Source organism: Culex quinquefasciatus, chromosome 2, assembly GCF_015732765.1.
Source record: "Culex quinquefasciatus strain JHB chromosome 2, VPISU_Cqui_1.0_pri_paternal, whole genome shotgun sequence".
Lineage (NCBI taxonomy): Eukaryota > Metazoa > Arthropoda > Insecta > Diptera > Culicidae > Culex > Culex quinquefasciatus.
This window is the reverse complement of record NC_051862.1, coordinates 125,699,303-125,840,811: the sequence shown is the minus strand read 5'-3', so window position 1 is coordinate 125,840,811 and position 141,509 is coordinate 125,699,303. Positions and strand designations below refer to the sequence as shown.

The window sequence follows — 141,509 nt, the reverse complement described above, 5'->3', positions numbered from 1 at the left end:
TAGATAGAATTTGTGTCCAAACCCATCATATCACCAAATGTTAAGAAAAAGTGAGGAAGGCAACAACCACATAGGTGGATTAAGTTAGTTTTTTACATAAAACATATATCCAGGTATTTAATTGCAATCGTAAAAAAAAAGTATTAAATTTTAAACAAACAAAACTGAAAATAAATCGAGATATATGAATCTTATTTACAACACTATTTATTTTATTTATGCTTTAAAAGAACCCAATCATAAAAAATGTGTTTACTTCTTCAACGTTTATTAAATATGAGTTCCGGCCCGCCACCGTTTCAGCAAAATCAGATCTGGCCCGCAGGGCAGGCATGCCAGATTTTGCAGATTTTCGGGCACATCACAAAAACGCAAATGAGTTTAACTTGATGGCAAAATAATATATTTAAAATCTTTTTTTGGCAAAAGAAGCAAAACATTCTTATCTTTTTCGTGAGTAATTAATTTAATTGAAAATTACCGAATAGCATGGCAAAACAATATGTTTGAGCACTGAGCCTGTGCTCGAAAATCTTCAAATGTGGCATCCCTGCCGCAGGGCCAAAAGGTTGGGCACCCCTGATATACATAATATCTAGCAAAACATTGTAAAAGAGCCGAAGTCGAAGTGTAAACAAAGAGTCTATCCTGCTCGTTCCTAAGGTAAATATCAACTGACGTGAGCAGGATGGACTCTTTGTTTACACTTGGGCATCGGCCCTTTTACATTGTTTTGCTTGATATTTTCCTTTGCATTGGATTGTCCAGCAAGTTTTTTTCACACACGCGACTGGTCTGCGTTTCCGGTTCTCCACTTGCGGCTTGTGGGACAGATTGGCTGCTTTTCCTTCTTCCGTTCGCGGCCAGCGCCTTCTTCGCAGCCTGTTTTGCTCCTTTGACCTTGCGCACCTCTGGCATCATGTGATTGCCCTGAAATTTCTGGTTCCATAACCTAGACAATAAGAACATAATAAATTAACTCAAAAATTGGCTAAAATGATGAGAAAAATACTTACAGTTGCTCGCATAAATCTAACTCCACAAATAGAGAAAGAATGCAGATTTTTCCGCAGTCGATAATCCACCGAGACAGACGAAAAACTGAAACCATGTTCAGCTGTTGAGAATCACCAGCAGACTGATTGTCCTCAGACTTGCAGGCTGGCTCAAAATTTTCAGACAGGAAAATCATGCAGCCTTCCATCTCTGGTCGTCGTCGTCACTTTTCACCACAATGTTGCATGAAATGGTAAGTGGATATTTTCCATCCCATTTTGCTTGCGAATGTGGCATGAATTTCATGCAAACCAAAATCAGCTGACATGCAAGCCACGCCTCCAATTTTTCAGGCAAGAATTTCACGTAAAATTTAGTTGTGTCAGTGTAGGCTGCGTAGGAAGCAAGTAGGATTGACGTGAATGCATTGTGATAGTTGCATGACTCAGGTGAAATGATTTTTGGGACCAAAAATTGGCTGCTACCGGAAATTTCATGCAACTACCTATGTGGTGAAAGGTTTTTTGAATGGCAGGACTCAAACTGACGATTCGATCGCAGTACACATTGTCGTTTGGATAACTCATTGAACTGTCATTGACGGATTTGAAAAACGCTCTCTCTCTCGTTTTTTTCCCTTAAATACAAAGTGTTAGTATTTTTTTATAAATATTTATTACATATTTTAATTAAAAATATACAATTCTATCTCTTTAATTGCTAGAATAATGCCTGGACTTCCTAGGTCGGATCTTCAAGCCATGGCCGGCGAAAACGCCCAGATTCTGAGGCAGCTGGAGGAAGATGTTGTGCAGATCCAACGTCTTGCCCTCGCAATGGCCACACGGATTAAGCAACTTGCGGAAAAGCAGCAGGAGTTAGAAGCATCGCTAGCCTCGATTAACGACTCAATCTCGGCGCTGGAGTATTGTCGTGCTTTTGAGCGGGCAAAAGCCCAAGCCCAAGCCGAAATGGACGCCGATTGTGATGATAGGTAGTTTATGGGCACAATTTAGTTGCTTCAAATAAAGATTATTTAAAATATTCTGATATTTTTTTATTTCTTGGTAATGTCTAGACAATATCTACATTAATTATAACAAATCAAACTATTGCCAATTTTCGTAAAAAACAGAAACATAATTATTTTTTGTTCAGTTGGTCAAAAATGATTTGACAAAGTTCCGCTTTTAAGGCTAGTATGCAGATCGGAAGGAAAGGTCAAGGAACAGCTTTACGAACACTAGAACAAAGGAGAGAGAGAGCGATTTCTTGGGGCTTTTCTTCACCCTCTCTGACTTGCTTGCGCTGCCACTGCTGCCCATTTGATTTTTTTCTTGACCGGTTCCTTCCGAAGTGCGTATACCGCTTTAATTTGGTAAATTTTTATATTGGATTTTTTATCAATGCTGATTTCAATAGTTGTCAGTATTAAACTGTTTTTTTTTTTGTAAGGTTCTATGTTTCTATGTTGAATAAAAATTACTTAAATATTTTTTCCGATTTCAATATTTTTTTCATGTTTTCAAAACGCAAATAACATTTTTTCATTTTTTTTTTTCTTTCAGAACGAACAACGATTCGATTTCATTCGATATTTAATTTTTCCGATAGCTAAAATCAAGCTACAGTCGACTCTCTGGTTGTCAATATCCAAGGGACCGTCGAGGAAGAGAATCATCAGTTTACAGAACGATGCAAAATGAAAACTCGATTGAAAATATGTTTTTCTTGGTACTCAGCTATGGAAGAGAATCATCACGCAGAAAAATCCGATTGTAAACCTAGCAAAATGTTGGGTGTACACCACAAAAATGATAGTCATCTCAGGGCCTGCAAACATGTTTGTCCAAATCAAACCAACATTTTTTGTCGATCCAACAAACATGTTTGTTATGGCCTAAAATGACATTTTCAATCTATCAACTATCATGAGGGATGGTTCAACAAACATGTTTATCGAATGAATAAACTATTTTATGAAACTGATAATCTGGTTTAACATGTTTTTCTTCTTCTTGTCTTATTATTCTTTATTTTAAAAACAGTGTTGTTTGTTTATGTTCAATTTATTTATTTCGCACAGTAAGCATTTTACGTTAAAATTTAACTAAAATAATCACTCAATATTCCACTAATAACACTGTTGTCCAGCAACTGCAGCCAAAAAAATCCTCCACTGACGTCATGGTGTCACGTCATCTAATGTGGGAAAAATAATGAAAAAATATGCAAATATTTTAGAATAAACATCTTTGAGCATAGTTCAATGTGGCATTATTTGATCAAAGTAGCATTTTGTTAAAATAAAAAAAAGACCTCTAACAGCAGGAAACCAGGAACCTTCGCCGGAACTGGACCAGTAATCCTATATTTGATTCGCGACAATCACAAATTGGTAAAAGAAGAAAAACACATTAATTATCAATATTCAATGCTGAAGATAATAAATACTTACGACCTTGCCTCATTCTTCACCATTATTTTTTTTAAAAGCCGTACAAAGAAAACATTTCGTGTCCTTTTCACTTCGGCCATCTTATAATTCAGTGAGGGTGAAAAATATACACTCAAAATTTTGAGTACACGGTGAGAAAAATCAAATCAAAGGCAACAAACATGTTTGCCAAACTGACAAAATGTTTGTGGAATGAATAATATGCGATTGTTAATTTTATTAAATTGGTTTGTTGTTTTCATAAACCAAGATATGTATTTCTAACAAACAGGTTTGTTGATTCAAAATAACATAATTTCCGTGCGTGATGGCAACGTCCAGCAAACAAAAACAAACTAATGTCAAACACCCTTCAAAGCTTCGTTTCGCAAAGAAAAATGTCTATGCAAGCCATGAGATAGTGACAATATTGACAACCAGAAGAGATTTTTAAAGCAAACAGAATCCAAGGGACCGTCGAGGAAGAGATCCTTCAAGCAAGAGAAAATATCGAGGAATAAAGCCAATCGAAGTATGCAGTTTGAAGGGACTGAAGAATTCATCGATAGATGGAGCAATATTGATATCGAGAAGATCGACAGCCAGAGAGTCGACTGTATATCTATTAGAGTGTAACAAAAATGACTTTTTGGCGGGCATTCAAGGGTTTGTTCCGGTGGGCATACAAATCTCAAATCCAAAATATGAGCTTGATTGGACGTAACAGGAGCTGGCGCTCCGCCCTTCAATTTTAAATGGGATTTAACCCGTAAAACAGATTTTTTTCAAAAATGTCACTTTAATGTCAAAACATCACTGGCGTGTAGGCCAGATCCTTGCGCATCTTTTGGTATATATAACATTGACATTTGGAGCACCCTGGAGCTCGGTACAGGCCTTCAAAGTTTGGCATTTTTTCGAAAAATCGTCCCGGCTAAAAAGATATGCGTCGCGCCTCGCGACCCCCTTAGACGCCATTTGATTTTACCGGGGCCGATTTTTCGAAAAAATGCCAAACTTTGAAGGCTTTGTAGGCCAGATCCTTGACACGCCAGTGATGTTTTTGGTAAACGCATTGGTGGCCAAAATGCCTCAAAAAGCAGAGTTCGGAAAACCACTCACACTCACAAATTGAGTAGGCTTCCTCACAGTAAACACTCTCGATACTCACCGTGAGTGTAAGGGCTGAGTAAATTTACTCATATTTGAGTAAAATGAGGGTGTGAGTAGGCAGTTTCCAACAATTTGTTATTTTCAAAATCAATGACCACATCAATCCAAAATCAAGAGACTCTATCAATCGGTTGTACATTCGGGGTAGCGTCAATGTCTTCTAATTGATAGCACTGCGCCTTTACCAACAGGACTACTTTTTCGCTGTTGAATGAACAAGGAAATTATCGATGTAGAGTTTGACATCTCGAAATTTGTTTTCTAAAATAGCCCTCATGAGCGCTCAAAGCCCTCTTTGTGAGTAAATGAGGAAGGCCCACACACTCACCGAGAGTGATGAGTAATTTACTCACAGGTAACTTAGTTTTTCCTCATGGTTGAGTAACTTGTGAGTGAGTTTCCGAACTCTGTCAAAAAGTGACATTTTTGAAAAAATCTTTTTTTACCGGTTAAATCCCATTTAAAATTGAAGGGCGGAGCGCCAGCTCCTGTTACGTCCAATCAAGCTCATATTTTGGATTTGGGCTTAGTATGCCCACCGGAACAAACCCTTGAATGCCCGCCAAAAAGTCATTTTTGTTACACTCTAATATCTATAGTAATTTACCCATACTCACAGAAAGTTCAAGGGAAACATTCCGAGATCATAACTTGACGCTCATAACCTCGCTCATAACCGATAAAATTAGGCTCTATTTTTATTTATTTGATAAATCTTTCGTTTCATGAAATAACATGAACATCTGTGTCAAGTGCATCCAATATTTATTAGGTATTTTAATGTCTTAAATAACCGCTTCATTCTCAAATAGATTAAAAAAGTGAAAGGAACCTTAAATTTAATGTAAGTTCTTAAGAAAGAATTGAGTGAATTTAAATTGAAAATTGTATAAAATATTAAACCTAATTGACATGAACTTTGAAAAATATTTTCAACGGCCTAAAAAAAAGTGATCAGAAATGGTTTTTAAGCGTGTTTTTAATCGTTGTACATAAAAATTTACATAGGGCTTTAGGACCCTATTCACGACATTTTACCTATTTTGTCGAATTTCCGACTTTCCGACTTGAGTGGCCACCCTGGACATTTATGCAACCCACGCTGGATCAAGCGCTGAATACTAAACACAATTCTCAAGAGTCAGGAAGGATGTGCCGTATCATGTTTTACATTCACGTCTTACATCCATTACAGTTTCCAAACCACTACTCAGGATATCCATCACAAAACTTTGTCTTGGGCAAACTATCGATACAATAATGCTATGGTCCTGATGCACCCTGGCCACACAACCCAACTAACCTACTGAAACACATTAGACTCCCTCCCCTTCCTTCTAATCGTAAATTCATTTCCCTCGATATGTCGCAAAATGGCCAAGCTTCGACAAACCATCCATCAATAATAGACAAACCGGGCGTATTCATTTTGAATCCAGAACAAACAAAAAACATGGTCGCCCTCATAAGTCTTTTATGGCGATGGCACTATATAAAAGCCGTTAAAGTTCCAGTAGGAGACACTGCTGTAGGGCAATTTGACCGCTCCCTTTGCCAATCTAATTGCACAGAGTAGCCAAGTCAACGCCGAGTAGCGAAAGAAACATATACAAATTCTGGAAGCTGCTAATTGGCACACCACTGGTGGTGGACTATAAAAATAAGCAACTAAAAAGCTAAACACTAAGCCGCCGCCGGTTCTAGTTCTGCGTGCTTGGCGCAAAAAGCAAATAAAAATCATAAAGATCTTGGGGCAGTGCTGCAATCGATAAATAAATTCTGTGTGCGTTTTGTGGAAATAAAAAGTGAAGAAGTGTGGGAAACGAGGGTCGTTAAATTTAATCACTGCCCAACTAGCTTAAAAGTGGGCAAAAAATGATTCACAGTCAGATGGAGGACGCGGGCTACCAAATTCGGCAGCAGGTTCTCAACCCGAACCAGCGCCAACAGCTGGAGGATAACCGCCGCATCAAAGAGCAGATGGAGCAGTTGCAGAAAGGTAGTGACATAAATCTCAATCAGCGTGGCTAATAACACTATACACTAATGATAAGCTTGATTGGTTTGAATGGAACTAACGCTTCTAACTCTCGCCCCGCATGACCCAGAAAACGCCTCCCCGACCCGCCTCTACCTGCGCAAGATGAAGGTCCAGGCGGATGTGAACCTGCTCGACCATCACGACTCCTTCTACCACACCACCAAGAGTCTGCTGGTGCTGTTCCAGATCATGGGCGTCATGCCGATCGTGCGCAGCCCCCCGGGTGTCAACATGCCCCGGACGACCTTCAACTGGGGCTCGCGGGCCTTCATCTGGGCGTACCTGATCTACGCCATCGAAACCGTCTACGTGGTGCTGGTGGCCAAGGAGCGCATCAACAAGTTCATCTCGAACAGCGACAAACGATTTGACGAGGTTATTTACAACGTCATCTTTTTTTCTATCATGGTGCCGCATTTTCTCCTTCCAACGGCCTCCTGGCGGAACGGAGCTGAGGTGGCCAAGTTTAAGAACATGTGGACCGACTACCAGTACAAGTACCTGGTGGTTACGGGGAAGCCGATCGTGTTTCCCAAGCTGTACCCGATTACGTGGGCGCTTTGCGTCGTTTCCTGGGGGGTCAGCTTTGCGGTTATAATGTCCCAGTATTATCTGCAACCGGACTTTCAACTGTGGCACACGTTCGCCTATTATCACATTATAGCGATGCTCAACGGATTCTGCAGCCTTTGGTAAGTTATGGGGGCTTAGGGTCTTTGGGAAACAGATTTGGACAGTTCTAAAATGGACGTAGCAGTCAAGTACTTTGATAGGGAGTCAGATGAGATCGGGTTGCGATGTTCACTCGCAGTCAATCTCGCCATTTCATGGCCACCGCGGCTGTCGATCTTCATGCCGTGTCCGGTTGGTGTCGCGGGAGTCTACCCCCAACGTAACCTTACTTTCCTCTGGGGCGTCCTTCAGTGCCCGTCTCCTCTGCATCGGTCTGGGCTGTACAGAAAGGCCCTCGTCAGCTACAGCTGAACACGTATCAATCACTCACCTTTGCTTCTTCTCGCTACTCTGATAAGTATCTGTCGAATTGTTAGATCTTTCAGCAGAATTCACCAAATTACACAAGCCGTGAGCATCCCGTCGGATTAGGTAGTGCTGGATCATTTATTGGTGAGACGAGTCTGAATAATTTGGACAAACAAACCATACTGGTTATCATAGTTAGGTCGTGCATTCTCAGGATCGGGTTCATTTCGGAAGGTATCTAAATCATTTTCATTTTCAATGACCGTCGTTATTAGTAAACAAATTACATTTACAAATCGTTTTATCAGTTTTACGAGATACTTCTGACAACTTCTATAGGTTAACTTGACAAATTTCACAACGTAGTTGTTTAAACCAGGGTGGCCACTAGATTTCGATTTTCAATTTCCCGTTTTTTTCCCGGTTTTCTACCGATACCAAAAGAAATTTTCCGGAATGTTTTTAAACCAAATTTCAATGTTTTTCAGGCTAACGTTAGTATCAACATACTTTTTTAACGCATAAATTTGTTTCAAAGTTTGAATTTCTAAAGAATTCCTTTCAAATATCTTGAGAACAAAGTAAGTTAGTTGTAAACGAAGCCGTTTTTATCTGTTTCCAATCCAAACCTATAATTTCCTTAATGATTGGGATTTTCATCACCATGCTCTACAGATTTCACAAACTCAAAATAAAAAAAGTTTTTATTTTTTAGAATAACATGCATTATTATTAGAAAGCAGAAAATGGAATTTACAAGAAAAGATTTGCAAAAATACATTGATATCAACATTTATATAAATGCTCGTAAATTTTCTTTGAAAAAAGGTTTTGTGAATTCAAGAAGGAAGATTCCTCCTAGAATTATCAATTCCTGTTAATTAATTATTATTTTTTGGCTTATATTATGAGAGTACTTTTTTTTTTAGTCTTTTCGCTTCATTAGTCCAAACAAAAATGTATGCACTTTAGCAGCAGTGCAGGAAAAATTCCATACAAATGTAAAAAAAATCAGTCCCTTGAGACTTTTTTTATCGATTTATTATCTTTGGTAACAAGCTAAGGAAATGCTCGTGATAACCCATTAAAAAGTTAAAAAACCTGTCGGATTTATCATAATCATCTTATTCTAGGTCTTGACTAAGACTTTGTCAAAGCAAGTTTTTAAAAAAATCCTGTTTTTTAATGTAAAAAAAAATGATTTTCCGTACGTTCTACTCAACTAGTGGGGCAAGACGAAAAACCCGTTGGGGCAAGAGGAACAATGCATGAAAAAACATGTTAATTTGCTAATAATTGAACTGTTATCCCTCAGATACATCAGATTAGAATGTATTTGAAAGGTTTCTTCCATTTTTAGATTAAATAATAATGTTTTACTAAAATTTTTATCGTTTTTATGAAAAAAAAATATTACTTAGATGATAAATAGTAAATTTTCATAATATCTCTATTTTTTGTATGGACATTTTTTTAACGATTGTTAATCAGTTTGTAAGTACTTTCATGTATTTATTTCCCAATAAAATATGTTGTTGCAGCAATCCGTATTTTTTTCGATACTAAAAATCCATATGGTACACTTGCCCCACCTGAACAAGATTTTTTGAAAGCTCAAAACAAAAATAACCAAAAGTTAAATCATACTTTGTAATAGGTGCATGGCATTGGTAGGGACACTACTGATCTAGGAAAAATAGCACATTGATAAAATGAGCCTTAAAACTAGCCCTAAGCCCTGTACTTTTCCAATATTATAAGAAAGCAAAGGTTTTGAAAAAAAAACTTCATTAAATCTTGTGCCCCGTGGCGTTTACGTCGTTTTGGCGGTTATGTGGTAGAAGAATCAGCTAATTGCATTGCTAGCAACAATTCCTCATACTGGAAATAACCAAAATTGTAAAAATTACGGCCGTACGAGCGATTGTCCCTCTTTCCCCATATGGTCGTCTTGCCCCACCTTCCCCTACATTGAAGGGAAATTTTTTTTTGGAATTTCTCGAAAATAACTTTTACTGAAAAAAAGTTCTATAAAACCTAAAACACAAAATGGTAAAAATCGTAAAAAATGACCTTTCTGCGATTTTTTCAGCAACACATAAGGCTGATACAAATTTTATTTAAAGTTTTTGTCGCCCCCCTTGAAAGTTGACCCGAAAAATCAGGGGGCAAAAAAATATTTTTTTCAAAAAACATCAAAATGGAAATTTGAGTGCATTCAGCTGAAATCAGTTTAAAGTGCATTCCCTTGCGTTTAGAATCATTTTTAAGCATGTTTGGGTTGATTTAATAGTCTCTTGAATTTTTGAAAATGGTCGATCTTTAGTATCGTAAAAAGTTTTTTTTTGTTGACATTTTTGTTTTCGTCAAATCTTACAGTTTTTGAAGACTAATGATTGCAAAATAACTGAACTAGTGTAAAATGCATTTTAAAAACTTTTTGCATTCAAATGTTGAGACTATGGCTTTTTTATACTTTTTATTAATTTTTTTTTGCACGGATGTGAACATTTTTAATTGATGCTTGATTAAGACCTGAATTTTAAAGCATTAAAAATGTGTTTTAATGCTAAATTAGATATTGCTGAATTTTTTTTTACCAAACAACGTCGTTTCTTTAAATCAGTTTTCTTAGTAAAGCTTCAAAATAAAATGTATTTCTTTTAAACTATCTACCTAAAATGTCAATAAATTTAGAGATATTCCTTTTGTAAACCAAATTTTCATTGACTTTTTCATTTCTACATACACATCCCATATTATTTTTTTTATGTAAATTTCTGATGACGGACGAATTGTTTTTGAAACAGAGATTTTTTAAACTGCTCAAAATATACATTCAAAAGATTTTCAAGAACTGTTTTGTTTTTAGATTTAAACATTCTATTTAATAGTACTTTTCAGAAGTTGTAGCTGTTTTAAGTAAAGAATAATTCTATTTTATCTCTAAAAAAAGAATGGTTGAGAAAATTCTTAACTGCTTTAATTTTTGAACATTTTTGATCCATGCTTTTGTTGCTGAGATGCAGGCCACGAAAAATATTTTAAAGAATATTTGAAAGAAAAATCTTGATTTTTAAATTTTCAAAAAATCCTGATTTGAATTTCATGCAAAACTAATATTTTAGCAAAGAAAGGTCGAATTGACAATATCCAAATTATAAGATCCTTGTAGATAAAAGGAAAACACTAGTGGTTGGTACTAGCAATGGTTGCCGACAGCTATAAAATCAACTTCGTTCAAACATAAGATATTTTTACTAACATTTCGAATGTTTTGAATACCTATATGGTAGGGGAAATTCTCGTATGTTTGGCAGGTTAAGCACTCGCTCCTAACTCCGTCCAATTTGCTGATTTTCACTATTTAAACAACTTATTTTGCAAAACTTTTGATAGAAACTTGCTTGCTCACTTCTTATTGAGCTATTTATCACTCGATTTCAGTCGATAATGCTTTTAATTAGCTTTATTTGAATGTCAAAGTTCTGACCTGCCAACATTAGAGGCACGCTGGAATTAGATGCTGTTCCCATAGTTGGCACAAATAGAAAAAAAAAACAACAAACTCAAAAACGGAGCACTTCACTTCAAATTCTTAAAATTGCTTAACGAATGCAAATTATAGGTTCATCATTTAAATATTTTTTAATTCACCCGTAACTCACTGCACCCTAAATATGGTTGTTAGTTTGTTGCTTCAAATCAATTTGATATTTTTTGTCTCTTAAATATTTAGTTTGGGACATATGTTCGCCATTACGGGGTTTGTCTTCCGGACCACCTGACACCGCTCGTGGTACTCCCAGGGGTACATGTACATGTAAAAATATCGTAGGATACAAAAGAAAAATCATATACATATTGAGTACATTAAAGAGGCTTTTGTCAATTTTTATATAAACTAAAAATATTTTCCCGGTTTCTCAGTCGAATTCCCGAGTTTTTCCCGGTTTTCTCCCGGTTGATAAAAATCCCGGTTTTTTCCCGGTTTTCCCGGGTTTTTTCCCGAGGTGGCCACCCTGGTTTAAACACAGTGCCTACTTGATCGCTTCAGTCTTCACTTGGACAATTTCGTTCGTTCGTTCCAGGTTCGTCAACTGCACGGCGTTCGGCGAGGCGTCCAAGGCCTTCGCCGCGGAGCTGTCCAACATTTTCGCCACCGACCGTCCGGCGGACAAGCTCACCGAGTACCGGCACCTTTGGGTCGATTTGAGCCACATGATGCAACAGCTAGGTAATAAAAATGGGCAAACCCTTTCGGGATATTCGTAGTTAGAGACGTTTCAGTCAATGAGTTAATTTTGCGCGCGCGCGCAATGTTTGAGCAATAAGCTGCAGCATTGTTCTTCTTTATCGGCCGTCGCTTGATCGAAATCGGAAGAGTCGTAAAAGATTTTACGTTCGTCCGCCAAAAGGGCCTCCGTCTGCTTTTGATAGTAATCTTGTTTTGTTTTTTTTTTCTGCCACCACGGCTGGAAAAGGAAAAGCGTACTCCAACATGTACGGCATCTATTGTTTGGTGATTTTCTTCACCACAATTATCGCCACGTACGGGGCGCTCAGCGAAATCATCGAGCACGGCGCGACCTATAAGGAGGTCGGATTATTCGTCATTGTTTTCTACTGCATGAGTCTGCTGTTTATCATTTGCAACGAGGCCCATCACGCGTCCAAACGGGTAACCTTTTTGGTCGGAATGTGTTACAATAACTTAATTAAGGGTTTCCGCCGCTTCTCCACTTCAAGGTGGGTCTCAACTTTCAAGAACGTCTGCTGAACGTAAACCTGACGGCGGTGGACAAAGCGACCCAGAAGGAGGTGGAAATGTTCCTGGTGGCCATCGACAAGAACCCGCCGACGATGAATCTGGACGGCTACGCCAACATCAACCGAGGGCTAATCACATCTGTGCGTTGCGCAATCACTGTAAATCACTCAATTAATCTGATTTCTCTTCCCATTTGCAGAACGTCTCCTTCATGGCAACATATCTGGTCGTGCTGATGCAGTTCAAGCTGACCCTGCTGAGACAGAGCGCCAAAAAGGCACTGATTGCATCGCTGACGACCAATTTGACCAACATTGCGGCGCCCAAAACGAACCCACAATAGACAGAGACACAACCCTGCTGGACTTTCTTTCCCAAATCAGCAAAAAAAAAGCAAATATTTCCCGATTAGTGGTTACTTCTTTTTTTTTCATCAAACAATCTGGAATTTTATTGTTTTCGCTTTTCTCCCCTTACACACCCCGATGTTATACACTTATAGTTCATAATGCGCGCGCGTGCTTTAGAACTTGGTAAACTTCTTCTTGGCACCGGCCAGCTTGCTCACCTTGAGCACGTTGAAGCGCACCGTCTTGGACAGGGGCCGGCACTCGCCGACGGTCACGATGTCTCCGACTTCGACGTCCCTGTGGGCAAAATAGAGGAGAAACTGGAGATGTTAGAGAATTGCTTTCGTAACTTTCGATAAATTCAGTTATTAAGATTACTTCTAAAGAGTCGAAAGATAATGCATCAAATCAATCTTTACACTGTTGAATAGGAGAAATAAACTTGTTTTTTTTAGTTAATATATCTAGGAAGTATGTTTTCAAACGATGACAAATGACAGATTAAAATCTAAACGCGATTCGATCATAACATTTGAAAAATTTGAGCTTAACGGTGCTCATCAACTAGAGATTGAAGCACACAGATATATGTTACACACATTTAGATATTTTTGAAATCACGGGAACAATCGATTGAATTTTTCATTCATCCCCTGCCAATTATTTCAATCCAATTATTACAGGATTTGGTCCGTAAGTTAAACAATATCTAAATAAGAAGACAACATCTTCCCTGGTTGCAGTGCAGTGTACCCTTAATTCGCGCAACCTGAAAAAATTGTACAATATCTTTGTTTTTTTTTTGTGTTTGGTCCAGTCTAGTACTAAGTGGCCGGCAGCGAAATTATGGGAAAGTATTGTTATGGGTACTTTTTTTGAATGGCCATAGAATATGGTGTTGAAATTGGAATCCACAAAAAAGAATCTGTTCTTCTAAAATTTAAAATGTAAGTAAATTACTAATTTGATGTAATATTGGGAAAATTCCAAAATCCTAGGGGAAATGCATGTATTTTTGGCAGATTTGTCGGGGATCAACCCTATTTGATAACAAAAAGAGCATAATTCTACGATTTTGCCGAAAACGAACAGTATCGGTGTAAAGAGCAACTCTATTAGAATTAGTCTGCATTTTCATTTTTATAATAAAGTAGTGTTTAAGTTGTTTAAAAAGCACTTCAAAATATTTTATTTTGCCTCTAATTCCGTGCCATCAGTTCTCTCTTTCGCCACCAGTTGGTCCTAATTTTGGCAGGTCGCAAATATCTTCATGCAAAATGTACGCATTTCACCTAGCCCGCTCTCTCACTCTCCAACATTCTTTTGTTTGGCGGCATCTATTTTTGGCATGCTGCGATTACGTTTGAAGTGTCAACCCCATTTTTTAAGTTTAAATGCTGCCCTTGCTAAACAGACTTAAATTTAGTGGTTAAGAGCGAGTTTTTCACCAATGTGTAACAGGTCGTATCGAGGTGCTCCGATTTGGATGAAACTTTCAGCGTTTGTTTGTCTATACATGAGATGAACTCGTGCCAAATATGAGCCCTCTACGATAAAGGGAAGTGGGGTAAAACGGGCCTCGAAGTTTGAGGTCCAAAAAACCTCAAAAATCTTAAAAATGCTCGCATTTCCGTAAAACTTCATCAATTCCAACTCTCGTAGATGCAGTTGAAAGGTCTTTTGAAGCACTTCAAAATGGGCCATAGACATCCAGGATCGGCTTGAATTTTTCTCATAGCTTTTGCAAATTACTGTTAAAAATTGATTTTTTTTTAAACCTCAATATCTTTTTGCAACAGCCTCAAACACCCATACTCCCATAGGTCAAAAGATAGGTATTAACTTTTTGGCCAATCGTAGTTTTTCTCATAATTTTTCGATTTTTCTAAAACAAACTTTTTATAACGTTAGTTTTTGCCCTGTACTGCCCATAATTGAAAATTCGGCTATTATGCCAAATCAAGTATTCCGAGAAAAACGCGTTTTAGTGTTTGACACAAAATCTCCGTCAAGGTAATTTCCCATAAGAGTGGCATATTAGCCGTTTGGTTTTTCGCATCGGCAGCCAAGTCTAGACACTATTTCAGTAAAATTCAGGTTCCAGAAGATGTGTTGGAACGTCCTCTACCACCTGGTGCTAATATCTCGTTTTTGCCAAAAGTGGATATTAGCCGTTTTTTCAATGGTGGGCAGTGTAGGCCTCCATAGCGGCACTTTTTGGTCTCAATTTTGTCATATTTGGAATCCTCGGAAAATTTCACGTTAGTTAGAAGTATTGGAGTGGTACGACCTCTAGAACAAACCGAGCAGAATTTACAAATACTGCCTCTTAATTGAGCACAGGGGACCGAGGCAAAACAGGTAAATTGACGTTCTGGTTAGTGCAACTGAGCGTCGTTAAAATTCAATTATGGTGAACAAAAATCTTCGTGGTTTTGCCTTCCTCACCCCACTGAGGCAAGGCTATAAAATCACTCGAAAAATGAACTTCTTAAATACACCTCCTAGATATACCTTCACGTATACTTATCGACTCAGGATCAAATTCTGAACAAATGTCTGTGGGGATGTGTGTAGACATGATTTTTTTTCCACACGATTATCTCAGAACTGGTTGCACCGATTTTGGCCGGATCCGCCTTATTCTGTTCGTTTTGGGGTCCCCTAAGACCCTATTAAATTTTATTCTGTTTAGTAAAGTATTTAAAAAGTTATGCCAAGAAAAACATTTTTGTAGATACAAAAAAGGGTGATTTTTTGCATAACCTCAAAAGGCCGTGTCTTTTTGTTTACGTGCGAGAGTCGCGCCAGATGCGAAACGCCCGGTTGCCAGATTGCTTCAAATAAGAGTTTGCATGTTTTCTGGAAAAGTCTGTATAAGGTATATATTTTTTCTAAAACTTATTTTCATTATTACTTTGTAAATGTGAGGAAGGCACCACCCACCTAATGGTGGATTAAGAAACGTTTTTATTTTGTTTTTGCAGAGTACTGCTTTAATTTACTCGAATTTGCTCAGGAAGTGTCTTAAATCAGTGTGCTTACTGAAGATGTTACATTTGATGATAAGTTCGTTGACGGAAAATCTTTTTTGGAGCTGTAATCGAACGTCAAAGTTCTGATTTGGCAACATTAGAGGCACGATGGAAACAGATGCTGTTCCCCTAAGCTGACGTTTCTATCGAGCTGTCAAATCTGCAACATGGAGTTAAACTCTCTGTGAAGCTGCTGTGAAGTTTTCCATGGCACTTCGAAAAGTTTAACTCCGTGTTGCACGCACACACTCATTTACTATCACTTAACATAAAATAGTTAAGTTGCATTTTATATGTAATATGTAAACTTGCAAGCAAAATGTGCGCTTCCCTAACACTGATGTGAACTTTATTATATTTTTCACTGATACTGCACTTCTCAAACACATCATTATTCAATTTCAAGTACAGTACTGCCGTTCTACGCATAATTGTCCCATGTCATTTTTAGACGATTTTGACTTTTTGACATTTTTTAGTTTAGTTTGTCGTATACTTTTAGAAAAAAAAACACATAAAATCTGGTACTTTGTTCGGAAACTCATCAAAAACAACACCAAGTCTGTTTGTCCCATCGTTACACTTCTACGCATAATGGTCCCACCAAGTATTTTCTCTCATAGAATCATTAGTTTAACGAAGCATTATGCCTTGTTTACCTATTGTATAGCAAGAGGAGAATCTATGACATTTCCCCGAAACCCATATTACCGAAGGGACATTTCCCCGAATGCCACTTCCCCGAAAAGACACTTCCCCTAATAGTCATTTCCCCGAATTCCATTTACCCGAATTTCCCATTTCCCCTAATCGTCCACATTCCCGAATGCCATTTTCCCGAATGGGCCACAATCCCGAATGCCATTTACCCGATTAGTCATATCCCTGAATAGTCATTTCCTGAACGCCATTTCCCCGAACGCGGTCAAGCCGAAATGCCCGGTGCCCGAGCGCGCGCGCTCCTGGGCACCGGGCATTTCGGCTTGACCGCGTTCGGGGAAATAGCATTTTACAGTCGACTCTCTGCTTGTCAATATCCAAGGGACCGTCGAGGAAGAGAATCATCAGATTACAGAACGATGCAAAATGAAGACTCGATTGAAAATATTTTTTTCTTGATACCCAGCTATGGGAGAGAATCATGGCAACGTCCATCAAACAAAAACAAACTAATGTCAAACACCCTTTAAAGCTTCGTTTCGCCAAGAAAAATGTCTATGCAAGCCATGAAAACTGAAATTATTGACAACCGGAAGAGATTTTTAAAGCAAACAGGGACTGAAGAATTCATCGATAGACCAGAGAGTCGACTGTGTAAGAAAAAAATGATGGCAATTTTTATCACATCAAACTACATATAATATTTCTTGAAAGGTTCGTATTGGCCTTGAATGATCAACTTTCTTTTTGGCTTCACTCAGAACAGACGTAGCATTTTAGGGGGGAAGGGGTGTTGTAAGGTTTGGTACTATTCATTCAAATACAATGAATATTGTTAATATTGTTGTTGTCTCAAAACAAATACCTTTTCTTATAGACATGATAATAATAATGCAATAGAAATTTTGTTATTTTTTATGATTCAGAAAACAAACCGTGCGATTTTCGTAGTACAGAACCCCGTTCACACTGACCATTTTATTCGCATTGCTGGTTTGGGATTTGGCGAAAAGTATAATCAACAAAAATTTATATCAGCCTTATGTACCTATTTGTTCGGTTTTTGCGTTCTTGAACAAAATTCGAAAAAAAAATTCCTTGCAAATTTCTCAAAAACAACATTTAATCATGCGGTTGAATACAAATGTTAATTGAACAACAAAAAATCTAGTAATTGGGTCCTAAAATTAAGCTTAAATTTGTGATATTATTGTTCACAAGAAAAATAAGCTTTACTAAGTACAATGACCCTTTGTACGACCGCAAAGGATTTAAAAGGGATTTTTAATTCAATTTCTAAAATTCACTTCACGGCCCTTCTTGGCAGAAAAGCTCCTACTTGACAGCTCGATCCAGGGGGCATAGTTGATCCATCGGAAAAATTTTGTCTTGTCAAAAACTTTTTTTGCATAAAAATGAATAAAAAAAAAGTTATCAGAAATGGTTTTCAATCGTGTTTTTTACCGTTGTTCATAAAAATTTACAAAGGGCTTTACTACCCAATTTACAACATTTAATCAACAGCGAGATCATCAGCATACCCGAAAAAGCTGTTTGTTCGGTAAAATTGAGAAAGAAAATAACTGTTAGTCATGGAAAAGGCTTTAGCGAAAATGATGATTAGGGGATATGCAAATTCGAGTAATTTTAAATTTAAATAAACGGCAATTGGCGTAAGTGTCATTTCGGGAAACGGCATTCGGGGAAATGGCCGATTAGGGAAATGGCATTCGGGGATATAGCCGATTAGGGGAAATGATATTCGGGGAAATGGCATTCGGGGATGTGGCTGATTAGGGGAAGTGGTATTCGGGGATGTGGCCAATTAGGGGAAATGATTTTCGGGGAAATGGCATTCGGGGAAATGTCATTCGGGGAAATGAGCTAGACCCCAAGAGGATCATAAATAGGAGTGATAAACTACTAACTGGTGCGATTAGGGACACATTGGATGGATAGGAACCCACGGGACAATTATGCGTAGAAACACAGAGATCGGTCGAAAAATTTCAATAGCGTTTTTCTCAGTTGCACTTTTTTGAACATGGGACAATTATGCGTAATGCGACATTGTTATTTGGTGAAAATCGGCCCTGTTTTGACTATTTACGATGTATGTAGCATGTGTACATGTTAAATGGGATCCAAACAAACGAATAATGCATTGAAAATCTTTTGTTTAGCTTTAAAAAATGTCACAACACATTTAATCTTAAAATTCTCCAATTTGCTCCCAGCACAGGCCATATAAAGGAAAAATGACTTTTCTATGTTGGTCGTTCTGAAGAGCCACCTCTCAATTTTTGTATGGATTACAAAGTAAACAGCCGCCAAGGTTACTGTTTTTGAGACGTGTCACAATTAGTTTCATCGAATTTTACACACTCTATTTACCAGTTATACTAAAACAGAGATCTTTTCCAAAAAAAATCCCGATTCTGAAAATGCTTCAATTTTTTGAGGAGTTTTTGGAGCCTGCAATGATTCAAGGGGAAAAAATAATTCAACAAATGATAGTAATTGACTCTAACAGATACCCTAATATGACTTTTAACAGTATAGAGCCGTTGGGCACTCTTTAAAGCCAATCGTCATAGGTTTTAAGTTATTAATTTATTTAGACCGAATCACTCAAGATGATAACCCATGACCTTCCACGCGATGGCGGAGCGCCAGACCGGAATGAAGCTGAAGACGCTGCGCACCGACAATGGTAAGGAATACATCAACAAGGGCATTCAAGGCTACCTGCGGACCGCAGGGATCCGGCACGAGACGACGAACGATTACACCCTCGAGCAGAATGGGATGGCGGAACGAGCCAACCGGACCATCGTGGAGAAGTCTCGGTGTCTACTGTTCGAGGCGAAGCTGCCGAAAGGCTTCTGGGCTGAAGCTGTGTCGACCGCAGTGTACCTGATCAACCGATCGCCAACCCGTGGTCAAGAGATGACCCCCGAGGAAGCCTGGACTGGTAAGAAACCGAACCTTTCGCATCTCCGTGTCTTTGGCACAAAAGCCATGGTCCAGATTCCGAAGCAAAAACGTCGCAAGTGGGACGCCAAATCCCACGAATGCATCCTTACCGGTTTTGACGAAGAAACCAAGGGATACCGGTTGTACGACCCGAAGCAGAAGAAGACGCTGATAAGTCGCGAGGTGATTTTCCTGGACGAAGGAGTCGGTAGCAGCGCAGCAGGTCAAGCCGATCCCGGTGGTAACACTGGACGTTTTGGACTTCGGAGAGACGAGGTTGCAGCCGACCTCGGCGGAGCCTGTTCCGGTCGAAGCTGTACCGGACGCCCCGATCGACCCCCGATCGGACGATGAAGACGAGGAGGAGCAGTCTGAAGCTGACTCGAGCGGTGAGAGCGATTCATCCACGGGAACGTTGACCGACCTTGTGCTCCCTACGCAACAATCTTCACAACCAGCTCGGTCACAGCTGTTGAGGCGCAGCGGACGGGAGCACGTGTTACCAGGCAAGTACAAAGATTTCTCTGTCAAGTGCCCTGGTCTCCCCGGTTTCAACCCTCCACAGGCAGCTGCATCTGAGGACGAGTTCCCTGGTTCCTCAGACGACGACTACGAATCGGCCGACGAAAACGGCTTTGCGGCGATGGCAGCCGGGTCTGGTGTCGACGACCCTGTTACGTTCCAAGAGGCGCTGAAACGAGACGACCGTGATTGCTGGAAACGGGCCATGCAGGAGGAGTTCCAGGCCCTGGTCGACAACAACACGTGGACGCTCGCTGAGCTGCCGAGAGGACGGAAGGCCATCAAGTGCAAGTGGGTTTTCAAAACCAAGCACGATGCCGAAGGACGAGTGCAGCGGCACAAGGCGCGGCTGGTCATAAAGGGCTACTCGCAGCGAAAGGGGGTAGACTTCGACGAAACTTACGCCCCGGTCGTTCGATACAGTTCACTGCGGTACCTGTTCGCCCTGGCCGCGAAGCACGACCTGGCTGTGGATCAAATGGACGCCGTGACTGCCTTCCTCCAAGGAGACCTCGACGAGGAGATCTACATGGAGCAGCCACCATGTTTCACCGACGTCGAACAAAAGTCGCTGGTCTGCAAGCTGAACAAGGCGCTGTACGGGCTCAAGCAGTCGAGTAGAGTCTGGAATCAGAAGCTGGACGCAGCTCTGAAGAAGTTCGGACTGGCCCCGACAAAGTACGATCCGTGCGTCTACCTCAGCAAGAGCGATGGCAACATCCTGATCGTGGCCATCTACGTCGACGACCTGATGATCTTCAGCAACAACAGCACGCGGACGAACAAGCTGAAGAAGCAGCTCAGCAGCCATTTCCGCATGAAGGACTTGGGAGCCGCGAAGCACTGCCTCGGAATCCGCATCGAGAGGACGGCAGATGGAATCGCCCTGGACCAGGAAGCGTACATTGAATCCGTTCTGAAGCGGTTCAACATGAACGAGAGCAAGCCGGTCAGCATCCCGATGAACGCGAGCGAGAAGCTGTCGAACGAGATGAGCCCGAAGACCGAGGCCGAGACCGCGCTGATGAAGGACGTCCCCTATCAAGAAGCGGTCGGCTGCCTCATGTATCTGGCCCAGAGCACGCGGCCGGATATCCTGTTCGCGGTCAACACCTTGAGCCGATTCAACCGGAACCCGGGACCGAAGCACTGGAATGCGGTGAAGCACCTGCTGCGATACCTTCGCGGCACAGCTACGCGCAGGCTGGAGTACAAGCGGGACGCTGAGTCGGAGATTGTCGGCTACTGCGATGCTGACTGGGGATCGGACCCGGACGAGCGCAAATCCACAAGCGGATATATTTTCCTGGCGCAAGGAGGAGCGATTTCGTGGTCCTGCAAAAAACAGCCCACGGTGGCGCTCTCGACGTGCGAAGCCGAGTACATGGCGGTGTCTGCGGCTGTCCAGGAAGCGTCGTGATGGCGCGGGATCTCAACGCTGTTTGGATCCAACCAACCGATCGAAATTCGGTGTGACAACCAAAGTTGTATCGCCATCGCCAAGAACGGTGGCTACAACCCCCGCACGAAGCACATCGACATCCGGCATCACTACATCCGGGATTCTCTGGAGCAAGGTGTGGTGAAGTTGGAGTACGTGAGCACGGACAACCAGATTGCCGATGGACTCACGAAGCCGTTGCAAAGGACGAAGCTGGAGGAGAACAGGAGTTCTATGGGCATCACTTCTACTTCAGGAGGAGTGTTGAATTGGAAGTAACGAAGCATGCCATGAAGAAGAACCCTCGTTCAGATTCATTACTATTCTAACTATCGTAAAATAAACACACTACTATAGCGTACTCTCGATAAAAAGTTTTTTTGTATGGACAATTGTCCACGAGGGAGGGGGTTCGAAATTACCAAAAAAGTGTCCACGTGGTTTATGGATGGTCCCTATGTTTTAGGGGATAAAAATCCGCAACTTTTGAGCCATAGAGAAACATGGTCAAAAAATCTGCCGCCGAGTTATGATTTAAAAAAAAAACAGTGATTTTTGGAAAAATTCGAAGTTTCATGCAAAAATAAGTTTGACATTATTTTTTAATGCAAAATTGGATTTGCAATCGAAAAGTACTTTACAGATTTTTTGATAAAGGGCTCCGTTTTCAGAAATAGCCACCGAAAGTTTGATTCTAGCGAAATATTTGCAGTTTTTCAATTTTTAAAAATAGTGACCATGAGTGACCGTTTCTAAAAATATTTTTTTTTTTGAAAAGTTCAGAAAATTTGCTATAAAATTGTCTAAAAGACATAGAAGATTGGACCTCGGGTTGCTGAGATAGAGCCGCTTTAAGAAAAAGAAACACAAAAATTGAAGTTTTCTTAATCTCACCAAAATAACCCACCATTTTCTAATGACGATATCTCAGCAACTAATGGTCCGATTATCAATGTTAATACATGAAACATTCGTGAAATTTCCGATCTTTTCGAAAAAAATATTTTGAATATTTTTGAATCAAGACTTACATTTTAAAAGGGCCAAACATTGAATATTACGCATATTTAAAATGCAAAAAATTTAATTGAACTGGTATTTGCACAAAAAAAAATGTTATCACTCAGACCATGGATAAAACATCACTTAGCTTGATTTTCATTTTATTGATTTCAAGTTTTTCTTCAAAAACTTAAAATTTGTTAAAATTTGCAGTCGTTCGATACATCATTCGAAAGATGGCAAGAAAAGCTTCCAAATGAACGTAAACGCGAATCATCAATTATCGATTTGCTATGATTTTTTGAGCATTGGCCGATCTGTAAACCGTTCCGCATATGTGGGATGAGGACGTGCAGATGAATAATCTACAGCATTTTTGAAGTTGATCATTCGTAAATGGAACGATAATTGATCGAAAAGGTGCTCAGTTTACCAATGGCGCTTAGAACCTTTTGAAAACTAACCCAAGAATTGTAGTTTTTGCAATTTCGTTGAAAAATTACTAGCTTTTCCTGTCATTGACTACTTTAGAAAATAATTTTGTGCCAACTACTTGCATCGAAACGCCCATGACGGAGAGAACACCGCTGCGGGAACCGCTCCGTGAATAGTTATGCTGGCTATTTTACTGTTGCAAGATTAAATAGCTTCGTTCTATAAGGTAATTCCGAACGACGCAGAGTGTACACTTGCATTTCCTCCTACCAACTACTAATTCCCAAAATTGAACTCACCGGAAGCAGGGCGACAGATGCACGCTGATGTTTCGGTGACGCTTCTCGAACCGGTCGTACTTCCGGATAAAGTGCAGATAATCACGCCGGATCACGATCGTGCGCTGCATCTTCATCTTGCGCACCACGCCGTTCAGGATACGTCCACGGATCGAGATGTGGCCGGTGAAGGGGCATTTCTTGTCGATGTAGGTTCCGGCGATGGCCTAAAATGGAAGAGGGAAGCCCTTAATTAGTGTCGGTTCCGGTGGATTTGAGGGATGATTTTTCGCACTGATTTCGTTCAAGTCAGACAAAGTATTGGGTTAAGAAGGGGGTATCCTCATGTGCTAGTCGGAAGACCATCGTGAGAGGGTATCATCATTCGAGAGCAGTCCGTAACTCGTTCCGGAACATCCGAAATCGTTAACCTACCTCCTTCGGGGTCTTGAATCCGAGTCCGATGCTGCGGTGCAGACGGAAACCCTTCTTCTTGTTGACCTGTTTGCGGTTCAGGTTCACACCGATTTGCTTCTGGAACGCACGCTCGTTCTATTTGGCCGGAACGTCCGCGGGAACCACAAAACCAGAAAAAAAAGAAAAGTTGAGGTTAGAGTTGAAGGTTGTAAACAAACCAGGTTCGAAACTTGTCGTCGCCTGACCGCCACCGGGGAAGCAAAAACCTTTTTCAGAAATGATTGTAAATTGGGTTAAAATCTGACAATCTTCACGTTTGGATCAGCAGACCGTCATGATGCTTTCATCATACAGATTCGCTTCCCCGGCGGACGGCCACACTAGCAAGGACGGCGAATTCCGTTCCGACACAATTAATTTTGTTTTGTATACACGTGCGGAAATCTTCACTTTTGCCGATTGAATTATCACTTTGGCGAGAATCTTTCTCCACAGCACGGAAGCACTGCAGCCCGGCCACAATTTCCACCAGCAAAAGTAGAAAATTCACCACAAATTAACAGAAAATTTAACGAATTTCAGGAACAGCAGCGCCGAAGCAGTACCTGATCAGCCATCTTGACGTTGGGAAAGAAAGAAAGAAAGAGACGGAAAGAAAAGAAAGAGAAAAAAAACGGAAATGGCAAAACGCAAACTTTTTTTCGAATTTCGAAAATTTTCGAATTTCGAAAATTTTCGAAATAGGCCCAAATTCGAAATAGGCCCAAAATATAGGCCCAAATTCGAAAATCGAAATTTTTTTTTTTGGTTCGTGTCTCGGCTAATTTCACCTTTTCCCCTTTTTTGCCATATAACCAATTCTTTTTTCACATAACCAATTTAACTTTTTTGAGTTTTTCTTAATTTCTACCGTTTTTTATGAGAATAAATATTATAATTCAATTTCTCAGAATATTGTCTTATAACTTATTTTTCAATTCATTCGTTTCGTTTATCTTAATTAAACAAATTTCGATCATTTAATTCAATTCTCCTTTTTTCCACATAACCAATTTAACTTTTTATTGATTTCTCCGATCAAATATTATTTTCTTACTAAAACTCAAACAAACATTATTCTTATTTAAATTTTATAATTTATTTTACAGTTCATCGTTTTTTTTTATGTTTTATTTACCACAAATTTTGATCATTAGATTCAACTCTCCTTTTTCACATAACCAATTTAACTTATAATTAATTTCTCAGAATAATTATTATTATCTTATTTGAATAATTTCTCACTAAAACTCAACTCAAACAATTAATTTTGGTTTATCAAAACATTATTATTATTGGAATTTTATAACTTATTTTTGAATTCCTCTTTTATCTTACTTGTCTCGGCTAATCTCATTTCCCCCCTTTTTTGCACATAACAAATTATCTTTGGAATTTCATTCGTTTCGTTTAACCAAATTACTATCAGTTTTTTAAGTTTTAGTTTTTGTTCACATATTTCCTACAAATTTTGATCAATAAATTCAACTCTCCTTTTTGCACATAACCAATTAATTATTATAATTTTTGGAATTTTAAAAATTTCCTACATATTTCCTTTTTCACATATTTCCTACAAATTTTGATCGTAAAATTTAACTCTCCTTTTTTCAGATATCCAAATCAACTCTTTATTAATTTCGCAGATTAAATATTGTTATCTATCTACAACTCAAACAATTAATTTTCATTCATTGCTCTTATTGGAATTTCATAACTTACTTTTTGCAATTCCGTCGTGAAACTACTTACTTTTCCTGTCATTCTTGAACGACGAAATAGCCTACTTTTCTGTACCAAAAATAACAGAATCGAATAGCAACACTTTTCAAAATAAATGCTGAAAAGTTCTACTTTTCAGCACTGAAATGAGTTGTTTGGAAAAGTAACACTTTTCAACATTTTTTTGATTTAAACGATTTATTGACAAAATACATAAAAATTCGACCTCAAATTTCACTCAATGGGTGTTTTTCGAAATTGCAAAAAATGTTGTATGGAACTCGTTGCAAAACTTGTTTTTTTCAGCACTCGTCGTATTTATCCAACTCGGTGAACCTCGTTGGATGAATGTACGACTCGTACTGAAAAAATCCTCTTTTTGCAACTTGTTGCATAAACTACTATTTTAATTCATTCGTTTTGTTTACTTCATTTTTTTAAATTTTAGTTTTTGTTCACATATTTCATACCAAATTTGATCATAAAAAATTGGCCGTTTTTCATGATGTGAAGTTTACCATGACAGCTGCAAAAGTTTTTCTCTTTTTAATTTCTCGATTAAAATAATTTCTTATTTTTCAATTCATTCGTTTCGTTTAACTCAATTAATTGCAAACGGAACAAATGTCCTCTTTTTCACAAAACCAATTAATCATTTTATTAATTATTTTTCAGATTTCTTTAAAAGCCATTACATGCCTCTCAAAATATTATTATCTTACTGATTTATCAAAACCTGTCTTTGAAAATTAATTTTGGAATCATTCGTTTCGTTTAACTTAATTAGTTTTTGTATGGCTATTCCATCTGAACTACAAAAATGTGTTTAACATATTACCTAAAAATTTTGATCAATAAATTCAACTATCGAGAAATTAAAAGTACAACATGGAGTTAAACTTTCTGTCAAGCTGCTGTGAAGTATTCCATTACAGCTGGGAAAGTTTCACTCCATGTTACCGGCTCACATCTCTCTTTTTAATTTCTCGATAAACAAAACTCAAAAATAAATCAACAATCAAGAAATTAAAAAGAGAGATGTGAGCCGGTAACATGGAGTTAAACTATCGCAAATGTCATGGTAAACTTCACAGCAACTGCACAGAAAGTTTAACTCCATGTTGCACTTTTAATTTCTCGATATTTTTGCACAAAGAGGATATTTGAATGTTTCCAATGGCATTAAAAAAAATAATTTGGGACATAAAAAGTTTAAACTTAGTGGTGAAAGTGGATATTTTAATTTGAAGCTTATGACTTGATTGTTAAGCGTTTCAAAGTTCACGAATTGGCAAATTATGTTAGGTTTGATTATTATTATCTTACGAATACTCAAAACATGAACATGATGTGCATTGATTCTAATTGGAATTATTGTTGGAGCAAATTGAAACTTATTTTACAAATCATTCGTTTCGTTTTACTTTTAAGTACTATCGTTTTTTTTTTTAGTTTGAGTCCATCTGAAGTAGAAAAATTTGTTTCACATATTTCCTACAAATTCTGATCATTAAATTCAACTCTTTTTTTTCACATAACCAATTTAATTTTTTATTAATTTCTCAAACACTTTATGTTAGTTTATCAAAACATTATTCTTATTAGAATTTTATAACTTCCTTTTCAATTCATTCTTTTCGTTTAACTTAATTACTATCGTCTATGTTTAATTTCCTTCAAAATTTGATCATAAAAACACAAGTTCCGTAATCTGGGGTGAATCGGGACTACAGTCTGAATAGGGACAACAGTTTTTAGAGCACTTAAAGCTTTTTAATTTGGAAATGGATGTACACCTTTTGTTGGCCTGAGTCTGCTCTAACCGAAACCAACCAGAAAAATCAAAATATTGTGCTCCAACATGGTTAAAACTGCTGTCCCAATTCGCCCCATGTGTCCCGATTGACCCCAGTTTACGGTGTTCTTTTTTCACAAAACCAATGAAACATTTTATTGATTATTTTTTCAGATTTATTTATAAGCCATTACATGCATCTCAAAATATTATTATCTTACTGATTTATCAAAATATTATTCTAATTGGATTTTTATAATTGTCTTCTGTCTTTGAGAAAAACCATTGTTCAAATGTTTTTGTCCGTTAAAGCAAACTGAAACTTACTTAATTACTGAACTTAACTTAATAACTTTTCAATTCAGAATCATTAAACTTATCTGTACTTTGATTTTTTGAAACCAAACACAAAAATAAATCAACAATATTTTTGCACAAAGAGGATAACCATACAAGATTTGAATGTTTCCAATGGCATAACAAGCTATTAAAAAATATTTAGAAAAAAATTATAATTTGGGACATAAAAAGTTTAAACTTAGTGGTGAAAGTGGATATTTTAATTTGAAGCTTATGCCTTGCACATTTCAAAAAAAATTGTTCAAATAAACCGTAACTTGTAGCACTAAATCTTTGTTTTTTTTTTTTCAATTGGGGTAGAGGACCCAGAAATCGCCCACTTTATAGTGGCAATCTAGGAAATTTGATGAGAATCTGATGACAATTTATGGTTTTTGGTTCTATTTGTTGTAGAACGTTGATAAACTATTTGATTTTAAGTTTCCACAAGGTTTTTATCATTTACGTGTTCATTTTTTATAAAGCTTTGCGTTTTAATAAAGTGCTCTGAAGAGCCTATTTTCGCCCCCCTAAATCCAATTTTCGCCCACCCTTGGAACCAGTTTTCGCCCACGACAAAAATAAAAAATCAAATGAAATTATGACTCAAAGCTAAGCAAATGTGGTCTCCCATTGATACACAACATATTCCCGGAGCTAAATTTGATTGATGTGCACATATTTTGTCGTGCATATTATAAATTGAGGTTCAAAAAATCCTAGGAGATTTTTTTTTCAGATATCCTGCTTATTTTGAGATTCTCTGTCTATTATAACTAAAACCAAAACATGTTCTCACTCTCTCTAAAAAATATGACTGAATCAAAATTTGTGATAGAACTCATGTGTCCCTGTTCACCCAAGATATGGGCACACAGTTACAATTAGCTCCATGTTGTTGTTGATTTTGTTAGGGGAGCTTAACCCTATGGGTCATTTGCTCCCGAATTGACTCAATATAAAACATCGAGTACTTCTTAATAAAAATATTAAAGCACATGTGTAACTACTTCTCCATCCTCTGCTTAATTTGTTCTCCCATGTACCAGTAAACTTTTACAACATTTGAACCAAAACCCCTTATGAATGAAAGTAATTAAAATGATTATTTAACCTTTAAAAATAATCTAGAATGTTCCAAATATATTTTCAAGCACATTTCGCTGCGATTTGATTCGTTTTAATGGTAAACGAAAACTGGTTCTAGATAAAATCTGAAAACATAATACTAGATTTCGCCTTGGGCAAAAATTGGGTCTCATGTTTTTTCATGTCTGGGGGTCGCCCACTTTATTTTATTGAAATAACCTTTGGTAAACGTTTAAAACAGGTAAATCACTAGATTTTCATGAAATTCAGACATACAGTGAACTAATGAATTATTCATTTACATTATTTTCGGACAAAATGAGTTGTTTTCCCTCATTAACATTATTACCCGCTGTAGTCTAAATTGACAAAAATATGGCGGCTGCAGTAAGGCTTTTTTTGAAAAGCTTATAAAAACTTAATAAACAATAGAAATTCATAAGGAAAGTTTCAATTGGTACTAGAAATGAATGAATATGTAAACCTGCATAATAAATTCAATCAAAAAACGGTATGAGTTTGCTAAATACAGATTATATTCAGTAGGTGGGCGAAAACTGGAGCAGGGCGAAAACTGGGAATTGTTGCAAGCTTGCACTTGTAATTCCTCGATAGCTTGTAGTCATATTTATAAAAAAAAAACACCTTTAAATCATTCCGAAACCATTTATTTGAGCAACTTTTGTTGAACGTAAAACTTTAATTCTATTAGTTTACTTTTATCATGTTTAGTTTAGTTCTCTCTTTTTAATTTCTTGATTTTTTCATGTTGTTACACAGTCACTTTTTCATTTAGAATGGCAACATTATCATCTAAAATGTAAAAAAAAAAATGCTTGAGGCATAATCTGGGACACTACAAAAGCTACTGCAAACTTATTTTACAAATCACTCCTCCAACCTTATTATTTTCTAAAATTTTAAGAGTGCTTCTTTCCAATGCTTCTTTAGTTGAGGAGATGCTGTGGAGAGTTTTTTTTAAGGCTCTTAAATAAGTTTTCTGAAAAGTTAGATAGTTTGAAAAAGTTTGTTCAATGCTATTAACTACGGGAACTATTATCAAAGTAGAATACAACAACAAGCTTGTACCTTTTAAAACATCCAAATTCAATGATATTAAGATTAATTAACTCCTAGCAACTTTACAAAACACGTTCAATGGAACATTACTCCATTTGTCTGTTGTGTTGATGCATATTCACAAAAATTGATGTCTTATTTCACAAATTTACAGTATTTTCAAAAAAGTTTGTTTTGTTAAATGACTATTTTTATAAAAGTGAACAAACTTCGTGGAAACTATGTTTGACGAAATAGCTTATTTTCTAAGGTGGCCCTGGAAAGGAAATTGAAAAGACACATTTCTTAAAAGTACACGAGACGGAACATTTGAGCGTTTGAAACAGAATTCGAATACGACTCAAATGAAATTCCGTTTTAGACTTCGGATAGAGTTCTGTCGATAGAAATCAGGCTAATGTGTGCTTATAATTTGATTATTCTGGTATTATCGTTATCAAATATATAATAAAAACGTGATTTTTTCCGCGATCGTAAAATAAACTCGCTATCCACTCTTGTTGTAATTCAACTGCCGTGGCACGGTGGAGTGGTGACCTACGAGGTGCTCGAAAAATGCTTCGCGGCTGCTATGAACGCACTCACAGCACGGACACTTGATCGGTGGCTCTGCCCTGGCCACGTGGCAAGAATGGATGTGCGTCTTCAGCGAACTTCTTTGCGTGAATGATCGCTTGCACAGGATACACGTACTCCGCTTTTCACCACTGTGGACTACCGCGTGCCGTTTGAGGGCACCTGTTGAGTAGAATTCCTTGCTGCAGTCCTTGCACTGGAACGGCTTCTCCTTGTTGTGCCACAGAATATGCATTTTCAGATCCGCCCGTCGTAGAAAGAACTTGTCCTCGCTACACAGCTCGCACCGCAGCAGGGCAGGACGCTGAGACTCCGGCGACCGGGCCGGTGTTGCCGGTTCCGCTGGACCGTCAATCGGTGTTGCCGGTTCCGCTGGACCGTCAATCGGTGTTGCCGGTTCCACTGGGCCATCGACCGGTGTTGCCGGTTCCGCTGGAACGTCAATCGATGTTGCCGGTTCTGCTGGACCGTCGGTCGGTGTTGCCGGTTCTGCTGGACCGTCGGTCGGTGTTGCCGGTTGAGCTGGACCGTCGGTCGGTGCTGCCGGTTCCGCTGGAACGTCAATCGGTGTTGCCGGTTCCGCTGGAACTCGCAACATGGGTTCGATCGGGGATCTCGAACAAGATCTGATGTTGTTCCACTCCTGTTGTAAGATGGATAGCAAAAAATATTTAAGGAACAAGCGGAATCGTTGGACATCAGTTTGCCTGCCTTACCAAAGGTTCTGTTTGAGTGCTGGTACAGGTTATGTTCTTCAGCCGTTTGACAATCTGTTGTTCCTCTTCTTTTTCTCGCATACCGTAACCGGATTGAAATCCTTGAAAAAATGAGTCCAAGTTGACGTCCGGTGGCAAGTTTGAGGGCAGCAAGGTTGCCGGATGCGGCTTGTGCTGAGGTGCCAGACCCGGAGACGGCATCCCACCAACCTCAACCTCCCTGATCTGGTGATCATTCTCGAGGTGATGTTTGAGCTCGATCTCTTTTTTTTAATAAAAAAAAATATTAAAAAACTTTGAGCGTTAGAATAAAAATCACAAAAATTAATTTAAAAAAAACCTTTTTTTCTACGACGAATGTCTTTCCGCGGATAGGCCAGGCTCGGATGCGGCATGTGCTGAGGTCCCAAACCCGGAGACGGCATCCGACCAACCTCAACCTCCATGATCTGGTGATCATTCCTGAGGTGATTTTTGAGCTCGATCTCGTGCGATACTTGGATGTGACATACGCCACATTCCAAATAACCTGTTATTATAGAAAAAAATAAGTTTTTCGTTTAAAGTTCAGCAACATAATTTTCTCTTTAAAAAACAAAAAAACGTTGAAAAACTTTGAGCGTTAGAAAAAAATCACAAAAATAATGAAAAAAAAAAACCTTTTTTCCTACGACGAATGTCATTCCGCGGATAGGCCAGGCTCGGATGCGGCATTTGCAGAGGTGGTGCCAGGCCCGGAGACGGCATCCCATCAACCTCAACCTCCATGATCTGGTGATCATTCTCGAGGTGATTTTTGAGCTCGATCTCCAGCGATACTTGGATGTGACACAGGTCACATTCCAAATAACCTGTAATTAAAGAGAGAAAAAAAAACGTTACGTTGGTGTCAACGATGGGTGGCATTAACATCAAAATATCTGAGATTCGGTCTCAAAAAGTGTATAAATAACACTTAAGTGCTTATTAATTTTGATAGCCTTTTCAAATCTTCAATTTTTTGGGCTCAATCTCAATCGCCCGGACTTTAGTCGGAATCGTTTTTTTCGCATAACTTTTGCAATACTTTACGGATGGTGACGGCCCAGCCCGTGACGAGATAATCGAAAAAATAATTTAAAAAAAACCTTTTTTCCTGCGCCGAATTTGATTCCGCGGATTGGCCATCGTGAAAAGTCCCGTATCGATCTGCCGATTTTTACAACATAATCACCACTCGATTTCCCGCGCAAAATGTTCACCTCCCCCTTCCCCACCCACAGCTCGCCCACCACCCACCAGCATAAAAACTGACCACAATGACGTCATCGCCTTCCCCCACTCCGCGGGAGGCTGGCTGACCAGTGGCCCACCTCCTCACACTCACCTCAATCCACCTTCGGACGCCGAACGGACAACATTTCCCTCCAAATTCCGCGAACAACCACGTGAAAAATCTAATCTCCAGAGCTCCATCCGAAAATCCGACACGATGCACCGATTCTTTCCGATTCCGATTCCGCCCAACCAGGCCGGTGAGTTTTTGACGCAGAGTTCATGTTTGTCCCGATGGTCTCCTTTTTCTCCGGGGGGTTGAATTCCTTTTTAAATGCTTCGGCCGGTAATCTTCGAAGGTGTATTTATGTGCGTGAGTCTCGACTGGCTCAGTCCGGATGGTGCCCGGGTCTGCCTCCAGTAGAACGTCCGTCGCTGCGGGGCCGGACCATGCCCGGCCGCCCGAAAATCCGACACAATGCACCGATTCTTTCCGATTCCGCCCAACTAAGGCCGATGAGTTTTTGACACAGAGTAGTTTCGACTGGCTTAGTCCGGATGATGCCCGGGTCTGCCTCCAGTAGAACGTCCGTCGCTGCGTGGCCGGACCGTGGTCGGCCGGCCGCTCGGAGATTGTTCCGGGCAGTTACACGTTGAAAATAAACAAGATTTTTTTTTTTACTTTTGGATCCGTAGAAAAATACACGCACATTTCAAATAACTCAAATTCAGCCAAACCCGAACCTACACAAGAATGAGTAAACGATCATAACTCATTTTTGAGTTAAAGTGGTTTTTAATGATTTTCACTCAGATTCTCAAAATTTTCCTGTTCCAATGGAAACATTAGAAAGAGAAATGTGGCCTCTGTACTACTTATTCTAACTGGATAGGAATCCCAGCAAACATAAAGTTTGCTTAAACGTTACCATGGTAATTTTCAGAACATTTGCTAAAAATGCTGCACTGCTGCTTTTTGGTGAAAGTAAACGCCAATATGTTAAAATGTACCATACTTCCACAAAATTGCAGGGTTAAATTACCATGCCCAATCCAAGCCATCCAAGCACGGAATGTTTTCAGCAAAAATACATCGGTACGTGTTCTCAGTTTAACCCTGTTCTTGATCTGGCTCAAGATCGAGCCTGAATCGAGTCGAGGTAATTTTTTTGAAGTTTTAAAATTTGTATTTTATTTAATATTTTGAAAAAAATAGATTTGCAAAAAAATGAGATTTATTTAATTTGTAGAATTTTAAGAATCTTATTTATTCTTAAAATGCGTACAATGTAATAAAAATAGAATTTTCGATTTTTTTATTTAAAATTATAAATTATTGGAATTTTAGCCAAAATTCTCAGTGCGTAATGATCTCAACTTTAGTGAAGTCCCACGCTCGATCTTATGTATGCAGAAATCTTGGCAGGTGTTGATTAAAATTAATAAAAAATAAATTTTCGTGGATTTCCAACGTGCTTTTAAAAAAATGTGTTGATTTAAAAAAAAAAGCTAGAAATCTATATTCCATATTCAGGAGCATGACGGAACTAACAAGCCGAACAAATTAATGAGATAAAGCACTTTCAAATTATGGTGTGTTCAGAATTTTTTGAATATATGTCTAACTTTATCTTTAGATGTTTGAAAATTGCTGGTTTTGCCCCTTGAGATCACCAAGAATGAAGCAAAAACGAATCAACGCTAAACGACTCGACGCTAAACGTCAAAGCAACTACACGCAGAAAAAAGTTTTGTAGAATCAGCCTGTACCAAGGGGCTGGAAACTCTAATATTACTTAGGAATACTGAGTATACTAATGATATTCCAGTATACTTGTTAGTATACTAACCGAAAAGCAATAAACTGTTAGTATATTAAGATACTCTCAGTATATTGGTAAGTATACTGGCGGTATGTAAAGGAAATAATTAGTATCGAGAAATTAAAAATGCAACATGGAGTTAAACTTTCTGTCAAGCTGCTGTGAAGTTTTCCATGACAGCTGCGAAAATTTCACTCCATGTTACCGGCTCACATCTCTCTTTTTAATTTCTCGATACTAACATATATGTTGATATACTGGTTAACATAATAAGTATAGCTCTAAGAGTTTCCAACCCCTTGGCCTGTACGAGGTTTGAATCAACAAAATTTTTGTTGAATATAATCAACGCCGATTTTGCGTTGAAACAAACCTTGATTTTTTCGATTCAACAAAAGTCTTTTGTTGTTTTGAAAAAGCTGCTTTGACGTTTAGCGTTGATTCAACAAAAAAAAAAAATGATTTTCAAATCAACAAAACGTTTTGTTGATTCAAATATGCTTTATTTTTCTGCGTGTACAAAAGATTTTTGTGGAATCCCTGACTGAAAAGTCCGTCGGACGTCCGTCGTTTGTCGTCCGTGCAACCGTACGACGTCGCACGACAATGTCGTGCGACTTTCGCACGAATGTCAGACGTTTTTGCACCAAAATGTAGTATTTGTCGTACGATCGATAATCGAAATTGTTCGACATTGTCGTACGACATTCGACCGACGTCGCATGGTTTTGTTATTTAGGATGTCGTGCCTTTGTCGTGTGATGTCATTTCGGGTTTTTAGGTTATGTTGCAGTAAAAAATATATATTTTTTTTATTTTTTTTTATTTTTAGATGTATTTTTATTGTAAATTTCACTTTTTCACTCGATTTAAAATACATTCATTAATTTTACTTGTGTGTCGCGATCTCCACGTAGTTTTTGGCGTTGTCTTCCAGTTGGTCTTTCAGCTCATCGCTCGGCATCTTGGCCGGAAGTTTTGGCGTTGTCTTCCGTGTCCGGAATTTGCCAGCCATCATTTCGAGCCGACCGCCACCGTTTATGTCCCATGGATTGATGGCCACCGGAGTACGGGACAACGTCGGTTTACGTACTTCCGGAGCAGATGTTTATGCGGTCGTTACAGCTTCCGTTCAACAAACTGCGTGGGACAACACAAAGACGCTGGTTTGTTAGCAGGATCAGATTGGAAAATTTTTGGTTACCTGAAAAAAGATAACGTCATTCGGCTGAATCATCATATCCAAATCATACCTAGAGTTTTGTAGTTGAAACAAAGGGAATCTCATGACAGATATTATACTCAAAAAATCTGTGAAAATTCATAAAATAATTGATTGTGGAATATTCAAAAATTTAACTTTCAATGTAAAATTTTGAAAAAAAAATTAAAAAAGCAGTTAATTAAAACTTATAATTTTTTTAGAAAATAAAGATAAAAGAAAGTTTAAGACAACAAAAAATTCTAACATTTTAAATTTAAAATTAAAAATCAACATCAACGCATGGGTTTTCTCCAAAGTTTTATGGAGAAAACCCATCTGGACCTGTTTAAATATTTTTGATTTTTTTAAATTTAAAGTGCATGTTTGTTTGTTTGTTTTGTTTATTTCTGTGGTAGCGTAAGGTTTGCACCTTTTAAATTGCTACTTCCGATTTTGATCGACGTGCATACACAAATTTTATAACCTAAATTGTATACTAATAATTGAAAGCACTAAAATTTGAAAAAAAAAAAACTAGTGTCACTTAAGTCTGAATTCGCTGGTTCAAATCGTCCTTTTCGTTGTTGTCTCGTGTTGCTGGTAGTGTAGCGTTGTCGTGAGGTAATGTCCAAGGTTCATCCGAGGGGATGGGGGTTTGCCCCTTGTGCGACCTCTTCCTGGAGGCCACAGGAGCCCGGGGGGTTGTCCCTATTCCACTCTTCCTTTGACTTGTGGTTAGGGGGGCCCCGGGTCTCCTGAGCCTCAGTGGATTCTCCGGTTGGCGTTTCGTCGGTTCGCGTTTCGTCGGTTGGCGTTTTGTTAGTTGGCTTTGCGTGGGTTGGCATCTCGTCGGCTTGCGTGTCGTGTTTACCAGGCGCCCCGGAGGAGCCGGAGGGTTGTCCCTATTCCACTCTTCCTTTGACTTGTGGTTAGGGGGGCCCCGGGACCTCCGGGCGCGACAGTGGTTACACTTCATTCCAGTGTTCTTTGCAGTCTCTCTTGAAGGTTGCCTCAGATAAGCTGTTCTTGACTGCGGGAGGGAGTGAGTTCCAGTACACAACCCCTCTGACGAACATAGTGCAGGCATATCCAGCTGTACGGTTCGCTGGGACGACCAAGTTGCGTAGACGTCGGCTTCTTGCATGGATGAGTTTCTGGTAGAGCGCTGGTGGTGTTTGGGTCGACATCAGGTTTCTCAAGAACAGACCAGATCGGTACGCGAATAGGTTTTGCATCGGACATCCAACGAGGTTCTTTTGTAGGTGGCTCACGTGGTCACGCCTCCGCAATCCGTAAACGTAACGTACGCAGCAGTTAAGGGCCACACGTAGTCGATTGAACAGACTCGATGAAAGACGGACAAAGAAAACGTCGGCGAATAGAAAGTGAGGCAGGACAAGGGCTTTGAACAGCTTCAGTTTTGTAGCCACGGGTGCAGTCGGTATGCAGCTGTAGAGTGTGCGAAGGCTGGCGTAGATTTTGCCACATTGCTGTGACACAAGACCGTCCCACTGCAGGTCGCTCTGGAAGATGAATCCAAGGTTGCTTGCACGTTCTGTCCACTGAATTTGCTCACCATTCATTTCGATGCGCAGGTCGGGAACAGAGTCACCTCTGCGGTTCGCACTTTGAATAAAGAGGGCCTTGCTTTTAGCGGGATTCACGAGCAAACGATTTCGGGTCGACCACTCGGCAACATTCTGGAGGTCCTGATTAGCCATTCTGATCAAATCACGCGCGCATGGACCAACACCACGGATGTAGAGCTGGACATCATCTGCGTACAATTGGATGGAGCAGTGTTTGAGAACGTTCGGTAGATCGTTGATGTGGCAACAGAACAATCTAGGACCGATTATTGATCCTTGCGGGACGCCCGATGTTGGCTCAGCACAAACTGAGCAGCGATCATCACAGAACACTGTCTGCTTCCGTCCTCGTAGGTAGGAGTTCATCAAGTTCAAGGCAGTCGAAGAAAAGTTGAATTGGGTTTCCAGCTTGTCCAGCAGTTTGTTGTGGGGGATAGTATCGAAAGCTTTTGAGAAGTCCAACAGGATTAGTACCCCAACACCACGCCTGTCGATTGTGGACGCCAAATCGTCGTGGACGCGAAGCGCTGCAGTTTTGACGCTTTGACCCTTCCGGAAACCTGCTTGATATTCTGTTAGAAGATGGTTGTGGTCGATGTAGTTCGCCATTTGCTGATCGAGAAGCTTCTCAAAAGCTTTGGACAACGAGCATAGGATGCTGATCGGTCGCAAGTTCGTCACGTCGTTTGAGTTCGTTTTTTTCTTTAGGGGCAGAACTTTAGCATGTTTCCAATGGTTGGGAAAGGTAGATGTATTGATGAACAGGTTAAACATGTGGGTTATTTGTTGGATTACAAGTGGCAGCACGATTTTCAGAAACCTGATTGGCAAACCGTCCATCCCTACAGCGTTCGACTTTACTTCACAGATGGCGTTGACGACCTCCCAGTATTGAACGTTGCGGAACGCGAAATTGTACTGAGATGGCAGTGTTCTTGCGTGTTGAGCGTTCCTAGTTTCAGCTTGTGTGAAGCTCGAGAGAAACATATGGTTGACTTCATCGGGATCGTGGTCACATGGTTGAGATGATTTGTCTTTTCCAACTCCAAGATTCTTCACGCGGGTCCAGAGCAGCTTTGATGGGATGTTTGCGTCCAGGTGACCACCGAGAAACGTCTTTTTCGCCCGTTCGATGACAGAGTTCGCACGATTTCGCAGCGTTTTGTACGTATGTCGCTTGAGGTCCTTTACGTCCGGAGCAGCAGTTCGCCAATCCTTGTACGCCAGGTCTCGTTCTAGAATTGCTCGTTGAACATCACCTGTAAACCATCTGTTCGATGCATTGCGACGAGAGCTCGTCCGAAGCGGGAAACAGGTGTCGTGCACAATTTTGAGTTGTTCCGTGAAGAACTCCAAGGAGTGATTGGGGTCCGAGATTGCGTAGAAGTTTCTCCATGGAATACTGATTGTGGCGGTCTTCAGGGCATCAGCATCAAAATGCACGTAGTCACGATAGTTGTTCACTGTGGGCGTTTGCGTAGCGTCAAAGTCCAAAGATGCGTAAATCAGGTCATGCTGCGACAATCCCGGAAAATCGACTTGCCCGAAACGTAGGATTTTGTCCCTGTCGTTGGTCACTAACAAATCCAGTTGAGAGCATCCAGTATCGTGGTAATGGGTCGGTTCGCAGCCGTAAGGAACGAGTGAAAAACTTTCGAATGCTGAGAGGAGCAGCGTACGCTTATTGCTCGCTTGAAGCAAATCAGTGTTGAAATCGCCAACCAGAAAGACCGACTCGTAGTGCAAAGTGAGACTAGTCAGCTTTTCCTCGAGGAAAGATGCACAGTTGTTGTCAGGAGGGTTGTAGACGACTAACAGCAGAACTTTGAATCCGTTTAGACGAAATTCCAAGGCTAGACACTCGGTTTTATCGGCGGACTCGGTGGTTAGTTCGGTGTTGAAGATCTTAGTGCACGACATAGTATCCCTGTAGTAAACAGCGATACCACCGCCTCGCTTGTACACCCTATCGTTACGTACGACAGAGTATCCTTGGACGCCGATGCTGCGGTTATTCCTTGAGGCAGTCAACCAAGACTCAGTAAAGCACGCGATGTCAACTATGTGGCTCGACAGGACAGCTCGAACTTCTTCCAACTTCGAGTTTTTCCTCGCACACAGACTTTGGGAATTCCCGTGGCAGATGTTGAGCTTACCAGGGAGAAGTGCAGCATTTAGCACGGCTCCCGGGATGTTCGTGAAAGTGTGGTTGTGTGGGACAGGCATTATGTGTGTGTTTGTGTAAGGGGGAGGGGGGTAAGGGGTGTTTTTAGAGAAGCAGTTTCAACGGGCTTCTTAAAGTCAAATTTCAAAAAGACAATCTTAAAAGTTTCACAATAAAACATAAACATAACTTCAAAAGTGACGCTTTGACTACGCATGTGTTTCTGAAGACCCCAAAGTCTATGCTTTGAGGATGCTAAGAACTTAAAAGACTTAAATTTTAAAATGTTCGAATGTTTAAATTAATCGTAAAAATTTAAAATATCTGATTAATTTAAAAAAGAAAATTAATCTTTGACATTTTTGAAATTTGCAAATATCAAGAATTATAAGAATACACTCAAAAACCCGATGGTTTGACACCAACTGTTGTCAAACGAAAGGGGTCACTTTTTAGTTTGACACCCATTTTACAAACGAAAAAGTGACCAACCACCGGGGGCTGAGTGTAATACAATATAAAAATTTAAGAGATTAAAAATTGTGGAACCTAAGTATTTCAAAATTATAAAATTTTTAGAATTTAGAGTTTTAGAACTTAAAAATTATGAAAAACTAAAATTCTTAAATTCTATAAATCTTTAAGTCTAAAATTTAAAAATCCTAAAATTCTAAAATTCAAAAAAAATATTTTTAAATCCTAAAATTATAAAAAATGCTAAAATTGAAAATTTGATAATTTTAGAATTTTAGAATTTTAGAATTTTAGAATTTTAGAATTTTAGAATTTTAGAATTTTAGAAATTTAGAAATTTAGAATTTTAGAATTTTAGAATTTTAGAATTTTAGAATTTTAGAATTTTAGAATTTTAGAATTTTAGAATTTTAAATTTTAGAATTTTAGAATTTTAGAATTTTAGAATTTTAAATTTTAGAATTTTAGAATTTTAGAATTTTAGAATTTTAGAATTTTAGAATTTTAGAATTTTAGAATTTTAGAATTTTAGAATTTTAGAATTTTAGAATTTTAGAATTTTAGAATTTTAGAATTTTAGAATTTTAGAATTTTAGAATTTTATAATTTTATAATTTTATAATTTTATAATTTTATAATTTTATAATTTTATAATTTTATAATTTTATAATTTTATAATTTTATAATTTTAAAATTTTAGAATTTTAGAATTTTAGAATTTTAGAATTTTAGAATTGTAGAATTTTAGAATTTTAGAATTTTTGAATTTTTGAATTTTTGAATTTTTTTATAATTTTAATATAAATATTTTTTTACTTAAAATACTTCAAAATTTCAATAAAAACAAAAGTTAAATCAACTGAAAACAATCTAAAATGCATTTTTCTGCATTGATAATCATATTTAGCATGTTTGGGCTAGAATTACAATATTTTGAATTTTTATGGAGTTCCAATGCACAGAGCCACAAAAACTTTTTTTTTTCGCGAAAAATAAAATTTTCATCAATACTTAGATATTTTGAAAACTGATGATTGCAAAACAACTGGATAGGTGTATAATGCATTTTAAAACATTTTTTTCATTGAAATGTTGAAACCATGGCTCGTTAATTCAATTTTTAAACTTTTTTATTTTTTTGCCCTCCCCCCCCCCCTCGACTTTGGTCAGTGGCGAGGGACATAAACTTCAAAAAATATTTGCAACGGCCTAAAAAATATATAAAAAATATAAAAAAAAATCTGTAAAATATTATTCAGGATGTTGGTAGTTTTTAAATTTTGAAACTCATCATCGAGATAATCCTGGCGGCGCACTTATGTTAGAGTTTTTTTTATTGTACAATTCTGAAGTCCACTAATCATAACACCCAATATTAGCCCTCATACTTTCCGTCTTCCAAGCTCACTCCCGATACTTTGAAATGCGTCTCTTCCATCATTTCAATGACTTAAAGCAACAGTTCTATTGATTAAAACTTCCGGTGGATCAGAAACACCGCCACGAGATGATTATTCTGTACCTCTTTTTCTCTTACCTTGGGTAGAACTTTTGACACTCGGTGTTTCATCCTCCTCCTCCTTTGGAATGAACCATATCCTCCATAAGCTCGGTTCCTTCCGGTCCCGTCTTCCGCCACGAAGACCTGGCCCGCCGGATTCATGCGTCTCGTTCTCCTCCCCCACCGCCACGAAGACCGAATTCTGAATATCTGAAACATAAGAAACTATAATTTGGCCACTTGCCCACTCCGGCCGGAACTTTTCGACAGAAAAAGAAGCACAACTTACCTATCAACCGGTCAAAATCCTTCCGAAGCCCATCATCAACAATAACGGGTTCGATTCGGTTGCAATCAAGTCCAAACAAGACCAGCTGAAGAGAACTGTCAAACTGTTTGCGTCGACGAAAATCGTGACGTCGAATTGAAGGAAAATCGATGGAAAAAAAACAATGTCGGGCATGTCGAGTGTTTGTCGTACGTTTGTCGTCCTTTCGACCAATCGATATCGAAACGGTAAAATCAAAACCGCGCGACAGCTTGTACGACGTGCGACATTTTTCAAACAGGGATTGAAAAAATCAAGTACAACAAAAATTTGGTTGAATCAAACCTCGCACAGGCTGACTCTGACTGACGGACGGGGCCGACAACGGCCCGAAAACCGCCCGACGGCTCGACAAAACGGCCCGAATTCCGACGGTTTGTCCGACGGAATTCGGCCCCTTTTCGTGCGTATATGCAACACTTTGTCCGACGATCGACGAAATGGGCATTCAAGAAAATCGACGTTGACGGGCCGTTGTCGGGCCATTTTCGGGCGCCTTTGTTATTCAGATTGTCCTGCCTTTGTCGTACGTTCTCGTTTCGGATTTTCTGGGTTAATTTGATGAAAAAAAAAATAATTTTCATTTGCAAACAATCCTTTATTATTGTGGTCAAATAAAGTTAATTGTAATTTGTCACAAGCTCGGAACTCGACTTTGGTTCATACTTGGTGGCCGCAGCATTTTTCAACCCATCTAAAATAAATTGATTTAACAAAAAGTGTGATGCCTGCCAAGATTTTTACATGCACTAGATGTCGCCTTTTTGACATTTGATCAAAACGCACGACAAACGCACGACCGCGGGACTGCAGTCTATTAGGGGATTCTACAAAATATTTTTCTGCGTGTCCCTGTCCGTCTGTCAGGGTTATTTTGCACAAATATAGAGAAAAAAAAAATCAAAAAATATGTTTTTTTTTTGTGTAGACGAAGGCCGATCGGGCATAAGGCTTTCTAGTCAGAAATTTACCAACACATTCAAAGTATGTTTACATGACAGCTGGACGTTTGTTTGCATCAGGTTTCCTATCTCTTTCCAGCAAATTTTTTTTTGTCAAGCGACTTCTAGCTGGTTTATTTGACTGACTTCCCGATATGTCAGCCAACATACTTCGCAGGGCTGTGACAGCTACAGCTCGATCATTGTTTGCATCAGGACACTGTGACGAAGAGTTCGTCATTTTTGAGTTAAATTATATTTTTTTCACTGGGCCTAGAAAGCCTTATACCCAAAAAGAAATTATCGTCCCGATCGGCCTTACATCAGCCTTATTAATTTTATCCAGATTTTTAGGCGAAGATGCATAAAATAATGCAATATTTATTTTACACTCAGGCCTTTTACACGCAGCTGGATTACTACTCCTATAGCTGTGATGGCGTTACGAACGGTGCACGCCCGAAATGACGAAACCATTCAAAAAAAAAAAAAAAAAAAACTGAAAGAACTTTACTAATGGCAATACCGTGCAATATAAACTTTCTTTTAAATAGAGACACCACCTCGTGCCGACGCCGCCGAATCGCCTACGCCGTACGCTATAGCGCAGGATGCGTACCTTGCCGCGCACAAGACGCCGTCCCAGCTGGACCGTTATTTAACGCCGGAAATTCGAGCGCGATTCCGCATAGCACCACCGACGCCAACCAAGAAGACCGTGCAGCCGCAGCCAGACGCTGACGCCGACGCTGACTATGTCCATTCAGCTACATTTAAAGTTGGGTACCTTGCCGCGCACAAGACGCCGTCCCAGCTGGACCGTTATTTAACGCCGGAAATTCGTGCGCGATATCATATACCACCACCACCACAGCCAACCAACAAGACCCTGCAGCCATCGCCGGACGCTACAGAGCCGAAGGGCCGAGCGCGATTCCGGATCCTGTATCCGACGACGCCCGGGTTCCAGAAGCGGCCGACCCCGTACACTTCATCGGTAATGGCGACGTTCCAGGATCGTGTCGTTGGCGTGATGCAGCAGCCCGCCGTCAGCAGTCTTGCACCCACCAGCACCAGCTCAGCCCAGCGTGTGGCGCTCGCGCTGGCCGACAAACCGGCGGCGTTTGGCAAACGGTTGCCGCAAACGCTGGCGTCGGGGCTGGCGAACGCACCAGTGTTTGTGGTTGCGTTTGCAAACTCGCCGTACGATACCGCCCCCACCCGAAGCCCGTCTATATGCCGCGCACATTCCGATCACCGGTCCAGATGGTGTGGCAGGAGGGCTACTGGGTAGCGATGGACCTCGCGCGAAAGGTAAAATCTTCATCTGCCCATGTTGATGTCCAATAAAATGGCAACGCTTTATTCTACTCCGTAGGTGCCAAGCGTGGTTTGCGAGGAACTGACGCCGGCCAGTTTGATTGTCGGCGACGGGGTCAAGCGCTCCGCAACGGCATATGCCGAACCGGAGGTGCCAGCACTGTTCCGGGCTTACCGGAAGTGCATCGTGGAATCGCCCGAGCACAAGCTGTTGTTCCACCTCGGCCACATGGCACAATCGGCGAACCACCGCCAGTCCGCGATCCTGAACCGCACCACGTTCTCGATGGTGAACCTGGCACCCATGGAGGGGGTTACCCTAAACATGGGTCGTTGGGCTCGCCTCGAGAAGCACGTGCGGAGGCTGCTAAAGCGAGGATGCTGCATAACCTGCTACACCGGCACGCTATTCTGCCCAATGCCTGGCGAGACGGAGGTGCGATACACCAGGCTGCCGGGTGGAGTATGCGTGCCGAATGCGTTTTTCAAAGCTCTCGAGGTACGGTATCCGGAGGGAAAGGTGGAGCGGCAGTTTTTCACAATGTACAACAGGCCGCAAATTAACGAAGGCGGCCTGGACTCCTACCGGATACCACCTCGGGAGCTTTACGAGCAGTGCGGTATGCAGTTCTTCTCGCTTTAGCAGCCAGGCACTCTCGCTTTCTGACACTACGCTTCGCAAACTCATCAACACGTCACTGAAAAAATATTTTGTCGCTCTGGCACCACGATTTCCACTCTCGCCGCACTTTTTCTCTCCGACTATGTAAAAAAATGAATGAAAAAAAAAAATCCCTCCGTTCTCTCCGAACTGGCTGAATGGTTTTTGTCCGGATCGGTGCTTACGATCCGTCTGTTTTATCCGAAACTACAGTCGACTCTCTGACCGTCGATCCTTTCGATATCAATATTATCTTCAAGAACCCACTAGAAGGAATTGAGCAGAAAAATTAGCATAGCATAGCATAGCATTGGTGTCTACCCGTAGCTGCTACTTCGTTATTGACCAGGACCCCCAAACATTGCTCCGTGGACCACAGATGAAAAGTAGGAACCAATCATCCCCCCTTCGCAATTTTCAAAGGTCCCTATCGTGCTGATCAATACCGACGCCGGCCACGACCAGTGGTAAGACACGGGGAAGTGGATGGGAATGTTAGCCGATACTTGAGTGATGGGACCGCCAAATCGACTGCGTCTCCGACAAAGTATCACATGAGTTTTGAGGGGTTAGTAAGATGGGTATGAGGTCAGGATTCACTGTGGTAGGTGATGCGACCATGAGCAATTTGTTTATCGGTTGAAATTTTAAAAATCTTAGGCAGCCGGCTGCGGAAAGATACCTATCTAGGGATTTAAATATAGTATTAATTCGACCGCGATTCTCCAGAAATTCTCCGTCGGCGTGCCTTCCGATCAACGATGATGTAGGAAGGGCTTCATTCATTAAAATTATTTTATATCATAAGCCTTAAAACATATCCGTCAACGTGCCTTCCGATCCTCGATGATATGGAAAGGACTTAATCCAGCAATACGACTTGCTTGTCTCAAATATCGGATCAAAAATCGGATCGTTTCTATCGAAAACTAAAATAAAATTCAAGAAGGAATTGAGCAGAAAAATTAAAGAGAAACATTTAATCAATATCAATTAAACACAAAACCATTGAACTAAATTAGGCTTTCATCCTATGGAAAAGAGCATATCCAATATGAACAACTATTAAACTCAATTTAAGGTAGTAGATATAAGTAGTCAAAACTTGAGTAGTACCTGGGTTATCTGTTTTGAGCGTGTATACTGTGTCCTGATTTCGAGTTCTTTAGTTGTTTTACTTTTTAACACTCACAGTATAGTACAAAATCAGATAAGAAATTAACAGAAAATGACCACTTTTTTGTATACAAATGTTATGCGTAGAAAACATTTATAATGATCCGGCAATATTGGAAAACCAAACAATACAATGAGATCAGTTCCCATAGAGTTATCTACGTGCGCATGTATTGCGTGTACGTACACGAAAAAGATTAAGGTTAAATTTTGTACCCGCCAGCAAAACAAATGGGGTGCTAGTGTGCGTGAGCTCGGGCATAGATAACTGAGAACAAACGAAATACCAGAGGGTGAACACATATTTTCCGCGCACCACCAAACCGAAGTGCGCTTCTCTTCTGTTGCGCCGTACAAAAACTGAGTGGTTTGTCGCAAGCGTGTACATCGTCAACCTTCCGTATGTTTTGCGTGTACGCACACGAAAATAAAGTGAGGTTAAATTTTGTCAGGCAGCAAAATCAAAGTTTTGAATTGGGTACTAAAGCCCTATGACAATTTTTATGTACAATGGTATTGCTTATTGCGAGATAAAATCCCATTTCTCCTCCGCTAAGACTGACAGGAGGTTACAGCCGCCGAACTACCGCGGTGCAAAAATCAGCGAGTTGAACTGAAATTCAGCAATGATTTAGCTGTCAACTTGATTTGTTTTGAATATTTTCCAAAAAGTCAGCAGAAAACTCAAGGCAACCTTTGACAACAACCAAAAATTTGTTCTGCGACTGTCATGCGACCATTCTTCTGCGGCCGTATCAACGCGCGTGAACTCTAATGGAATACCCGATTCGACTGGTAGTTTGACAGTTCGCTCCATAAGAAATACATTGCTTACTACCAATCGCGTCGGGTACTCCATTATCGACGCCCGCGATAATAAATTAGAGACCCTAGATAGGGAGACTGGTCTAAGCTTGCTAAATCGATCTGGCAACGTATGTTTTGAGCTTGGCAACACTGATAAGTTTTGCTGGGCATAAAGGCAAATGCTCGTTTGGGTACGTCAAACTCGCGTCTGTTTGGGGACGTCAAATTCACTTCGTCCAGTCTCCCTATTTAGGATCTCTACGGTAAATAACACGATTAAAAACAATTTCTGATCACTTTTTTTCATTTTAATGCAAAAAATTTGTTTGACTGGACAACATTTTTTCGATGGATCAACTATGGTCCCCTTGGAACGAGCTGTCAAGTAGGAACTTTTCTGTCAAGAAGGACCGCGAGGTTAATTTTTCAAAATTGATTTAAAATCCATTTTAAACTCTTTGTGGTCGTCCAAAGGGTCATTGCACTCAGAAAAATAAGCTTTATCGCTTTAAACAAAAATATCAGCAATCTAAACTTCATTTTAGGACCCAATTAGGTACAGTGTTTAAAGTAATTTTAACGTTTGATGTTTAGTTTGTCTTATTCAGTTTATTTTATACGTGTATCGAGAAATTAAAGAGAGATGATAGCCGAGATGTTAGAAGTGCGTTACCGTCTCACATCTCTCTTTATATTTTCTCGATACACGCTAAAATGAACTGAATAAAAAAACATTACAGGATGAGAAAAAACTTCGTTTCAGAACAAGGGGCAGGAAACTCCAAGTATAATTAGTCAATTTAAGTATACTTACGTTATTTTAATATACTTGTTAATATACTAACGAAATTCGAATCACGAGACCACCTTAACTATACGCTTCTTGGCTTTGACAGTTCGATTCGTTCGTTTGCTTGCCTGTGTTTATGCTGAGCATTAAAATTTTCAAGATGTGGCAGTTTTTAGTTTAATCATAGATTTAAAGCTGAAAACTGATTGAAAACGACATGATTCACATGATAGAACCACCATTCGATCACCCAGCTGTAGCCAGACAGCATATCCCCTTTTTTTAAATACCGAAAAGGGCAATTCCTCGGTCTGTGACTATTTATATAATATTGCCGCGGGTTCCGGGTCAAGAGCCCAGTTAATCAAGAATTTTTTCATCTTTTTTACAAATACTTTGTCCCAAAAGTAAGGTCCCCCACTTCAGTAACCCACGACGGATTCCTCCTTATATTGTGAAAGCAGACAAAAATCGAAACACGAGCGCAACCTGTCAAAGCCTGTTGCGCCACAGACTGATGTACACGCTTACGATAAACCGCTCCATTTTTGTATGGCGCAACAGATTGTTTTGCGCAACAGAAGAGATGCGCACTTCGGTTTGGTGGAAGCTGCATAATAATGTACTATAAGCTCTCCTCTCGGCAGTACCGAACTGGCCTGCCGGTCCATTGAGTGATCAATCGCTTCATGCATAATTCCGTGCAACTGGCGCAATCTTCTCCACCAAAATCATTCCCGCAACGGGTTCGCACAGTCCCCGTATCCGCGCTTAATCTGCGATAATATCATTGAAAAAAATCAAAATGTAATCGCCGGAAGCCCCCTCCAAACCAACAAAGTCACCACTCCGGGAGAGCTTTGAAACCGGATGTAAGTTTGGCGCTGCCCTGAAGAATAAGAGGGGATTTTTGATTAATTTATTCCAGAACGATTCTCAAGCCCTGGAGGAACTATTTCTCAACTTGCCGGTTCCGTCGATTTGTTGGTTAGGTTTGGCGGGTTTGGCAAAAACCAAAATAAACATAAAAAAGTTGTGACATTTCTAGACGTCACACCGACGTTTTTTCAAGATGATTCATGTTAGCATAGAATAGAGATAGGTAGAATTGCCACTTGCCGATTCCCCCTTGTAAACGTCAAGCGACTCTGCCGACAGCGCCACCACTGCTCGAAACGGGGAACTTCAACTTTGATGGAACTGCCCTGTGCATTCTGGAGGGTGCGTTTTGTTTGACAGTGACAGATGGAAAAAGGCTTGTTGACGTTCAGTTGGCAATCAAAAATGTGAAATGGTGCTTGGAAGCCGGATGAAAAGACGAGACTAGTGAAGGCGGTAGAACGTTAGGATTAGGCGCAAATTGCGCTTTAAGTTGGAGTGCGGAGTCTTTGCTGGAACACCACGACCACTTTTCTTCACTCCGAACGGCAAAATAGTCATTTCCTCTTCCGATTCTTCACTTGGTTTGACAGCGACAGCGAAATGTCAACATGACAAAACAGATGTCTTGGAGAAGTGAAAACGGGTGTCAACTTATTTGGCATAATCTTGAAATTGGGTCCTAAAATGAAGCATAGATTGCTGATATTATTGTTTACAGCGATAAAGCTTATTTTTATGAGTACAATGACCCTTTGTACGACCACAAAGAGTTTAAAATGGATTTTTAAATGAATTTTGAAAAATTAACCTCGCGGTCCTTCTTGACAGAAAAGCTCCTACTTGACAGCTCGTTCCAAGGGGACCATAGTTGATCCATCGAAAAAATGTTGTATTGTCAAAAAAAAATTTTGCATTAAAATGAAAAAAAGTGATCAGAAATGGTTTTTAATCGTGTTTTTTACCGTTGTACATAAAAATTGACATAGGGCTTTAGTACCCAATTTAGAAAAAAAAGATGCTGATGCGAAATAAAAATCATTTAATCTTATTTAAAACTAAATATCCTAGTTAAGGGATGCACTTATCTTGAATTTTCATAATTGTTTTGATTTGTTTTCCATGTTGTTTAAAATCATTTTACATTTTTAATAAATAATATATATGTGCCAACCAGTTCTCCACATTCTTGACAGTATTATGCGCAGGGTGTTGTAGTTCCCCGTTTCGCCGCTGGCATCAGTTAGGCAGCACAGTTTTGTCCCCCGTTCGGTAAATGAGTGGCAATTCTATCTTTCTCCGGTTAGGGTGGAAGAGCGTAAGTATACTAACATTATTTAATTATACTTATTAATATACTTAGGTAAAGTTCTAAGAGTTTCCAGCCCCTTGTTTCAGAATCATTTTTCGACCCAGATTAACGTGCTCAACAACCTTACCCTACAGAAGAAAATAAAAACAAACGAAATTTGCAGGAAAATCAAATAAAATCCACTTTTCTGAAAAACTTTTATTATAACTAAAATCCGGTTTTCGTGCACATGCTTTTATTTGACAGCTCGAAATTCCTTCCCCGTAAACAAAAATCCGACGATACGCTCAACTTAGTCGGGTGGTTTCGGCCGACATTGACCAACCAGGCAATCGTTGTCAAAACCGGCCGACGAAATAAATCGATTTTTATCCATTTTAGTCTGCAAAAAAAAGAAAAGAAAATGTGCCTAAAAATCACACTCCCAAACTAAACTAAATCGGTTGGTAAGTTTTGACCACACCAAATTTCGTTTAGTGTGTCGTCAGATGGTCAAATTTTCTACGGGGTTGAAACCATTTGACAGCAACAGGCTCAATGCGATCAAAACAAAGGAGAAAAAAGTGGGTGAGAAAAGCAATTTGTCACTGAATGGCAAAAAGTTTCAGCTTCGATCGATAAGGGAAGGTGAGTTTGGTTTTCTCGGGTGAACACGAAAAAAAAAAGAGTTAATTTTATCGCGTCGAGTTTGCAGCACCGAGTCTCACCACTGCTGGTCGTCGTGGTGGGCACATTGTTGGCCATTCGTCGTTGCTGTTGCCGTTCGCCTCCTTCACCTTCGCCTTCGACGGCCTCCGGATCCGGGATGGCGTCGTCGTCGTCGGCGGTGGCGGCCGGGGGCGGTGCTCCGTCGACGGGTGGTGGCGGCGGTGGTCGATTCTTTGCGAACCCCTTTCCGGATTACGGGGGTGGGCCGGTGGTGAAGAACGATGACCACATCCGGAGTTTGGTGCAGTCGTACGTGAATCTGGTGGTGGACAACACCCGGGACGATCGGAACACGGACCACCGCGGGGATTTGTACGTGGGCGATGCTGGGATCGCGTACATGTTCCTGCGGTTGCACGAGTGTGGCCTGTTTGGGCCGGACGCGCTCCAGTATGCCAAACAGTACGCGGTCAGTGCCAAAGCGAAAGCGGTCCGGTACGCGATCAAACCGGAGGAACGGTGCTCGTTTCTGTGCGGGAATGCCGGGATCTTTGCCGTGTCGGCGGCCATTTGCCACCGGATGGGCCAGCGGCAGGAAATGGACGAAGATCTGCGGAACTTTGCGTCCGGAATAACCGTTTGCAAGCGGATCGACTTTAATAAGAACGGCAGCGACGAGTTGTTGTTTGGCCGGGCCGGCTACCTTGCCGGAATCTACTGGCTGCACCAGAACATCGACAAGCGACTGTTTGCGCACGAAACGCTGACCGTCATCGCGGGCGTAATGATCGAAAGTGGCAAGCGCTACTCGGCGGCCCACCGGAGTCCGGTTCCGCTGATGTACCACTGCTGGGGCGACGAGTACCTTGGGGCGGCCCACGGCATATCGGCCATCATGCACATGCTGCTGGAGTCACCGTTTCAGGTGAGGACCTTTACTTTCTCAACTCGATTTGCAAAAAATGGCATTTTGGGCGCCCAAATCGTCAACTTGGCAAATTTGCAAAATGCAAAGTTTCTCCTAATTGTTTAAGGAGGAGGGCGACATTTTTTGTAAAGAACTTGTTAGTCGACGACAATCTTACAGCTCAGCCCTGCTAATGTCCCTGCTACCTTTTTCAGGCCAACCCCAACGGGAACGAGATGGCCGCCGTCCGGGCCACCGTCAACTCGCTGCTCTCGCTGCAGGACGCCGACGGGAACTTCCCCGTCACGCTGCAGGACTATCTACAACGAAGCCGGGACGAGCTGCTGGTTCACTGGTGCCATGGCGCCCCCGGCATCGTCTACCTGATGGCCAAAGCTTACCTCCTCTTCAAAGACCCCAAATACCTGCAGTCGTGCGTGCGCTCGTGCGACCTCGTCTGGCGGAAGGGCCTACTGCGCAAGGGGCCCGGAATCTGCCACGGCGTCGCCGGCAGCGGCTATGTCTTCCTTCTGCTCTACAGACTGACATCGAACCCAAAGTACCTCTACCGGGCGCTCAAGTTTATGGAGTTTCTCACCCACGAGGAGTTCATCCGGTACGCGCGCAACCCGGACCGGCCCTTCAGTCTGTACGAGGGGTACGCCGGCACCGTGTGCTTCCTGCTCGATCTGCTCCGGCCGGAACAGGCCGCCTTCCCGTTCATGGATGTGTTCGATACCAAGTGTTAGAGATGACGACGACGAAACAGTTGATAATTATAATGATAATGATGATGGTAAAGATGATGATGATGATGTTCTTGTGTACTGTGTACCACTCAACAGAAACGATAATAATAATATTATGATACAAAACATTATTAAAACACACAGCAGTAGCAGTGCAGTAACAGGCTCGAAATTCGAAGTTTAGATGTGTCTCACGTGAATAAAAATTAATTTAACGATTCCTTTTCACAACTATGCACCGTACTAACGTGTGGAAATTAATTGTTCAGGACTGGTTAGGATATCACACGAATCCATGTGATTTATGATAAGTTTTAAATCTTATTTGCTGTAGAATATTTATTTTTGTTAAGTTATTAAAGTTATATACTTTTGCTAATAAACATTTTTGTTCAAACATACCAATATGTTTTATTTTTATTTCTCTGTTTTTCATCTTTGTTACTTTTCGTTTTATTATTAGCTGACCGCGATTATCTTATTTACTTCAAATTGTTTTACATTTTTGCACATTTTGTTAACACATTTTTGTATGTACCCATCTTTTTTACGATGAATCCTCCAAGAGCACCTTTTCCCGTGAGTTTTGCAATCACGATGAAAATGTTCAGAAATTCAACTTTTTGCCGCTGATTCAACGGCCATGGCTGCAGATTTGGAAACACACTCGTGCAATTCCCACGCCTCGTGACGCCGAAGCGGGAAAATCCACGTTCGTAAACTTTACCAAACTCAGCTCGTTTTGGGCAGCTTCGAATCTTCGTCGATTGGTCGCCACCACAGTTGAAGCATTTCGCTTCGATATTGTCGTTGATTGTGTTGCAAGCTTGAGTGTTGTGCTCACCTGCACAGGTTGCTCTATCGAGAAATTAAAAGTGCAACATGGAGTTAAACTTTCTATCAAGCTGCTGTGAAGTTTTCCATGACAGATGCGAAAGTTTCACTCCATGTTACCGGCTCACATCTCTCTTTTTAATTTCTCGATACGACTCTTCATGAAACAGTTCCTTCCACGTTGATGAAACACGTTGAAATGTAACGCTCCTATCTGTCTGATGCCCACTCAGCGCGTTCCGTTTGAATTCCGTTTAGAATTCCGCTTGAGCGAAAAAAGTTCGATTCGATTCGATTCGATGGTATACCATGGACTAGGGGGTGGACATATAGGTTAATAGATCATTAACACATTAACATAGATAGTTAAAGTATTGATATTTCGTTAATTTATTGACGCAAACCCACTTTTTCATTTTCACCGTTTTGACAAACCTTGGTTTCCCACCCTAATTCTTTGAGCGTGTGATGCGTGTGGGACGCCATTTTTTTCATTGCTGTTGTTGCGCTCAGGCGGTAAGGAAGTGTTGTAAAAGTGTTCGGTGCTTTTTTTTCTTAAAAAGTTTAGTTTGATGAATCCCCTGAAATGGTAAGTTAATTTGTGTGCCAGCAAGGAAAACAAAAATATTCACAGCAGTAGGCGTCGGAAACGGCATATCCGGAAGAAAATGCAGTCAAAACACTGGGATTCGCTGCCATTCTCATAACAGAACCAACCGCAATCCAATTTTTATTTCGTGCAAAATGCTGCGATAAAAAGTAGGGCAATTGCTCAATTTTTTCTAGTTTGATACCAAAATATCGTCTTCTAAGATCTGGTGGAATTGTATTTGATGTATTTCTTTCATTTTCAGGTTATGTTACGCTCGGTGTTCTGGGCGAAGATGCGCCCCGAAGTAGGAATGGTTAAGGGACAGCAGCTACAAACAACAGGTGCGAGTTGATGGTTGGGCCGGTGATGCGTCGTATCTCGATGGGGTTGATATGAGATGAGTACATCACGGGCATTACGCGTCGCGCTAACAATTGTTAAACATTTCAGGCCGACTTCAGCAGTGGGCTGCTGTGGGCGCCGATCGTCGACTCGCTGTACAGGTCGCGCTTTAGCTGGCGCAGTACCTGATCGGGTTGTTTATGATGATCGTCAGCCTGCACGTGAATCGCTGGCTGGGAAACTCCGAGGGAGATGAAGTGGTGTCCTACATCGCGCCCAACATTCCCATCCTGACGGGGATCTTTTTCGCGCTGAACTTCCTCGCCGCCACGCAGGACATTGCCGTCGACGAGTGGGCGCTGACGATGCTGAAGCGTTGCAATTTAGGTCAAAGTCATCCCCTACCAAATCGCCCTGACGCTGCTCGCCGCGGCCGTCGTCTGGTTCACCCGGCCATGATCTACGACCACCACGTTCCGTACTACTTCTATCCGATCCGATGCTGTGCTGGCGTTCTTTGCGCGAATTAGCGACCCGGCCGTCGACGGAACGTACATGGCACTGCTCAACACTCAAGCAATCTGGGCGGAAACGGGCCAATCACCGTGGTGCTGTGGAATGTCGACGTGCTGACGTAGCCGCTACTGCTGGTGAGGAGGGGAAGAAGGAGGAACCGCCTACGGCCGGCAACCAGTGGCGACAGGGCAATGGCCGGAGCCGGAGTACGTATGCGACTCGGTTTGGACAGCTGCTGCAGTCCAGTCGGTTGTGTTTCATGAAAAGCAGGAGCAGGTGGCGTCGGAAGACGCAGAATACGAGCAAGTTTCTGAGCTTGACGGATCGAACCGGGCTGACGATGGGTTGGACCGAGCATATTAAGGCTACGCCGTCGCTGATCAACCGATCCATCGTGAGTGAAGCCGTTGATGAACTTCCGGAGGATTTGCTAACGAAGCCGATTCAGCAGAAAAACATTACGACTCGGCAGCAGAGGCTGGCTCAACCGGCTAAGCAACCATTCACGTTCGTAAATAAAGAATTGTATTCGCTTTTGATTAATGAGCTAATAAAAAAGGGGTGAGGAGGGGTATGTTTTCATGTGCATCCTGTAACAGGCCTTGTACACCTTGGCAAGAACGCTAGCGATGATGGGACATTTTGAGAAAAATAAACTGCAACTTTCATAATGATAGCCTCGATTTCATTAGCCAAAGCTACACCGGAAGTCGTGATGAAGGAACTTCCCATGTCTGCCTGTACGGCCTGTTCTCATGCGTTCTTCCTGGTAGTATTCTTCAGATTCTGAGCCATATTGATGTGTAGTTCTGAGCGCCCGGGGTTCTGAAGACAGTTCCTCAGAAGCCACAGCAAAAGTCCAGCCGGGGATGCTGGAAAAGGGGAAGAAATTGTGGGGGAATGAAATAAAATACGAAATAAATACAAGCTTTCCTGGTTCCGTCCTCGTTTTTTGATAGAAAAATCTTCTCCTTCAGACGGCCACGTCCACGCACACAGATTCCGTTGATTCCGGATAAGATCCGTTTTTAACTTTATTTTCCGCTACAGTATTTAAACCTAAATAATCGCGGGTCAGGCAAGCACATGTTTTTGTTTATCAGCTGTCAAATTGAACCGAGATTTATAATACACGGTGGGAACGCCAGCTCAACTATTTGTCAGTCTATTGATAAAATATCAAAACCCTCGTCAATAGATTAACGAATAATAAAAACATTAATCCTGTCCAACCCCTAGACCATGGATGAATCGAGAAATTAAAAAGAGAGATGTGAGCCGGTAACATGAAGTTAAACTTTCGCAACTGTCATGGTAAACTTCACAGAAGCTTGACAGAAAGTTTAATTCTATGTTACACTTTAAATTTCTCGATACAATCGGCTGTCAAAAGCGATTTTTTGAGTTCTGATACTACAACCAGTATTACAACCACACAAACATGTTTGAACTGAAAATTTCGTATAAGAAAAGTGGGATATTGAACTCAGAAAATCATTATTTTTTGTTAAAATTCTAAAATTCTAAAATTTTAAAATTCTTAAATTCTTAAATTCTTAAATTCTTAAATTCTTAAATTCTTCAATTCTTCAATTCTTAAATTCTTAAATTCTTAAATTCTTAAATTCTTAAATTCTTAAATTCTTAAATTCTTAAATTCTTAAATTCTTAAATTCTTAAATTCTTAAATTCTTAAATTCTTAAATTCTTAAATTCTTAAATTCTTAAATTCTTAAATTCTTAAATTCTTAAATTCTTAAATTCTTAAATTCTTAAATTCTTAAATTCTTAAATTCTTTAATTCTTAAATTCCTAAATTCCTAAATTCTTAAATTCTAAAATTCGTAAATAAATGTTTTTATTTTTAAATTCTTAGTTCTTAAATTCTTGAATTCCACAATTTTTGAAGTCCTATTTTATGAAAGAGATTTTGAAATTATGAGAAGACATTATTTCAAATATCAGAAATTAAATTTCTTTCGAAGTGAAATTTTAGCGAGGATTTCAAACTGCATAAAAAATCTTAGATTTTGTATATTTAGACTTTCGAAATTTAAAATTTTATCATATTATAATTTTAGATTTTGATTCAATTTTGAGGTTATATTTTTGAAGTTAAATTTTTAGGTTTTTAAATATTGTTTTTTTTTTCTATTTTGAAGATTTTTTTTCATGACCCTTGCCTTGACCGTCTCTTCAGGATTTTCTTTTTAAATGGATTTATTGCTTTCATTCTTTTGGAGCCTTTAACCATAAAACGAGTTTTTTTTATCAAATACTTTCTGAATTAGTTTTTCTTCATTAAAAAATAAAATTTCTTAAATGTTGGTCGCGATACTTTTTTATATGGCGTGGATTTTGCGCGGTTTCGGAATTTAGGTCGGCGCGGATTTTTTTTCGACTCTCACGTAACAACCCTGAACATGGGAACTCTGGACACCATCAAATCTTTTGGATCGGAATATTCGAGCCGGTTGGTCAAACAAACAAACAGAATAGATTTTCACTAAACCGGTAGGTTTTCAAACGGAATCAAACAATTAAGACAGCTTCTGGGTAGATACAACTAGAGATCCTTAATAGGGAGACTGGCCGAAGTGAATTTGACGTACCCAAACAGACACGAGTTTGACGTATCCAAACGAGCATTTGCCTTTACGCACAGCAAAACTTATCAGTGTTGCCAAGCTCAAAACATACGTTGCCAGATCGATTTAGCTAGCTTAGACCAGTCTCCCTATTTAGGGTCTCTAATCCAAACGAGCATTTGCCTTTACGCCCAGCAAAACTTATCAGTGTTGCCAAGCTCAAAACATACGTTGCCAGATCGATTTAGCTAGCTTAGACCAGTCTCCCTATTTAGGGTCTCTAGATACAACCGCATCGACTCCATAAACAACTTTCATTTATAATAATATAAAAAATGACAATCTCGCCTTCAACTTACTTCAGACTTCTTGACTTTAACTCCAATTTTTAATGATCGTTAACAATACTCTCTACTTTTGGGGAACAGCAAATTGGTTCCACTTTGACAGTTCAAAATTGAAGCCGTTTTGCGAACCACTATTCAGCACCCAGATAATAACGTTTATCGAGAAATTAAAAGTGCAACATGGAGTTGAACTTTCTGTCAAGCTTCTGTGAAGTTTACCATGACAGTTGTGAATCTTTTACTCCATGTTACCGGCTCACATCTCTCTTTTTAATTTCTAGATAGTTTCAATAAAATAGTTTATCAAAACGATCAATATTTTTATCGATTTGATAAATTATGCTTTTGGCGTTTCTTCAGTGACGTTTATCAATTCGATAATTTATTTTGTGAAATTGATAAATGATTGTCATCAAATCGATAAATAAAATTATTAAATTTGATAAAATTAATAATCGAGAAATTAAAAAGAGAGATGTGAGCCGGTAACATGGAGTTAAACTTTCGCAGCTTTCATGGAAACCTTCACAACAGCTTGACAGAAAGTTTAACTCCATGTTGCACTTTTAATTTCTCGATTGGTTGCCAACCGATAATTTTATTTATCGAATTTATGGCAGAAATTTATCGAATTGGGTCCTAGAATGAAGCTTAGATTGCTGATATTATCGAGAAATTAAAAAGAGAGATGTGAGCCGGTAACATGGAGTTAAACATTCACAACTGTCATGGTAAACTTCACAGAAGCTTGACAGAAAGTTTAACTCCATGTTGCACTTTTAATTTCTCGATTGTTTACAGCGATAAAGCTTATTTTTCTGAGCACAATGACCCTTTGTACGACCACAAAGAGTTTAAAATGGATTTTTAAATCAATTTTGAAAAATTAACCTCGCGGTCCTTCTTGACAGAAAAGCTCCTACTTGACAGCTCGTTCCAAGGGGACCATAGTTAATCCATCGAAAAAATGTTGTCTTGTCAAAAAAAAATTTTGCATTAAAATGAAAAAAGTGATCAGAAATGGTTTTTAATCGTGTTTTTTACCGTTGTACATTAAAATTGACATAGGGCTTTAGTACCCAATTGATAAATCTTTTTTTCTGCGTGTTAAAATGAGTGTGTCAGAAACAATCATGGGTTATTTCATAAGTTATTAACACCTTCTAGCGAGTATGTACTTTCAACTTCTGCTATCGTCTAGCATCTCTAATTGATTTGACAAACTTGTGAAAAAGTCAGATTTTAAAAAGTTGCGGCCGCAGACAATCCAACAACCGGACATATTTAGATATTTATTTTGTTGGCAGAAAGGTAAAATTCCGGTTCTTCGAACATTGTATCAACCTACTCCAAAATCCCAGTTTTGTTCTCAATTTCAGTTTGCCCGACAAAACCCGCCGCTGCCACCATGAACGACTACGGCCTTCCGGAAAACGCGCTCGGAACCATGCTGACCAAGCTGGTCGACTTGCTGGGCCAGGACATCCGGCTCCGGCCCGTAATGACGGCGTACCGCGACTTTGTGCTGGAGCACGAACACCTGCTGGAGAACGTGGTGGAACCGGTCAAGAGCAACGCCAAAGCGGACCAGCTCCGTCAGGAGGGGAGCCGTCTTTATCTGGCCAAACGGTACGAGCAGGCGCTGGAGAAGTACAACGAAAGCATTTGCTACGCGGAGGCAGGTTCCGAACAGTTGGCCATTGGATATGCGAATCGGTAAGTGTGTGTGCGTCCCGGTAGAAAATGTTGCGAATTGATCGACTGAGTCTTTGTCGACAAACATTTCAGGTCGGCGATCTATTTCGAGCAGGGGGAGTACGAGTTTGCGCTGCTCAACATCCGGCTTGCCCGGAATCACAGCTATCCGGAGAAGCTGATGGGGAAACTGGACACAAGGGAGAAGAACTGCCGAAAGAAAATTGACGAGGGTCTCGCGAAGGACAACGTGCCCTGTCCACGGATGAGAATCAATGTCGAGGTCAATCCGAAAATTCCCTTCCTGGCCAAGGGAGTCGGCATGAAGCAGTATCCGGGAAGTGGTCGTGGGTTGGTTGCGGAGAGGAACTTCAAGACGGGCGACGTCATTCTGGACGAAAAGACCGTCATCAGTGTGGTGGGCTCTCCGTTTAAATTTCTGTATTGCAGCCACTGTGGCATCTCGAACCAGCACAGTTTGATTCCGTGTCCGGACTGTGTCATGTACATGTACTGCAGCGAGGAATGTCTCGCCGAGGACAAACGATTGACTCATCGATTCGAGTGTGGGTTTGGTGCCCAATCAGAGAACATTACGTTCAACGGATCGAACATTGCACCGAAATTGTTCCTGTACGGGTTGACCCTGTTCAACGACGATATGGAACAGACGATGAAGTACTGCGAGAAGTTCGCAAACACCGGAGCCAATCCTCTTACGTTGGACTACACAAAGTACGATCCGCTGGAGGAGTTCAAAATGCTGCACAAAGCCAAACTTCCTTGCTCGCCGTTGGTCGAGTACACGTTCAAGCTGTGCGCCGCCGTCAACTACGTCGTTCTGATGAAGCAACCCGCCGTTCAATCGCTGGTGACCTCCGAAGCGCAGAAACGGTTCTTCATGAACAGCCTCTACCACTACCAGCGCGTATCGAGCTACTTTTCGTGGGAGTGCAACTCTCCAACGCATTCCACTCCCACCGTGTCCGGCTTGATGACCATCGGAAGTCTGATCAACCACTCGTGCGACCCGAACGCACTGGTCAACTACGAGTCCGGTCGGTTCAAGTGCGTCTTTCTTCGGCCCGTCCGCAAAGGCGAACAGATCACGACTTCCCTCGGACCGGCCTGGTTCCTATTCGAGGGCCAGCCAGCGTCCGAGCTGAGCTTCGAGTGCCGCTGTCAGGTTTGTCGCAACGGAAGCATCATCGACTGGTTGAAAACGGCCAAACCGCTTCCGACCAGTGCCCAGGCCGACCTCGGGCTATGTCTGGAGGTGATGGGCAACGATAGTGCCAACGACGCGGCCAAACTGAACGCGTTCCAGCAGTTCTTCCAGCGGTACGCGCAGTATTTGCCCTGCCTGGAAATGGCCTTCCACGTGCGTTCCTATCTGGGACTTCTGATGGATGCCTTCAGGAAGGAGAACGTGAAGCTGAACCGGGCGAAGATTGCGGCTGCGGTGGTTTGAGTTGACTTTATCCATGAACTGACTCTGAATTTACATGATTCATAAGATGTTTTTTGCTTTTTCGCGACTCGCGAATAAAACCCTTCGTACACTTAAAGATAACATTAGTTCTAAAAATATGATTGTTTTTGAGAAATTCCAAGAATTTGTTAAACTGTAGACTAGACTGAAGACTCTGAAGGAACCAAATAAAATTTGCGTCCAATGTATTGAAGAGTTTGTTGACAAGGGCTTTCCATAACAAACATCAGCACTCTGTATTGTTGACCTTTTATTGACTCAATTTCAGTTAGAGTAGAAGCGATGGTCGAAACTTCTAGGACACCGACCGGACCACTACCTGATGGAGGTTAAACTGCGCCAACGCCTGTCTGAGGTCAACAAGATCCGTTACCGTCGCCCGAAGCGGTATAACAGAGAGAAGGGAAAACATTCTCTTTGGTATAACCTGTAGCGTCTCAAGAACCGTGAGGTCGCTACCGAGAAGAAAGCAGCGCGGGACAAGTGGCTGCTGCATGACTCCCGTGGGAACAAGGAGTCGTACAAACAGTTGCGAAAACAGCAAACCCATCTCTTCCGGGATAAAAGGCGCCGCCTGGAAGAGTTGGAGTGCCTGGACATGGAACAGCTGTATCGCTCCAACGAAACGCGCAAGTTCTACAAAAAGTAAAAAGTAAATCTTTCCGTATTTACAAAGCGGATTCAGTGGCAGTTTTTAACTCAACTAATGTTAACATCTGAAGGTTAATGTTAACATTCCATAGGTCGCCTTTCTAAGGTGTCGAAGATAAGGTCCAGCTTGTGACGATGCACTACCTTCCCTTTACTAAGCAATCGAATCCAGAAGAGAAACGATCGCCATTTGTGTTGTTCCGAGCTGAAATTTGAACTATGTACCGCTTACAAGGCGGAAGCGGCACCATTAGGCTACGTGACTCGGTCAAGTTCTACAAGGCACTCAGTTAATAATTATTCCGGAAAGGCTTCATGTCGCTAGCCAAAATGTGGTGGGATAGTGACGGCGGAATCTTGACGGACGAGCGTGAGGTGATCGAAAGGAGGGAGCAACATTTTGACGAGGACCTGAACGGCCCAGAGGTGGAGTACCAATGCGACGGGGGGAAATGTCGTCAGCAGTGTGGTGGACGGCGGAGACGAGGCAGTACCCACGAAAAACTGAAGAACGGTGCGGAAGTTCATCAAGTTGGGCCCGGACAAGCTGACGACTTGTCTGCACCAGCTGATTGTCAATACACTCAAACCCCGATGGTTTGACACCAACTGTTGTCAAACGAACGGGGTCACTTTTTAGTTTGACACCCCTTTTACACGGAGTTCACACACACTACCAAACGTTTGTTTTGATAGTGTTCGTGAGCGCCGTGTAAAAAGTGACAGTTCGTCACTTTTTAGTTTGACTTTGACCAACCAACGGGGTAGAAACTAAAAAAGTGTCAAACGAAAAAGTGACCAACCACCGGGGGTTGAGTGTATTTTTAGACAATAGAGGAGAAAAGCAACTCGCGACAAAATTTTGAGGCTAGGAATGGATTACCGGACGGGCCAAAATTTCTCATAGATGGCGCTGTTCGTTTGGTAGTAAGAAATTCAAATTTGTTCTGAGAAAATTACTTTTTCATTAATATCTCAAAAACTACGCAATGTAGCCTCACAAAATTTGACCTACTGATTGAAAAAAAAATTACCTTTACCAGGTCAAATTTAAAGCATAAGCGATGCTTAACTTGGGAAATATTGAATTTAAACTGATTTTCCCCATACATTTTTTAAATCGATTACTACCAGCGTGACAGCTGCCGCCATCATCGTTTTTCTCTTTCTCGCCTCGCTTTTGACAGCGAGATCAGTCAAAACGAGATGTCAAACCAGAAATATTTTGTTTTGTTTGTTGTGGTCCGCGATTTAAATCTCCGTCGGAACGGACACCACAAGCCATTCCGTCGCCTTTGTCCTTGCCCTCCGGGGTTGCACTCCCTAACGGAACACTTGCCGCTGCTGCTTTCCCAGATGGAAAAAGGCGCGCGTGGAATTTTCTGCGCGAAATGTACAGGTAAGGTTGGTTCACAGTTTAAAGGATGAACGGATTTCTAATGATATGTTTCCAAAGGTTGATGGACGCGGCCAACCAGGCCGCGTACGTAGCTGGATGACCATTCGGGGGACGCAGAAGATAAGGATGTCCTGTCCGGTCTCAATGAGGTCCAGCGTTTAAAAGCGACTTTGGTTGGATGGCCATCCGTGGGCTGAGAAGGGCGGCAGGGATCAGGAGAACGACGTGTCCAGCACGTCTGGATCTTGAGTGATTTCGAAGGTTTCGCTTTTGAGTGGGGATTTTGCCTTTTTAGCGAGCCTCGACTAGTGAAGTGGCAGCAATCCAGGACAATTTGCCGTTGGCCTTAATTTCAAACGCAGGAATCTGGTGACCCCACCAGAGTTGACCAGAAATGCACCAATCTTGGCAGTTTTCCAGCCAGCGAAACAATTACCTCTCCAAGTGGTCAGGAATGATCTCCAACTGACTTCACCGCTTCAACCGCTCTTTTGGCCATCGCTTGGCACCGAACGAGTACATCCTTTGACCACGAACAAACCGGAAGTACCATCGAGTGAGGTTTAACTCCTCTCAGTCAAATAGTCCATCATCTTGATGCGAGCTTTGCACCGTGGCAGATCCGTAAAGTGACCAAACCCATCCAGAATCCTCCTCTTGCAGTCAATCCACTCAACCAGTGGCAGCCGATGCCTCTTCGCAAGCTCAAAATCGTACCGATCGTGTGCCGGTGTTATTTTGACCGCCCTCGTGCCAAACACCGCGTCAACCGACTCGTCAAAAAACCAGCGGAATTTCCTCCTTCCGTATCGGGTGCTACAGCATGGACGTAATCCCGCGCAAGCGCGCGTACCACCCGTCGTCGGATTCACCGCCACCGCCACATCCCCGAGTAGCGTTTCCGGCCGGGTCGTCGAGATGACGATCCTTGAACTTTATAAGCCACGTCGACCGAAGGTGATTTTGCTCTTATAACCCGGAACCTCAACCAGGGTAGGACCGTTGATTTCCACGTTGTCGACCTCAATGTCCGAGATGGCCGACTCGAGAGAGCAACTCCAACTAGCGATTTATCTGCTGTACCAGATGGAAAAAGGCGCCCGTGGAATTTTCTACGTAATCTGTACAGGTAAGGTCTGGTTCACGGTTTAATGTTGAACGGATTTATAATGATATGATTCCAAAGGTAAGCTGAGAAGCGTCCGGCTGCTACTGATTCGAAGGCCGCTAAGGGAGGCAAGAGGCAAGCTCCGACGTTGACTGCTGTTTCCACCGCCTATACCAAGGAGACTGCGGCCGCCGCCATGAAGCCAACCCCGGTGCCACTAGAGCGGCTGCTGCCAAGAAGCTTCCGGAGCGAAGAAGGCTGCCACGAAGAAGCCCACCACCAAGAAGGTCACAGCCACCTACGGCATCGAAGCCAGGATGCTGCTATGGCTCGTGCCGCCGGTTTGCTGAAAGCTAAACGTACCAAGATCAGGACCGTTTGAAACTCCGTTGGCCGCGTACTATGCGTCTGTACCGCAACCGCATACGACATCATCAACTGTCCGCTGACGACGGAAGCCGTGATGGAGAAGGTCGAGGACAGCAACATGCTGGTGTTCCTGACCCTTCTGCGCGCCAACAAGAACCACGGAAAGAAGTACTCAGTCAAATTGTCACTAGGGTTGTGACCGGATGGCGTACGTGCGGCTGGCGCGTGACTGCGACGCCCTGGACATAGCAAACTAGATCGGAATCATCTAGGCAGTGTGCCGCGTCTTTAGTTCTACTAAGGATCTCTTTTTCTCTAAAAAAAATGTGTGATTTACCTGCCTGATTGTGGGAAACACTCGTTTCGGTCGCCAACAGATAAGTGGGAGAGAGAGTGAAAGCGATAGAAGAACCGATCATGCAAACGTGGACCAACGCTTTTTCGAAGTCTTGTACTAATAAAATTTCACGTGGGCCGGCAACGATTGCGACATCGGCCGTATGATGACGGGCTCTTGGGACAAGTAGGGTGAGAACGTTAACCAAGATGATCTAATGCGACTTGATTCACACTTAAAGGGTTCGCCGTGAACATATTTTGGGTTAGGGTTCGTTTTGTTCATCCCACTCGTGAAGACTGAACCAGACGCAGCTCTGTTCGCACTTGCGTGTTGGTCGCAGGTCGGCTATTCTGATCTAACCAGAGTCGTAGTTCACGGCGTGTTTCTCCTTACGGATGCACCAACGGTCTTTTTGGTTACCCACTAACCCAACACCGGAAACCCCAAAAATAAACTTTTATTATACATGAATTTTACAAGCTAAACTAGTACAGTCCAGACTGGACTATCCGAAGGCCTTGAAGGCGCCATATTTTGCAAATTTCAAGTCTACCGATAACTAGATAGAAAGGCAAACTATTCAAGTGTTGTGGGAAAATTACAAGTTGGATCAAAATTTGCAAAATAGGGCGCTTCAGATAATCGAGTCTGTACTGTTAGTACATCGTACAAAAACGCACTTAAAATCTAAACTCTACTGCAGAATCGCGATCATTCCATGTCTGCAGGCAGTCCTCCGAAGCGGTTACCGAACGACTTTTTCTGGAAACAACCTACTCACGGTCCAACGAATCCTTCATGGTCCACCCGAGGTCAACGCACCACGTACGTTGTACCGGCTTCATTCTCCCGTTCTTCCGGGCATCGACTTGGCCATACAGCTCGAGCGTAGGCTGCTGAACGGCCTCCTGCGCCTGACGACCGTTTCCGAACGACGAGTAACATACCGTGGTGCTCTCCGATTGCGACTTGTCACCGTGAATCGAGGGCGATCCGTACCCATGCCGAACGATGTTCTTCAGCAGATCCTCAACCTTGATTTTCTTCTCAACAAAATATCGATCTCCTTTTCGTTCTTCGCACAAATTTCCACGATCTGGTAGAAGTTGCGGTCCTCCACCGGCGAACCCCTTCGGCCACGTCGCAGTCCAATCTGAGGCTCGAAGCCCATTTCCAGCATCCGATCCGCGTCGTCGAGCCTGGTGTGCTATCTAAAAAACAAAACCTTAACTTAGGCAATCCGAGTCTATCTGGCGCAACTCACCTGTTGTTCCTCCAGCGCACCATAAAAATGCACGTGTAGCGGATGTTCGGCGTTCTGAAGTGACGAATCGGGTTGGTGCAAGCACCAGCACGATCGCCTCTCTGGAGTGGTTATTGGTGCGCAAGTTCACGATCGATGGGAGCAAGTAACCAGCGGCGACGTTGGTTTGGAACGGTTTGACGCACGTGTGGTCACACTTGCGGCTACACACCAGTGGTATGGCGCACGCGAGTCCACGATCGAAGGAACTTTGGTTGCAGGGGATTGTTTTGCGGCGTTCGTGTTTGCCGTATCCGTGCTGGGTGGTGAGGGTGACACAGTGCAGGAACAATATTTGTTGTTGCAGGGAGGTTTGCTCGTTCCGCAAGGCACCAGCGAGAAGATTCCCTTCGTCGAAGGGAACCCAATGGAATGTGCTGCAAGATCCCTTGGTGGCCGTCGAAATTCTTGAAACTTCCTTCTCCACTGACTAAAACTTCGCTTAGTCGAAAATCGGCAGCACCTTCACAACGCGAAACCGATCATACATGTTCCGCTCCTCATCCGGCCACAGTCCACAAACACTATGCAATAAGGTTAGCCCGTCGAGCTGGCCAAACTTGCGACCCAGCAGCAAGCGCAGCGCCTTTTCTCAAACATCCTCAACGCTACGCAGCGCGAGCTCTTTCAGCTGGGCCGGGCACATTCCGAGTAGCGCCGGTTCACCAAGCTTAACGCGGTCGACCTCCAGGCGGCAACGCTGTGCTGAGTTAGAGGTGTGGCCGGCCAGGTGGACTCATCCAACTTGGGAGCTCGGACGTGGGTTAGCAGGAGTTGCTGGTGTTTCTGCAACTCGGCGAGGAATAGAATGAGGGCACGCCTACGTAGAGGTCACTCGGACGGCGCCACTGTCTGTGTCTCCGGTGCTCAGCACCGTCCACGAAGGTTAAAATGAAGAACGCGTCGACCTGCAATGAAAGGATTTGGTGAGGCTCTTTAAGTTTAGTAAACGTGAGGACTAGGCGATTGTCGTTAGTCAGCTCCGGAAGGTGGGATGGCAGTGCGTGAGAAACTTACCGTCCGCGCGTTTCTCGACGGCCCAGACGACGTTTTCATTATCCGGTAGCTTCAAGACGGCCATTTCGAAAACATCTAGGCCGTAACAACAGACTCAAATCGAGGAGCGTGTACTGGGACGCATGCCTGATACAGTTGGGGTGAGTCCTCGTTGGCGATGCGAGATCGGCAGCCCTGGGTCGAAGCGAGGAGTTAATTTCGTCGTCCTGACCAGGTTCTTAACTGGTCACCCTCTTCCAGTGGCAAGGCTAGCTGAACTCAGGCCAACGGATGATCGCCTGGGCGTGGCCCCAGTCACGAGGTTGCCCAGCTCTAGGCAGATCAGCTGACCGAGAAAGAAGTTTTCCCCGCGCCACAGCGATTCGTGGTTGAACGGAGTTTTTTTTTCGCTCTGCGGCATTTCGAGGACCTTCCCGTACTCCAACCCGCACGTCCGGATGACATCCAGCAGCCGGAGCGTCCCCGCGGCGTCCGCTTCGGCCATGTATTCGCTCAAGTCGAACGAAACCATGACGTGACTTTGCTCGGCCAAGTTGTAGATCTTCGTCGGGCGGACGGCCGAAATGCACCAGGTAACTGCTGTCGGTCATGTCGCCGTAGTGCAGAATCATCCGGTCATGCTTGTCCTGGATAGATTCTGTTCGCTGCGGCCACTTGAAACAAGTAACTCCTGACGATTCGGCAAAATTACCGCGAAAAGGAACGACAAAAATCGAGAATAAAAACAACAACAACAGCAGTAAACATAAACAAATCCTACCGTACAGTACCACCATACGGTATTGAAAGAAAAATTTATTTTTTTCTGATTTTGGGCAAATATCACGATAATACGATAAGAAAAAAATATTGCACTGCAGATATGTAAGTTCCGCTAACTTTTACATAGTTTATTTTGAAAACGGCGTGAAAACTTATTATTTCATTAAAATTATTTTGAACCAGTGTTACTATCCTGTACGGTAACTGTTTACTTTACAGTGGTGCTATCTATTGGTTAAAATTTAGTTCATTGAATCTACCAAAAGAGGGATACAGCGTACAACAAAAGCGAACCTGGCGGCAATTTGGAGAAACACCCCGTCGGGTGTTCCATTTTGACAGGTATGATTTTCATAAAGTCAGAGTCTCGGCCCGAAACTTCAAACACGAACAAAAGCAGCGAACCGAAGATTGGCAATGACGTTTTGGAATTTTGACAGTTTGGAACACATGAATTACCCCATTATCGGTTTCCCGCACGGGTGATGTGGAAATTGTTGCACATGGCTGAAGTTGGGAATATTGCAACTTATTTTAATTTATGTCAAATTTCTAATTTAATCTAATCTAATCTAATCAGACCCTAGCGCAGCCAATCTTTCGAAGGGATCCTGGAGAGTGCCTTAGGTTAGATGACGCCTAGCACTCTTCTTGTCATTTTTTAACATTTGCAGTGCGCCATTGCATTGAAATGCATTGAGACATCACAAGCGTTAAATCGGCCAGGCCTACTGCGTAAAGCCGTATCGCAGAGATGACTCGTAATTGGGTTGAGTTTGAGCACTGAGTGTTCGAACAACAACACAATTCTGAATCGACAGGGGAGGAAGAAGCGTGGGGACACACCACCATACGCTCCGTGATTTGTTTGTATTCGTTGGGAGCACCATGCTAAGAAGTTTTGGTACTCCGGGACCCTCTGGGATGGGACATTGTATTTCCACGAATGCCCTGGACACTATTTGCCGTGGTTATAGCGCCACAACTCGCTCTCTGTAACAGTATTCCTAATTCCAATCCACGCTCACCAAGTCGTCATGGCATAGCGGTTAGCAATTTTGCTTACCAATCCAAAGGACGGAGGATCGAATCCCGCCTCGAGCGTCTTTGATTTTTCGTTCAATTTCAAATTTTATGTGTTCTTAACTTTCTCGTTGGGAGCAGATGGGCACCGAACCCAGATCCATTCGCTTACAAAGCGAACACCGTAACCAGTCAGCCACAGCCGCTCCCGTTATTTTAATTTATGTCAAATTTCAAAATTTAAACACGAATCTACAGCGAATCGATGTGGAAACTAAAGATACACTATAGGCACGATGATTTGCTGTGCAATTTTGATCAGAATCGCGATAAAAGAGGTTAAAATTGAAAAATAATAATAAAGCAAATTCTGGTCTAGAATTTAACACACAATCACCCGGTCGGAAATGGCGGACGCATTTCTGGCGTTCGTCTGGGGTCTTGCGCCAGCCATCTGACAGAATTTCCCCCAGATTTCTGCCATGATTTCTGGCGAATATGACACAAACCGGTCGTGCACGGTTCAACCGATTGAACCGGTTGATTTTGTTGCCAGACAGCTGGCAGAACTTTCGCCCGATGTTCGCCAGATTCGTCTGGCGTTACGCAAAACATGGCTAGAATAAGTGTGCCAAGTGTGTCTAAACTGCACGACAAACGTCCGCCTGCGCCAGACACTCAAATTTACCAGATTATTTTCCGAGTGGGCAATCTTATGTTTGTAAACAAACGACGCCATATTGCCAATGTTGTTCGGTAGCTCATATCAGGCCATCGCCATGAACTTTGAGTGATTTGAGTTGATTCCTGACGGCACGGTTTTCTCCTCTATTGAATGGTTCTAGACTGTGCAAAACACTTAAAACAACCATAACTTATATTCAAAATTATATTTCCACTCATAAATACCAACTTTTTGTGTAAAAACTTGTTTCTTTATGTGTGTGCGTGCAACGTCGAATGAGCGTTGGTCGACTACTGGCTCGCATAACAGCTGCTCAGTGAACTAGGGCACTCACGACTGAGTCGGGTTTGTTTATGTCACGGTTTGGCGGTTCAGTGAATGGATCTGAAAAAATCTTGTATGCGTCGCCGATTTTCGCGTCAGGACCCCTGACATTTCCCAGACGGAAAAGGGGGGCGCCTGGCGGGCGTTTTGTCTTGGGCGCTGCACTTAGCTGCGCAAGACGTCTGGCAGATTTTCCCCCCGACTGGCCCAAGAATGTTGCCAGAATTCTGGCGAATATGCAACAAACCGGTCGTGCACGGTTCAACCGATTGAACCGATTGGTTTTTGTGCCAGACAGCTGTGAGTTATCTCGCCAGATTTTCGCCAGATTCGTCGGGCGTCACGCAAAACCTGGCTAAAAGAAATGTGCCAAGTGTGTCTGAACTGCACGACAAACGTCCGCCTGCGCCAGACATTCAAATTTACCAGATTTTTTTCCGACCGGGTTTCAGCTCTGGTGCCAGGGCCGTAATTGACAGCTCCCTTTTGTTCCGGTGCCAAAGTTGACAGCTTGTGTTGGCTGCGGGCGAGCTTACTGTAATGAGATATAGGTGTCGCCTACAGATTGTCGAGGGAGACAGATTGGCCGATGCAAAATAAATCGGCACTGGCAACGTATGTTTTGCGCTTGCAACACTGCCAGTTTTGCTGGGCGTAAAGGGCGGTTGGTGTCCAGCACGTTTGGTGTCCAGAAACATTGGCCAATCTGTTTGCCTTGACAATCTGTAGTGTCGCCCCCTGGTTTTGACAGCTAGAACATGTTCAACAATCTGTGTAAATTTTTTACACAGATCTTTGTTATCTGATTTGATTATTTTGCACCGCGTTAAAATTGTCTGTTCTTGTTATTTGGCTCGATTAACTACGGCGGAACATCATGAGTAACGAATTGCCGGAAAACGCGATGGGGACCATGCTGGACTGTGCGATCAATTTGCTCGCCCATGGCGTTCAGATTCCGGACTCGATGACGGCGTACCGCGACTTGGTCCTGGAGCATCAACAGCTGCTGGAGAACGTGGTGGAACCGGTCAAGTGTGACGCCAAGGCGGCCGATCTCCGTCAGCAGGGGAACCGGCTCTACCAATCCAAACGGTACGAGAAGGCGCTGAAGAAGTACAATGAAAGTATCTGCTACGCGGAGGCCGGTTCCGATCAGTTGGCCATGGGATATGCAAATCGGTAAGTGTGTGTGCGTCCCGGTGGAAAATGTTACGCTTTGATCGACTGATTGCTAAGTCGACAAACATTTCAGGTCGGCGATTTACTTCGAGCAGGGGGAGTTCGAGTTTGCCCTGCTCAACATCCGGCTTGCCCGGAACCACAACTATCCGGAGAAGTTGATGGAGAAACTGGACACAAGAGAGAAGAACTGCCGAAAGAAAATTGACGAAGGTCTTGCGAAGAACAACGTGCCCTGTCCACGGATGGGAATCAATGTCGAGGTCAATCCGAAAATTCCTTTTCTGGCGAAAGGCGTCGGCATGAAGCAGTATCCGGCAAGTGGTCGTGGGTTGGTCGCGGAGAGAAACTTCAAAGCGGGTGACGTGATCCTCGATGAAAAGCCCGTCGTCGGTGTGGTGGCTTGGCCTTACAAATACCTGAACTGCAGCCACTGTGGCATTTCGAACCAGCACAGCTTGATTCCGTGTCCGAACTGTGTCATGTACATGTACTGCAGCGAGGAATGTCTCGCCGAGGACCAGCGATTGACCCATCGATTCGAGTGCGGCTTCGGTGCCCAAGCCGAGAACACTACCTTCAACAGCTCGAACAATGCACTGAAACTGTTCTTCTACGGATTGACTCTGTTCAACGACGATATGGAACAGATGATGAAGTACTGCGAAAAGAACGCCGAAATCGGAGCGGATCCTTTCACGCTGGACTACACAAAGTACGATCCGCTGGAGGAGTTCAAAATGCTGCACAAAGCCAAGCTTCCTCGCACCCCGTTGGTCGAGTTCTCTTACAAGCTGTGCGCCGCCGTCAACTACATCGTTCTGATGAAGCAACCCGCCGTCCAATCGCTGGTGACCTCCGAAGCGCAGAAACGATTCTTCCTGAACTGCCTCAACCACTACCAGCGCTTATCAAGCTACCTTTCGTGGGAATGGAACACCGGGCCGGTCGCCATCGCCGTCGGGTTGACGACCATCGGAAGCTTGTTCAACCACTCGTGCGATCCGAACGCCACGGTCATGTACAGCCATGGTCGGCTCAAGTGCGTCCTCATCCGACCCGTCCGCAAGGGCGAGCAAATCACGTACAGTCTCGGCCCGGCCTGGTTCAACCCGGAAGGTAAGCCAGTGTCCGAGCTGAGCTTCAAGTGCCGCTGTCCGGTTTGTCGATGCGGGGCCGTCCGCGAGTGGTTGAAAACGGGCAAACCACTTCCGACGTGCGCCCGCAACGACTTGGAATTGTGCACGGCGGTGGTGATGAGTGAAATGGCCAACGATGCGGCCAAGCTGAACGCCTGCCAGCAGATCATCCAGCGGTACGATCACTTCCAGCCGAACATGGATTTGAGCTCCCTTTTGATGATCTATATCGACAGTTTGGAGGAAGCCATCCTGAAGGAGAACGTCCAGCTTAATCGAGCCAAGATTGCTGCCACTGTGGTTTAATTTTGTTTATATTCTTTGCAATTTGTTGACGACATTCAAATTTCAACGTCCATTAAATGTTTTTAGTTTAAACGCTGAAAAATAAGAAAAAATATAATAAATCTACTGGAAATAAACAAAAACCTGGATTAAATACGTTACAATTATTTGTAGCAATCGATTCAATTTGCTCGAAAAGAAAACAAGGTTTAATTCGATCATAGGCCAGAATAGAGCTGATTGGATTACATTTCCTCTGATTGATTCAGCGAATGTTTGTTGAGAATGTTGAGAAAAAGAAACCCTAAAAATCAAAAATCTCAAAAAATTACAAAAATTTTAAAAATTTCAAGCATATTGAAAATTATAACAATTATTTTTTTTTAATTTGAAAAATATCAAAAAAACTTAAAAAAATTAAAAATTTCAAAACTTTCAAAAAATTTAAAAATTTCAAAACTTTCAAAAAATTTAAAAATTTCAAAAATTTTGAAAATTGCAAAAAACATTCAAAATTTTTAAAATAAAACTTAAAACAATTATTTTTTTTTTAATTTCAAAAACCTCAGAAAATTCAAAATTTTCATAAAATTTCAAGAATTTTGGATTTTCAAAAATATTAAAAATTTAAAAAATGAAAAAAAATTAATTACAAAAAAATATTTTTTTTTAAATTATCAAAAATTTCAACAATCTTAAAAAAATCAAACATTTCAAAACTTTTAAAAGTTTATTTTTTTTTAAATTTCGACAATTTTAGAAGATTAAAAATTTTAAAATATTCAGAAAATCCAAAATTTTTAAAAAATGTAAAATTTCAAAAATAAAAAAAAAATGGTTTTTAATTATTGATTTTTTTTAAACTTTAATTTTTTTAAATTTCTATTTTTTTATTTCGGAATTAAAAAAAATAAAATTTGTAAAAGTTTATTTTTAAAGTGTTAGCAATTTTTAAAATTTTTGAAATTTAAATTCTGTTGAAATAAAAAATATTCAAAAAAAGATATTACAAATTATGATCGTAATATCTCGATCCACGATCGAGATTTGTCAACAGTAAAATTAGGATCGTAGGGGAACAGCATCTAATTCCAGCGTGCCTTTAATGTTGCCATATCAGCACTTCTGGAGTTTTTTTTTGAAAAGGTCCAATAAACCAAATTTCCAGCTTTTGCTTTTTGGGTGTTTTTGAAACTGCCTTGAGTCAGGGGTTTTAAAAAGCACCCAAAAAGCAAAAACTGAAATTTTGGTTTATTGGACCATTTCAAAAAAAAAAAACTCCAGACTTTGACTTTCAATTACAGCTCATTTAAAGCTTTTGACTGAGCCACGTAGCCCAGTGGTAACGCTTCCGCCTCGTAAGCGGTAGATCGGGGTTCAAATCCCGGCTCGGACCAACACAACTGGTGATCTTTTCCCTTCTGAAATCGATTGCTTAGTAAAGGGAAGGTAGTGTATCGTCACAAACTGGACCTTATCACGACACCTTAGGGAGGCGACCTATGGAATTTTAACATTAACCTTAACATGTTAACATTAAGTTGAGAATGAAACTGCCACTGAATCCGCTTTGTAAATGCCGGCCCCGATACTCTTCAAGGGTGTTCCCCTCAGGAACAGGGAAAGATTTACTAAAAGCTTTTTCAACTGAAATCGAGTGATAAATAACCAGCATCCAGTCCGCCTCGTTCACTATTAGAAACTGTAATGCACGGAACAAATGTGTGTTGCACACGGTCAAATGGGCCGCCAACCGGCACGGCATCGCCACCACAATGTGTGGCCGCGTCTGCAATCGTTGCACCTCCAGTAGCTCATCCGTCCTGCCGGTGTCCACGGCAACCGAAAATTGTTCCGCCATCCAGTCACCGAATATCTCGTAGGCCAGCGCGAGGTCCACTCCAGGGTATATAATACGCGTTGGAAAACGCCTCCGCAGGGACTTTTGCTTGCCACAAACGCCACAAACAGGGACACGCGGGTTTTTCAATGTTTGATTTTGGAAAGATGTTTACCTTTCCAACAAGAGAATGACAGTTTCAGATTGCTAGCACGCAAAAACAAAATTAGGTAGAAACGGAATTATTTTGTTTATGCCAGCATCATTCCAGAATAATTCTGGAATGAACAGAATGATTCGAATGATAATATTCGATGTGTCAACCCCCTTGTAAATAACTCAATAAGAACCCAAGTAACCAAACAGCACTAAAACAAGTCAGTGTTTAGCACTACAAGCGCTTTACCAGCTGTGGGTTACAGCTAAGAAGTTTTGACATCTGCACTAAAAGCGCTTTTACAGCTGATTTGCAGTCGGTTTTGGACTTTATATTTCTGATTTCCAGCTGGCCTCTACTGTTGTTGATCCAACCCTGCACAAAACGTCAAAACATTGGGAGAAGCAAAAATGTTGTGTTCTCTCTCATGTCTCTCCCTCATTTTCGTCCCCTCCTTCCATTCTATTTTAAGATTTGTTTACTATTCTATGTTACCGACGCTACTGACCAAATGTTGAAGAGGCGATTTTTTTAATTGAAAGTGAGATGTCGGAGATTAAATGTCAGGAGCTAGATGTTGCCGCCGATGAGTGAGCCTAAGCCCACACGCCCAATTTGAAGATGGCTTATCTCAGAAGTTTGAACATCTAAAGGATGGTAGTACATTGCGTAAACCTATTTTTATTTACTCAGACAGACACTGTAGGCGGCAGATTCCACCAATCTGGCCAAGAATTGCAAGAAAAAACACTTTATAATACATTTTGATTCCCCCTGGAAGCAAGCAATTGCCGTTTGCGTTTGGCACCGGAAAGGTCCGGGAAAGCCAACGCAGAAATGCATCCTATCCAGGTTTTTAAGCAAAGATGGCGTTCGAATGTTGAACGTCCGAAATGTCAAAATCACGCAAGAGCACCAACATTAGAAAAAAAAATGCGGCTGTCATGCCATGGCACACTTTTTTCGTTATGTTGGTACCACTGCGTGATTTTGACATTTCGGGCGTTCACCATTCGAACGCCATTTTCCCTTAAAAATCTGGATACAATATATTCTGGATCTCGCACACCGACTGACAGCAGGTTTTCTCCGATGGTTTGTTTTCGTCGTACTGGCAGAAGACAGGGAAGAGAGAAAGTTAAGGTAGGAGATAATCGATAAGGAAGTGGGATTAGGACAGGAGAGGGAGAAGGTCAGGGTTACACTGAAAGAAAGACACATAGCAATATTACATGTTTTACACGTGATTCTGCCCCATACGACTTTACATGGGAATGTCATGTGCAAATCACTTGAGCAAAATTCATCGCGCGACGTGGTAGATTCAAATGCAAATCACGTTAACCTCACGTGTCATTGCACATGATTATCACATGAAATGTTTATGAGAATGAAATGGATTGCACATTAATATCAAATGATTTTCTGTTCAGTTTCAAGTGAAAATTTTATGTAGCATATTATTAAAATACGTTTCATATATTTTTGATTTTGGCCTTTTATTTTTATAATATAAATAACACTTAACAAACTTCAAAACGTATACAGCAATTCCATTTGAAAAGAGCCTAAACCGAAAAAAAAGTTCTCCGATCGGGCTCAAAATTTTTCTGAGGGTTCCTAGGCCAAAATAATTAGACCCGTATTTTTTTGTTTGGCCATTAGGGTGACCTACATCGTGCTAGGGTGGTTCGAAAAATGGCAAATTTCGTTATTTTTCGCAAAAACCACTTTTTTCGAAAAATCATATCTCCACGCCATTTCATCCGAATTTAGCTGTCTTAGACGCAAAAGAAAGGTGATGAGTTTGGCTATTTGGGAAAAATAGTAAGAAGTTCCAAAAATCTAGCTTAACTATTGAAAAAGTCATATGAAAACTTAAAATGGCGTTTTGACCGTGTCTCGACCAAAGAGCCTATGTCTGAAAATACGTTTATCGGATTCCTCGGAAAATTTCACATTACATATCAAAAAATTGGTGATGTCGAACCGAACGTTTCCAAGATATGATTTTTTTGAAAATAAAAACTGAGTTTTTCGACGCGCCACGCGCAAAAACAGGAAAATGACGAAATCGGCAAAAAAATCAACTTTTTTCACTAAAACTGCGATAACCTAATAATTTCAGCAATGACCTATACATGTCTGGGTACCAAAAGTTGCGTCTTTCAATTACAAAAATTTTGATACCCAGACATGTATAGGTCATCGCTGAAATTTTTAAGTTATGGCAGTTTTAGTGAAAAAAGTTGATTTTTTACCGATTTCGTAATTTTCCTGTTTTTGCGCGTGGCGCGTCGAAAAACTCAGTTTTTATTTTCAAAAAATCATATCTTGGAAACGTACGGTTCGACATCGCCAATTTTTTGAAATGTTATGAGAAATTTTCCGAGGAATCCGATAAAAATATTTTCAGACATAGGCTCTTTGGTCCAGACACGGTCAAAACGCCATTTTAAGTTTTCATACGACTTTTTAAGTAGTTAAGCTAGATTTTGAACTACTTTTTTCAAATAGCCAAACTCATCACCTTTCTTTGCGTCTAAGACAGCTAAATTCGGATGAAATGGCGTGAGATATGATTTTTCGAAAAGTGGTTTTTGCGAAAATAACGAAATTTGCCATTTTCGAACCACCCTAGCACGATGTAGTCAAATGGTCTAATTACAAAAAACTCAGAAAACCCGATCGGAAATGGAATTGCTGTATACACAAACTTAACTTTTTCGAGAAATTTAACTTTCACAGTTGTTTTACAATTCACACTTAAAAATAAGATTCACGCACATTCTGGACGATCAGTGATCCGTGACTCCTTGGCCGCCTTGGAAAAGTCTCTTCCATGGAAATCTCTAAGTTTCGCTGGAAATTAGTCTATCCGGGATTTCCTGGAAAAAATGGTATGACATTGTCTGCTTAGTATTCAATTTTGCTAAGAATTAATAAGAAAATATTCACCACATAATCCTGAAATACTTAAAATATTAAAACCACTTTTTTCGAGAGCAAATTAAAATCAAAAGTGCGAGCTACAACTCGTACCTATTGAAAATTGCCATTTTGCTTTAGGATTAATTTTCATCATCGATAGCATTTGAAACTAACATGAATTTCACTTGGAAATCAACGAACAAGTCGATTAGGGCAAATCAGAATGAAATTTATTTGAATCCTTGGTTGCTATTCGATTCTGTTATTTTTGGTACAGAAAAGTAGGCTATTTCGTCGTTCAAGAATGACAGGAAAAGTGAGCAGTTTCACGACGGAATTGCAAAAAACCATTTTTGCAATTCCGTCGTGAAACTAATTACTTTTCCAGTCATGCTTTTTTTTTTTTTTTTTTTTTGAATTAAATATACTTTATTGAATCTTTCTTATAATAATTACATTTGGTTTACATAATAAGTGGTCAGCTGTGGCTCTTCAGCTTTAGTTTGCTTTTCGTGATTTAAACACTGTTCATTTTCTTAACTTTAAAAGTATATGATTTATCATTTTTGTAACACTAGGTACAATGAGGAAAAAAAAAAAAAAATTAAAAAAATTAAGAAAACATAACCTAACCTAACCTAAAACTAACTTAATCTTACCATAAACTAAACCAATCCTTGAATCAAGGGGTATTCAGATATAGCACATTTTTCCCTGAATTTCAAACATTTTTCTTGAATCTTCTGATCCAACATTTTTACTTCTGCTAATTCATGAACCTCACTTGATCTTGTCCAGCCAGGAACATTCAAAACCATTTTGAGTACCTTGTTTTGGACACGCTGGAGCTTCAATTTATGAGTTCTAGCGCAACACTCCCAAACAGGTACTGCATACTCAATAACGGGGTAAATTATTTGTTTGTAAACTGCTAACTTATTTTTCAAAGATAGCTTTGATTTTCTGTTAATTAAAGGATACAAACACCTGATGAGAATGCTGCACTTGTTCAATATTTTATCTACATGCTGCCGAAACAAAAGTTTCGAGTCAAGTATGAGACCTAAATAGACAACTTCCTTTGACCAGGGTATCGAAACATCATTCATTTTAATCAAAACATCATCCTTTGGGACAAATCTGGCCGATTTGGAAAGTGGAAAAATGATGGTTTGAGTTTTGGCTGCATTAATGCGAATTTTCCAGTCGCCAAAGTATTCGGAAAGAACGTCAAGACCCTTCTGAAGACGGCCAACTAAATATCTGGTTATTTTACCCTTATAAATAACGGCAGTGTCATCAGCAAAAGTGACAACACACCATTACCAGGAAGAGTAGGCAAATCAGATGTAAAAATATTGTACAGAAGTGGGCCAAGAATACTTCCTTGGGAACCCCAGCATCAATGTTGAATAATCCAGAAGCAATCCCATTCAGAAAAACCTTGAACGATCTCTCCGAAAGATAGTGCTGGATAATTTTGATAAGATACATTGGAAAACCGTATAAATACAGTTTATGTATCAAACCATCATGCCAAACATTGTCAAAAGCCTTCTCAACATCCAACAAAGCCATAGCAGTTGATTTAGACTCAAGCTTGTTCTGCTTGATGATTTTAGTTACTCTCGTAAGCTGATGAGCAGTATTATGTCCCTTTCGGAAGCCAAACTGCTCGTTCAAAATTATATTATTATCGTTGGTAAAATCCAAAAGCCTTGAATAGATGACCTTCTCAAAGAGTTTGGACAGACTACTCAAAAGACTAATGGGACGATAACTTGTTGGCGATGTTGGATCTTTTGAGGCTTCAAAATTGGTATGACTTTGCCCAGCTTCCAATTGGTGGGGAAGTAACCAAGTTGCAAACATTTATTGAAAATATTGGCTAGATGTTGAAAGAACTGATCACTCTGTTTTTCAACACTAGATTAAAATGTTATCAAAGCCTGGAGCTTTCATATTTTTCATTTGTTTAACTGCAACTTTGACTTCCTCACCAGAAACATGGGAATCTGCAGGAAATTCAAAGGTAGAGTCATTGATTGTTGAAATACTATTGGCAACTGATGTTTCTTTACGGCTGGTCATGGAAGCGCCAAGATTATGTGAACTAACAAAATGAAGCCCAAGTGCATTTGCCTTTTCCTCGGATGTAATCAAAGGAGAATCCTCAACAATAAGAGGAGGAATAGGCTTTGGTTTGTTTTTAAGAACTTTTGAAAGTTTCCAAAATGGTTTTGAATAATTCCCAAGCTGGCTTACATGTTTTGAAAATTCTTGATTTCTGATATTGTCAAGTCGGTCTTGTATGATTTTGTTCAAATTGTTAACTGAAATCTTTTGTCATAGTCCCCAGTCCGTTGATATTGTCTCCTATAAACATTCCTAAGTCTAATCAAGTGTTTAGTATCTACGTCAATATCAGTTACCTTAAAATTAACAGGAACCTCCCGAACGTTGGCAGCCTCTGCTTGGTTGATAGCCTGCTGGATCACCTCCAGCGAACGATCAATATCAGCAGAAGTTTCCGGGTGTTGATCATAGTCGATGTTGCTGTCGACCACTTGCTGAAACTGCTGCCAGTCAACGTTGTGGTAATCTTTCCGGGTTGGTTGCCGCTGCGGAGTAACGGAAGCTCCAACCTCCACAACCACCGGATAGTGATCAGAACTCAACTCTTCAAACACCTCAGGATGAGCCACGTTCTCAGCCATATTGGTAATGAAGAAGTCGATGATTGAGTGATTCCCAGACCGAGCCACCCTCGTTGGACGATCCGGACTCACAACGTTGTAGTATCCGTTTTGCAGATCGTTGTGCAGAATCACTCCGTTCCGATTCCTCCTGCTGTTGCCCCAAACTTCATGCTTCGCGTTGAGGTCACCAGCAATGATGTACTTTGCGCTCCGCCGTGTCAGCTTCTGGATATCGCCCTTCAGTTTTGCTGCTGAACCATCTCTGGAATTCACCTGACGTGGGCAGTATGCAGCAATGAAGAGTACTGGGCCAAACGAAGTGGGAATTTCCACCCCAACGGCCTCGATGATGTCCAGCTTGAAGTGTGGCAGCCGGCGTGGCTTGAGATCACGATGAACAGCGACAAGCACACCTCCTCCTCCAGAGGTGGTCCTATCGAGCTGCGTCGCGATCTTGTAGTTTTGCAGATAAACTTTTTCACCGGGCTTCAGATGAGTTTCCGTGATGGCAGCTACGTCGATCTCCTTCTCGCGAAGAAAATCCACCAGCTCTATGTTCTTCCTCCTAATGGAGCAAGCGTTCCAATTCAGCAGCTTGAGAGACCTACGATCCATACTGGATGACGAACGAGGTCAGCACTTCAATCTGCTGGGTCTTGGTTTTGCATCCACGCAGTGCAGCGGACATCTGTTTGAAAATATTGAGGAGTTCGGTTGAGGTGTAAAGATCATTACCATTTTCCTCAACTGCTGGTTCTTGGGTTGGTCTTGGCTCCTGGCTGAAGCCCGGTGGTGGCGGTCTCGGCTCCTGGCTGGAACCCGGCCGTGGATGATTCATCTCAGCTCTCTTCCTGGGATCCAACGGCAACGGTGCCAAGTTCGGGACCTGGCGTCGCGGTTGAAGAGGTGGGAAATTTTGCTCCACCAGGGCTGGAGGAGTTCTACGACGCTGAGGCTGATTCTTCGTCGATGCTTGCTGCCGAATTTTCACGAACTCAGCTCTCTTGGGGCACTTTCGGTCGGTTGACGAGTGCTCACCGTTGCAGTTGAGGCACTTCACCAGCGAATCTTGGATGCACTGGGATGTGATGTGCGCATCGGTACCACATTTGGCGCAACGACGCTTTAGGTGGCAGTTCTTACCTCCGTGCCCGAAGCCCAGGCAGTTGAAGCATTGTGTGACGTCACGATGCACTGGTCGGTATCGCTCCCACGACACGATAATGTTGAAAACCGCTCGGATTGCCTTCAGCTCAGGAAGCGTCGTCGATCCCTTAGCCAAATGCAGCAGGTAGAGCTGGTCACGGTACTTGATGTCTTTGTTGCGTCGGCTCATTTTGTGCACGGCCAACACATCCAGTTTCAAAACTTTTAGCTCGGCAGCTAATTCCTCCACTGGCATGTCGTACAGACCTCTGACGACGATTTTGTACGGCTTATCCATGACGACATCATGGGTAAAGTACTCCGCCTCGTTTTCGGTCAAGTAATCCTTGACCAGTTGATAGTGCTGCCTGGATTGCACCAGCACCTTAAATCCGTCCTGACACAGACGAATGTTGCCTTGGACTTTCCCAGACTTGATGAGTTCAACAAGCCCCGCACGAAAGTCGATCGTTGCTGCTGATTGCCTCACATAAAAGGAGGCAGTTTCTCCTTTCGCTGTTTCACTTCATTCTCCTTTGCTTCCGCTACCTGGTCCTCGTCAGGCAGTCCAGCGAACTTGTTGTTCTTCAAAAGCTGCTCCTCGTGCGATGAAGAGTTCTCCTCCTCCTCATCCATCGGTACAGTACCGTCGCTCTTTTTCGTCTTTTTGCTGTTCGATGTCACTTCCAAAAGCACCTTCCTTTTGGAAATTCCCGGTTTTTGGCCATCAGTTGAGGCCTCAACCTTCCTTTTGGAAATTCCCACTTTTTTGCCTGCTTGCGCCGCAGGTAGGGCAATATTGCCGGCGTTTTGCGCCGGGACGCGACGAGTCATGTTGATTCAGACAACCTTCACCAACGAATGCTCGGATAACAATGACCAGTCATGCTTGAACGACGAAATAGCCTACTTTTCAGTACCAAAAATAACAGAATCGCATTCAAATGGGTGCTGACGTGGGTGCTGAAAATTTGAACTTTTCAGCACTTGTTTCGAAAAGTAACACTTTTCAACATTTTTTAGATTTAAACGATTTATTGACAAAATACATGAAAATTTGACATAAAATTCCACTCAGTGTGTGTTTTTTGGAATTGCAAAAAATGTTGTATGGAACTCGTTGCAAAACTTGTTTTTTTCAGCACTCTTCGTATTTATCCAACTCGGTGAACCTCGTTGAATAAATGTACGACTCGTGCTGAAAAAATCCTCTTTTTGCAACTTGTTGCATAAACTACTATTTACTTTCGCGTTTAATCTTTAATTCGCTTCTTTCAATTCCACGAAATACCTCTGCCGAAGAATTTGGACCTCCCACTCACCCCATTGAGTTTTATGTCTCGATCCCTTTGCCTTATCGAGAAATTGAAAGTGAGAGTGTGTGCGTGCAACATGGAGTTAAACTTTTCAAAGTGCTATGGTAAACTTCACAGAAAGTTTAACTCCATGTTGCACACACTCTCACTTTTAATTTCTCGATAGCATGAAATAACCAAGAAGTTTACCCTTGTAGACCCAAAAGTTATAAAGTGAGCAAGCAAGTTTCCCCTAATTTCTCGATAGTAAGTCATAATTTTTCGATGGTAGTCTTAATCTTACTATCGAGAAATCTCGATCGTGAGTCGAGAAATTACGATCGTGAGTCGAGAAATTACGATCGAATGCAATGATCACCACGATAGTTTATGTATGTGTAAGGCTACCAACTGTACGGATTTTTTCCTTACCATACGGATTTTCGAACCTCTTCGCGGATTTTTAACAGGCCGGAATTTTTGTAGGGAATTTTACGCATAATACGGATTTGTACGGAATTTTAACAACTTTTTAATCATTGAATTGCTTTTTTGATTTGGTTGAAGCTTTTGTTAACTACACAGAAAGAATATGTGGATTTACTTGACACGGAAAAAATGAATTACATGTAAACTCAATTGATGTTAACGTAAGATTCGACGTAAACGGTTGAATCACACGTAAAATCATGTTTTTACGTACACGCAGAAAAAAATTTTGTAGAGTCAGCCTGTACGAGGTTTGATTCAACCAAATTTTTGTTGAATATAATCAACGCCGATTTTGCGTTTTATCAAACCTTAATTTTCTTAATTCCACAAAAATCTTTTGTTGTTTTGAAAAAGATGCTTTGACGTTTAGCGTTGATTCAACAAAAATCTTGATTTTCAAATCAAGAAAACGTTTTGTTGATTCAATTATGCCTTATTTTTCTGCGTGTATAATTTGTTACAAATTTACATCAAATTGCATTTAAATTTAAATGTTTAATGACGTGCAAAAGTGTTACATCATAAATGATGTAACATTCGGAAATATTTTTTTGTGTGTAGAAATTTTTATTTTTCTGTGAGTTTGATTTAAAAAGGGAGAGTTTTCCTGGGTTTCCTCAATTAAAACTTGATTATCAATAATTCTAGAGTTTTGAACTATTGTCTTTCATATGTTGATAGGACCTTTAAAAACTCTAGAATTGTTCTTTTAGAAATTCCTTACTATATATATTTATCCATTTCCAAAGGCTTTCTAAAACTTGTGAAAACATTTGAACATTTGAATTAACAAATCTAGAGTTTTTTTAAAGGTCCTATAAACTGTTGTGTTTCACATGTTATAGGACCTTTTCACCTTTGTTCGTGAAAACACTAAGAACGGTATTATTCGTAAAAGCAAACTTGACATTTTGTAAACTTTAAAACGTTTAACAAAAAACATTGAAGAACATAACGATTTGATTCAAATCACGGTTTATTTTATGAATACTTTTAAACGTGCAACGTGTGAAATTTGTTAGCTCTAAAAACGACACAGTTTTATGTTTTTAATTCTCAAATTTATTAAATTTATTTTATATAAATAATTCATAGACAGTTTTTGTTATACCATGGTGTCATATCGGCAAAGTGTACGGATTTTTGCTCAGCAAGAGTTGGTAGCCTTATGTATGTGCTAATACCAACTTCTGACATTTTTGCTGATTTACGCTTATGTAACCCCTTAAGTGAGATCCGGATATATGTAAAAATGTAATTTTATGCATAACTTTTGAACTACTTATCAAAACTTCAAACGATTCAATAACGATGTATGAGACCGTAAACAAAGTCGAACGCAACCTGTTTGAACAAAATCGGATCAGCCAGTGCTGAGAAAACTGAGTGACCTTATTGGTAACACACAGACTAACAGACATTTGTTCAGTATTCTATTCTGAGTTGATAAGTATACATGAGGGTGGGTCTACGAGTTTTTAATAAAAAGTTTATTTGTTGAGCAGGATATCTCATTGAGGAGTGCAAAACTTATATCTAAATGTTTGAGTTCAGAAGTCTATTATTCAAAATGATTCCATAGTTTGGATAGCGCAAAATATGAGTCCGATTGCTCATAAATTCGTTTCGTTTAAATTCACCAAGTCCTTATTCAAAAACCCTCGCCACCGCCGCCTCCCTCCCAATCCGCTCGATATCCTTCTTGACCATCTCCAGCAGGTACAACCGGTACGTGGTCATGATCCGGCTCAGCGTGTCCTCCGGATGGAAGCGAATGTGCCGCTGGATGTACTGCTGAATCGCGTGCAGTTTGTCCACGTCGTTGAACGCTTCGTCCTGCAGAATGGCCAGCAGCATATCGGCGTTCCGCTCCGCCCCCAGCGACAGCTCCCTTCCGGTGGCCAACCAGTGCTGCATCGACGGTTGGGCGCAGAACGGGCACGCGCACACGAAGCTGTACGTGACCGGGGGATGGTTACGATCGTACCAGGTCGGTCCGTACGCGGTGAGGATTTGCTCGCCGGCGCGGATTGGCCGCAGCAGGATGAACTTGAGCCGGCCGCCCATGTAGATGGCGGCGACGTTCGGATCACAGGAATGGTTGATGAGGGAACCGACCGAGGTGAGGCCGCTGAGCACGTGGCCGGTGGACGTGGTCGAGAGGTTGACGTGGGAGTTCCACATCAGGAAGCACGCGACTCGTGTGTAGTGGAGCAAGGAGTTTAGGAGGAATCGGTGGTGGGATTTTGTGGTCAAGCTTGAGTTGATGGCGGGGTTTTTGATGAGGACGGCGTAACTGAGGGCAGCGCAGGCCTTCAGCGAACCTTCGATTTCCGTGTTGGTGTTCAGTACGGTCTTGTGGAGCTCTTTGAACTCCGCCAACGGATCGTACTCTCTGTAATCTAAGGTGAACGGATCTCCACCGGCGTTGACGCTCTGCTCGCAGTACTCCATCATCTGGTCCAAGTCGTCGTTGAACAGCGTCAATCCGTACAGGAACAGCTTCGGTCCCATGTTGGACGTGTACATCGATACGTTTCGAAGCTTCGTGGCCAATCCGCACTCGAACCGGTGCACGAGCCGTTTGTCCCTCTCCAGACACTCCTCGCTGCAGTACATGGCAAAGACGCAGTCCGGACAGGGAATCAAGCTGTGCTGGTTCTCGGCGGAGCAATGACTGCAGTTGTAATACTTTAACGGAACATCGACGATGCTCAGCACGGCCTTCTCGTCCAGGATCACATCCCCGGTGCGGAAGTCCCGTTCGGCCTCCAACCCGCGGTTGCACCACGGATACTGCCTCATGGCGATTCCCTTTGCCAGAAAGGGAACGCGCGGATTTACCTCGACGGTGATGCCCATCCGCGGACAGAGCGCGATGTTCTTGGACTGTCCCTGCTCGAGCTTCTTCCGGCAGCTCTGCTCGCGCACGTCCAGCTTGTCCAGAATCTTCGCCGGATAGTTGTGCTCCTTGGCCAGGGCCATGTTCAGCAGTGCCAACTCGTACTCTTCCTGCTCGTAGTAGATGGCCGATCGGTTCGCGTAACAAATCGCCAAATGTTCCGAACCGGACTCCGCACAGCACATGGCCTCGTTGTACTTTCCCAGCGCTTCTTTATACTTCCGGGCGTGGTACAACCGATTCCCGGCCTTGCGAAGCTGCTCCGCCTTAATGTCACTTTTCGCGACCTCGGCACCATCAACCACTTCTTCGTACGCCAGGACCATGTCCCGATACGCTTCGATGTCCGCATCGGACGCAATTTCCGAAAGCATCCTGCTCAGCAGGATGTCTACGTCGGGCGGAACGTGGCCGCCGGCAGTCGTCTTGGGGGACGGTGACTTGTCCATTCTGCAATTCATTAGTTATGATTTGGACCAACTAGAAAGTAATCGAACCTTACCTGGGGTGTCGCGGTTCTGGCCACGAAATCCTTGGAAAACTCGTTCCGGATTGTCTTTTGAGACCGCATCAAAACAAACGAGATGTTAGCCGTTTATGCCTCTTAGTTCCCGATAAGTAATTGACAGATTTCGTATGGTCGTTGTTGGTCGACATGAACGATCGATCAAAACCAATGCGGCCAGGCCTACTCCGTTATGTTTACGGTCGAAACGATTCGTTGAATTTCTTCTACCATATTTCCGATTTTTTTTGGAGACTGTTGCGAATAAAAAATAGTTATTTAAAGTGCTTCGTTATTTATTCGAAATCACAGAGTTAGCGAAAGAAATCATTGTTCAAATCCAAAATCGTCAAAAAATCAAAATAACAAAATGCCCCAAAACTCGTTCAAACGCCGGCGGCCGCGACCTTGGCCCGGTTCAGCTTCACGTTCTCGTTGACGATGGCATCCTTCAACTTTTCAATGTAGATCCGCAGGTGCAGGCTCAAGTCCATGTTCGGCAAGAACGGATCGTACCGTTGGATGATCTGCTGGAACGCGTTCAGCTTGGCGGCGTCGTTGCCGGTATCGCTGATCAACACCGCCATGCACATGCTCAGGTCGTTCCCGGCATTCGGCGGCAGTGGCTTTCCCAAGCTCATCCACTCCTGGGTACTTCCGTAGCGACAAACCGGGCAGCGGCACTTGAAGCTCAGCTCGGACACTGACTGGCCACCGGGGTTGAACCAGGCCGGGCCGAGACTGTACGTGATTTGCTCGCCCTTGCGCACGGGCCGGATGAGGATGCACTTGACACGGTCGGCGTCGTAGAACGCCATGGCGTTTGGATCGCACGAGTGGTTGATCACCTTTGCGGTGTAAGTAAGTCCGGCCGCGATTATTCCCGTTGGTGTGTTGTTATCCCACGCGTAGTAAGCCGCCACGCGTTGGCAGTTGTAGAGGCAGTTGAGGAAGAATTGTTTCTGAGATTTGGACGGAAAAAGCGAACGGATCGAAGGTTGCTTCATCAAGACAACGTAGGCTGCGGCGGCGCACAGCTTGAACGTGTACTCGACCAACGGGTTGCAGGTCATCTTGGATTTCATGAAGTGCTTGAACTCTTCCAGCGGGTCGTACTTTCTGTAGTCCAGCGTGAAAGGATCCGATCCGGTGTTTGCGTTCTTCTCGCAATAGTTCATCATCTGGTTCAAATCGTCCTTGAACAGCTTCAATCCGTAGAAGAACAGTTTGTGTCCCATGTTGGAGCAGTTGAACGTGACGTTCCCGATCTGGGCACCGAAGCCGCACTCGAAGCGGTGAAGTGGTTTGTCCTCGACGAGACATTCCCCGCTGCAGTACATGCAGTGGACACAGTTCGGACACGGAATCAAGCTGTGCTGGTTCGAGATGCCGCAGTGACTACAGTTGAGGTACCTGTTCGCGACGGACACCACGCTGAGAATGGTCTTTTCATCCAGGATGACGTCACCCGTCTTGAAGTTCCTCTCCGCGACCAGTCCACGACCGCTTCCCGGGTACTGCTTCATGCCAATTCCTTTGGCCAGAAAAGGAATTTTCGGATTGACCTCGACATTAATGCCCATCCGTGGACAGGGCACGTTGTCCTTCGCGAGACCTTCATCGATTTTCTTTCGGCAGTTGTTCTCTCTTGCGCTTAGTTTCCCCATCAGCTTCTCCGGATAGTTGTGGTCCCGGGCAAGTCGGATGTTGAGCAGCGCAAACTCGAACTCTCCTTGCTCGAAGTAAATCGCCGACCTGAAATGTTAGTCGACTTAGCAATCAGTCGATCAAATCGCAACATTCTCTACCGGGACATACCGATTGGCGTACCCCATGGCCAACTGATCGGAACCGGCCTCCGCGTAGCAGATACTTTCGTTGTACTTCTCCAGCGCCTTCTCGTACCGTTTGGCCAAATAAAAATGGTTCCCTTCCTGCCGGAAGTGGGCCGCCTTCGCGTTACTTTTTACCGGTTCCTTGACATTGCTCAGGAGCTCCTCGTCCTGCTCGAGGACAAAGTCGCGGAACGCCGCCATTGTGGTTTTCACCTGGAGGTCCTTTCCGACCAGATCGAGCAGCCGGTCCACCATGGTCCCGATCGCGTTGTCCTGTTTTTTGTTGTCCATGTTGTGCGGTTGGTGGCTTCGGAGTGGTTCTGGAAGGAGATTTTCGTTTATTTTCAGGGGGACGAAATTCTCTTTCTCTGATTTGCCTTAAACTTTAAGCAATCCGGACTTTAACAAACTTATCAGATTTTTGGGCTTTTTTCCTCAAAAAAGGAATTCACAGAAACAAAACACAACAAACACAACCGATTTTTCGGAAAATCAGCTCCATCGCAGTGAAAATAGAGATGTGAGCAGACAAAACGATACGCAAAATCAGAATCAACAAGATTTTTGTAAAAGAAAACTAACTTTCAACGAGGACTCATTTCTGGGTAAACTCGATCTGAACTGGAAATTAGCTGCGATTAGTCGATGAGTAAACGTGTAAAAATCCTGTAGATAGGGTATTTTAACCATTAGTGGACCCCCTAGTAGAACCGAAGCAAATTTTTCACAAATTTTCAATATTTTAAGCACTTTTTCATAACCCTTTGTACAAAACAATGAAAACTGAAGTCTTTTGAAGAATTTTGACTATTTGTTTCATCAGTTTATTTGTTTTTGAGCAGAAAAATATCCATTTGAAAAAAAGTTTTTTTTTGCCTGTTATGGACCCCCTTTTCCTATAGTGGACCCGGGTCCACTATAGGCAAATTGTTATGTTTATACCAAATTTAACCGATATTTGATGTTTTGATGCATGATGTAGGTCTAATGATAGATATAATGAATTAAATATAGATTTTGCTCACTTTTCATCATAAACAATTATGTTTTGTTAACAAATTTGGCTTTAAACAACAAAAAAAAAAAAAAAACTAACAGACATTTAAACACATTTATTTCCGAAAAAGATCAGAGAAAACGTTTCAAAAACAACTGTAAACATAAAAATAATTAAAAAAAAGTAATTTTGATGCACATTTTTTTCATATTAATTACATAAGTGGTTGATCAAAACTTAACAATAGATTTGTTTACAGTTGCTGATAAAATCACGCATGTTTAATAAAAAAAAAAAATGTTTTGTTCTTGATTTATTATTAAAAAAATAATTTCAAACTGCAATAATGATGCTTCAGTTAAGTACAATTGACTATAGTTTGATTAATTATAATTTTCTACGGCTTCAGAATTTTTGGTACTTTTAACATGAAACAGCTATATTTTAACTCATAATTGAAAAAAATATGCGTTTAGTTTGATAACAACAAGCATTTATTGCATGTTTAAGAGAAACTTTTGTTTAAATACCTACATAGTTTTCTTCATTTTTGAAGGTTTAATTAACAGGGGTCCACTTTTGGAAAAGTTTGGATTTTCGTTGTCCTATATTTGACCCCCCTAATTTTTGCTAGAAAATTAGCAGCATCAAAAAACCCTTCAGAGGGTCCACTATAGGAAAGGGGTCCACTAATGGATAACGTACCCTAAATGGAGCAATTCTCTACGAAGTCGGTCTTTTTTTTTATTTAATTTTTTGTATTTTTTTATTCGGCTGAAACTTTTTTGGTGCCTTCGGTATGCCCAAAGATGCCATTTTGCATCATCAGTTTGTCCATATAATTTTCCATACAAATTTTGCAGTTGTCCATACAAAAATGATAATGATTTTAGAATTTTCTTACATCATTTTTGTATGGACAACTGCCAAATCTGTATGGAAAATTATATGGACAAACTAATGATGCAAAATGAAAAATACAAAAAAATCGAATGACCGAAATCTGAGAGAATTGCTCAATGTTAAAATCAAATCGTTTAAACGTTTTGCTCCGAAATTGACCTTCTGTTTTACCGATTATTTTGTTTTATTTACTACAAAGTGGACTTGTTCAAAACCTTAAAAATTACACAACCAAATTGTTGAAAGTAAAACTACACTTTTCAGTTCTAAGGAGTCCACGTTGTTTATGGACGGTCCCCCATCGTAAATGAGTACAACTGTTCGTTTAACGTATTTATTTTTGTTTGAAATTTCTGACTTCACATCTCAAAACCATTGTTCAGATTTACAGTTAGTAAAGAATAAAATCAAAACGCCACAACACTCAAACTACAGCGGCCGCAACCTTGGCGCGGTTCAACTGGATATTCTCCTTCATAATGGCCTGCGTCAATTTATGGTAGTACATCCGCAAGTGGTAGCTCATGTCCATGTTTGGCAAGTACTGGTCGTACCGCTGGATGATTTGCTGGTAGGCGTTCAGCTTGGCCGCGTCGTTGATCTTCTCGTTCAGCATCACCTCCGTGCACAACTCCAAGTCTTTGAGGGCCTTCGCCGGAAGTGCCTTGCCCGTCTTAATCCACTCGCCGACGCGACCGTACAGACAAACCTCGCACTGGCATGTGAAGCTCAGATCGGACGCCTGTTGGTTACCTATAACGAACCAGGCCGGTCCGAGGCTGATCGTGATCTGTTGACCCTTGCGGACAGGCCTGATGAGGATGCACTTGATCTGGCCGTAATCGTACAGAATCATGGCATTCGGATTGCACGAGTGGTTGACCAGTTTTCCGTAGGACAGCAACCCGGTAACCGTACAATCCGGCGGGGATTTTCGCTCCCAGGCAAAGTACATGGCCACGCGCTGGTAAAGGTAGAGGCAGTTGAGCAAGGATCGTTTTTGGGCTTTGGTTGTCACGAGCGCTTTAATCAAAGGTTGCTTCAGCAGAACGTAGTAAGTGGCGGCGGCGCACAACCTGAACGATACCTCGATGTACGGGCTCAAGTGCAGCTTGGTTTCGTGAAAGATCTTGAACTCCTCCAGCGGATCGTAGTTTCGGTGGTCCAGCTTAAAAGGATCCGCTCCAATCATGGAGTTCTTCTCGCAGTATTTCATCATCTGGTCCAAATCGTTGTTGAACAGCGTCAATCCATAGAAGAACAGCTTCGTTGCCAGGTTCGAGCCGTCGTAGGCAATGTTCGCCATTTGGGCACCGAAACTGCATTCGTAGCGATGTGCCATCCGCGAGTCCTCGGCGAGACATTCCTCACTGCAGTACATGCAGTGGACACAGTTCGGACACGGAATCAGGCTGTGCTGGTTCGGAATGCCGCAGCGGCTGCAGTACAGGTATTTGAACGCAACGGCCACCACACTGAGAATGGCCTTTTCGTTCAGGATCACGTCACCCGCCTTGAAGTTCCTCTCCGCGACCAACCCACGACCACTGCCAGAATACTGCTTCATGGCGATTCCTTTGGCCAAACAGGGAATTTTCGGATTAATCTCAACATTAATGCCCAACCGAGGACAGGGCACGTTGTCCTTCGCGAGACCTTCGCCAATTTTCAGTCGGCAGTTCTTCTCCCTCGTGTCCAGTTTATCCCTCAGCTTCTCCGGATAGTTGTGGTCCCGGGCCAACCGGATGTTAAGCAGTGCAAACTCGTACTCCCCCTGCTCGAAGTAAATCGCCGACCTGAAATGTTTGTCGACTTAGCAATCAGTCGACCAAATCGCAACATTTTCTACAGGGACGCGCACACTTACCGATTAGCATATCCCATGGCCAACTGATCGGAACCGGCCTCCGCGTAGCAGATACTTTCGTTGTACTTTTCCAGCGCATTCTCGTACCGTTTGGCTTGGTAGAGCCGGTTCCCCTGCTGACGTAGCTGGACAGCCCGATCGTTGTTTTTGACCGGTTCCGGCACGTTCGTCAGGAGCGCCTCGTGCTTGAGGACAAAGTTGTAGCACACCGACAGTTTGGGCCCGATTTCGTGCTCGTCCAGCATTGTGAGCATCTTGCGGATCATGGTTCCGATTGCATTTTTTGGAAAATGACCGTACTCTTCCTCCATGTTGCTCCGGATCTGGAATGAGATTCTTTGATGTGCGAGGGAACCGGATGTTTCAAGGGTAACGTACCTTTGAACACTTGAAACAATTAGAAAAACGTACTGTTGTAATATTTGTCCAACAAGTTGTAACTTCACAAAATTAAATTAAAAACCAAGTCGAAAACAGTTTTATCGAAGTTTTACAAAATCTGAATGTCACAAAATTTAAACAACTCTCGATGAACAGTAGAGATGTGAGCCGACATGCAACACGCAGGAAAAAATCCCTCATTTCAAATAACCCATTTTTCGTCAAATCCAAACACTCAGAAATGAGTAAATGGTCATTTGGGTGACAAGAAAAAAAAATAATTTTAGACTGATTTTCGGCTTGCAGTCGTTGTAAAAATTGAACATTTTGTAAAATCTCTTTCTCTGGCTCGATTACTTAGGGCATCTGCAGCGCAGGGGTACAATAAGGCCCAGTGAAAAAAATATAATGTAACCCAAAAATGATGAACTCCTCGTCACCGTGTCCTGGTTTTTGGAAAAATATTTTTTTGCTCCCTACACACTGAAAAAAACCAACATAGCAAAATCAAATGATTTTTCACGTGAGCTACCGTAATCTGGGGTGAATCGGGACTACAGTCTGAATAGGGACAGCAGTTTTTAGAGCACTTAAAGCTTTTAAATTTGGAAATGGATGTACACATTTTGTTAGCCTGAGTCTGTTATAACCGAAACCAAACAGGGAAATCAAAATATTGTGCTCCAACATGGTTAAATCCGCTGTCCCAATTCGCCCCATGTGTCCCAATTGACCCCAGTTTACGGTACTCCAAAAACCAACACGTTATAGTCACGTGCTTTTCTTTTCACTATGATGTTTTTTTCATCGCGAATAGATATGAGAACACTTTCGATTTCAACCATTTATAAGTCATTATACTATCATATGCTGCTCACCATGAATTCACATGAATGTCACATCGTTTTGCCCCATTTGTCTTTTCCTTTGATTTTGAAGTGGAAATCACGTTAAAACTAAATGTTTTGAATTTGAAAGTCGAGTGTTGCAAAGTAGTTCCAAATTGATTAGGCAAGATGGCGACAAGTAAAAAGTCGTGATTGGAGCTCTTTGCTGAAAAATTAGTTTAGTTTGTATTTTTATAAGAAATCCTAGTTTTGATCATGGTAAGAAAGTATTAGTCTTGTATCAAGTAAGCCTAGCTATTTTTTTTTTATTTTTTTCAGAAAAACTTGTTTCGGGGCCACATTTTGAAAAAGTTTCTTCGGACCGGATTGGGATGCGGTTTTGAGGTGTTCGTGGCTTTGAAAGTCCCAACCTCAAAGAACGACGGACCGCCGGACTCCAAACGGCGGCGTATCGTCCACGGACCGTTCGTCATGAGGGACAACAAATGGTTTCAACCGCCAATCCGGTAAATTTCCCTTCCTAACCTGCAAATATTTCACAACCTCTACCACTTTTATCTCCTCCACGCACAGATTCATTTTTAAGGTCAAAATCAACGAACCTGGCCCGGAGTCCCGACCATGGAGGAGCTATACCACTTACTGAACGAGCGCCTCGCCGGGTGGACCATCACGATGGCCGAGAACGGCAACGGAAGATACAACGTTGGAATTTTGAATTTTAGTTGTGTGAGTGGTTTATGTGTAAAATTTTAGGAGAAACAAGTGTGAAAAATAAATACATTTAATAGATATTGTTTTTTAATCAATGGTCAATCAATCAATCAAAGAAAAGAAAGAAAGAAAACAAACGTGCAATCCACTTTATCCTCATAAGAATTTCATGTGATAGTCATGTGTGAAGACATGTGAAGGTGCCGTGTTTTTCATTTCATTTTGATGGGAATTTCACTTGAGTTTACTACTTCGCAGGTTGAATTTTTTGATGTGATTTTCACATGAAATTCGCATGCTAAGTCGTATGGGGTGGATTCATGTGGGAATCATGTGATATTGCTATGTCGGTTTCTTTCAGTGCACTGGAAGAAACCAGCATAGAGCTTTATGACGTTTCGCGTACACACACTAGCGCACCATTTGATTTTGCTGGCCGGACAAAATTTAACCTCACTTTTTTTCGTGTATGTATACGCAATACATGCGCACGTAAATAACTCTATAGCAAACTCAAGTGTTTTTTCACGTGAGTGTCTCAAAAGATCAACACGATACTTTCACGTGTTTTTCCATTGGCCCTCACGTGTTTTACATTTCAAATGGATGTGAACATAATTTGAAACCAGCTGATCGTTAGCGAGAAACCTTCCACTCTTTATTCACATGAAGTTCACTTCAAATTCAAATGAACTTCTCATCGATTTGCCCCATTAGACATTTCCTTTGATGTTGAAGTGGAAAATACGTTAGATTGGAATGTTTTGGTTTTGAAATGCGTCGGACGAAAAAAATATTCATTAGTAAGATGGCCACGGACGATGGTGGTGGAAAATTTGCTTTTCGGATCGTTTCGGATAGAAATGATCGTTTAGCCAACAAATTTCCTTATAATATTTTGAGCTGGTGGTACGTATAATTTAGAGAAAGAATTAATCTGTTTGAAATTAATGCGTTTTTATTTTTTCCAGAAGGTCAGGTTTTGTCTTCGGAATCTGCTCCAGATTCGGAACTGTTAGTCCTGAAAAAAAGGTCTTTCGAGATACAGTATGTAAAAAAAGTATTTACACCCCTTGGGCACTATGTACATATTGTGATGAAACATCTAAACAATTTAATGTTGACAGAAACCTAATACTACGTTTTGTTCAGAAACTCATGCCAGACATTTTGCTACAAAAAGCTCATGAAAAGATGATTTCTATAAAAAGTTATATAACAAATACTATTACGAAAATAAAAAAGGTGCAAAAAAAGTTTGTACACCTTTCGAAAAATTTACATAAATAATGTTATTTGTTGACAAATCACCATAAATCCAGTCTCCCAACTCCAAATAGGCATCTTTGACTGATTAAAAAAATAATTTGGATTGAATATAAAGTTTACTAACTACTTAGTATAAAAGTTTATATAACTCTGGAAATTCTATATAAAACTTATCTTAACTTAATTTTGAAATCTTCTAATTCAACTAAATGTCAATATATTACCATAGAATTGCTAAATAAACATTTTGGAGTGAGTATAACACCGTTTTGGGGGTATTTGTATCGATAGAATAGATTTTTCGTTGGAATTTCGTACCAACCCGGAATTACGTCGTCGGAAAATCCGCCGGCATCTGAACCGGTCCACAATTCACAAGTCAACCTATGTGGCATCAGAAAGGGCATAAAATTTCCGATCTTTTGATACCCATACATCCAGGTTTTCTATAAAACCCACGTTTTTAAATACCTAAGCAAAAACGTTGTTATGGTTTCGTTTGAGCAACCTGTCAAAAATGTATGGAATTTCGTAATTTTTGTTCTCGTGGATCAAACTTACTTTTGCCCAGGTATTTAAAAACGTAGGTTTTAAAGAAAACCTAGATGTTTGGGTATCAAAGATCGGAAATTTTATGCCCTTTCCGATTCCACATAGGTTGACTTGTGAATTGTGGACCGGTTCGGATGCCGGCGGATTTTCCGACGACGTAATTCCGGGTTGTTACGAAATTCCAACGAAAAATCTATTCTAGCGATACAAAGACCCCAAAACGGTGTTATACCCACTCCCAAATGTTTATTTTGCAATTCTATGGTAATATATTGACATTTAGTTGAATTAGAAGATTTCAAAATTAAGTTAAGATAAGTTTTCTATAGAATTTCCAGAGTTATATAAACTTTTATACTAAGTAGTTAGTAAACTTTATATTCAATCCAAATTATTTTTAATCAGTCAAGGATGCCTATTTGGAGTTGGGAGACTGGATTTATGGTGATTTGTCAACAAATAACATAATTTATGTAAATTTTCGAAAGGTGTACAAACTTTTTTGCACCTTTATTTTCGTAATAGTATTTGTTATATAACTTTTATGAAATCATCTTTTCATGAGCTTTTTGAAGCAAAATGTTTGGCATGAGTTTCTGAACAAAACGTAGTCCTAGGTTCCTGTCAAACTTTAAATTTTTTACATGTTTCATCACAAAATGTGCATAGTGCCCAAGGGGTGTAAATACTTTTTTTACATACTGTACATCATGGATATCCAGGGCGGGCTACGGATTCACCAGCTACCGGACCGAGCAGTACTTGGTCGTCTCGGTGCACTTTTGATCGGCCAGCTTAAACCCGTTCCCGAACGACCTGGTCGTTGTGATTCTCCGGTCCGGCAGTGCGTGCAAAAACTTCGTGGTAGATCATCGAAACGCGGTAGGAACCTGATCAAAATTCATCAACGCAGCGTAACCACGAGCGTAACAGTGAAGTGAAATTAGTGATTTTTGTACATGTTTTCAAAAATGTTTTTTTATATGAATAAATCTTGATTATGATTCAAACCAAGAAATCTATATATATAAAAAATTTCGACGGTTTTGTTCGAACGCGAATCAGTTCAATACGGAGCGTCGTATCTAGGTGCTTTTTGTTGCGTTGGGTTTGTAAAAGTCCAAGGAAGGTTCTTACACCAAAAAATAACAACTTTGGCCACTCTAGAACCGATTCCGGAAAATCTGCAGATTGTATGGGAAAAGCTGCGTAAAATCAAATTTTGATCACAGGAGGCTGAATTAGCAAACAAGCAAGAAACGTCAGGAAACCAAAAATGGGCAGGACGAAGTTTGCCGGGAAGAGCTTGTAAATTCATAAAAAAAGAAACATCCTCTCATTTTTTACACAAATGGAAACCATTGGAAATCTATTCGATTTACACTACAAAATCATTTAACATTAGAGCAATTCTCTACAAAACCGGCCGATTTCGACCATTTTTATTTTTTGTATTTTTTTATTTGGCTCAAACTTTGTGGGGGCCTTCCCTATGACCAAAGAAGCCATTTTGCATCATTAGTTTGTCCATATAAATTTCCATACAAATTTGGCAGCTGTTCATACAAAAATGGTACGTATATATTCGAAAATCTGTAACTTTTGAAGGAATTTTTGATCAATTTGGTGTCTTCGGCAAAGTTGTAGGTATTGTTAAGGACTATTTAGAAAAAATAGGTGCACGGAAAAAAATTTCCCGATTTTTTATTAACTTTTTCACAAAAACTCAAATTCCCAAAATACGTATTTTTGATTTTCGAGATTTTTGATATTTTTGGGGACAAAATCCGCAACTTTTGAGCTATAGAGAAACATGGTCAAAATCTGCCGCCGAGTTATGATTTTTGAAAAACTGGTGATTTTGGAAAAAATCGAAATTTCATGCATAAAATTTTTTTGACCTCATTTTTTTATGCAAAATTGAATTTGCAATCGAAAATTACTTTACAGATTTTTCGATAAAGGGCCCCGTTTTCAAGATATAGCCACCGAAAGTTTGATTTCTGCGAAATATTTGCAGTTTTCAATTTTAAAAATAGTGACCATGAGTGACCATTTCTAAAAATATTTTTTTTGAAAAGTTCAGAAAATTTGCTATAAAATTGTCTAAGAGACATTGAAGATTGGACCTCTGGTTGTTGAGATACAGCGGCTTAAAGAAAAAGTAACACGAAAATTGAAGTTTTCTAAGTCTCACCCAAACAGCCCACCATTTTCTAATGACGATATCTCAGCAATTAATGGTCCGATTTTCAATGTTAATACATGAAAAATTCGTGAAATTTTCCGATCTTTTCGAAAAAAATATTTTGAAAAAAATTAAATCAATACTAGCATTTTTAATGGGCATAATATTCAATGTTTGGCCCTTTTAAAATGTTAGTCTTGATTTAATTTTTTTCAAAATATTTTTTTCGAAAAGATCGGAAAATTTCACGAATTTTTCATGTATTAACATTGAAAATCGGACCATTAATTGCTGAGATATCGTCATTAGTAAATGGTGGGCTGTTTGGGTGAGACTTAGAAAATTTCAATTTTCTTGTTTCTTTTTCTTTAAGCCGCTGTATCTCAACAACCAGAGGTCCAATCTTCAATGTCTCTTAGACAATTTTATAGCAAATTTTCTGAACTTTCAAAAAAATTTAGAAATGGTCACTCATGGTCACTATTTTAAAAATCGAAAACTGCAAATATTTCGCTGAAATCAAACTTTCGGTGGCTATATCTTGAAAACGGGGCCCTTTATCGAAAAATCTGTAAAGTAATTTTCGATTGCAAAAATTTTGCATAAAAATGAGGTCAAAAATGTTATGCATGAAATTTCGATTTTTCAAAAATCACCAGTTTTCAAAATCATAACTCGGCGGCAGATTTTGACCATGTTTCTCTATAGCTCAAAAGTTGCGGATTTTGTCCCTAAAACATATCAAAAATCTCGAAAATCAAAAATACGTATTTTGGGAATTTGAGTTTTGTGAAAAAAGTTAATAAAAAATCGGGAAATTTTTTTCCGTGTGCCTATTTTTTCTAAATAGTCCTTAACAATACCTACAACTTTGCCGAAGACACCAAATTGATCAAAAATTCCTTCAAAAGTTACAGATTTTCGAATATATACGTACCATTTTTGTATGAACAGCTGCCAAATTTGTATGGAAATTTATATGGACAAACTAATGATGCAAAATGGCTTCTTTGGTCATAGGGAAGGCCCCCACAAAGTTTGAGCCAAATAAAAAAATACAAATAAAATCCATTTCCGGTTTTGGTAGAGAATTGCTCATTAATAAGAAAAGCATTGCAAATTCATGTGCGTCGTCACGTGAAGTTCACGTGTTTTGCTTTTGAATTTACCGTGTCGCGCGATGAGATTTTTCGAAGTGATTTGCACATGCCATTCACATGGGAAGTCGTATGGGGCGGATTCACGTGTGAAACATGTGATATAGCTGTGAGCCTTTCTTTCAGTGTTCCTTCCGATCTCCATACACTGAAAGAAAGGCACATAGCAATATCACATGTTTCACACGTGAATCTGTTCCATCGAGAAATTAAAAAGAGAGATGTGAGCCGGTAACATGGAGTAAAACATTCACAACTGTCATGGTAAACTTCACAGAAGCTTGACAGAAAGTTTAACTCCATGTTGCACTTTTAATTTCTCGATACGACTTGGCATGTGAATGTCATGTGCAAATCACTTCGAAAATTCTCATCGCGCGACGCGGTAAATTCAAAAGCAAAACACGTTAACTTCATGTGACAACGCTTTTGAATTTGCAATGCTTTTCTCATTAATTTTAAATGATTTTGTAGTCTGAATCAAATAGTTTTCCAATGGTTTTTATGTGTTTAAAGCGAAGAGAGGGGGTTTATTTATTTTTACATTAAATTTATTCCTCATACATTACATTAAATTATACATTTCACTTCACTGACATTAAATTTTCTCTACTACGCAACGTTGAAGTGTTCAGACCAGGTCCCGACGACGTTGTGCTTGGCTGTGTCATACATGGCCATCGAGGCGCTCAAAAAGAACGCCCTGCTGGGCCGATGTATCGTCACCGAGAACCTCGTTCACGAACAGGTTGTAGCTGGCCGATCAAGAGTGCCCAAAACCTTACAACTCTTCTCGATCCGGATCCGAAGTCCGCATCAAGTCCATGACGAATCTTGACAAACACCGCGAAGTAGGTTCCGTGGACGATTTCTGGCCGGTTTTCTGAAAAAAATAAAGATAATCCGCATTAATTTCTTTCAATTATGGGTTTCTCTTGTTCTTACTTACCACCAGAGCACAAATAAAAAAAAACTCAGGTAAATGTTAGCAAAAAGGAGCTTTTCTATCCGAAAAGCAAACTTTGCACCATCATCGTCTGTGGCCATCTTACTTATGAAGAATTTTTGGCCATACGCATCTCAAAACCCAAACATTTCAATCTAACGTGCTTTTCACTTCGGAATCAAAGGAAATGTCAAATGGGGCAAATATAAGTGAAGTTCATTTGAATATGAAGTGAATAGCATGCGAAAAAAGAGTGAAAGGTCTTTCGATAGCTATCAGCTGGTTTTGAATGATTTTCACATCGATTTGACATGAAAAACATGTGTGGGTCAAAGGAAAAGCACGTGAATGTATCGAGAAATTAAAAAGAGAGATGTGAGCCGGTAACATGGAGTGAAACTTTCGCAGCTTTTATGGTAAACTTCACAGCAGCTTGACAGAAAGTTTAACTCCATGTTGCACTTTTAATTTCTCGATTGTGTTGATTTTTGGAGACTCTCACGTGAAAAAAACACTTGAGATTGCTATGTTGGTTTCTTTCAGTGTACTAGCCTTTAAGTTGAACGTGATCGAAGTCTTCAAGATGACGAGACACAACAAGGACATCAAGTATCGTGATCAACTGTACCTGGTTCATCTCGAGAAAGGATCGGCAACGCCGTCTGAGCTGAAAACAGTTCGGGCAATTTTTAACATCATCGTGACTTGGGAACGTTATCGTCCAGTGCACCGTGACGTGACGCAAGGTTCGAATTGCTTGTAGTTTGGACATGGTGGAAGGAACTGTTTCATCAAGAGTCGTTGTGCAAACTGCGGATGTGAGCACAAAACTCAAGCTTGCAACACAATCAACGAGAACATCGAAGCCAAATGCTCCAACTGTGGGGGCGACCATTCGACCAAGAATCGGAGCTGCCCAAAACGAGCTGAGTTTGTGAAAATTCAGCAGCAAGCGACGACGAGGCACCAACCAAATCGTCGCCAGCATCGTTGCAATATATTTCTGCCAGATGGCGCTGTTCTCACCAAAAACTGTCCAAGTGTAAGATTCTTGTAGAAAAATCAATTCCCTACAACTTTGCGGAAGGGTGCAAAAACAAAGTGTTCAAATCCCATGGTACGATTTTGAAAAACGAGTCTGTTTGTTGCCGGCCATGGGAACGGTGGGAATGTGATAAATCAGAAAATGCACAAAATAAAGCAATCAAAAAACCTAAACCCAAATTTAATAACTTAGTAAAAATCATACGAAGCAAGTTGAGGGTCCGAATTCATCTGCACCCCGGTTCCGACTGCGCTCAACTTCCCGTACCCTCCCGTTCCACCCCCGTCAGAATATCGATAGTACTCATCGGCGTATCCATTGGTCATCAGCATCTGAGTTCCGCCGGCCACGTCCGTTTGAGCTCCTCCGTAGCCATGCTGTTGAAGCTGCTGCTGCTGTTGATAAGTACCGGAAGCCGTTTGGTAGCAGTAATTGACTTCGTCACAAGTGGCGTAAGCGCCACCACCACCATACTGTCCGCCATGATGGTTATTGTTGTTCAGGTTGGCAGCTTTCTGCGCCTTCCGGCAGCTTTGCTGACTATCACAGTCAAATCGTGACGGGGTCGGCTGGCGTTGGCCATAGCTGCTGCATTCGTACGATTTCGGGAGGGATTCTTTCTTGATGGACCGTGGCAGGTCCGCTGTTGGGTATTGGGTCGGAGACGGTCCCATCGATTTGTCGCTCAACGGGCCGGGGTGCGTTAAGTAGTCGTTGAACAGGTTTCCGTTGCCGGAGATAAAGTAGTCGGGCGTGATTTGGTTACACTTTTTGTAGATTGTCCCACTGCCAAGATCTAGCAGGGTTGTTGGAGGTGGGACAACGTTGCCGTGCGGTGGTTGTGGTGGACCTACTCGCAGTGGTTGATCCAGTTGGAAGATTTCTTCCGGTTGGAAACTTTCGATTGAGCTGGTTGGATAATTTGACATGGTTTGGGTGGTTCCCATGCAACTTTCGTAGGTTTGATGACCCGTACCTGTGGGATAGCATGGCCACGTGGAAGACTGTGGATTGCTGAATGCAGTTTCCGGGTATTGAATTGCTGGGGATGGAATGTTGCAGAGTTTAGGCTGCAGTGCAGAGTTTGGGAGTGTGACCCGACAACAGCATGGACTCTTGAAGCAGGTGTTGCATTTTGGCTTGTCTGAAATTGGCATAAAATATGAATAAAAAAAAAAAACACGTGATTTTTGGAATGTAATTCTTACCAACGCTGGAATCCGGAATCAACGGAGGAGGTTGAAGAATATCAACCGTTGTCGTGGGGTTGTTCGCAGGTTTGCTTCCATTTTTCAAGGACATCAACTGTTGAGAAAACGCCATTAGATAACCCTACTCAAACGAAATTTAAAGCTACTCACTTTATTCCCCAATGCGGCATCCCTCAGCAGTAGCACCGACAATTTCTTGGTCTTGCTCTTCGAACCACACACCCCGACCAGCTTGCGGGTCTCCCCCGAGGTCTTGGACTCTGGCTTCGGATGGTCATGACTACCCTTGGCCTGGAAGAATATAGCCCGGTCCGTGTGTCTCCAGTAGTGCGTCACCGGATATCCGCAATGACCCCGACAGGCCAGCACCTCCAGTCGACCATTTTTGCAGTTCCGATTTGGACACGCCCGCCCCTGTTGCTTCCGCCGGGCCTTGTCGCAGATCGCCGGCCGCAGATGGATCTGACCCCCGTTAGGTAACCGACAGCGGGCCGAACAGATCAACACGCCGAGGCAGCTCTTCTTCAGGATTGCCACGTTGTGGTTGTTGGTGTTTCGCATCGCCCAGCCAGAGATGTGTTTCCGGGCTTGGTCTTCCGTCGGCAGGTACACGTACCGGCAGTGGCCGTCGGCCCACTCGTTGAACTTGTCGTACGCGACGTCCTGCACGAACGGGATATGTGCGTCATTTATGTCCCACTCGGAGGTCATTGTTGTGCCTACGAATTAATTTTTGTTTTGTACTGAGTGTTTAAATGAAATACCTATTTATTCATAATATTCTCACTAGGTTTTTTGGCCAAATTTAGCCTAGTTTTTGTTTAATTGCATTTGAAGAACCTTCTGTTACCAAGCGGTTAATGAAAAGGAAATAGTTGCAAGGGACACCAAATCTCTATGAACTAGTCATTCACACAAGTTGTAAAATTGTTATTTCGGTAAACAAAGTGAATTGAATTGAATTATTCACAATATGTGAAGTGCCTTAATATAAACTAGAAGCCATTAAAAATCGTCATGGACTCAATATTTCCTCGATGTATTTTACCTATTTTGCATACTAGGGGAAATTCTCGTATGTTTGGCAGGCTAAGCACTCGCTCCTAACTCCATCCAATTTGCTGATTTTCACTATTTAAACCACTAATTTTGCTAAACTTTTGATAGAAACTTGCTTGCTCACTTCTTATCGAGCTATTAATCACTCGATTTCAGTTGAAATCGCTTTTAATTAGCTTTAATTGAATGTCAAAGTTCTGACCTGCCAACATTAGAGGCACGCTGATGGAATTAGATGCTGTTCCCCTACTAGAATAATTGAAACTTCGAAAATATGTCAAAACTTGTCAATAAATTTAAATTATTTGACCCTGAATTCTATTAAAAAATATATATTGGAACCAAAATTGTTTCCTAGGACGATGTAAAAGTTGTAGGATACCTAGATAAAAAAAAAGATTTTTGGTTTCTTTCAAATTTAAGTAGTTTTTTTGTTTTTTTTTTTCTAATTGGGTCCAAAAATTAAGCTTAGATTTTTTATATTATTGTTCTCAACGATAAAGCTTATTTTTCTGAGTACAATGACCCATTTTTTATCGGCCGCAAAGGATTCAAAATGGATTTTCAAATCAATTTTAAAAAATTAACTTCGCGGCCCTTCTTGACAGAAAAGGTCCTAGTTGACAGCTCCAAGGGGAACATACCGTTGATCCATCGAAAATGTTGTCTTGTCAATTTTTTTTGTATTAAAATGGAAAAAAGTTATCAGAAATGGCTTTAAAACGTTTTTTCCGTTGTACATAAAAATTGGCACAGGGCTTTAGGACCCAATTGTTTTATATTACTGCTTTCGCCAAATCTCATCCGGCATAACAAATCGATCTAATCCAATGATTTCTGAATTTTAGATAAAGTGCGTCGTTTTGGAGTTATTTAGTCACATTTAGGTTATAATTTTTGTAAATCGTTTTATTTTTCAAGATAGGGAAAAATCTTGCATTTTTGGCAGGTAAGGGCTCGGTCCCAACTCTGTCTAATTGGCACATTGTCACTATTTAAACAAAATATTTTGCGAAGGTTTTGCTATGATTGAGAACTGTTTATTTTATATATAAAAAATGTAGAGCCAGTTAAAAATACAAACAAATCATCATCATGTCTTTTTAAGTCCCCTAAAATATGTTAAAAAATCTCGAAAATTCAAAAATTCGTATTTTGGGAATACAGAGCTGAACCAGTCTCTGGTTGTTAGCTCATTAGAAAAGATAAATAATAATATTTTGCAAAAAGTGACAGTTCGTCACTTTTTTTGTTTGACTTTGTCAACGGGGTACAAACTCAAAAAGTGTCAAACAAAAAAGTGTCCAATCACCGAGGGTTGAGTGAACTATAGTTTTCTACTTTTAACTTTGTCACAAAACTTTTAACTATGTTACTTAACATTAGTAGAGATCCTTAAAAGCCGTTTTACTAACTTGTTTTTAGCACATTTCATCAACTTTTTAATTGAGTCAACCTCTATTTTAGCTAGTCCAACCAAATAGCACTCAACCCCCGGTAGTGTGTCACTTTTTCGTTTGACACTTTTTTAGTTTGTTCCCCGTTGGTTGGTCAAAGTCAAACTAAAAAGTGGCGAACTGTCGAAATGTGCTCCCGCACATTATCAAAACAAACGTTTGGAAGTGTGTGTTAACTCTGTGTAAAAGGGGGTTCAAACTAAAAAGTGACCCCGTTCGTTTGACAAAAATTGGTGTCAAACCATCGGGGTTTGAGTGTATTAGTTATATGTTATTTGTTGGTTTATAAGATAAAGATAACTTGTTAGTTAACCCTTTTCATCAGGTCAAGAAGGGCAAGTAATGTTAAACAATAAATGAATATTCCTTTATACAAGATAATTTTAATTTTTTTTGCCAAACCGTACTGATTGCGTGTGAAGTTTTTGTAAAACAGAATCATCATTTATATTACATTCGAACAATTTTTCGCAAGATATCAACAGAATAATGGAGGAGAATTAAGTTTAATACTTAAAACGCTTAAAAAAGTGGTTTATCAAACATGTACAGTCATTCCACATATTCGGAACACCCACAAATTCGGAACACTTTTATGATTATTTGTCAATAGCATGCCAATAGTAGCTTTTCTGTCGACCTTACTATTTTTACAACCTTTATTTGGACATTATCTTACTATTTCACTAGTAAAAGTAGTACTTTTTGAACAAAAAACTTCATTCCAAGACTATTTTGCCCAGAACAGCAAAACACTGCCTCCAAAAGGCCTGTTTCATAATTGTGGGATGTTATTGTGCCTTCCACAATTGTGGAACACCTGAATTTAACTGATATTTTAACAAAAAAGTTATCAAACCATGTATAAAACATCACTAAGCTTGAGTTTCATTGGTTTCAGTGTGTGAAGTCATTATTTGGTAATAAATATGTACTCCTGGAGAGATCCAAAGTTTGTTTACATTCGTAAGAAAAAAGTGTTCCGAATTTGTGGATTTCAAGGGTCAAAGTAATTCTTCAAAAACTTCATATAAAAGTTAAAATTTGCAGATGTTCGATACAGCATTCGAAAGATCGCAAGAAAAGCTTTCAAATGAAGTTAAAAACGAATCATTAAGTTTAATTATAGATTTGCTATGATTTTTTGAACATTGGCCAATCTGGAAACCGTTCCGAATATGTGGGATGACTGTACTTTCAAAACGCTTGACTCAACTATTTTTTTTGTGGTTAAGCTTCCAAAGTGTGCACAAGTTCGAATTGAAAAATAATTGAGCGATACTAAAATAATCAAACCTCCTTACATATGCCGTTCTGAGCAGTGCAGCTTTTGTTTAGTCAATTAGTTTCAGAAAATGAAGGTTTCAGCAAACAACAATAATCCCAGAGTTACAGTATGTACTCGATTATCCGAAGGTTTGTATGGGACTTCGGATAATCGAGTCACGAAGAAAAAAAAGCTCTGCGATACAATTTTCAGTAAAATTTTAGTTGTTGATTTCCTAATAAAAAATGAAATGCATTTTTTTCATATGGGTAATTCTCCGCTAGTGCGTCCATCCCGGGAATTCCCGGGACAAAAATCCCGGGATTTTTCCAAAATCGGGAATTCCCGAATCCCGGGATTTATTTAAATTTTGTCCCGGGAATTCCCGAAATTGAAAACAAATCAAATTTTGGTTTGGAAATTCAGATTTGGTTGTGGAAATAGAAATAGAAATGAATACTTCGTACTCGATAAGAATTTTAAAGCATTAAAATTTGTAATCGGCATGTATCAGCATTAATTCGGCTTGTTAGGGAAAATTGCTGAAATTTTAGTTTACAGATCCGCAAAATGCCTTGCGCTTTAAATATTTTCTATTAAATTTTATTTATTTAAAAAAGAATTGGTACTATATTTTGGTATATTCATGACTAAACTTGAAAAAAAAATCATATTTTATTATTTTTCATCAAAAACCGGCATCTGTAGCAAATCAGGACAAAAGTAAAAAGTTGAGACTGCTGTTTCAGCCATTTTTTTTACGTAATGTTCTGATTGTTTTGATTGATTTTAGTTACAACAGGAATAGTACAAAACAATTAGTACACCGATTATCTCCAATTGGCGGTAGTTACTTAGGAATAATTTTAAAAATATGTTTTAATATAAAACATAAAATTCTAAACTTATCTAAAGTGTTGTTGTTTTTTATTTCTTGTTGTTTTAGACAGTTTCAATGAAATTGTTTAAGCTTTTGTAGTCATGTTATATAAAAAATATAAAAAGAAATATATATATATATATATCAAATTGCGGTTCATTTAAATTCCGCGATTTTTTAATGTATTTTAAGCTATCTTAAAAAAACTGCTGTCCTTGCTAAATTGAAGTATAAATTATCACCAATTAACAGTATTGAGTTAATTCTGTAATTTTAGGCATGAAAAACATAACAAATATAATGAAAACATAGATTTTATTACTGCTTCAAAAATTTCCCGGGATCCCGGGAATTCCCGGGATTCCAAAAATATTTTTCCCGTTTCCCGGGAATTTCAAAACCCGGGAAAATTGGACGCCCTATTCTCCGCCAACTCACACAGCCGTTGCCCCGACCCCTCTTCGATTTCCGTGAAACTTTGTCCTAAGGGGTAACTTTTGTTGCGGATCACGAATCCGTTTTGCCTTCCTCACTGAGGTAAGGCTATAATCCTGCTCTAAAAATGAACTTTGTATAAAAACGTCGTAGACCCACCTTCACGTATACATATCGACTCAGAATCGAAAACTGAACAAATGTCTGTGTGTATGTGTGTGTGTATGTGTGTGTGTATGTATGTATGTGACCAACAAACTAGCTCATGTTTCTCGGCACTGGCTGAACCGATTTGTCCCGAACCTGTTGCATTCGACTTGGTTAAGGGTCCCATAGATCGAGTTTTATAAAGATTGAAGTTTCGATAAGTAGTTCAAAAGTTATGTATAAAAATGTGTTTTCACATATATCTGGATCTCACTTAAATGTATGTAAACTATGTCCGGATCCACCATCCGACCCATCGTTGGTTAGGTTATCAAAAGACCTTTCCAACGAGTCCAAAACATTGAAGATCTGGCAACCCAGTCTCGAGATATGTCCACTTAAGTGATATTTATGTACTTTTTGGAAGCCGGATCTCACTTAAATGTATGTAAACTATGTCCGGATCCACCATCCGACCCATCGTTGGATAGGTTATCAAAAGACCTTTCCAACGAGTCCAAAACATTGAAGATCTGGCAACCCTGTCTCGAGATATGGCCATTTAAGTGATATTTATGTACTTTTTGGAAGCCGGATCTCACTTAAATGTATGTAAACTATGTCCGGATCCACCATCCGACCCATCGTTGGTTAGGTTATCAAAAGACCTTTCCAACGAGTCCAAAACATTGAAGATCTGGCAACCCAGTCTCGAGATATGTCCACTTAAGTGATATTTATGCACTTTTTGGAAGCCGGATCTCACTTAAATGTATGTAAACTATGTCCGGATCCACCATCCGACCCATCGTTGGATAGGTTATCAAAAGACCTTTCCAACGAGTCCAAAACATTGAAGATCTGGCAACCCTGTCTCGAGATATGGCCATTTAAGTGATATTTATGTACTTTTTGGAAGCCGGATCTCACTTAAATGTATGTAAACTATGTCCGGATCCACCATCCGACCCATCGTTGGTTAGGTTATCAAAAGACCTTTCTAACGAGTCCAAAACATTGAAGATCTGGCAACCCTGTCTCGAGATATGGTCACTTAAGTGATGTTTATGTACTTTTTTGTAGCCGGGTCTCATTTAAATGTATGTAAACTATGTCCGGATCCACCATCCGACCCATCGTTGGTAAGGTTATCAAAAGACCTTTCCAACCAGTCTAAAACATTGAAGATCTGGCAACCCTGTCTCGAGATATGTCCACTTAAGTGATATTTATGCACTTTTTGGAAGCCGGATCTCACTTAAATGTATGTAAACTATGTCCGGATCCACCATCCGACCCATCGTTGGTTAGGTTATCAAAAGACCTTTCCAACAAGTCCAAAACATTGAAGATCTGGCAACCCTGTCTCGAGATATGGCCATTTAAGTGATATTTATGTACTTTTTGGAAGCCGGATCTCACTTAAATGTATGTAAACTATGTCCGGATCCACCATCCGACCCATCGTTGGTAAGGTTATCAAAAGACCTTTCCAACGAGTCCAAAACATTGAAGATCTGGCAACCCTGTCTCGAGATATGTCCACTTAAGTGATATTTATGCACTTTTTGGAAGCCGGATCTCACTTAAATGTATGTAAACTATGTCCGGATCCACCATCCGACCCATCGTTGGATAGGTTATCAAAAGACCTTTCCAACGAGTCCAAAACATTGAAGATCTGGCAACCCAGTCTCGAGATATGTCCACTTAAGTGATATTTATCTACTTTTTGGAAGCCGGATCTCACTTAAATGTATGTAAACTATGTCCGGATCCACCATCCGACCCATCGTTGGTTAGGTTGTCAAAAGACCTCTCCAACGAGTCCAAAACATTGAAGATCTGGCAACCCTGTCTCGAGATATGCCCATTTAAGTGATATTTATGTACTTTCTTAATCCGGATCTAAAAAATAGATGAAATTTGTGTACAACCCCATCAAATCAGCCATTGTTGGTAATGAGTGAGGAAGGCTCCAACCATATTGGTGGATTAAGTTAGTTTTTTGATATCTCGTGACGGAGGGTTGTACGACTCCTTCCATTTTTGAACATGCGAAAAAAGAGGTGTTTTTCAATAATTTGAGGCCTGAAATGGTGATGAGATAGAAATTTGGTGTCAAAGAGACTTTTATGTAAAATTAGACGCTCGATTTGATGGCATACTCAGAATTACGAAAAAACGTATTTTTCATCGAAAAAAAAAACACTAAAAAACTTTTAAAAACTCTGCTATTTTCCGTTACTCAACTGTAAAACTTTTTGGAACATGTTATTTAATGGGAAATTTAATGTACTTTTCGAATCTACATTGACCCAGAAGGGTCATTTTCTCATTTAGAACAAAATTTTTCTTTTTAAAATTTTGTGTTTTTGCTAACTTTGCAGGGTTATTTTTTAGACTGTAACAATGTTGTACAAAGTTGTAGAGCAGACAATTACAAAAATTTTGATTTATAAACATAAGGGGTTTGCTTATAAACATCACGAGTTATCGCGATTTTACGAAAAAAAGTTTTGAAAAAGTTACTTTATGCGTTTCTCTTTGTTTCGTCGTCCGTGTCTGTCGCGGGTGACGATAAACGGCCATTATCGACGACGACAAACTTTTTCAAAACTTTTTTTTTCGTAGAATCGCGATAACTCGTGATGTTTATGAGCAAACCCCTTATGTTTATATCGACGTCGTCGTGCTATCTTGTCGCACCCGCCATTTTGACGTTCCGAGAAAAAGGCGTTTTAATGTTTGACCTTGAATATTCAAAAACGAGAGCACGCAATGTAAACAATAACAAACACGTTTTGTTTGGCTCATCATTCTGTGCATTGTCCCAAAGTTTGGTTGAAGTTGGTTGCTGGAGTCCCGAGTTATAATTACAAATGTTTACGGTAGTCTAGCTTGTACGTGCGACAAACGCATCCTGAATTTCCTGGCCTGAAATCCCTTTGGCCTTTTGTCGCACTTACATCAATTTTCATGGAGTGACAAGATAGCACGACAGGATTGAAACATCTTTTATATGTAAAGTGACAAAAATGCACGGAGTTTTTTCGGTTTTTGTTGAATATCTCAGGATAGAAATCGAATTTTGGGGATCTGTGAAGGTCAAAAGGTGAGGCATTGTGAGCTGCACAAAATGGCGTTCTTAACTCAATTTGGCCCAAAATGCACGTACGACAAGTTAGCACGATGGCGACGATATATCAAAATTTTTGTAATTGTCTGTTCTACAATTTTGTAGAACATTGCTACACTCTCAAAAATAACCCTGGAAAGTTAGAAAAAAACACGAAATTTTAAAATGAATAATTTTGTTCTAAATGAAAAAAATGACCCTTCTGGGTCAATGTAGATTCGAAAAGTACATTAAATTTCTCGTAAAATGACATGTTCCAATAATATTTACAGTCGAGTAACGGAAAATGGCAGAGTTTTTTTTAAGTTTTTTTGTGTTTTTTTCTTTGAAAAATACTGTTTATATTTCTGAAAACTTTTTTTTTCTTTCAATGCAAAACATCTAAAAATGTTGAATTAACCCTAAATGGCAAAGTTTAGGCTGTCGTAAATATTTTTCAAAGTTTATTCAAAGTTAAGATTAATCCGAAAAATCTGAAAGGGAAAAAATATTTTTTTTTCGAAAAAAACAGATTTTTTTTTTATAAAAATAGAAGTCTAATCAGCTGAAAACAATCTAAAATGCATTTTTCTACATTGATAATCATATTAAGCATGTTTGGGCTCGTTTAAAAATATTTTGTATTTTTATAAAATTCAAAATAAACTTTGTTTTCTTGCAAAAAAATGTTTTTGTCAATACTTAGGTATTTTGGAAACTTATGATTGCAAATCAACTGAACATTGTGTGTAGTACGTTTTTAAAGACTTTTTTCAGTCAACTGTTGAAACCGTGTCTTGTTATTATTGTTTTTACTTTTTTATTTTTAGGATTACTTTGGATCTATTATTAAAAAAATGGTTTTGTAAAATATTCAATATCTTAGAAATTAGGAACTCGTTTGCCTTACTTTCCATTGAAATGTTAGGAAACACAAAAAACAAACATTATTTTTTAAATAATTTAATAAATTAAGCAGATCAACAAATCATTTGACGATTTTTTTTAAATTTTAGTTTAGCATTCAACAAAGGAAAGGTATTTTGGCAGTCAATTTCATAACATTTCCCGCTGTTGCGTATTTAAACTTTCAAAAAAGGTCTACATTTTTTTTAGTGAAAAGATTACCTTTTACTTTTTTTTAACTTGCAGCAAACTTGTGTTTCAATGTTCACATAAACGTTTTTTATTAGCTTCGTTCCATTTTGTGTTCACTTTTGATTACTTCATTTATCACAAAATTAATTTGTCTATCTCTAATTCAATCACTACCAAAACATGTGCGCATTCACACTCTGCCCTGCAGCATCTTCCAACCGCAAATCGATTCGCGTCATTAAACTATAACTAAAATCAACGCTCTGTCGCCGTCGCCCCGTCGTCGTTAAACTGAGAAAAACTTTTCACCTCCGCCGGATCGTGAGGGGGACCGTCACTATGTGATCAACGATGACGAACTAAACTAAACGCGACCGACCGCCAATTGAACCGAATTTGATGAAAATGTTTGCGCGCGTCTTGTAAAACGTGACAAACGGTTTAAAACTGTGTTAGTACTCCCTTCCCGGCGAAAAAAAGCAAATCGACTGACTATACTAAAATGTAGTTTTAATTTTCATTGCGCTCGCTCTTGTTCTCTCTCTTTTCTCACTGTTAGGAGCTCTCTCATTGGTAGCATAAACTACCCACACCAGCCAATGTTAGAGAAAAACAGAAGGGAAATTCGTCATCATCGTCATCGCAATCATCATCTGCTTCCCACCCCCATGATGGCGAACCCCTTTTTCAGAGCCAAGCTATGTTGAGTTATGTGCACGAAACCATCAACATCACCAACGGAGAGAGAGAGAGAGAGTCGACTGAGAGTATTCAGCCATCAACAATCATCGTCATCATTGTCTAATGTTACAAAAAACGAGCAAAGGGGGTGTTCTTTTTTATGCTACTCCATCGTGCTCTCGATTTATGCTCGAGTGGCGATGGGAGTTTCTTCCACTTCACGTCTTCTTTCTCTTCACGCCACCCGCTTGACATGCGTTTTATGTACACCTCCCCCCCCCTCCCCCTAAGCTATGTTGTAAAGCAGAGTGGCTCCGCTTATTCAATGGTGATGTTTTGTTATGCTGTGCATGTACATTCCAGCGAGACTTGCGTGTTACGCATTTAATGTAAAACGTTTACTGGTATGTTTTTTAGCATTAAGGCGAAGCCGTTGATCATTTTCAAAGCAAATTAATCATCACTATAAAAAATTGTGTATTAAATTCAATTTTACGAATTTCAGCACCAAAAGGAATCAGCATGTGCCGGTTGTTGCCTTCTTGAAGCCACTGAAGAAATTTTTGATCTAAATCCAAGGGGTTGGAAATTTTAGAGCTATAATTATTATGTTAACCAGTATATCAAAATATATATTAGTATACTTATTATTTTCTTTACATATCGCCAGTATACTAACCAATATACTGAGAGTATCTTAATATACTAACAGATTATTTCTTTTCGGTTAGTATACTAACAAGTATACTGGAATATCGTTAGTATACTCAATATTCTTAAGTAATATTGGAGTTTCCAGCCCCTTGTCTAAATCAATTGTGCTTCAAAATTTATATACTTTTATGGCACAGTCATTGACGTCCTAGTTGGCAATCACTGATTAATGACGATTTCCATAACTTAACAAGGAATGGGATAACTGTTACCAAAAGGAATCAGCATGTGTAGGGCACTATTCTAAACAACTTGTTGAAGGAATTTTGTCAAAATATTGAAAGCGACGCAAAATTTATATCTTTGAAGGAAAAATCATGACAATGATGGAAGTCTTCACGTTAAGAGAAAATTAAAATGCTTTTTTATTTGGTACACATTTGTGTTGCAACTTCGTTGTGAAACAACTTATTTTTCCTGTCCTTCTAAGTATCGAAACAGCCTACTTTATAACCCACAATTATCGTTCTTAAAAGTTCTAAAGGGTACTCTTTTGAATTCTGAACAGGTCAATTCTAGAGTTTTTTTTTGAAAAGGTCCAATAATTTTGCTTTTTGGGTCACGGCGTCTTTTTCAGGGGGTAGTATTTTTTGAGAAATAGCAAGATAACTGTCATATACATATGAAAGTGTGGAACATCCCCGTTCATTTGTGGGGCGAACGAAAATCTTTGGTCGGGAAAAATCAAAGTTATCCTCATTTGAAGTTTTTGAACTTTTTTCCTATGGGGCGAAATTTCGTCTATTTCAATTTAGTATTGTTATGAGTCTACATAGACATGATTTATGGTTCAGATCATATCATTTCTTATGGGAAATGATGCAAGGAACATTTTTCCCGAAGCACGCAAAGTGATTGAAAATAAGGGAAAAAAGTTATAAAGGTTTTATTGAAAATGTGGGAGATTTTCTGATAAAATTGCACACCCCTTTCCCAAAAACCGCAATGTTTTTGATATTCAGATCATTATTTCGATGAATTCTTTTTTGAGAAATGTTTCTGGGCCCATTGAGTGTATAAATCACTACAGAAAAGTGTAATTGGTTGGGTTTATGCTCAACTGTAAGTCACATTTATGAATTTTGGATTTCAACCGAATCAACATATTTTTATGTGTTTTGGTTATAAATTGTACCGTTTTCATTAAATCACATTTGTATTAGTCTTATTAAAACTCACAAGAGATCTCGTACTTATTTTGAGGTCAGGTGATAATATTGTAAATCAAAATCAAATCAAACCATCTACATTAACGACCCCCGGGTGGTTTTTGTGGTCTGTATTGCAAGTTTCTGCTCGAACCTAAGAGTCCGAAGGGTTGAATGGGGAGAGCACCCAAACCTCTTTCTACTCCAAGGAACCTTCCACCCCAGTGTTTGAACTGGCGACCTTTGGATTGCGAGTCCAACCGCCGCCAGCAATTCCACCGGAGTAGGCTTGGTTTGGTGTGTTGTTTGTACTTATGGCATGGATACGACTCCTACACCTGGATTGACTTAACGGCCTAACAACCAAGGCCGGGACCAACATTTTACTTCCTCATCCGATGGAAGGTTGGAGCAGATGGGAATCGAACCCAGAATCATCCGCTTACAAAGCGGACAGCGTAACCATTCGGCCACGCACTGCCACTGTAAATAAAAAGATCAATAATGTGTGTTTTTTAGCAAACATATTAATTGTTGTATTGTTCGTTGTTTCAAATTTGGATGCCAGACTTGTTTAGTATATTATGCTCAATTATTTGAGATTAAATTAATAGATTTACATACATTTAAACTTTTTAATGATTTTTACGCAATATTTTTGTTATTACCAATAATTGCAAGTTCAACTCTGTGGTTTCAATACAAATAATATAGCCCAAGTGTAAATACAAATTAACAAAAGGCATAGAAATAGAAACCCTGTGATAGTATTTACACTGCATGTCTCAATTAGATAAAAAAATGTGGACCATGTACTCACAAAAAAAGTGAAAATTTAATGTAAACGGTACATTTTATAACCAAAACACACCCAAATACGTTGATTCGGTTGAAATCCAAAATTCATAAAGTTGACTTACAGTTGAGCATAAACCCAACCAATTACATTTTTCTGTAGTGATTTATATACTCAATGGGCCCAGAAACATTTCTCAACAAAAGAATTCATCGAAATAATGATCTGAATATCAAAAACATTGCGGTATTTGGGAAAGGGGTGTGCAATTTTATCAGAAATTCTCCCAAATTTACAATAAAACCTTTATAATGTTTTTCCCTTATTTTCAATCACTTTGCGTGCTTCAGAAAAAATGTTCCATGCATCATTTTCCATAAGAAACGATATGATCTGAGCCATAAATCATGCCCATGTAGACTCATAACAATACTAAATTGAAATAGACGAAACTTCGCCCCATAGGAAAAAAGTTCAAAAACTTCAAATATATTATATTATAAGGATAACTTTGATTTTTCCCGACCAAAGATATTCGTTCGCCCCACAAATGAACGGGGATGTTCCACACTTTCATATGTATATGACAGTTATCTTGCTATTTCTCAAAAAATACTACCCCCCTGAAAAAGACGCCGTGGGGTGTTTTTCAATACCCCTGACTCAAGGCGGTTCCAAAAACACCCAAAAAGCAAAAGCTGGAAATTTGGTTATTGGGCCTTTAAAAAAAATCCAGAATTTTTCTGAGCGAGTCTATGCACGGAGAAAAAAAAGTTCCCAAAATCGTGAACAAGCGTTCATGAAAATGGGAACCTCGAACAAAGTGTTCAAATCCCATGGTACGATTTTGAAAAACGTTCCATGAAATTTGAACACTTTGTTCGTGGTTCCCATTTTCATGAACGCTTGTTCACGATTTTAGGAACTCTTTTTTCTCCGTGTGGACAAGGCTCAACAAGATAATCCATCAGAACGACTCTTGATTATAGGTGGATAGATTTTTGAAACCCGTCAACTTGGGCGAATTAGGAAACATGGGGCGAATTGGGACAGCAGTTTTGACCATGTTAGTGCATAATATTTTGATTTTTCCGTTTGTTTCGGATATAACAGACTCAGACCAACAAAACGAGTACATCCATTTCCAGATTTTAAACCTTTAAGTGCTCTTAACACTGCTGTCCCTTTTCAGACTGTAGCCCTGATTCACCCCAGATGACGTTACAACAGTTTTATTGCGTTTACATATTTAAAATCCTTTTAAAAGTTTGTAAATTCGTTTTGATTGTGAAAAGATGTTCTACTTTTAAAACAACTATGAAACACACATCGATGGATTATATCGATCATACTCTGAAAATGCATTCAGTTTTAGATTTGTTTTTACGACGCGGACAATACGGACGCGCGATTTGATTTGAAAAAACGTATTTTTCATCAAAAAAGTAAAAAAAATCGTCTTCCCTGCCATTTATCGTGGCTTTACTTTCAACAATCGAGAAACATATAATTTTATAATTGACGTGTTTTTTTATAACTTTGTAGGGTTACTTTTTTGAGTGTAACAATGTTCTACCAAGTTGTACAGCAGACAAAAACAAAAAAAAAATATCTATAAGCATCAGGGGTTGACATGTATTCTTCACGAGTTATCAGAATTTTACGAAAAGTTTTTAGGAAAAGTGATTCGAACTGGCGACCTTTGGGTTGTGAGTACAACTGCCTGTCAGCGACTTGACCGAGACAGGACCCAGACGACTCCTAAACCTGGATTGAGCTAACGACCTAACCTCTAGGTTAGACTGGGGCCGGCATTTATTTCTCCGTTCGACGCAAGACGTGATCAGCCAAAATCTCGTCTCGAAATTTGCCACCGGGACCTTGTAACCTGCCTGCTGCAGTTTACCATCGCAACAGTAGAAGTCTGCGAATAATAAGAAGAGTGCCCTAAGCCATCCCAATCAGGGAAAAATTTGATCTTTTGTCTTCTAGAATTTTTTATAAAACCACTACACTTACAACACAAACAAGAAGCCAAGAACAATCATCATCATCATCGATCGCGGCTTCCCAGCAGCCGATCGATGCTGATTGCGCGTTTACTCTCGCGAGCGCGTAATCTCCCAGTGAACTGCACGCACATAGGGAACACATGCACATGATATTGGGCAATTTCAAAACTGAAGGCCGATCGTTGATTAATGACCCTAGCACAAAACACAACAAGCACATCCACCGATTATGTTTATGCTCATCACCACATCAACATACCGGACCAACATTAACCATGCCAGCATCAAACTAATTTCCCGAGGGGGAAATCAAGTTGAGCAGCCACCCTGGCGACGCCCCGGTACTCACTCTCCAATCTCTTATCGGCCAACGTCAACCAGAGCCGTGAGTGATAAGACGAGGCGCGATCGGTCAACCAATATAGCCGATCGTCGCCCGCAGATCGTCATCAGTCACTGGTTTAGCGTAAAGGAGACCGCGTCGATCGTCAACCCGTCAACTTTTCCGCCGGACGATCGACTTCAGGAAGAAGTTTTGTTCCAGGATTTTTGTGGTGAAAACCGTCTCACCAGTGTAATTTTTGCGGATTTTGTGGTGTTAGCATAAATGTAATTTTGATTGTTTCGCCTAGGAGGAAGAACAAGGCGTGGAATAATAACCGCACTGGAGTGCGAGGTGCCGCGACACCGTAAATTGGTCGTGGTGGAGAGGTAGAGTGGCGACCCTCCCTCGTGTGCTTAATTGGTGTTAATTTGAGTCTTTTTTGTACTTTTTGTGTGCTAGTGAGGTGGCGTCTACGATCAGCATGGATAGCATGGCCATGCTGGAGTAGTAAGGAGTACTTGAGATCGGTAAGGAGAAGATCTAACCGCCATTCTAAAATAAGTCCCAAAAATGTGCTTCGTCCCTGAAATGTGTTCTAATTGTTCTGTCTGCCATTGTGCAGGCCTTCATTTCCTGTTTCGCAAGCTAAATTCCATCATGGCTGGAGCCGTGGTGTGGAGCGGTGCGCTGCTGTGCATTCCTGCCGACTGGACGGCGGGGCAAATGCACCGGATGGCCGGCGTTCTTGCCGGTGACCAAGCTGGGTTCTGCCCGGGCAGCAACGTTGTTCCGGATCGTCGAGGGATACACGGGGGTCACACACACACACACAGGTTTACACCCGCAACTCTAGTTTTAAGGACGCCAACTAGGTTTAGTTCGCCAATATAGATGTAAGTACGCTAAAATCCCTCTTTTATTTCTGTGTAGGTTGAATTTATCCTTGTCTTGGGAGGGCTGGTTGATTATCTGGGATTCTGTTGGAATTCGACCCATTTTTATTGTTTGCTGTGTTCTATTGCATCTGTGCAGGAAATGGTACTCCTGCTATTCAATAGTACTCCATCTTGTCTCATGCTCGCACTTTCCCTGGAAATGGGGAGGTGACAACCTTCTGGGATCGAACCCAGGCCGACTGGGTGAGTGGCAACCACGCTCCCGGACCAAAATTACTAGAGAGCCTATATCATGGAGAGGCGAAATGTTACTATTGGGATTCCAATCGAACTGTCAAATCCGGGTTCCAACCGAGCGATGAGACCCTGCAAGAAATAGGTTGGAATCGCTTTAAAATATTTTTAAGCAAAAAAGAGATTTGAAGCGTAACACATTTTGTTAAAGAGCAATTCCAGCCCAAAACAGGAATTTTTTAGGTCCTTTTTTTTCGACCCTCTCCGATTTCAATGAAATTTTGTAGACATGTTATCCTAGGCATATATAAGCCATTTTTGTGTATATGGAGCCAGTTACACTCGATAATGATATTTGAGAAGGGCGTGAGTGTTTCAAATATTTTTGTATTTCGTAATTTAAATATTGCTGTATCTCGAAGCCGTTGCATCGTATCAAAAAGTGGTCAAAGACAAACTTGTAGGAAATTTGACGGGCTTTCCGAAAAAAATACACTGAAAGAAAAAAACACGCCACTTTTATGAGATTTTTTGATTTTCAAGTTTAAAAGTCAAATTTGAAGGTGAGCCCACGATTTTTTTTCGTTCAAAATTTTTGTGAAAATAGCCTAAGATGTTACAAAAAGACTCACGAAAAATGCAGGATGGAGCAGCTCACCTAAAAAAATACAAAAATCATTTACTAAACTGTTTTTTTTTCAAAAGTGCTCTAAACATCAAAATTTTCAAAATCCGAACACGAGAGTCGATTCTCCATACAATTTTACATAAAAGTCTCCATATTGACCATTGTCCTAAGTCCAATCCTTGTAAAGTTACAGCGGTTTTAAAAATAAAAACTAACTTAATCCACCTATGTGGTTGATGCCTTCCTCACTTTTTACCAACAATGGGTAATATGAGTGGTTTGGACACATATTTCAGCTATTTTTTAGGTCCAGAAAAATAAGTACACAGATATAACTTAAGTTGTCATAACTCGAGACAGGGTTGCCAGATCTACGATGTTGTGGACTCGTTGGAAAGGTCTCTCGATTATCTAACCAACGATGGGTCGGATGATGGATCCGGACATCGTTTTCATGCATTTAAGTGAGATCCGGCTTCAAAAAAGTACATAAATATCACTTAAGCGGTCATAACTCGAGACAAGGTTGCCAGATCTTCGATGTTGTGGACTCGTTGGAAAGGTCTATTGATTACCTAACCAACGATAGGTCGGATGATGGATCCGGACATCGTTTACATACATTTAAGTGAGATCCGGCTTCAAAAAAGTACATAAATATCACTTAAGTGGTCATAACTCGAGACAGGGTTGCCAGATCTTCTATGTTGTGGACTCGTTGGAAAGGTCTCTTGATTACCTAACCAACGATGGGTCTGATGATGGTTCCGGACATCGTTTACATACATTTAAGTGAGATCCGGCTTCAAAAAAGTACATAAATATCACTTAAGTGGTCATAACTCGAGACAGGGTTGCCAGATCTTCGATGTTGTGGACTCGTTGGAAAGTTCTCTTGATTACCTAACCAACGATGGGTCGGATGATGGATCCGGACATCGTTTACATGCATTTAAGTGAGATCCGGCTTCAGAAAAGTACATAAATATCACTTAAGTGGTCATAACTCAAGACAGGGTTACCAGATCTTCGATGTTGTGGACTCGTTGGAAAGGTCTCTTGATTACCTAACCAACGATGGGTCGGATGATGGATCTGGACATCGTTTACATACATTTAAGTAAGATCCGGCTTCAAAAAAGTGCATAAATATCACTTAAGTGGTCATAACTCGAGACAGGGTTGCCAGATTTTTAATTTTGTGGACTCGTTGAAAAGGTCTCTTGATTACCTAACCAACGATGGGTCGGATGATGGTTCCGGACATCGTTTACATACATTTAAGTGAGATCCGGCTTCAAAAAAGTACATAAATATTACTTAAGTGGTCATAACTCGAGACAGGGTTACCAGATCTTCGATGTTGTAGACTTGTTGGAAAGGTCTTTTGATTACCTAACCTACGATGGGTTGGATGATGGATCCGGACATCTTTTACTTGCATAAAATTGAGATCCGGATATATTTGAAAACACATTTTTATACATAACTTTTGAACTACTTATCGAAACTTTAAACAATTCAATAGCGATCTATGGGACCCTAAACCAAGTCGAATGCAACTGGTTCGATCAAAATCGGTTCAGCCAGTGCTGAGAAAACTTGGCAAGATTTTTGAACACATACATACATACACACACACATACACACACAAACACATACACACACACACACACACACATACACACACAAACATTTGTTCAGTTTTCGATTCTGAGTCGATATGTATATATGAAGGTGGGTCTTCGAGCTTTTAATAAAAAGTTCATTTTTAGAGCAGGATTATAGCCTTACCTCAGTGAGGAAGGCAAAATGTTGAAAAAATAGGTTTTTTGATGGTTTTTCGCAATTTCTATATGACAGACTTGATTTTTCGGTCTCGAAAATATTTTTACCGGAACGCTCGTCCAATTTCCCATAAGTTTGTCTTCGACCACATTTCAATTGGATGTATGGGCTTACATATATATGCTAGTTTACTGTCCAGGTTACTATACTACACTGAAAAATATTATGTTTTCAGTTATAAGCAATGTAATTAGCTTATATCTGTAAGCCCATACATCCAATTGAAATGTGGTCGAAGGCAAACTTATGGGAAATTGGACGAGCTTTCCGGTAAAAATATTTTCGAGACTGAAAAATCAAGTCTGTCATATAGAAAATGTCAAAAACCATCAAAAACCCTATTTTTTCAGCATTTTTATTTTTAAAACCACTGTAACTTCACAAGGATTCGACTTAGGACAATGGTCAATATCGAGACTTTTATGTAAAATTGTCTGGAGAATCGACTCTCGTGTTCGGATTTTGAAAATTTTGATGTTTAGAGCTCTTTTGAAAAAAAGAGTTTCAGCAAATGATTTTTGTATTTTTTTAGGTGCGTTGTTCCATCCTGCATTTTTCGTGAGTCTTTTTGTAACATCTTAGGCTATTTTCACAAATATTTAGAACGAAAAAAAATCGTGGGCTCACCCTCAAATTTGACCTTTAAACATAAAAATCAAAAAATCTCATAAAAGCGGCGTGTTTTTTTCTTTCAGTGTATTTTTTTCGGAAAGCCCGTCAAATTTCCTACAAGTTTGTCTTTGACCACTTTTTGATACGATGCAACGGCTTCGAGATACAGCAATATTTAAATTACGAAATACAAAAATATTTAAAACACTTAAGCCCTCCTCAAATGTCATTATCGAGTGTAACTGGCTGCATATACACAAAAATGTCTTATATAAGCGTAGAATAACATGTCTACAAAGTTTCATTGGAATCGGAGAGGGTCGGGTACAACCGATTCCTTATTTGACATGGAATTGCTCGGTTGCGAGCTGAAAATCGCTGAAAAAAGTGTCTAAGTCTAAGTATAGTGTAAAAAAAAGGCCGGCCCACCACCGTGAGGTATCAAAAATGGACTCGGATTCGGGATAAGGGACTAAAATTACTCAAATTATTCGCTCTATAGCATTACCATTGCGAGATTCCTACTCGAAACTAGGTGTCCGAAGGATTGATTGTTGAGGCAGTTGCAAACCTCTTTTTACACCTTAATCCATCCATCCCGGGATTCGAACTGGCGACCTTTGGATTGTGAGTACAACTGCCTGTCAGCGACTTGACCGAGACAGGACCCAGGAAGACGACTCCTAAACCTGGATTGAGCTAACGACCTAACCCTAGACCTCTAGGTTAGACCGGGACCGGAATTTACTTCTCCGTTCGACGGAAGACGTGATCAGCCAAAATCTCGTCTCGAAATTTGCCACCGGGACCTTCTGGGAACGAACCCAGGCCGACTGGGTAAGTGGCAACCACGCTCCCGGACCAAAATTACTAGAGAGCCTATATCATGGAGAGGCGAAATGTTACTATTGGGATTCCAATCGAACTGTCAATTCCGGGTTCCAATCGAGCGATGGGACCCTGCAAGAAATAGGTTGGAATCGCTTTAAAATATTTTTAACATTCCAAGGCTTCAAACAAGTTGGAACGGTAACTTCAACTCAATGGTTCTCGGGCATAACTCAACTAATCAAGATTATTCTTCTTTCCAGTGATTTGTTAGGATGTCTAGATGATCCTAAAACTTTGCAGAACTTAATTTGATCAAATCTGTAATTTTTGCGATCAAAAACATCGTTCCAAAATTTTCACGGAAAGCGAAGAGTGGTTTGGACAACTTTTTCAGATTTCGTGTGAGTTGGCGGAGATTTACCCTTTTAAAATCCTTTATATCGATGTCATCATTTCAAATAGCATCAGGTACAATGGTTTGCATGAGACATAGCGCTTTTTGAAGTGTTAGTGACGATTTCAAATCCTGCAAAATAATTTTATAAAATAAGTGATCTGGAAGTAACCTTCATAAAAAAATTTGACTCCAAATATCATGAACAATTGTACTCAATTTTGGGAATTTTTTTTCTCCGTGTAGGGGAAGTTAATAATATGGGTAAACCTACCAAAAATTCAAAACATTTTTCACTTAAGTTGAAACTTAAAAAAATAACATTGTTTTGCAAATGAACATTCTGCTCGTCATAATTAAACGAATACTTTCACCTCAAAACACATTAATTTGCGGTAGATACTTCTCCCTAAAACTTTATCGATATTTTCAAATTCTTAAACAAAAATATTCTCACGTGAAAAAATCGCACCCCTCGCACCAAATTCGTTTGATTAACACTTTACAGCTCCCAATAAACAGGAGATAATCGTTTCACCGTTGATTAGCGTTTTGGCTTTACTTCTCGACCATTTTTTCCCAAAATGAAAAACAAAAAGCCAACAAAAAAAAAGTGTATAATAACCTTAAACTACACGACGCGCCGTTTATCTCCCCTTTGCCATCGGAAATGGGCTCACCTAATCGAGCGCGCAACGACTTGAGGGAAGTTATTTACCACGCGTATCCTTGCGGGGTCCTTCTAAATAACCACAACTTGCAAGTGTGCTATGCAACAGGAACCAGCAGAAATTGTGTGGTATTTTTTTCTTCTTCCTCTCTCTCTGTCTAGTGTTTGTCAGGGGCTTGCCGCCAAAGATGATGGTTTTATTAGCACTTGAACGTGGGAAAATGTTTCCGCTCAATAGTTGTAACTATACTTGAGGCTCGGTTTTTAAGGAGTTCTTAGGTTAGGTTGGGGTGAAATTATGAGGGCGGTTTGAACCCAGGGATGAACGATGGCACCCTCTTTTGAGGTCCAAGCTTAGAAGGAGAAAGAGACTTGCCCTAAGAAAGCCAATCTAACTTTTGCTATGTCCCCCAAGGTTTTCCGCTTTCAATCGATTCCCCCGACCAAAAGGGGGAAGAGGTGTTTGAATTTCCATCAATTAAGTCCCAATGAAATAAAGAATAATCAATTTTCATCAAAGATCGTGAAAAGCGCCGCTCAGTGTAAATACTGTCGGATTTTAATTCGCCTCTCCGCTCGAGCCTGGGACCGAGCTTTGATTATGCGGGCACCCGACGACGAACCACCCAGCCAGAGCCAGATCGAACCCGAGAGTCTAACTACAAATAAACAACATAACTTATGCGCGCTGTGCTGTGATGCCGCCGCCCGTTGACGTCCTGGATGGGTTCAAAGTGCGTCCAAAGTTCGACAAGTTTGAAGGGAATTCCGCCGCCGCCGCCACAGCTGGTTCTGCAGAGATTTCCAGTAGATCCCACGCGTGAGCGAGCCTTTATTGGAACCATGCCGATTTGCTGATGACGAGGGACTGTGAAGTGATTCATCGATTGATGATGGCTTGGACGCGTCAACCATTTATTGGATAAGGATGGAGTGACTGGGAATTATTGAAGCTGCATTGAAAATATAATCACTGTCGTCAGTGATATAATGATGAACCATCTTAGCATTAGCATTAGCATTTGGAGGACGCCCCACCACCGGAAGGCTCCACAACGCTTATCCCACTGTTTGGTCTGGTTGTGTTAGACCCTCATCCGGAACAATAATCCAACACGGGAGATACCATGTCTTCATCTTTTGATGAGTGTGTAATACAGCCCAGGGCTGTACGCCGGGTCCAAGCTATCCTCGGGGAAATGAAGGAATTTTAGTAAACACCTATCTAAAGTGCGCAGGGACCCCTACGTCACCTTAGTGGTATAGATGTTTGTAGGGAGGTTTTGGACTCATTGTTAGTAGGAGAGGTAGAACCCTAGGATATACCCCGAAAGGTATTGCGGGCAAGTCAAGTATATTTAGTTTTTTGGTTATTAAACTTATACAGATGATTGTACAGTATAAAAGATGCATGATTTATATATATTCGATTTAAAGTCACGGCAGATACAACGCGACGAAGCCGTGCATGATTAAATTGTCTGTAGTATTACTAAACCAACCATTTTCTCAGGTAAAAACAATGCTGATTAAACACAGTTTTAAAATGTCTGCTGTTAAACTCAAGCTATCGACTGTAAGAGTAAAGCGAAGTTTATATATTTTTCTATAAATTATTATGTGTTTAAGCGAAATTCGAGGTTAAAGATGATTTAACGCATAATTAGAATCTTGAATTTAAACTCTTACAGCAATGCGGAGTGAACATACAATATTTATTTATTCATTTGTTTTATTTAAATGTGAGAGTTAGAACTTATATTAAAACGACCGATTCAAAACACATTTAACTAGTTAGCATTTAAATATTTTTTGTGTGATGGGTTTAATCAGCATATTTAATTTTTTAATAAATACACTAAAAAAGAATATCTACATGCGAAAAATAGGATGCAAAAATATCAATCCTGCAGAGTGACCATGTGGCCTGCTCCCTGGAATCGAATCAGTAAACAAATTGCGCGCTTAATGTTTAATAACCACCCAAACGAGGAAAAAAAATCAAGAGCGCAATTTTTAACGAAATGTGAAGGCGTCATGGTGATTTGCAGCCGACTCTAGATATCTGTAAACTTGCAGACTAATTCTACTTCTGGCGACCACACGAATCAACTGTGGCAGGTGACACAGAATTCGAGCTGTCATCCTGCCCTCTTACACACAAACAATGCGTTGCTTTCTTTGGCCATTCAATACATACACAAACACAGTCAAACACACTCATACACTGCTTGTCAGACTCTAGAAACATAAAAAGGATAGATCTCACCCGAGTTCTGCAGGTCATCCGGTCATTTGGGGCTTTGTGATTTTATGCTTCTCCTCTCTTCACTTCTCTGAGAAAAAAAAAAACATTGGAAGAGCCAGCACGCCAGAACCAGCTAATCGTTCATCCGCCTCATCTGCACAAGTGAGAAATTCTATCTCCATCCTGTTGCCTTCCAAAACCCAACACATGTATCCCTCTTGCCAGAGCAAAAACTCTTCACTAGATAGTTATTATTAATACTTTAATTCGTTTATCCAGCCAAACAAAACAAACTATTGGTTTTTTCTTCCGACAATTTTCTTCTTATCATGTGGATTATTTTTGGTCAGTTTCGAACCCACATTCAATTCAGAATATCAATGAGATCAGTAGCTCGTTCAAATCAACCCATTTTTTCCTTTTCATTTCTCGCACTTAACCGAAGCAAATTATTTTCACGGCTGACGATTTTTCTTGTGAGATAAACACTATCGGATTTATTCCTCGCGCGTAATTAGAATTCAGCCAAAGTTAAAGAAATAAAAACACTAGCACCAACTTTTCACCAAATGAACCGGCCCCTTTCGAGTAAACAACAAATTTCTACGAATGGCACTTTTCTCACTTTGCTTCCTTTTGACGTTTTTTTTTTCACGTTTGACCGATATAATGATGAACCATCTTCTGGATTTTTTTCTTACAATTACATTCAGTGTTGGTATTTATCGCGCTCTCGCGAGAAAAATTTCTCTCTCTCGAGTTCTCGCCACGAGTCTCGAGCTGCCGAGAGAAACTCACCTATTTCCCGTGCTCTCCTCCGTTCGCGAACGGGCTTTCTCGCGAGCCAGAATTGCCCGTTCGCGAGAAGTTGAACGTGTCAGAAACGAAAAAAAAACAACACAACGATTGAAGTTACATCTCTATACCATCGCCTGGTTCGTATTCAGAAACCAAATAAACAAATTGCTAGCTTTGGACGAACGGCTAGCACGAAGCGCTCGCGAGCGCTCGCGGCGAGAGCGAGAACGCGAACGAAAATGCGAGCGCGAGCGAGAAGAGAAAAGTAATACAAGTTCTCTTCCTCGCTCGCGAGTGAGAAATGCTTTCCTTCTTCTCGCTCGAATTCCAACACTGATTACATTACAACAATTGGGTGTGCAAAATTCAAAGAGATTATTTAAAAGATACAAATTTAGCATTTTTAAGTATTTGTTAGGCATAGTCCTAACCCAAAATAAAATATGTTCGGTATAGATGAAGCTATTTACGATTTTTTTTTTCAAATTATGAGGGAATTTTAGTTTTTTTATTTATTAAAATGAATAAAAAAGCAAAGCAATCCACTTTAACGACCCCCGGGTCTTTTGTGGTCTCTGTTGCAAGTTTCTGCTCATTTCTACACAGAAAAAAAATCATGGTAATATTACATCTGGAAAGGGGTACATCTTTTATGTCAGAAAAAGGTGTGGTTTTACCTCTGAGCAATTCTCTACGAAATCGGTCTTTTTTAAGAATTTTAATTTTTGTATTTTTTAATCCGACTGAAACATTTGTGGTGCCTTTGGTACGCCTAAAGAAGCCATTTTGCATCATTGGTTTGTCCATATAATTTTCCATACAAATTTGACAGCTGTCCATACAAAAATGATATGTGAAAATTCAAAAATCTGTATCTTTCGAAAGAATTTTTTGATCGATTTGGTGTCTTCGGCAAAGTTGTAGGTATGGATATGGACTATACTGAAAAAAAATGAAACACGGTAAAACAAATTTTGGTGATTTTTTGTTCAACTTTCTGTCACTAAAACTTGATTTGCAAAAAACACTATTTTTATTTTGCCTTCCTCACTGAGGTAAGGCTATAATCCTGTTCTAAAATTGAACTTTCTATTTACAGCTCGAAACCCCACCTCGATGTATACATATCGACTCAGAATCGAAAACGGAACAAATGTCTGTGTGTATGTGTGTGTAAGTGACCAATATTGTCACTCAGTTTTCTCAGCACTGGCTGAACCGATTTTGACCAAACCAGTCGCATTCGAATTGGTTTAGGGCACCGTATGGGGGTGCTATTGAATTGTTTGAAGTTTCGATAAGTAGTTCAAAAGTTATGTATAAAAATGTGTTTTCACATATTTTCGGAAGTTGAATATATGGCAGTAAACTGAACCAAACATTCTCATGTGTTAAACATGTTTTACATCGTTAGTTAGGTAATTGAAAGACCTTTCCAACGAGTCCAAAACATTGAAGATCTGGCAACCCTGTCGCGAGTTCTGACCACTTATGATGCCACTTATGAGCCCTTGAGTGATATGTGTGTTTTTTTGTATTCCGGAACTTAACGAAATTAGACGAAATTTGTGTCCAAACCCATCATATCACATATCACCCATTGTTGGAAAAGAGTGAGGAAGGCACCAACCACATAGATGGATTAAGTTAGTTTTTTGATATGTTTTAGAGGACATCAAATGCCAACTTTTCACAAATTCCCAGGTCCTGCAAAAAATCTTTGACCGAGTTATAAATGTTTTAATCAATACTAATTTTTTTCAAAAAATCGAAATACTGGTCGCAAAAAAATTTCAACTTCATTTTTCGATGTAAAATTAAATTTGCAATCAAAAAGTACTTTAGTGAAATTTTGATAAAGTGCACCGTTTGCAAGTTAAATCCATTTTTAGGTGACTTTTTTTTTTTAAGTCGCAGTTTTTAATTTTTTTTTGAAAAGATCGGAAAATTTCACGAATGTTTCATATTTTAACATTGTAAATCGCACCATTAGTAGTTGAGATATCGACATTAGAAAATGGTGGGTTGTTTGGGTGAAACTTAGAAAACATCAATTATCCTGTTTTTAAACACTTGTATGTCAATATCTCAGCAACTAAGGGTCGTATCAACAAAGTTCAAAAAAGCAAAATATAGAGAATTTTCTCAGTTTAAAAAAAAACTTTTTTTTCAAAAGTGGGCAAACATGTAAAAAAAGCAAAGCAATCCATTTTAACGACCCCCGGGTCTTTTGTGGGCTCTGTTGCAAGTTACTGCTCATTTCTAGGTGTCCGAAGGTTATGTGTGGTGAGTCACCCAAAACATCTTTTACGCAAATGGACCGACGTTTTACTTCCCCATCCGATAGAAGGCCAGGAGGATATGACGAGACTCGAACCCGCGCCCCATAGCAACTTAGGGATAGGAATTTAGTTTAGTTGAGAATTGCTCAAATAACTAACTTTGATCTTTTTATAACAAATAAATAAATAACATTTATGTAATTAAATTGGGATTGCAATATCAAAACTAGTTAGTTTCAGTACATTTTGTTGTTGTTGGCCCCTGTGTTTTTTAACAACTAATCCTACTGATTCCTTAAAAATACTGCGAAGAATTTATTTGAACACACCTCAAATGAACAAAGTAATCTACAGTTGGACATCTTATGCAAAACAAACCAAATTAAACAATTTCACATGCACTCAACCGCAGAAAATTTCACCACACAAAGCGTGTGCGGTCTCTCTCCATTCGCAGAAATTCATTTTGAAACGCCATTTTATGTTTCTCAACCGGAAAATGAAAATGGACTTGACATCTTTTTCCCAACCAACTCGCACGGTCTCACCCCTCTGAAATTGCTCTTTTGTCTCTGCTTAGGCAACCGTTTTTGCCTTTTTTTTCTTTTTTCATCAGAAACGATTTCACTTAATTTCTTGAAACAACGTCGTCGTCGTTGGTTGGCTGACTTGCCACCCCTTCGTGTTTTTTTTCAAGTCTCTCAGCTTTGAGTTGGAAAACCAAATGTGGAAAAACGTCCACCTAAAAAGACACGAGCAGAAGCAGCCAGAGTTGCGGAAAAATGCGGGCTGTTTTAATTGCATTCAGGTGATATCCAATTTTTATTGTTTTAATACTAATAAGCATGCATCGGGGGGATGAGATATTTTAAGAGCAGCAGCACGTGTATGTGAGAGTTTGTGTGCTTTTCTCGGGTGGCTTTTGAGGTGGAATAACATTACGGACCAAAAGACAGACTCAGCTTGGCACGGTTACGTTTAGTATTTAACGAACCGTTAATGAAAGCCTCGTTTTCTGCCGTTTTACGGCGATATGATGTATACGCCATTTTGGACATTTTCAATTTTATTGTACAGTCTGATAAAGAATCTTAAAAGCTACCTCCTGACGAAAGAATTTTTCAAAAAACTGCTCTGGGGCCCATTTTATTAAGCAAACAAACAATGATGTATACGCCAATTTTACTCATCATGATGTATGTATACATTGAGAATTGATAGAAGTCAAATTCAATACTGTTTGAATGTTGATTTGAGGTTTTGGGACCAAATCAAGATTGGGCAATATTTTATTACATTATTACGATTTAATTCTTAAGGGGACGTCCATTAGGCATCATCCATAAAGTACGTCACGTTCTGAGGGAAGAGGGGGTTTTGAGAAAGCGTGACGTTGCGTGTTAAAAGCATAGAGAAATCGTGAAAAAGGGGGGTGGAGTAAATTTTGGCTGATTTTAATGTGACGTACTTAATGGATGACACCTTATCCACATCCACGTAGACACTTTTTTGAAATTTCTAGACCCACCCACCTCCCTTGCTGACAATTGTTCACGCAAAAAATGTGTTATGGAGCATAGACAATCGCTAAGGGAGCGTTATTTTATTACGTAACGCAAAAAAACGAATTTTGAGACCCCCTCGTAACAAAATTTCCATACATATTTTAAAAATTTTGTATGGAGCGTAACACGGCCTCCGACCCCCCTCCCCCCAACTGCGTTACGTAATAAAAGAACGCTCCCTAATACCTCCCCCCCTTAAAGTATCCACGTGGACAATGCATTACGGGATCCACTCAGCTATCAAAATAGCTGGCACAAAAAATAAAGCCAGCTTTGATCGAGCAATGTATACATACATCATTGGGCAGGAAAAGTAGTGATTTTTTATTGCTATTTTTACGGCCAAATGATGTTTGTGGTTTAAAATCGTAGAGAATAGGAAAAAACAAGAAATTTTGTAGGGGCCACATTTTTATTGTACTTTTTAACAGTTTCTACAGAGCAGACCTCAAATTAGTCATTTTAAATTGAAAAAATGAACAAAAACAGAAAACCGTGTCTACAGCAAAATCACCTCAATGGCGTATACATCATATCGCCGTAAAACGGCAGTTTTGGTGACATGTATACAAAGTATAAATATAAAATGTTTGATGTTTGAAAGTCTGATTTTTTTCTTAAGTTTTAAAACAATCATTTGATAAAAATATTACATCAAAAAAGATTTGTTTTAAAGAATTAGACGTTCCCAAAAATATGTTTGAAGTCAGACTATTCCTCATAATACCATTTTAAAAACTGTCCATACTTGAAGGAATATAACAAAAATTATAATATATTGAAGAAGTCTGACTATTTCTCATAAATGTTTTCAAATAACTACTCATGTTAGAAAGAATCAAATAGGTCTCAAATGGTAAGGTAAGGTATGAGCTGTGAGCTATAAGCTATGAGATTCCCGTTGTTTTGGGACCTTTTCAAATAAAACTCTAGAAATTGAGTTTAACCCGTAAATTTGTTTTTTTGAGTTTTTGATTCAATTTTCAGTTGAATTCGGTTTTATTGGTGAATAATCAAGATACAATCAGTTCTTTTGCAATTCATAACAGAGTTTTGGGGTTCCTTTGGGGTTAATCCATTTTGGAACAATTATTTCGATAACTAAGGCACTAACAAAAGCAAGAAAAGAGTTTTTGATTCATTGTTGATTTACATAACGATTTTTTGATATTTTTTTGGAAAACCTCATAAACGTGTAGTCCTTGTATCAGGAAACAACTTTGCTGAAGAGGTCAAAGAGATCTGAATCACGAACGGGTTCTCCGTTCGTTCAAGTTCACAAAGCAACACGAAAAATAACAGCTCTGAGAACGAACGCTTGTCTGTTGTCTCTAAGAAACGTTCGTTCAGTAGGCCTTTTTAAAATGAACCGAGAACCCAGTTCAGAACTTCAACATTTTCCTTTGATAAGACCTCAGTAGACTAGCTAAACATTATTGACTTTTAATCGTCCGAAAAACATGTCAGTACTGCTAGCTTAGTGGTAACAATTCGGTTTAGTAATCAGAGGTAATGAGTTCGAAACTCTTTTTTTCCTGAACTTGAAAAGCATGGATTTTTTTTTAAACCACGGTGGCAATAAGATTTCGTCTCCATTTTAGTTGGGGGTCCTTTTGCATTTGAACCGTTTCATTTAGTCTCCCTAGCCTCCCAGCTGGAGTTTCCCTTGGTTTGTAAAAAAAAAATAATTTCAATCGTCGTCAAAAAGTTGGTACCCAACCACGCAAAAAAATATATTTCAAATACTTGAGATTCGAGCTCACTTCCTTTGAATACTGCACTTGCATGTTACCACTGAGCTAACTAAGCTCTGTATAAATCATTTTACTGAATGTTTATTTAAGTTAAACAGTTGCCATAGAGAGCCTCTGGCTACAGGCGGTTCACAGAACTAGGGACCTACATAGGGAAATGAAATGTTCTGGGAGAAATTCTAAACATCCAAAGTCATTCAAATTTAAGGTATTTGTAGTATTTTTTTGGTGCTGGCACTTTTCTCGTACCGAACTAGCACAAACTTAACAAAAACTGTCATTTTAATAAAAACAACAGTTTTACAATGTTTGTAAATGTTATTAATCTCATTTTGCTGCCGAAAATTATTTTAAATTGATTCTGACCTTGTTCTTGCATGGTCCTGTTGCTCGATTGGAACCCCGATTTGACAGTTCGATTGGAACCCTGAGAGTAACATTTCGCCTCTCCATATAGGCTCTCTACACAGAACGCGTTCCAAATTTTGAAGAGAACGGCACGAAAAAGTGAAGTTCTGTTTTTGGAACGAAAAGCAATGGCTCCTGCGCTGTGGGTTCAGTTCATTATGTAGAAAGAGAACGAACGCAGAACGGGTACCGTTCAAATTGCATGACTGCTCAAAGCTACATCTTTTTTTCAATTTCTTATGCACGAAAAAAAACAATTTTCGAAATCGTGAATTAAATTCACGAATGCGAGAACCACAAAGTAATATATTCACGTTTGTAGTGCAAATGCACCATACTCATGAATAAATTCCTTCGTGGTTCTCACATTCGTGAACTTAATTCATGATAACGAGATTTGTTTTTTTTGTGTGCCAGCACTACCAGCTTGTTCGGTAGAATTAGCGTCGCGACGCCAATTTATTTTGCAGTAACAAGGTTCTGCCTTTCAGCTTGACAAAAATTCTGAAACAGTCTAAAGAGTGATCGAATCGCTACGATGTCAAAAATTTCAAAAAGTGTGCCATTTTTAGTTACTCTACTGTACAAATATTTGGGATATGTAATAATTTTGAAGGAAATCCCAGAACGGTTTTTTTCATTTAGAACAATTTTTTCATTTTAAAATTTCGTGTTTTTTGTAACTTTGCAGCGTCATTTTTCAGAGAGTAACAATGTCCTATAAAGTTGTAAAGCTGACAATTACACAAATTTTGATGTATAAACATTAGAAGGTTGCTTTTATAACGTTGGTTATGTCGATCATGGCCGTTTAAGGTCATCCGCGACAGACACGAACGACGAAACACAGAGAAGTAACTTTCACAAAACTTTTAATTCGAAAAAAATGTGGTCTCTCACAATTTACAACAAAAACAAGACATTTCAAAATGAAAAAAATCTAAAGTTTTTTATGAAAAGGTCCAATAAACAACATTTATTTTTTTGCTTTTTGGGTGTTTTTGAATACGCCTGACTCAAGACGGTTTAAAAAAAAAAACCAAAAAGCAAAAATTGGAAATTGTGGTTATAAGCTGGGTGCAGAATAGTTGTCCGCAAAGCGGCCTCAATTTAGAACTGTCAAAGCGGAACCAATTTACTGTTTGAAAAATGATGCCAAGAAGTGGCAAGTATTGTAATCGATCTATAATTTATTTTGTCAGGAATAAAAAAATCGAGGGCGTCGAATTTTTGAGTCAGTCTTAAGAAAAGAGATGAAATCGTGATTGCCATAATTCGTCGCTAACATTTCCATAAGCGCTATGTCTCACTCAAAACCTATGTTTACGAATTGTTTACGACGAATTATCAGTAACTGTGAAAGTGAATGGCACTTGCCAAATAACATTGAATAATCTTATACTCCTGTATTATCATTTCGCTCCAAAGATACATATTCTCGTAACTTCCATCCGGTTGCTTTTCTGATTCACAAAATTCCCCCACTTCTGACGTAATATTTCATCACGTTGAAACAACCCCCTGGCACCACTGTAAATGGCTAGAACGTTTGACAGTCACCAAAACCTCGAAGAGCCCACGTAGTAGTATTAGTGAAGAGCCCACGTTGTGTATCGTGGGCTCTTCACTAATACTACTGCGTGGGCTCTGTGAGTGTAGCAGTATTGGTGTTGTCTGTTTGTTTACACCAAATTTTCAAGAAACATTTCTTTTTGTGTGTGCAAATCTGTTTCGAAAAAAGATGAGAACTGTTGCTTCCGATTGACCGGGAAGATTTGCCGGGTAGTATTGGACCGGGGGGCCAAGTCCCGCTGTTGATCCTTCCTAACAACTCGCTGCAATCTCCGGTAGGGAGTAACCGACCATGTGCAGAAACATCCTGGCCAACTCCCGCTGTCGACTCGCACAGAGAATCGAAGGAATCGCGTGCTTGTGTAGAATCCGACGTTTCGTGGACTCACAAGAAGTTCATCGCGAAGTGGTCCGAACAAATCTGAACTTTGAACTTGCAAAACCGTTTTCATCGCCACTTCGCGGGGCATTTATCCATAGTCTCTGGCGGATAGGGTCCTTCGGGAACTTGCGTTTGGAAATCCGTCCCGTGTCCCGTGCCATTATTTTTTCATGGAAATCATTTCAATATTATGAAATAATGCCTTTTTCTACCACGCGGTTTGTTTATTTTCAAATTTTGACAGCAAATGCGTTCTTCATCTTCTTTGTCGCCTTCATGTTCGCGTCGAACATTTAGGTTTCATAAACATGGCCGTCGTGACAGGGGGCTGCGTTGAAAACAAAGAAGGACTCTTTTAACCGCCCATCGTCTAGTCTACGAACAAAAAAAGCACGAAGAACTTAATTTTTCAGCAAAAACTTTAATATCATTAGATCCAAAATGTTTCAAAACGAGTCACTTCAGCAGCAAAAAATATGTCACGCTTGAGCTTGAACAAAGCCTTCTACTTTGTTTATGTTTACAGCTGTAGTGCAGTTGTATTAGTGAGGAGCAGTGGGGATCATTCGGAAATCACGTTACGCATTCTGTCTTTTCAGCACCCAGGTTATAAGATCTTCAAAAAAATAGAAAATAAAACTTTTGAAATGTTTTTGATGAAAAAAATACCCTTCTGAGTTATTGCAGATTCGAAAAGTACATTTAATTTCCCAAAAATACCCCAAAATTGTTCACAGTGGAGTAACGTAAATTGACAAATATTTTGGAACTACTTTTGTATTTTTTTTATGAAGAATACGTTTTTTTCGTATTCAGTATCCAATCACAATATGTGAGAAATCACATATTGTGATTGGATACTGAATAATATTTTAACTGAATGATTGTATTTGTAGAAGAAAATCTGAGATAAATCTAGAGTTTTTTTTAAAAGGTCCTGCAAAAATATGAAAAACTATAGCTAATAGGACCTTTTGTTTGAAAAAATCTAGAAATATAGTTTGAAATGTACAGTAATAATATTTTTTTGCGAAAAAACGCGTTTTTTCTCAAATGAGCGATAAACGGCCCGATTGGATTTCCATTAATTTTTGGTAAATATTCAGCCGACTTGTCCCGAATATTGTATTTCATAGAAAAATACACTGTATTCTTGCATTGTTTAGCATTGAATTTGCTCTACCACCATGACTGTTCCAAACGATAAAATAAATTGTGTGACAAGTACTCATCCATCACCCCACGTGCCAGGTGTTGTGCAGCAAGTTTTGCATATCTTTTTTCCATTTGCAATTGTTGTTAGGTACATTTCGCAAAACATAAAAAGAAATTTTTTCTCAATTTCTCCTCATTATGCTATAAAAAGTTGTCCAAAAACTGCACGTCACTCGTCTGACAATCATTTACTGGTGGCATCCCATTGTTTAATTAGTACCTAAATGATAAAAAAATGTATTTTGCGAGGAAAGCCCGTAAAAAATACACACATTTTACCCATTAGATATGGAGTCGCACACGTCGCTAATATTCGTTCCGTGCCCCTGCGCTACACGCGTGACAATTTATCAAACGGAGCACGTGCTCTATGCTTTCTACACGCATATGCCAGCCAAGCCAACATAAAAAGGTGTTCCCTCTTGGACGATCGTGTTTCTACCTCTGTGGCATACCAATGGCATGAGGAAATTCTCTGGAAAGCGTGAATCGAAATATCGTTTGATTTGAATGATTTTTTTTTCATTCTTTAACTGGATGTCAATTTGAGAAATTCAATTCAATTCAATTCGGCTTTATTAGTGAATAATCAAGATACAATAAGTTCTTTTGAGGTACATTACAGAGTTTTGGAGTTCCTTTCAGCTGTGTGTTACATCACAATCCATTTTGGAACAATTATTGCTTGTAAATAAAAGTGTCACCAAGAGTAAGACAATTTAAGGAAAAAACTTACTAAAATTACAAGGGAAAGGGGATAGAGATAGAGAAAGCTTAAAACTAGATCACAGTTTTTTATCCTTTATAGATGTGTTTGATCATCAGCTCCCCAAGGGCCAGGAATTGCTCCGCCTTGTTACGGCAGGTCCGAAACCGCGTCATCATCTCCCCTGCGAGAGCAAAGAACTCTGGCAGGGTGAAGAGATCTTCCCCGGTAACTTCTTGCTGGGCCGCATTGCCACTACCGGCAGCGACCACGCTGGCGAACGATCGCCCCTATGCAGGAGGGTATGCTGAGTTGTCCGCTGGAACCGTACCAGCTGCCGGCACGGTTACGCTCGTACTTCACTGAGGAGGGTGGGACGCTGCTGATTTCTTCTTCCTCTTTTCCTGCTCCTCGAGGTAGTTTTTCCGTGCGCTGCATCCACGGTAGTTGCTGGTATGGTTACCTCCACAGTTGGCGCACCTGATGCGTGCCTAGATTTGCTCTGCCTTGTCCCCCTAGGCCTTGCACCTCAGAGAGGTGTGATTCACCGCACTTCACACAGCGGGGCGGGAGGTTGCAGTTCTGCGAGCCGTGACCGAATTTCTGGCAACGGTGGCATTGTGCTGCGTCCGACGGGTTCTTTGAGTAGAACCGCCAGTTTACCCAAAACCCATCCAACGCCTTAGTTCGCCGCAGGTCTTGAATCTTGACGGTGCCGCGGTCGAAGTACAACAGGTACATCGTGTGTGTACCTGTGACTGTTGTCTTCCGCGAGAGGACTTTTATGTCACGCGGTGTTATGCCAGCACCCGAGAGGTCCTTCTTGAGGTCGGGGATCGGGTGGTCTTGGTACCCCTGCAAGACGACCTTAACCGCAGTCTTCTGCACGGGATCGAATGTGTAAAACTTAAAGTTTTTACTCTTTAATTTCTCCACAACCAGGTCGAAGTTCTTTTCGTCGAATGTGTAAACTTGCACCGACGACTAACCAATTTTCAGACAATATCCGAGGCCTTCCAGCGACTCGTCAACATCGTCCGTCAACGTGTCCAAAACAAAAATTGGAGGTGGTCTACGTTCCTTTGGAGGATTGTTCTTTTTTGACGTCGACACTTTCTTCCGTGCACGACCATCGTCGTCGTCGGTAGTGCTGCTACCGTCGGTGTTGTTGTTTTTTCGTCGTCGCTCAGCATCTGGAACTCGTTCCTGATGGGGATGTTGGCGGATGTTGATGTGCCACTGGTCGTGGCACCGGAAGTACCGGAACGGGTTCGCACTGGTGATCTTGGGACATATCCGGGATGTAGTAACTTTTTGTCGATGCCTTCTGCGTTCACGCTCCCCTGCCCGATGGCGGTCGACACGGCGTTGGTTTGTTTACCTTTTTACACACGGCCGGTAGACAAACTTCGCGGGTTTTTCAAGGCCGCACTCGAACTGCCACGGCCACGGCCGGCCTTTGGCATGCTGCAGGAGCAAACTCGCGGGTATTCACAATCAACTACGGCGAAAAAAATCGAAAAAAACGGTAGAGCACAGAGCACTTGACTGCTGCTTGCTCTCGTGCGTACACGGAGGTGTCAATTTGAGAAAAAAAGAGAAATTCAATTTACCTGTTTTATAACAAAATATTTATAAAATAAAAATACAAAAACAATATCTTATGTATTTGAGGTTTTCTCGAGAACTGTTCGGTTGCTTTCCGGTACCATGGAACAGATACATCATACGAGGTCCTTAATTCGAATTCGACGGTGGCCAGGAGTCCTCACCGAGGGGTCTCTATATTTTACACAACAGCCAGGTGACTGCATTATTCTATGCTTTTTGTATTCCTCGTCGATCCTCCTTTACGCCTATAAACATTGAGTGGCTCATCCTGAATAAAAACGGAGACAAAAAAAAGAACCCCTCTCCCCCTGTGGCTGGCTGTCTGGTGTTGATTGTCCTTTTGCCTATGAAAGAATGAAAAGAAAATTTTGTTTACCCTGCGAGAGTACAAATAGATATTCAATTACCCACTTCAGTGCGTCCTCGCCCGGGTGACGATCGTTTCGTAATTTATGACCTAAAATCGGAGGAATAATTTCCGAAAATTATCGACCCTCAGTCGTGTGGTGGTGGTCAGGAGCTTCCGTGGTTTGGTCACTTTTTGTTTGGACGCACAAAAACACGGCGAGAAGCGCTGGCAGCGTGGCGAACCCACAATGGGCGAGATATTATGACACAGAGTGCGGTGGAAATTTGTTCCTCATTTTCTTCATTGAGCTTTATTGGAGGGATAGTGAGGGGAGTTTTATTGAACACGAGTTTTCATTAATTTTCATATTGATCATATGCACACAGTACACACACACACACACTGACACTGGCGCTGAACGCATGTTTTGATCTATGCACAGCGAACAAATGGATGCTGCATTGAATGATAATTGAAATTTATGTTCGAAGGATGGCATATTGTAACCACTCTGAAGTCGGCTCGATTTGGGTGCGATTAGAAGTGACGAGGGGATTTCGTTGATTATTGAATTTTTAGTAAGCCGGAGTTGTTGAAACTCTTTGTTACTTTCTCCTTATCTCTACTTCTTTCCAAGTGTTTTGGAAATATGAAGTTAATTCTACAAAAGGGTAATTCTCCACCAACTCACACAGCCGTTGCCCCGACCCCTCTTCGATTTGCGTGAAACTTTGTCCTGATTGGCGTCATCCATAAAGTACGTACGCTCTTAGGGGGGGAGGGGGGGTTACCGAAGGTGTGACAAGATGTGACGAAGGGGGAAGGGGGGGGGGGTTGCGAGATTGTGATTTCACGCTAGGTTTTTTTTATGATTTCATAATATTAATTTGCAATGTACACAATCAAATTAAATCCTCTTTTCTAAAAATATTTGCTTACTAATATTTAGAAGCATCATCATAAATTTTTGTATGACCCAAACCCAATGTCCCCCAGACCCAATGTCACCCCTGATGACGTATCACATTATAATTTATTATATAGTCACATTTTTTTCAGCTGGAACTTCAATATTTTGCAAATTTTTGCTTGATAAAAATAAATGCTTTTGAAAGCAGGGTGTTCATAAGAAAACTGCTATAAAAGGTTTGAACTTATTAGATACAAAGCTGTGAAAAACAGTTTTCAAGATTTTTAAATGCTCGAATGTTATACCAGGTCTCCTAATTTTTAGTAGATACAAAACTGTTTTTTATATCACAATGTTTATTCTAAAAAATGAATAATTAGAATAATTTAACTTATTTTTGCCTTCCTCATCTTACTGAAGAAAGGCTATAAAATCACTCGAAAAATGAACTTCTTAATTCGACCTCGTAGACCTACCTTCAAGTATACCTATCGACTCAGAATCAAATTCTGAGCAAATGTCTGTGCGTGTGTATGTCTGTAAGTCCGTGCACCGAAAAAAATGCACTCGATTATCTCCGGACTGGCTGAACCGATTTGGGCCGTTCTGGTCTCATTCGATCCGTCTTAGGGTCCCACAAGACCTATATTAACTATTATGAAGTTTTGTTAAGTATTTCAAAAGTTATGCTAAAAAAACGATTCTGGCTAAAGTTTGAAAGATTGTAAAAAGGATGGTTTTTGTGAGAAACCCCGTCTGATCATACATTTTTAGAAAGTTATTTGGAAGACCTTTCTAATGAGCCCAAAACATTGAAGATCTGATAACCCTATCAAAAGTTATGAGCACTTTAGTGTCATTTGTACACATTTTAGAGGCCGGATCTCAAATATGTTGGTGAAAAAGTTGTCCGGATCTATCCGGAGATCTGGCTCCCCGGATTTTGTTGATTTGAAACTCCCGGGAAAAATGAACAGATATTTTTTTTTACTTTTTTTAAAACTTTAAAGTAATATAACTATTGAAAGTGAACAATTTCCATGAAACAGCACCGTAGGTGTTGTTCTAATCCCAAGTAACATTTTTTCCAGGAGTTCTACAAGATCTCTTCAAGATAGCTACAGCATAGCAGTTTGGACCGCGGTAGGATAAAACTCTCTTCAAGTACTCTTCCAAACTCCTGAAGAAGTTTTGAAGAGAATTTTATCCTACCGCGGTCCAAACTGCTATGCTGTAGCTATCAACAGCATGTATGAATGCGCTGAGAAGATAAAACACCATGATTGTCAAAACAAGATCAGTTGCGAATAGGTAACAGTCATTGGCCACCAACGGCGCCCGCCATGTCAGTTTGTAGATCTCGATTTTAAGGGACGGGAATGTTAGTTAGCGCAGGTTGCTACTAGGGCAGCTGATTTACTCTGTGCTTACACCCCACAAGCGCCAGGAACCTAAAAATGTGTTAGTAGGATAGGGTGTTTGGTCAGGATTCATCATAGAAGATGATGATGCGACCCAAAATCATAGTGTTTGTTGAACGGTATTTTGTATTATTCTCAAGGCAAGCAATCGGATGCTGCGGATGAGACATTTCCCGTTTATCTGTTGTTAAATTTTAAATGAAATGGTTTAGTCTTAAACAGCCGGCTGTGGAAAGATAAAGTCAAATAATGATTATTTATAGAATGAGTTGTTAAACGCAATGCTGCAATGAAAGCGTAGTCTGATTTTTAATTATATAATCATTTAATTCATAAATTTGTTACGGAATAGACGCGACGAACTCAACCATCAAGTGCCTTCCGATCTTCTTTCTGTTAGCTAGATAAGGTATTGATTTTTGTTGCCTCTCGAGCAACGATGCTATGGAGAGGGCTTAACACACAAACAACCGACGTCGTGCCCTCCGAGCTACGGAGCTATGGGAAGGTCTTTTCAACACAAAAAAAAAGACTCGCGCACCACACGACGTTCTTGATGAATCAAAATAACTTTGTTACGCGATAAACCCAACTAACTCAATCGTCAACTTGCCATCCAATCAGCGATGATGAAGAAAGGGCTTGAAGCACAAAATTATGAGAGTTTAAAAATATAAAAAAATCCCATCGAAAACAAGGGGGGGGGTCTGGCAAAATGTGACGTACTTTTTGAGGGGGGGGGGGGTTCAACCTTTTGTGACAAAGTGTGACTTAGGGGGAGGGGGGGTTAATTTTGGCCGATTTTTGCGTGACATACTTTATGGATGACGCCTACAACAAATTCAACTTAATAATATTGTCCCACTGTTATAAGGCATTTTAAAACTCTGACCACGTGTCATCCAGTGTACCGGAACGCCCCGTTCGCGTGTAGGTGCACCCAGCAGCCATAAATTACACAAACATCATCACGGGGCAGACAGAATCGACAGAAGCCCAAATTAGTCATCAGGTCGTCCTGATGGTACTTTAACAGCGCGATTCACGATATGGAAAAGTGCATTTTCATACACCGAACTTAAAATGCACCCCCTCGCAAAGTTGTCCGATAACAGATGTTCCACTTTGTTCCGCGATTTCCAAACCGCACGCGATCGATCCTTTCCCTGATTGAGCGGGACTCGGTCCCGCGGAACTTTTACGACCGAAACATTTCGGTCATCGTGAATAAATTTAACGGGACCTCTTCTCGGATGTCCTTTTTCCGCCTGGGGGCTCGTGCCGCAATCGTGACTCGATCGGCACTCATCTCAAGTGGTGGCAATTTAAAAACATTTTTTAAAGGGCTGCACGGGTTTGAATAACTATCACAAACATAAAGTGTAATTTATTCCACCACGAAATAGGGGTGCGTCGGAATGACGTCAGACGCGCCATATGGTCCATATCGCGCACCCACTCATCCACCAACCCATAATGCACCACCCCGAAATTCCTGCAAATGCACGGTTTGATGGTTTGAATCGAGCAGGGGGATTCCAATGCACCACGCGAGCAGTCAAGTAGAATCAATTGAGTCACGAGGTGACGTGGGGTGTGATGGTATTTTAACCTCAATTTTAGTTTCGAAAGAATAATTATTTAGGAAAACTCCAAAAGTTAGGCTTTTTTTTATTCCCTATGTACATTTTCAAAGTTACATATATATGACGAGTGCTGAAAAAAACGAAGTTTTCAAGGTGTCGTACAGTAGACTATGGAAAAGTT

At 40.5% G+C, this 141,509-nt stretch overlaps 13 protein-coding genes across 16 annotated transcripts; 6 read left to right on the top strand and 7 right to left on the bottom strand.

Moving 5' to 3' along the window:
- Positions 1 to 226: 226 nt before the first annotated feature.
- LOC119767626 lies at positions 227 to 1,213 on the bottom strand. The gene is made up of 2 exons (XM_038256589.1): positions 1,017 to 1,213; positions 227 to 952 (listed from the first exon to the last, which is right to left on the bottom strand). The coding sequence occupies exons 1-2, from the start codon at positions 1,202 to 1,204 to the stop codon at positions 724 to 726; spliced, it is 417 nt and encodes a 138-aa protein (XP_038112517.1). The 5' UTR covers positions 1,205 to 1,213; the 3' UTR covers positions 227 to 723.
- Positions 1,214 to 6,163: 4,950 nt separating this feature from the next.
- On the top strand, positions 6,164 to 12,810 carry LOC6038274 (gustatory and odorant receptor 22). Its single transcript, XM_001848045.2, has 6 exons — positions 6,164 to 6,605; positions 6,715 to 7,339; positions 11,720 to 11,865; positions 12,113 to 12,309; positions 12,378 to 12,539; positions 12,599 to 12,810. Exons 1-6 carry the CDS (start codon positions 6,482 to 6,484, stop codon positions 12,740 to 12,742), a joined length of 1,398 nt encoding a protein of 465 aa, XP_001848097.2. The 5' UTR covers positions 6,164 to 6,481; the 3' UTR covers positions 12,743 to 12,810.
- LOC6038275 (40S ribosomal protein S11) lies at positions 12,800 to 24,178 on the bottom strand. The gene is made up of 4 exons (XM_001848046.2): positions 24,121 to 24,178; positions 23,534 to 23,650; positions 23,120 to 23,325; positions 12,800 to 13,046 (listed from the first exon to the last, which is right to left on the bottom strand). Exons 1-4 carry the CDS (start codon positions 24,130 to 24,132, stop codon positions 12,923 to 12,925), a joined length of 459 nt encoding a protein of 152 aa, XP_001848098.1. The 5' UTR covers positions 24,133 to 24,178; the 3' UTR covers positions 12,800 to 12,922.
- A 5,801-nt stretch (positions 24,179 to 29,979) lies between these two features.
- On the bottom strand, positions 29,980 to 32,066 carry LOC119768078 (zinc finger and BTB domain-containing protein 45-like). Its single transcript, XM_038258458.1, has 5 exons — positions 31,999 to 32,066; positions 31,531 to 31,722; positions 31,212 to 31,400; positions 30,872 to 31,134; positions 29,980 to 30,798 (listed from the first exon to the last, which is right to left on the bottom strand). The coding sequence occupies exons 1-5, from the start codon at positions 32,036 to 32,038 to the stop codon at positions 30,067 to 30,069; spliced, it is 1,416 nt and encodes a 471-aa protein (XP_038114386.1). The 5' UTR covers positions 32,039 to 32,066; the 3' UTR covers positions 29,980 to 30,066.
- An 11,379-nt stretch (positions 32,067 to 43,445) lies between these two features.
- LOC6038279 (nuclease C1) lies at positions 43,446 to 44,112 on the top strand. Its single transcript, XM_038250775.1, has 2 exons — positions 43,446 to 43,463; positions 43,528 to 44,112. The coding sequence occupies exons 1-2, from the start codon at positions 43,446 to 43,448 to the stop codon at positions 44,110 to 44,112; spliced, it is 603 nt and encodes a 200-aa protein (XP_038106703.1).
- Positions 44,113 to 49,564: 5,452 nt separating this feature from the next.
- Positions 49,565 to 51,641, top strand: LOC6038283 (lanC-like protein 3 homolog). Of its 2 annotated transcripts, none has more exons than XM_038256586.1 (3): positions 49,565 to 49,721; positions 49,782 to 50,667; positions 50,865 to 51,641. In XM_038256586.1, the coding sequence occupies exons 2-3, from the start codon at positions 49,900 to 49,902 to the stop codon at positions 51,396 to 51,398; spliced, it is 1,302 nt and encodes a 433-aa protein (XP_038112514.1). In that variant the 5' UTR covers positions 49,565 to 49,721; positions 49,782 to 49,899; the 3' UTR covers positions 51,399 to 51,641. The 2 variants fall into 2 exon arrangements, with proteins under 2 accessions (XP_038112514.1, XP_038112513.1); XM_038256585.1 differs by having other exon boundaries at positions 49,605 to 49,721; positions 49,789 to 50,667.
- A 6,188-nt stretch (positions 51,642 to 57,829) lies between these two features.
- On the top strand, positions 57,830 to 59,992 carry LOC6038285 (SET and MYND domain-containing protein 4). 2 transcript variants are annotated; one of them, XM_038257642.1, is made up of 3 exons: positions 57,830 to 57,928; positions 57,997 to 58,333; positions 58,406 to 59,992. In XM_038257642.1, exons 2-3 carry the CDS (start codon positions 58,026 to 58,028, stop codon positions 59,781 to 59,783), a joined length of 1,686 nt encoding a protein of 561 aa, XP_038113570.1. In that variant the 5' UTR covers positions 57,830 to 57,928; positions 57,997 to 58,025; the 3' UTR covers positions 59,784 to 59,992. The 2 variants fall into 2 exon arrangements, with proteins under 2 accessions (XP_038113570.1, XP_038113571.1); XM_038257643.1 differs by having other exon boundaries at positions 57,840 to 57,928; positions 57,979 to 58,333.
- A 9,507-nt stretch (positions 59,993 to 69,499) lies between these two features.
- On the top strand, positions 69,500 to 71,525 carry LOC6038288 (SET and MYND domain-containing protein 4). Its single transcript, XM_038257800.1, has 2 exons — positions 69,500 to 69,967; positions 70,041 to 71,525. Exons 1-2 carry the CDS (start codon positions 69,663 to 69,665, stop codon positions 71,410 to 71,412), a joined length of 1,677 nt encoding a protein of 558 aa, XP_038113728.1. The 5' UTR covers positions 69,500 to 69,662; the 3' UTR covers positions 71,413 to 71,525.
- An 11,895-nt stretch (positions 71,526 to 83,420) lies between these two features.
- LOC6038289 (SET and MYND domain-containing protein 4) lies at positions 83,421 to 85,450 on the bottom strand. The gene is made up of 2 exons (XM_001848059.2): positions 85,356 to 85,450; positions 83,421 to 85,303 (listed from the first exon to the last, which is right to left on the bottom strand). The coding sequence occupies exon 2, from the start codon at positions 85,300 to 85,302 to the stop codon at positions 83,599 to 83,601; it is 1,704 nt and encodes a 567-aa protein (XP_001848111.2). The 5' UTR covers position 85,303; positions 85,356 to 85,450; the 3' UTR covers positions 83,421 to 83,598.
- A 186-nt stretch (positions 85,451 to 85,636) lies between these two features.
- On the bottom strand, positions 85,637 to 87,720 carry LOC6038290. Its single transcript, XM_001848060.2, has 3 exons — positions 87,571 to 87,720; positions 87,177 to 87,513; positions 85,637 to 87,113 (listed from the first exon to the last, which is right to left on the bottom strand). Exons 2-3 carry the CDS (start codon positions 87,482 to 87,484, stop codon positions 85,745 to 85,747), a joined length of 1,677 nt encoding a protein of 558 aa, XP_001848112.2. The 5' UTR covers positions 87,485 to 87,513; positions 87,571 to 87,720; the 3' UTR covers positions 85,637 to 85,744.
- Positions 87,721 to 89,413: 1,693 nt separating this feature from the next.
- LOC6038291 (SET and MYND domain-containing protein 4) lies at positions 89,414 to 91,492 on the bottom strand. Its single transcript, XM_001848061.2, has 3 exons — positions 91,339 to 91,492; positions 90,961 to 91,283; positions 89,414 to 90,889 (listed from the first exon to the last, which is right to left on the bottom strand). The coding sequence occupies exons 2-3, from the start codon at positions 91,269 to 91,271 to the stop codon at positions 89,518 to 89,520; spliced, it is 1,683 nt and encodes a 560-aa protein (XP_001848113.2). The 5' UTR covers positions 91,272 to 91,283; positions 91,339 to 91,492; the 3' UTR covers positions 89,414 to 89,517.
- An 8,747-nt stretch (positions 91,493 to 100,239) lies between these two features.
- Positions 100,240 to 111,189, bottom strand: LOC6038292. The gene is made up of 4 exons (XM_038255348.1): positions 110,763 to 111,189; positions 101,422 to 101,990; positions 101,269 to 101,365; positions 100,240 to 101,204 (listed from the first exon to the last, which is right to left on the bottom strand). Exons 2-4 carry the CDS (start codon positions 101,980 to 101,982, stop codon positions 100,249 to 100,251), a joined length of 1,614 nt encoding a protein of 537 aa, XP_038111276.1. The 5' UTR covers positions 101,983 to 101,990; positions 110,763 to 111,189; the 3' UTR covers positions 100,240 to 100,248.
- A 5,096-nt stretch (positions 111,190 to 116,285) lies between these two features.
- On the top strand, positions 116,286 to 117,316 carry LOC119767350. 2 transcript variants are annotated; one of them, XR_005277462.1, is made up of 4 exons: positions 116,286 to 116,657; positions 116,716 to 116,794; positions 116,868 to 116,935; positions 117,031 to 117,316. XR_005277462.1 is itself a non-coding variant. In XM_038255750.1 (2 exons), the coding sequence occupies exons 1-2, from the start codon at positions 116,313 to 116,315 to the stop codon at positions 116,737 to 116,739; spliced, it is 369 nt and encodes a 122-aa protein (XP_038111678.1). In that variant the 5' UTR covers positions 116,286 to 116,312; the 3' UTR covers positions 116,740 to 116,861. The 2 variants fall into 2 exon arrangements, 1 of the variants encoding a protein (XP_038111678.1); XM_038255750.1 differs by lacking the exons at positions 116,868 to 116,935; positions 117,031 to 117,316 and having other exon boundaries at positions 116,716 to 116,861.
- The last annotated feature ends 24,193 nt before the right edge of the window (positions 117,317 to 141,509 follow it).

Excerpts from the sequence above, each read along its gene's own strand:
- LOC119767626 (XM_038256589.1), bottom strand. The coding sequence starts at position 1,204 with ATGGAAGGCTGCATGATTTTCCTGTCTGAAAATTTTGAGCCAGCCTGC. Across the intron at positions 953-1,016 it reads TTAGATTTATGCGAGCAACT|GTTATGGAACCAGAAATTTC; the intron begins GTAAGTATTTTT and ends CTTATTGTCTAG.
- LOC6038274 (XM_001848045.2), top strand. The coding sequence starts at position 6,482 with ATGATTCACAGTCAGATGGAGGACGCGGGCTACCAAATTCGGCAGCAG. Across the intron at positions 11,866-12,112 it reads CCACATGATGCAACAGCTAG|GAAAAGCGTACTCCAACATG; the intron begins GTAATAAAAATG and ends CGGCTGGAAAAG. Across the intron at positions 12,540-12,598 it reads ACCGAGGGCTAATCACATCT|AACGTCTCCTTCATGGCAAC; the intron begins GTGCGTTGCGCA and ends TCCCATTTGCAG.
- LOC6038275 (XM_001848046.2), bottom strand. Across the intron at positions 23,326-23,533 it reads GATTCAAGACCCCGAAGGAG|GCCATCGCCGGAACCTACAT; the intron begins GTAGGTTAACGA and ends CTTCCATTTTAG. Across the intron at positions 13,047-23,119 it reads CATCTGTCGCCCTGCTTCCG|GGACGTCGAAGTCGGAGACA; the intron begins GTGAGTTCAATT and ends TTTTGCCCACAG.
- LOC119768078 (XM_038258458.1), bottom strand. The coding sequence starts at position 32,038 with ATGGCCAATCCGCGGAATCAAATTCGGCGCAGGAAAAAAG. Across the intron at positions 31,723-31,998 it reads AATTCGGCGCAGGAAAAAAG|GTTATTTGGAATGTGACCTG; the intron begins GTTTTTTTTAAA and ends CTTTAATTACAG. Across the intron at positions 31,135-31,211 it reads CATTCGTCGTAGAAAAAAAG|AGATCGAGCTCAAACATCAC; the intron begins GTTTTTTTTAAA and ends ATTAAAAAAAAG.
- LOC6038283 (XM_038256586.1), top strand. The coding sequence starts at position 49,900 with ATGGCGTCGTCGTCGTCGGCGGTGGCGGCCGGGGGCGGTGCTCCGTCG. Across the intron at positions 50,668-50,864 it reads TGCTGGAGTCACCGTTTCAG|GCCAACCCCAACGGGAACGA; the intron begins GTGAGGACCTTT and ends TACCTTTTTCAG.
- LOC6038285 (XM_038257642.1), top strand. The coding sequence starts at position 58,026 with ATGAACGACTACGGCCTTCCGGAAAACGCGCTCGGAACCATGCTGACC. Across the intron at positions 58,334-58,405 it reads GCCATTGGATATGCGAATCG|GTCGGCGATCTATTTCGAGC; the intron begins GTAAGTGTGTGT and ends CAAACATTTCAG.
- LOC6038288 (XM_038257800.1), top strand. The coding sequence starts at position 69,663 with ATGAGTAACGAATTGCCGGAAAACGCGATGGGGACCATGCTGGACTGT. Across the intron at positions 69,968-70,040 it reads GCCATGGGATATGCAAATCG|GTCGGCGATTTACTTCGAGC; the intron begins GTAAGTGTGTGT and ends CAAACATTTCAG.
- LOC6038289 (XM_001848059.2), bottom strand. The coding sequence starts at position 85,302 with ATGGACAAGTCACCGTCCCCCAAGACGACTGCCGGCGGCCACGTTCCG.
- LOC6038290 (XM_001848060.2), bottom strand. The coding sequence starts at position 87,484 with ATGGACAACAAAAAACAGGACAACGCGATCGGGACCATGGTGGACCGG. Across the intron at positions 87,114-87,176 it reads GCCATGGGGTACGCCAATCG|GTCGGCGATTTACTTCGAGC; the intron begins GTATGTCCCGGT and ends CTAACATTTCAG.
- LOC6038291 (XM_001848061.2), bottom strand. The coding sequence starts at position 91,271 with ATGGAGGAAGAGTACGGTCATTTTCCAAAAAATGCAATCGGAACCATG. Across the intron at positions 90,890-90,960 it reads GCCATGGGATATGCTAATCG|GTCGGCGATTTACTTCGAGC; the intron begins GTAAGTGTGCGC and ends CAAACATTTCAG.
- LOC6038292 (XM_038255348.1), bottom strand. The coding sequence starts at position 101,982 with ATGACCTCCGAGTGGGACATAAATGACGCACATATCCCGTTCGTGCAG. Across the intron at positions 101,366-101,421 it reads ATGCCGCATTGGGGAATAAA|TTGATGTCCTTGAAAAATGG; the intron begins GTGAGTAGCTTT and ends TTTTCTCAACAG. Across the intron at positions 101,205-101,268 it reads GATTCCGGATTCCAGCGTTG|ACAAGCCAAAATGCAACACC; the intron begins GTAAGAATTACA and ends TGCCAATTTCAG.
- LOC119767350 (XM_038255750.1), top strand. The coding sequence starts at position 116,313 with ATGTTTATGCTCATCACCACATCAACATACCGGACCAACATTAACCAT. Across the intron at positions 116,658-116,715 it reads GTGAAAACCGTCTCACCAGT|GAGGAAGAACAAGGCGTGGA; the intron begins GTAATTTTTGCG and ends TGTTTCGCCTAG.